The sequence below is a fragment of the Clinocottus analis genome, unplaced genomic scaffold, assembly GCF_023055335.1.
Source record: "Clinocottus analis isolate CAN_PGR_092001 unplaced genomic scaffold, fCliAna1.0.p SCAF_19, whole genome shotgun sequence".
Lineage (NCBI taxonomy): Eukaryota > Metazoa > Chordata > Actinopteri > Perciformes > Cottidae > Clinocottus > Clinocottus analis.
The window spans coordinates 13,412,776-13,556,431 of record NW_027175920.1 but is presented as its reverse complement, the minus strand read 5'-3'; the positions used below and the strand labels follow the sequence as shown (position 1 = coordinate 13,556,431).

The window sequence follows — 143,656 nt, the reverse complement described above, 5'->3', positions numbered from 1 at the left end:
ATATAATGTTGATGGGGAGCGTTTCATAGTTTACTGGCACATTGACTTTGAGTATTTAGCTAGCTATCTGTAAATTGTTTGCTAGCTAGCCAGCTCATCTCTACCTAGCCTCAGTCACATCACCTGTGGCACGAGTGTTGAGTATGTTTTATAGATTCATGTCACATACATATTGATTATGAGTGTCTAGCTATCACCTCGGTTGGTCTACTTACAACTGAGGTGGCGTGTGCTGTCTCAGGACCTCTAGTTAATGACGAGCTAGCTAGCTAGCAAACAAGTCTTAGCTAGCTAGCTAAATACTCATAATCAATAATCAATAATATGTATGTGCAAGCAAACTATGTAACACTCGTGCCACTGACGGGCATCGCCCCTCCGCACCAACATATTAATGTTCTTCATCACTTTGTGTTGTGTCTATTTCCCTTTTGTGTTGTGGAGATAACTGAGACTTTGTCACTCCTGGATAGATGACTTCAGATGAGGTCACACAACATACTTAACTAGCGACTGTTAACTACCTGAATTAATCATGAATTGCAGTATTAAAACACGTTTATAAAGCGGATGTTAACTATGAGGGAATCATCTACAAGTCCTTAATAATTGGTATATATATATATATATATAGCTAAATGTACAAATGCGGAATCCTTCATTTATAAAGTATAAAAACCAAATCTTGCAACTCATAATAGTCACTTTTATTAATCAAGAATAAAACATGTAGAACTGTGTCTATGAATCGCATACTAATGAGTGTTCATGTTGGAACAATGCTTTATAAATGATGAATTAAGTGCTTTACTAATGATGAATAGTGAGGAGTTATTATAAAGTGCAAAGTGTCAATATTCTAGTGTTGAGAATCTTATATTTCTCTACTAAACAAATCGAAAGCCTTTCAGAAGTCTTTCGTTTGGTTTTCACAAACGCGCTGATCAATGAAGTAATGTTTGAAAGGGAAGGGGCTTCACTCCCATGTATGACCATAAAGCTCATATTTGATCTCATTGGTGCAGAGCAGGCTCCAGTGCAGCTTCACCTGACTGTATAGCAGACCAGGTTGTGTGAGCCACAGCATCCTCTAGTGTTGAAGCAAGATGGTCTCCATGAAGCTGCTACAAGCGTTCAGCGCATAGAGCCATCGATAAGAGGCTGCACATATTCATGAGGCCCCAAATGACACCTGAGGTGATGACGAGTAATGCAAACGCTGCAGGAAAATTCTTAACAACCTGGAAGTGTAGGAAACATTTGATTAAGAGGTCTGTTAATGTTAGCTATTTAAACAGTACAATATATATAGTGTGCACTTTGCTTCAGGACCATAGATGGGCTTTACAGCGGTGGAGTTGATTTACGTCGTGGTTGTTTTTCCTCATTCTGCTGAACGAGGCTCAGCGAGCGGAGTGAAGTTGCTCTGTCTCATTTATTTGGCCTATTTGCATTAACTATCATCTGTTTATCCGGTACCAGCCGGTACCTGTAACACTTACAGCTGACTTATGATGTCGTCTTTGGCTCTTTAGGTGATGTAAGATAATTGTGCAAAGGAACACAACATTCTTTTATGGCTTTTGTTATAGTTTTTAGAGAAAGCTACAAGCCTACAGGCTCAAGAACAATATCACACAATAAGTGTCAGATTGTAGCGTTTATGAAGTGGGATTAATTTAAACAACAAGGCTTTTTGCAGGTTATTAACGCGTGTCACTTATTTCTCTTGTGATAACATGCTGCGCAGGCTTTATACAATACATCATTCTGATGATATATGTTCTCTTGTTTAAGGTTAAACTCTGCATCTGTAACATGTTCAACCTCAGTATTTTAATAGTTATGGAGCAATTTTAATTTACAAAGGCAAAACAAATTATAATTTTATAGTGTGAGGAAGTAAGTAGGAATGAATGCTCTGATGTGTTATCTACTTCCAGCGTAAGCAGACAAACAGCCACTTACTGGGCTCTGCTGTGATCACTGTGATGAACAAGTTCTGCTGAGCTCGACGAAAAGTATTTTCGACGGGTTTTTTTTAGAAAAGTTTCCGTAAAATTTACACCTATGACTTTAATAATCAATACATATTTGAATGTTTATACTACATTGAAGTGTAGGCAGATATCAAGGCACCATCAGGGAAAACCTAAACTAAATCCAAGCAATAGATTAAACCTATCGGGGAATTTCAAGTTGTTCCCAATGCATGCTGGGCTCCTGCCTATTGTAACTCCAAATAATAACAAGAAGGCAAAAATAAAATGAATGGATGCAATTCCTATCGGTCTATGTCTCTCAGCTTCCTGGGGATGATGTGCCAATGCAGTAAGCCTTCAGCTCCACTAGAGGGCAGAGAGACCTCACGTATTGGGTCTGGCTGAGCGTGTGCGTGCAGCATCGTTCCACTTCACGTCCCATCTGCTGGTGTATTTTCTCATTGAACTCATGCAGCATTTAGACCACTTCTGAGCCCAATGGGCCGTTGTCAGAACCTTATTACCCCGCAATGCAGGAACACGTTGAGGGGAAAAGTACTTCTGGTGCTGCTGGAGTTTTACTGTCCTCTGCTGGAAAGTGCTGTTATGTAAGGCCCAGATAATTGACCATGTAATGAAGATGTTAAAGTGAGCTATTCAATGGACTGCAAGCTTCTGTCTCCCATCCAGCAACCAGATTACGCTTTTTACAACCTCACACTGTAAACCGGTTACTGAGCCCGCGGTCACGTCCGTTCCACTGCTGCTTATGTAATAAAAGGGCTAGGGCAACATATAAGCACACACAGAGCCACACAATGCACACTCAGCAGGTTTCCCTGCTCAGAGCGAAACGTTGACTGACTAAATGAGTGGGTGGAAGGTGCATCCTCCCTTCATTCATTTTCACGTCATGCCGCGGCGAGATAACCGAGTGACACTTTCCAGAAGCAGTTTACCGGTCTTGATTGACTGCGCCTGAATATTTCATCGCTGCCATCAGTTGTTGTTTTGATGTGTGCGTAATGAGATCCCATGCTGACTGTGTGTTATGGAAATCACTAGAATAGTAAATATCATCAAAGATTACGTAACGGCCTGAGTGTTTTTCACATTAAACATTTAACTTGGGAGCTGAACATCACATGCTTGATGACAGGAGGAATGAGGAGATTAGTGTGTTAAAGGACATGTGCATGCGTACAGACGTCTGTGGTCAAAGGTATAATACTGCTATATATAGCTGGAACTCCCAAGTTTGACATTAAGTAAGTAGCCTTATGTGACACCACATTTAACACCTTAAAAACACAGTTTCCCCTTAATTTCTACTTGAGAGGCGTTTAAGAACTGGGAAAACATCTAGTGCTGTCTTTGCATTCAGTCTGGTAGTCAGGACGTGTTTATCCATGAAGGCTGGAAGTGAGGGGACACAGCTAGCTTACCTGCTCACAGCTAGCTTACCTGCTCACAGCTAGCTTACCTGCTCACAGCTAGCTTACCTGCTCACAGCTAGCTTACCTGTGTCCAAAGTGAAGACATGCGACTTCCAGCTCCTCTAAAGCTTACAATTTAAAATGTGAATAAATAGTTTGCACACTTAAATCACCTCTTATGACACAAAGTGTTGTTGCTATATTTTTGTTTATTTACTGAGAAGATAACTCAATAGCTAGCCAGGTTAGCTGTTTCCTGTGGCCTCCAATACTTACCTAAGATGAAATGTTCACATTTTTCAGGAAAAGAATGTTTTGGAAGAATGTATTGATAATTGCTGGATGTGTGTTTAATAAATCAGATACAACCTGTCAGTTAGAGAGCTTTAAAGGTTTTGGTCGGTCTATTTTTGAACTTTAGAAAGAAGCAGGCTAAGCTAGGTTTGACTGAAGCTCAACAGAGAGGCAAAGTCCCTCCCTTTCCAGTGTCCCTGTTGGACCAAACTCTGGGGGAAATATGTATGGCAGTCCAATGCAATGCCTATAGACAAACATTTTAGTCTTGTTTGAATTCGGCCAATAATTGAAGTACTTTCAAATTGACAAACATATGTGTATTTCATATTTTTTCTGAAATAAGGTCCCATGGTGGTCCACCTCTTTTTTCATACTGTCAGAAAAACAGACTAACTACAACTGTGAGGACAAACCCGAAACAAAAGTGTTTGTTTTCTCTTTTTGCACTTTTTTTCACCTGACAAATGTTTCTCTTCGATGAGCATTTGGAGATTCCTTTCATTCTTTTATCGATGAGTTTTCCATTTCATCACCTGCCAAGGTCTACCGGTTTGCTCGTCCTAAATGTGATTAGTGAGTGTGCAGACGTGTGTGTTTGCTGGAAGAGGGGGAGCTTGCGCGTGCAAGTGTTCGCCCACCCTCTTCGGCGTGTTTTATTTTTGGAGCAGCACACGGGCTGGTCAGGAATAGAACAGCAGTCAAGTGGAAAGGGTTGACGGCCTGGAAGGCCGGCCTCTTGTCTGACTCTCCTTCACTCCCATGCGTCCCAGAATCCTCTCCCGACTGGAGCGAGCTCCAGTTGCCTGAGTGTGTCTGGTCTAATCACTCACACTGGCTCCCAGAGCCGCCGTGACCCGAATCCATCCCCTCTCCTTCCTTATGCAATCCCTTCATCAGAGAGAGAGAGAGAGAGAGAGAGAGAGAGAGAGAGAGAAAGAGAGAGAGAGAGAGAAACAGAAGCTACTGTTCTAAATCTCCACTGCCCCGTTTTTGTTGCATGTATTATGCAATCTGCTTTAGAAGTTTAATCAGGGGGCTGGCATAACAGAAAGGCACAGAGTGTGTCTGTGTGTGTGAGAGAGAGAGAGAGAGAGAGAGAGAGAGAGAGAGAGAGAGAGAGAGAGAGAGAGACAGATCGATACAATAACTATCCGGCTGTTACACACTCCGCCATGTAACACTCTCATCGTCTGCGGTCCAGCAGCGTAAACTTCAGCGTCACGAGTGAGGGGCCTGATTTAGCTTCAGATTAGAGCAATATGGAGGGTGGACTCCACAACAAGCCATCTAGTCTTGGTTTGTATTTATTTAATTGAATTAATCCACCTTGATCATAATCTGCGTGACATAATTTCTGATGTGAATTGGCATTAATTGCGTAAAGAAAAGGTTGCACCAGGACAAGAAGCTGAACTGATTGATTACTTTGATTGTCTAAAAGAACATTTTTCCTGATACTGTGACTGGACTGTTACACGTTGTGGTACGTGTACTGACTATAGTTAAATATTTCTACTTCATTCCTCAACATTTTTGAAAATATTATACTCTTTTACTGCAGTTCCTTTTTTTAATAGTCTGTGTATTTATTGGACCACTGTACACTTCAGATTAAGATTTCCAATGCACTACATATATAATCTTATGCACAGGTGATCATGTTTGATTAACTTATAAAATGTGATCCATTGCTATGGATTGAACTACACATTATTTAGCGTGGCTTAAATAAGCTCAACCAGGTACGACATTTAAATGTTGCTCACGTGTTTGGGCAACAGTAACAATAAAACAATTTTTAAATTTAGTGCTGAAATTATGATTTGACGGATCAGTGAATCGACTGCCAGGAAATATATTGCAATTTTGATTGTGAATTAATTGTCATTTAAAAATAATTTATCAAGCAAAACGACCAAATATTCATTGTTCCTAGCTGGTCAACTTAAGGGAACTACACACATGTTTTGTATCATTATTAATGATCGTTTCGCGCTGTTGATCAAACAAAAGATGCAATTTTGAGCATTCATTCATCCGCATTCATTCATTAGCATTCATTCATTAGCATTCATTCATTAGCATTCATTCAAAGTCAAGTGTCCCTCGGCTAAATTTGCTAGCTAATTGCTAACTGTGTCCGTCTGCCGCGGCAGCTTTTTGGAGCTTTCATAGCTTTCCTAAAAAGCTAATTCATTAAAGCAAAATAAATCCACAAGCTATAGTTCCTCAGTTCATTCATGGTCGATATAAAAGTATTGATGAGTGCAGCTGTAAAGGAGCAGTGTGAAGCATTTAGGGCTATGTGTTGTTGTGTATATATCTACATACAGGGTGTGTGCTCTTCATGACAGTTGGTCCTGCTGGTGATAGTTTAGTCATAGTCGACACATTTTGACACAGTTGCATTACACAATGAGAAAAACTCAACAAACTCCTCAAACTATCTCGCTTGCTGCTGGTCTATCTATTGACAACGTTTCTGTCATTCAGTACAATCTGGTGTAAATAGGGGTCTCTGCAAATAGAAGTTTTTACTCAACTTTTGTCAATTGTGTGACAAATCGCAAAAACAGACACAAAAAAACCATCCTGTCTTAATCAGTGCGGCATTCATAATTGGAAAACGAAGTATGAGACATTTGTGTTTTATCAAAACACAATTAGTAGAGTGTCTCTAGCCTCCAGGCTATAAAATCTGTCTGCCGTGTGTTGGCAGAGAACTTCATTAATTAAGTGTGGCTTCAGCCGCATGGGGTCATAGACCCCATGCTGGAAGCACACTTCATGTTCTCCTGCGGGCTTATTATTATTATTATTATTATTCTTCTTATAGTCAAACCACTACTCCTCCCAGAGCGTTGCCAGCACATGCGCAAAAATTACATCGAAACGTGCGGTTTGCGCGGGAATCGTGAGGTATGACTTTTCTAAGAGATTCGCCCGTACGTTTTCCCGAAAAATGCAAAAAACATAAAAAAAATTTCACGAAACGTTCGTAGAGGGTGGCGCGCCAATTAACAGAGTGAGAAGAAGCGACAGAAACTGTTAAAAAAATAAAACTTATTTTGTCTTTACTCCCACAATGTTCACTCTTCATACACCATTGTTGGATAGAAACGTTGGAAATCTTGTCTTCTGTCATAAACTGTGGTCGATAGGAATCCAACAGACTCAGACGTCTTGAAATCGGACTGAATGTGAGAGCAAGTCCACCTCGCTCTGCCATCCGCCGCCATGTTAAATCTCCCTCCAAAACCACGTCTCCCCTGAAGCTCGTACCTGATTTGTAAATCGCCCGTACAGACACATGTTTTATCGTACAGACTCGCCAGTCACAGTATCTGTTCATCAGGTCTTCCTAACGCTCAATATGCGATATCGAAGCAATAGTGGCTTTTAAAGTACCATTTTTTTTAAATAGTTTGAAAGGAGTTCCACAGTATTTAGGTCTATTAAGCTCAGCGTAAGGAAGTCCCTTTGAAGTCATCACCATGGCAACCTTTGATCTAACGACCCACAGGTGTTCTCGTTAGGGCAGTTTAACAGACACACAGACACTTACACACGCACACACAACACAGATGACTTCTGTCTCTCTGTCTGTTTGTCTCACACACACAGACACACAGACACACATACACACACACAAACAAACAAACACATACACAAACACACACAGACACACAAACACACACACAAACACACACACACAAAGACATTTACGTGTGTTTTATATTGTGTAGTTGTCAACACTGTGATCATTAATAAGGTCATATGATATTTCATATACGTTTGTGTGTGTTCAGGACGTTCAGTAGTTTATTTCCTTAAGTCCACAGTCCAGTCTGCCTCTAATCAGTCTGCTGGCGCTCACTTGGTCACCATGACGACGGCAGCACACAGGTGCTTCATATCAGCCAATCAGTTTAACACACAAACCAACTCAAGTGCTTTGGAGGAGAGACGGGCGTCAGAAACAAAAGCTATATATTGCGACGTCTTACGGCAGTAGTAGCCACACTTTCAAAATTTCTTGCGAAATTTTCTAGTTCCTACATGGTGTTGATCTCAGCTGTGTCTCTTCCTCTCTTGGCTCCATTGTTTGCAGGCTCTGAATAAATTACTCGTGTTAAAGCGGAGCAAAGCTCTTAAACCCAGATTTCCCTTGCTCATCCCGTCGGTTCCCTCATTCCCTCATTCATCCCCCACTCTCACTCGATCCACCCATTCCTCTTTCTGTATCAGTGTTTTTCCGCCTCCCTCCTCCCTGATCTGGGAGAGTGTTATCCTGAGGAGCTTCTACTGTTAAAAAAAAATCAATTTTTGTATTGATGCTTCAAATCTCCTGCCAGTTTAAGTTGAAACAATGTAACTTGCGTCTCCTACACAAACCTTCTTTCTTGATGCTTGCATTTTCTTCTTCTTTCTGACAATTATTAGTTCTGTTTTATCAGCATTTAACAGCCAAAGAGTCATGTCTCCCGAGGTAATCAGTGTTTGCAGGAGCACTGTTGCTGTTGTTTCCAATGTTAGCTAGCCGTCGTCATGTTGAGAGCTCGAGCCACGTTAGCCCTAGTTAGCAGGACATAGCCTCACTAGCTAACTTAAACTGACCCGGTCACGTTCCTGTAAAGCTGTTTTTATTTTCCGCTATCGACCAGGGAAAATTAACAACTCTTTCTGCGTCATACTTGTTGTGAAAATACCAGTAATGTCAGAACAATAAACGCCTGGGTTCATAATATCATTCGTAGTCGCACACAGCTCCGACTTCTTCAGGACGAGAGTCTGAATGAAGCCGCTTCCAGCGCTACCTCGGGCGGACCGGCAGCCATGTTGAATTCTGCCATGGCAGGGCAGCGGTGAGGTCGGGCGGAGCTTCTCAACGCTGATTGGCTTTCGCAACCCCGCGTCGGCCGAATTTTTTGCCAGAGTAGGAATATTTTGACTCTGGCGAAAAGGTGAAAAGGTGAAAAGGGGAATAGGCGAAAAAAAGCGAATATTCACTACGCTTTTTCACATGATTAGGGCAACCATTCGTGTGTGTGCATTGACTTTACATGTAATCTACTCGCTCGAATATTGCGCAACCCTTTCGGTGTGAAAACCATAAGGGTTCAATGAAATAATTTAGTTGAACTACCACTTTTGACCACTGCAAAACTGACATTACCACACCACACCCAAACATCTAAGAGCGTTTTTTTAAATGACGAATAGAGGCCGGACTAGTTAGAAACACAAAGATCCTGGCCACAGAGCTAAAACACCACGGTAATGGCCGCTTAGCGCAAACGTGTTGCCAAAATAAAAGCGAGAGGATCTCAAGGATTACTTTAAATTCTCAGTGCACGTGTTAGTGTAGCGCTTAAGAGAGAGTGTGTGTGTTTTTCAGTGTGTATGTGACGGGTTCTGTTTGGTCTTGATGGCACTGGCTCCAGCCTGCAGGCTTGGCACAGGAGGCCGCGTTCACCTCACATGACAAAACCCTCTACTTCACTCAGCTTCCAAAGGACAAGTGAAAGGTAGAGAGGGACGAAAGGCGAGGAAAGAGAGTGAGAGAGAAAGAGAGACAGTGAGCGGGTGAGGAGTCTGTATGGATGGAGGGTTGTACAGAAACCTTTAGGGGACCGCCGGAAACCATAAAAGTCCTAACAGGGTCAAGTTTAGTATACAACTGCTGAAGGAGAGTGAGGAAGTGAGCAGAAAGAAGTCAAGGCATTGAAGGGGTGTCAGTGGCAGAATGTGCTGGGGTAGGAGGAGAAGTTAAGGTCACATGGGAAGATCTGGTTAGAGCGAAGTCAGAGAATGGGGTGGGTGAACGTGACGGGAAGTGTCAACCAAGTACATAGCTGCAAGCAGACACTTGGACACAGCCCAGGAAAACTGTGCCTGGGTACATCGTGTTCACTCTCCCATTTCTCTCTCTATCTCTCGACTCGCTATCTCTCTCTCACACACATACACACACACACGCTCACACACACACACACACACACACACACACTCAGCACACATGGACCAGCACGACAACACTCCCACGCTCAAATTTGTTCAGATTTGCACAGACATATTGACACAAATAACAGCCTAAACACATAAAACAATCTGTTAAGCCACACACACACACACACACACACACACACACACACACACACACACACACACTGACTGTTTACCTCCTGTAAACGGTGATCAGGGGCTAAATCCATAGCAGATTCCAAATTGAGCAAGTGCCTCTGAAGCAGTAAACGTTTTGGCCATAAACATCACATGATTTGATTTGAGGGTAATGCAAATGCTTTAGCACTGTGGGAAATATTCCTTGAATCATGCTCCGTGAGAGGAGCCCACCATGGGAGATCCTTCCTTTTATCCAACCTCTCCCCATTGACGAACATGGTATGGAACAAAACATAAAAACACCTCTCGATGTATTGCAATGCAGTTGGACAGCAGCATGTGACACTTTAATCAGCTCTTTCAACAAAAAGCGCTGAAACCGGGAGGATTTATTGCTGTTGCATTCATTTTGTACCAAATTGAGAGTATAATGGGACTGACTTGGGGACCCATTGGGGTAAGGAACTGGTCGCCCATACCCCGTGCCCATCCTGCCAACAATGAGTAAGGAAAACACACCACTTAACACACCGTCTGCTCTGGTGATAATGTGAGAAGGGGAAGCGCAGAGGGCCGGTAGATGAAGAGCGCCTCGGCTGTTAGATCTGGTCTTCAGCCACATGGCCTCTCCTCCCCGCCGGCTGGAGCCGACTCCCTCCCGCGGGGGCCCCTCGGGAGCAGCTTGATGAAACTTTAAATGAGTCTGTCTTACGAAAAAAAAAGAAAAGAGAGAAAAAAACGCTCCCGCTCCATTAGAGGTTCGCTGTGACGCAGCACATCCACTTGACTGGGAAAGCCTTGGGAGTCGGCAGCGGCGGCTCTGTGTGAACGCGGCATCGTGGATCCACTCGCTCCAGGACGGCCGCTCCACGAGAATACAGATGGAGGCCGCTGTTAAAACGAGATGAGATGAGTCACCGCCTGTGGTTCTCATCTTGTCTCAAGGTTTAAGGTTCATCTCTAGGGAAGCTGTCAAAATGAATCTCCTTTTTTTTCTCTTCTCTCAGGCTCTCCTCGGGCCACTCTTACGCAATTTCTCCGGACTGTATCCAATCCTCCTGTGCATTCATTCCAGCTGCAGTACAGCTGATGCTGGCGGCTCTGTGATCACACAGGCTTTGGCACATTATGTTCTCATATGTGCCCGAGCATGTTTAAAGGTTGAATAATCTTATTCCTGATGACTATCACTATAATCTGCTCCGTCCTTAAAGGGGTCGGGGGAAAAACATCTTTTCTCCCTTACCTTAAGTAGCAAGAAGACATGCAGCTGGTTTGGGTCAATATTAATAAGGTTTTGAGATATCTGCATCCAACCTGTAGACGAGGATGACTGGAATTTTGAATATTTCGCTTGGGAACAATTTGTACTGGCAGCCCTGCAAATTTGCAACAGTGCCAATTTTACAATGAAATGTTCAAATATATTCTTGCAAGCAGACGACCAACCACCAGGATCCTGTTGACCCGCAGCGGCGTCTGGCATTCTGTCTGAGGTAAATAGATGTAAAGCTACCGTGTGCTGTTTTATTGAGTGAATATGAGTTCCTTCTGCTTCACAGTTATGCAGTTCATTCGTCTGAGGCTTTTATAGTGAAAGGTAAGAACAGAGGAAATGCTTCAGGTCTGAAAGGAGAATAAAGTCTTGGTTTGGTCCTCGCAGACTCTTTGTTGACGTACAATATTGGTTGATGACTCTAACGGCGTTGCGAACGCTTTTGACAAATTAAAATATAATTCCGTGTGAAGGTACTCGTGATGTATGTAGTGTAAATTAATCACTCAAAATTAACACACAAGCAAGTGTCATTGTACTTCTTGCTCCACAACATGTGTTTGACTTTTGGTTACTTTCCAGAGTAACATTAAATAAAGTTGTACTATGCAGTACATTATTAAAGACTAAACTAGTTCAGTTAGAAGTACATCTCTAATGCCACATTTTCATATTGGACGAAACATTGAGCTGTTTGTGAAGTAGCGTGTTGCTACTGATGGCAATTATTCGTTGCCAATTGCTCAAAATGGTTTCCAATAGCAACCTAACAACCCTGACTGTCAAGCCTTGAATAATATAAGAGAGACTAAAATATCTCAATTATTCAGAAAAAAATACCAGTTCACTGTTGTGCAGGATGTTTAGGAACTAAAACAACATTTAAAAAGAGACAGCCGATGTTAAGTGAAATTTTATTCATCCACACAAAATTAACATGGACACGCTTCCATATCTCTCTCGGGCTCACTTTCTCTCTCTCACACACACACACACACACACACAAGCACGCACACACACATGTTTAGTTGATCCTGATGACTCACTCAACCCCCTCTCCCTCCTCTGCTATATTTGGATTTATCTCCAGGCTTCAGCTTAACATTAGGAGTGAGTGTGAGTGTGTGAGAGTGTGTGCGTGTGTGCGCGTACGTGTACATGCGTGCGTGTGTGTGTGTGTGTGGCGGAGGGGAGGGGGGGGGGGGGGGGGGCTTGATCACATTCACAACTGGGAACAATTCCTGCTGCGCACACTTGTAAGCTGTGTGACGTCAATGCACACACACGTCAGAGCCGGGGAGACACCGGCTATTTGCTCAGCGGCGCCCCCCTGCTGTTTCCAATCCTTTAAGTGACTGAGCACTTACACGATCCGTCACGACGTTTAGGTCCGGACCCCAACGGCAGCCCGGCGACAGTGCCAGGTCCAGATATGGGCCGGCTGTCTGGTTTGATTGAGAGCCGTGAAACAGGATTACACTGATTGCAGCAGAAGGGAGATTTTAAGTTAACGACCGCATGTCCAACACCGAAATAAACCAAACGCTGTCCGTCACAACATGGAACAGCAGAGGGGATCTCAAGGTGAGGGTTTGAGGAAGAAAACAGTGGCAGAAAACACATTCCAATGTTTCCTTTTCAACACTTTCTCCAGTCCTATTATACTGCTGGTTAACTGAGACGCTCCACGGCTCTGAACAATGGAGGCCTCTGCACCTGCTTCCTCCTCCTGCTGCGTTCCAGCGCTTACACTCATTATTTTTTTTCCCGACCTGACGAGGTAATTAGATGGCTATTTCTCCAAAACAGCATGCTCGCGCCTTTTAAATGGGACCAAAATACATCCATGTTGCCACCCTTGGTCTCTCTTGCAGGGCAGTGATTGTATGAGGGTTTAGGAAACCGTGCGGGGGAGAGTTGTTTTCCAGCTTCAAACCTGTTGCCTTGAGGTCGTCTTAAGAGGTTACTGTACCCGTTGTGATCAGCGCTGCTTTGTGACTTTCACTGCACTGTAATTTCATTACTGCAGCACTTGTCATCCTATCAGGTAGAACGCACGCACACGGTCTGTTGGATTCACAGCGTTTTAATACAACAGGTCTGAATGTTCTCAGGTCAAGAAAATAATTGCCTTTGTAATATTACATTATGATCTGAGCCTCTATTTATAGGACCATTTATGTTCATGTTTGGAACTAATTTTCCATGTATCTTCAAGGATTAGACCCAACACTATATATATATATATATATATATATATATATATATATATATATATATATATATATATATATATATATATATATATATATATAAATCAAGATGAAATTATTTTGTGTAGGTAGTTTGTCAACATATTTTTCGAACCGTTGTTTTTGTTGTGAACATTTTCACACAGAATGTGCAACTTACAAAGTGAGAAAGCTGTATGTTTTGTTTGCTCACTGTAGATATTTTACAATATTTACACCGCGAATAATCAGGTTGCAGAAGAGGTTACGTTTAACCCATATTTATAAAACACGGAAACCAAGACCTCAACCTTCAAAAGGCAGCTCAGACCAGACCTTCGTTCTTACCCTTCATAGTAAAATCCCAGGTGAATTATTCGCATCTTCGTGTTGTATATTTGTCAAACTGTTGGTGTATTAACAACATATTTTCTTCCTGCGCTTACATAAGCTCAAACCAATCAATTCCAACCAATAATATCATGACAATCGATCCGTCAATCTATCTACAACTTGTAGCAACAAGGGAGGAGTCACAGTAGCACATTTTAAGCCCGCCCACCTTCGAGCGGTCCAATCCAAATGAGAACGTTTTGACTTCAAGTCCCAGTGAAACAGGAGTTAGAGCATCCTTAGCGTCCGTACTGTGACTCTTGTAACGACACCGCACACGCATTCTTCACTGTGGGACGAGTACAGAAGCTAACGGTTCACTGGGACTTCAAATGAGTAAATAACAGAGACGCTGAACGTCTTTGGAGGAATTCCTCCGCCAACTGAGAAGTTCAGTTGGTTCCTCTAATCAAACAGTCAGAGCCGGGACTCAATCGTCCTCCTGCTACTCTCAAGCACGAGACATGTCCCATAAGATAACAAAAAAAATATATCAAAATGAATCACTGAGAGAGTCAAACACCAGCTACGTTTCTACGCAACTGTCAAGTGAAATGCTGCAAAAAGGAAAAGTAAAATTCTAATTATCTGCGCTGAAGGCACAACCATTAGAAGAACAGATCCTTCAGGGATTGATTAGCACCGGACAAGATGTTATTGTTCTCTCTGTCAAGATAATGTTGGCCATGTTTCACACTGTCTGTCGATGGGACAAAGCCATGTTTTCATGCTCAGTCGTGACGAGGCGTCTCGTCTACGCTTGTGTGACATCAGTTGGAGTTGAACAGATCGGACAAACGCGACTAGAAAATACATCGTCGTTCTTCACCTGCAAACAGGCCTGTGTAGTTTCCAAAAGCATTATATGTTCTTTCATATTCACTTTTGATGTTTTTCTCTCTTCCATACTTGTGCCATTATTCTGTTTGTATTCACCCGTGCATGGATTGCTCCTAATAAATAGTCTTCCCTTGCCCTCCTTGTTTTTGCTATTTAACAATATTCTGTTGAGGTTTTCTGAAGCTGATAATTAAAGCTGCTCCAGTCAATATGTTTTACATAAAAATATGAACAAATACTTTTTTCTTCTACTTTGATACTAGCCACCATTTCATCTTTTTGGAGTAAAAATCGATCCCACAACTACCTGCGTTGTGAAATACAGTAATATAATCAACAAAGAATTATCCTATAACTCTGCAAACCCTCAGCTTTATGGGATTTCTTTTCCTTTTAGCCTCTTCCAGCTCATTGTTGTTGTGCACTGCGCGGCAGACAAAGTGAGCGACTCGCTGGTGAACACAATAAATGCTGACGATGCTTAATATGTCTGCTGGATGTGAAGATAGGAAAACTGTTTGTTAACATGTTGGTCGAAGCGGATGCTTTTTGCAACGTTTGCTCTCGCCCTTTCAGTACCTAAACAACTATTAACGCAGCTTTAAAAAGCATACAGACGGGGAAAAAAACAAGACGTGGACTCACAAAATCTAAAGCACTTCTTGAAGAAGAAATCATAACTGTCTTGTGACCTTCATCCAGGGTACAAGCTTCTTCCTCAGCTGAGTCAGATCCTCATGAGGAGCAGAAGTGGCTGCTTGTGACCCAGCAGTGGGTTATATTCAGCGTGCATGAGGAAGAGTGGCGTTTAGGTTTTTAAGCAACAAGAAAAAATAGCAACATGGGACCAGATAGCGTGAGCGGGACGGTGAAGTTAGGTGAGGCTGGAACAGTAAACTCTAGACAATGTTGCCATCCAAAAGTTCAGAATAATCACATAAAATAGGAGCGAAAACTATCATATTTAATGTCATATTCAACACATCGTCGTGCATGTTTCGTTGTGCCGTCCCGTGTGCAGACACAGACGAGTGTTCCCCAGTAACAGGAGGCAGGAGGGGGGCGGGCGAGAACCAGGCCGGGGGGGACATGTGCTTATGAACAACTGAGCTGAGCAACTCGCTGCCAAGCGAGTGAGCAACCATTTGAGATTAATGAGTGAGGATGAGCTCAGCTAGCAGCGGATGCCGGAGCAGGATGACCGCAAATGAATCTGGTGAAGCAGAAAATCAACACTGTCATTCAGCTGTGAAAGTGGTACAGCCCACCGTGTGCCCTGTTCCTAAAAACTTCCACCTTCTTTCCTCCTGTCTTAATTTAAAGCTGAGCGATACCAGAGGAGGCTGCAGCTGGCAGGAAACTTCAAACGCTGCAACGTGTCATCGGCTCCTCGGCGCTGAGCACGTTAGCCGTGTACTACTTTTGTACTCTGTTGCGTTTCTGTTGTTTTGTTTGCACTAGTCATAACAGCTGCAGCTATTAGTCACTTTTGCAGATTCATATCTTATGATGGGTTTACAAAATTGTCATGATCAAACCTCGGGGGCCTCGGGACAATAAAGAGCTTCGGGCCCCGAATCAGAACCCCATCCTCTCCCTTCCCCGAGTTAGTAGAGGTTTGGTGTTTGAAGCAAGCGCGGTCAAGGAGGTAAATTATGTTGTTGGTCAACATATCCTAGTACAACACAGCTCATGTGACATCCAAACAAAATCAATTTTGCGTGCGTCTTTGGATTAGTGCGCCTGCTCAAGTCCCTGCAGAGCAGAACCCGTTCAGGCACCACAACCTCTTGGTTTGGGTTGAAACAAGTGTTGTTTGGTACGTAATCTACGTCCGTTAGTAAGAACGTGAGCAGCAGCTCCTCCGCCGGTGAGGGCCGACTGTGATTCTAAAAATCAACACAAAATCAAAGTCTGCAGTATTAGCTTCAAAATAAGTCTGCGATGACTTTTGCGTTCCCACAGGACACCAACGGCGGTCTCCTGGGTGAAAGTGCTGCGAAGGTTACTCAGAAATGGCCTCACAATAAATGTATGCGTCGGTAATATTAATCCACCAATGCAGCCAATCCGCTACTTTCACTGGTGGCGAATACGTCCTCCGTCTCGGCAGTGAGCGGCACACGGCATCCTCTATGCTCGGCCGGTGACCCTTTACACCAGGAGACAGTCGAGAGAGGTTAAATGTTTTAAAGATGACTTTCGCAAATTGGTCTGCTTTTTACAAGATGTGTATTTCGCTTGTGATTCTGAGCGTAAACAAACATCCTCTCTGTTGCAGAGTCTCACGTTGTGATTTAAGCTGAGTGTTGTTGTGACATCAAAAATGTAAAAAAAAAAAAGATTCACTTGCAGCTTTTGACTCTCTCTCCTTTAGGTTCTCGCCGCTCTCTGCTTTTTTCCCCTCGCCCCTACATCTCCCTCCATCACGCCTCCCGCTGCTCGTCACTTGTTACTGTGGGAAGAACAATGCTGACATCACACTCATTATGCAATTCTATCAACTCGGGGCAGAGCGAGCTGCTTTTTTTAGCAACCGCTCGAGAGCAGCGGGTCATTGAAACCTGCACATCTGCCCTGAGTGTGCGTGTGTGCGTGTGTGTGTGTGTGTGTGTGTGATTGTGTGTGTGACTGCAGCGGCACGTGCATATGCTAGTGAGCACGTCCGCAATTTTATGTCTGATACAATTACCCGGAAGATGGTAAGAGAGAGAGAGAGAGAGAGAAAGAGAGAGAGAGAGAGAGAGAGAGAGAGAGAGAGAGAGAGAGAGAGAGAGAGAGAGAGAGAGGGAGAGAAAGGGCCTACAGAGAGTGAGAGAGAAATACTGCAGTAACCCAAGGGCAGCTTGCTGCTCAAGTGGAGGGATGATGTACCTCCTTCTAACACACACACACACACACACGCACACACACACAGGACAAAACCTCTCCACTGACTAGTCAAGGTTAACTGTGGTGCATTGAAACATATGTGTCTCATAAGGGACTTTGACTCTCCCTGTGCTGTAACGCTACAGGCTCTCAGATGCCGTGTCACTTTGAAATATTGCACCAGCATGCACTTCCACTAAAAGCATACCAAAGCTAATTTAAATTTCTCAAATATCAGGCAGTTTTTTTCCCCCCAACGTGCGCTTCCACAGAGGAGAAGCTCTCCATGCGATGGAGAAACTGTTGGCAACTTGTGTCAGCCCGCCATGCAGCCCCTGGAGTGCTGATACAGAGAACAGTCTATCTCCCTGCTCGCCCCGCTCCACACAGACAGAATAGAAAACAGAGGGAGAGGACGGGAGCTGAATCCCAATGTTTCATCCTGAGCCAGCGCCTTCCTGTGCTGAGAGGTGCAGGCCCTCGGTGCTCCAGACCAAACTAAGAACGCCAGACTGAAACATCGAAAAGGAAAAAAACGAAACAATGGGTGGATGGCAATGAAATGTGGTGCAGACATTTACCCTGATCTCTGGGATTTTCCACATGTCTAACACTGTGGTTCATGGCCAAATAGGACAAGACTAATGACTGTCCCTCCCGCACCGGCTGTGCTTTGTCTTTAGTGCTAATGAGCAAATTTTAGCATGCTAACACACATAGATGGTGTGGATGGTAAACGCCATGCCTGCTTAGAAGGAGAAGTGGGTCAGATTATCATGGGGTATATTGGCAAACATGTTCACAACTAAGTTTTCTTAGTACTAAGAATTAGTTTTTCCGTTAGCTTAGCATGAGCCCCTTGATACCTACATGGGGAAGTGGGTCCTCCGTGTTGGTGCCTGTGACGACATTGCCTCCAAATGAAATCCCAAAGCGTGGTACACTGTGTGTCTCTCAAGGAAGTGAGATCCAAAAGCCTCACCCGTAGTTCTCCGAGGTCCACCAATCAGGGAGCGTTTTGTTTTTTCACACCGTTGAGAAAGATAGCAGATGCAGCCCAGCAGGCCGATTCAGCAAGCGCTGACCTGGTTATTGATAACTTTTGCACAGCTGCTCCAAATCAATTAATTGGACATAAAATAGATTAACTCTCGCGTATTTAGGGGACAATACAACAACAACACACACACATACACACACGTCCTTGGGGTTGAAATGACTTGGGGAGGAGACTGCGATGTTTTGCAGCCTCTGTTAATGAAAGCTATAATTATCACACAGCAAATCAATACTCTCAGTTCCTTTTAGGGAAAGTGGTGGGGGTTGTCTTGTTTGAGGTAAGACTGGAATGAGCAGTGGGACTCTGCGCAGCTCAGCCCGAAAATAAGATTTATGGAAAGGCTGTGTTCATAGCTGATTGGTTCTAATTGTCTCCCAGCTAAGCAAGAATCCCATTCTGCTAAATGAGCCAGCGATCAAATTCTAATTAATTTATTGGCTGGCAAGCACACAGAATATCTTCACTGTTCAGCTGAGATAGAGTCTGGGATTTTGTTGTGTGTTTTCGAGGGGGGGGGGGGGGGGGAGTAAGTAAAAACAGTCATTGGAACAGCTGTGTGGCTGAAGATTAAGGAAGAGCAATTACGTGGCAGGGCTTGTAGTTTGGGATGTTAATAATTGACCGTTAAACAAACAAAAATACGTACTTCGACCGATTAATGCCAACAGTTAAAAGATATGTAAAAAGGACATGTAAAAAAAGCTGAGCGACACTCGTCTCAAAGGAGAATAGTGCTGGTCCGCCAGCTGAACCGAGGTGAGTGTTAGCCGGAGTCGTGGCTAACTTCAACACGCGCTCTGTCGCTCGACCGGACTCTCACTGGTGTGACGCCGGTTTGTAGTACACTGTTGGAAACCCTGCAAGACACAGCCGAAACAATTGATTTCCCTGTTTTTCACTCATACTGGCGGTAAAATGATGGATTCCACCTGTTTGTGTCTTGGTTATCGTTGCAGCTGGGCAGCTTGTTCGGGGTCTTCAACCTCACATGCAAGGCACTAATCCTGTCAGTTAACAGCTACTGATCGGTTAACAAGGGTCAGCAATCGGTCAGAGGATAATTAAAAAAATAGCATCCTTACTCGCCAGGACACTTCCAACATACACTGGGGACCCAAAGCACTGAGAGACAATATTGACTTATCTGGATTTTTGATCATTAGTCACTCCACTACTACATGCATAATGCACAACATTAATTACGGTGAATTGCCTTTATATTGTGGCACTCTTGTTAAGACGAAGGTTTGGTGTCAATCCACTTCAGAGAGCTCGCCACTAATCCTGTGGGTTTGTGTCTATGTTGTCCGTTTAACTGGAAATTAAAAAAAAAACAACCAACAAATGTGTCACTTGTGCATGTATGTGAGCCCACAAGCGACCGAAAGCTGAAAGTTTTTCAAATGGCCTCTTGCAGCAGGCTTTTAAAGCAAGTCAATCCCCATAGACCTTTATGTTAAAATGAGTTTACAGCAGAAGTAGACATGCTTACAGACGGGTCCAAAAAACTCACCTGTTTAAACCAAATCAAAGTAAAGCTAAAAGGTAGGCATAAATGAGGGCGTTGCCCGCTCTTCAGAAACGTCACAGACGTCACAGAGACTAAGTCCATATGTTATACAACCTATGAACAAAGCCAAAAAGAGGGCAGAATGAAGTGGCAGGCGGATGTGGGATGTCATATAGGATATTATAATATGGTGGCTGGTGCATAAACTTTCTTGGTGATAAGGTGATAAGGTCCACACACACTTGTTTGTGCAAAAAGCTAAATTGCTGTGCTGGGAAATTCACTTTTATTTCAATAAATCCACCTCTGAGATTAGAGTGTCTTCTCGATAAACAAAGCTTAATTAAAATGGGATTGCATGTGTGTTTTTATGGGACATCAAGCTTTAGGAACCTTCTGGAATAACTGCTGAATCGTCCTACATTTTCTGATTCTGCACAACCAGCCACACATCTGCAGAAGGACTATAAGGCGTTGGCGCCAATGTGCAGAGTACATGTTCATATAAGCTTGAAAGCTTGAAAGGACAGGTCCATTTAGAGAACGTGTCACACATCAACATGTCTCCCGTTGGTGTGCAGACTAACTGGCGTTATGTTCTTGTCATCAGTGCCCAAGCAGGAAGACATAATTAGCTCCTGAGTCTGTGGCATGCGTCCCTAGCGTCATACTCTTGCATGCCACACACAAGCAGCGTGGGCATGCATATTTGTGGCCTGGAGATCAGCAGGTGTGTGTCCTTGCTTGCATGGTTGTGTTTGTGTAAAGTTATGCTAAGATCCATAAACTATTACTGCTCATATTTTAAGATATTATTTATTCAAACAACAAAGCAAACAGACTTCTTCTTATTGCACAACCTGAAAAAGTAACTAAATCCCTTAAGCACTTTATATATGAGTATTTAGTAGGGTTGTTGTAGATTCACGTCCTAATCCTGACATTTTAGTGCAGAGCATTTTAATTATTATTTGCTGTTGGCTGATCTGAAGCTGATCTGACATATATGGAGGCAGCGTTCCTCATCAGTGTATCAATGGCAACCTGAAAAGGGAAGCCAATGCGAAAGTGACCTTAAACCTGTATTCTTTCTACTGACCAGCATGGTCTCATTAAGTGTGAAATAGCAGAGTTTGTTTTAGGGCGGGCTAATTTGTAAATGAAAGCTCGCTACCAACCGTCTTTGCAATCCAAATAGGATCACTTTCGTTCACTGGTTACAAAAAGCCAAAATGGCGACGGCCAAACTGTTGAGCTGGCGGCTGTCCAGAAACGTTACGATGACGTCACGATGACTACGTCCACTTCTCACGGTCTATGATAATCTGTGAAGAGTGGCCGGCACCCTTTCAATAGCCTGTGATTGTGATAGCGAGCTGACACACGTCACAGACTTGCATGTAAACTCAAATTCACAAATGTTTGCAAGAGCGATTTAAAAATAGTAAAGTCCAACTAAATGTTAAAGTGACGCAGAGCAAGCCCAGCAGTTCATGTGCTTATCTTCTGTAACTGTAGCATGAAATCATGGCGGAATTTGCAAGCTAGCTAGCAAACTATCCAGACCCTAAATGAGATCCACCGGTTCTGTAATGTTCTCATGGCTTAATTTCAAGGACACAGAAAAGAGAGAAAAGGATTGTGCTGTGCTGTAATGGAAAGATAATAGATCTAGGCTCAACTTAGTGTCGGTGGTGTTTCTCTCTGAGTGTGACGTAACACGCAGGAGACAGTCCACAGACATAATAATTTAATTTGTTGTTGTTTTTTTTAAACCCACACTTGCACAGGTCCTCTGCTGCCTAACGTCTGTGCTTATGAAATCATTTTGCAAAGGATAAAGACAGTCACCGTCACTCCAGAAACGAAAAGGAAAATGTTTGAGTTTACAGGAGCTGCAGGTTTCAGAAGTACACTACATTTTAAAACGCTTCCATCACTTTCCTTTACAGAACCCACCACTGACTCAATTAGTTGAAAGGCTGAACATTAATTGTCCAGGAAAAAAGAAGAAGAATTTCAAATTAACGGACCACCGTCTTCTCAACATTCTGGTTCGCACCTTTACGGACAGTGAACACCACAAACGCAATGGACAACGCAAATATGGCCTTAGAGACACCGATCTTGTTGTAATTACACACATATGTCTTGCTAATTCAATGGCTTGCACTTCCTGGTCTCATCATCGTCCCCAGAGCCCAACTTGTACGAGAAAATCTCCTTCCCAGTCTTCTCCCAGTGTGTGTGGTGGTTATTTTTTCCAGTGGGTCAGGTGATAGTGGTGTCACGGGAGCTGTTTCCAAGGTGCAGACTTACATATTAGTGGAGTGACGTTAGAGAGGCAGTGGATCTGGCCAGATCTATTAATAGCTAAGTGCTGAAAGTAAATGCATGTGTGTGTGTGTGTGTGTGTGTGTCTGCAGTGAGAATGCTAAGCTAACAACTGTAAGGAAAGCAATGCCTTTGCGTGATGTGGAATAAAACACAAGGTGAGGTGAAAGATTGGACGTAGTAAAAATACAAAAATCATTATATTTGTTTTTAGTAGGAGTTTGTAGCTCCTTCAGAGCCGTGCTGAAAAGGTAACTTCAGGGACCATGACGTGCTCCTCTAGCTGCTGCTGCACTGTGTTCCTACACATGCACATGCATGTTGTGTCTACGACAGCAGGAGGAGGGAGAGGAGAAGTTAAAAGTTAAAACGCTCACTAAGTAAACACAGTGGCTGAAATCACAATGTACATGCTGACAATTTTTTAAAATTTGATTGCCAAATTGGGAAAATTCTGATGATAACAGCATGTCCACGATGAACTCATCTAACCAAGTATCAGCAGCAGGAGCCAACCCTTGTTAATGCTTTATATATTCAGAGAAATGGAGAAATATAAACCTGGTCAAATGAAACCAAAACGATGGCTGAAGGGAAAGCTCTGGAGGAATTTGTCTTTAGCTCAATACTCTATAATTGGCATAACCATTTTAATGATGCTAATTTGCTTTCTTGTTCAGAGTTAGATGAGCAGATTAATACCGCTCTCGATGATAAATATAAAGTCAGCCAGCTCATTTTAGCAGAGAGAGCAGAACCAGCTTGCCTTGTCCAAAGGTAAAATCCTCCATCTGCCATCACCACACAGCTTATTTACGGTGATTTAGCAGCCGTGTGGTTACATGGCAAGCGACATGCCGGGTTTGATTCCAGCTATGGGCCCTTTGTTGCATGTCATACCCGTCTCTCTTCTGCCATTTCCAGTTTGAGTCTCCATCCAGACCAGGGAGCACGTGGCTGCCTGCTGACGGACAGTTGGACGAGTGTGTTGTTGTGACCTTTTTTAAAAGGGGTGATGACATAGTAGTGCACATTTAGGACCATGACTCAGAAGCAACGTCTTAGGCCTTCTGGTTGCAGCATATGTTGTAACAGTGTGGAAAAGGCAAAATAAGTCCCCCAAGTGCATCGGTCACAACTCAATTTAGAGTCATACCCGTCCAGTCCGTCAGTGAAAACACAGACAACTATTATTATTTGCGTGCTATTCGTGTTAACCCTGGGCTTGCTAGCACCTGCTGCGTTTCATACTCGGTGAGTATTGTAATGAGCCGTGTGGTCTACAAACCAGGAGAAAACAACCATGAGAATAGAACATCTATTTATAGCCCCGAGCCCGGCCGTCCCATGTATCACTGAGCAGCCAAACGGGCCTGCTAAAATAAAAAAGGACGACAGCTGCCACAGCAAGTGCAGAGCGAGAGGGAGAGGAGGAAGATGAGAGGGGGAATGGAGAGCGGTAAGTGTATTAAAGTTAATGTGAGACTGAAGACGAAGAGCAGAGGAAGAGGAGCACAAGTGGACAAATGTGATAGACTCGGCTGACACATTGGTGACCTTTGCCCTCTGATGAGTTCTTCAACGCAGGTGCCCGTTTATTTTTGGCCATTGGCAGAGATGCACGGGGACACGCGTGATGTCCTCCGCCTCGGGTAAACCACAGACACTCTCTCGCACGCACACCCCTGAGGCCGGCATCGACTTAGCCCTCAGGGTACAAACTAATTTGCTCACAATCCAACAGTCACTCCTCCAGAACAACTGTTCAAATACTCACCCTGCCGCAGGGCACGAGTGAGATGTAATGAGATTCTACTCTCTGTCTGTGGATGCGAGTGTGAGCGCTTTTGTTGGACATTTTGTTGGACATTTTGCTTACGCTCTTCAGCAACCGGCCTGTGAGCCTGCTGGCTCAAAACCTCTACACTGACCCTGATCATGCTTTACATTGAGTCGAGCACCACGGGTGTATAAATATATGTAAAAAATGTTGAAGATGAAGTAAACTCTTTGGATTAAGTTAAAATATGTTTCTTTACTCTCTTTTTTACACACTGTTATAAGGATTTATAATATATAATAATGTCAAATACTTGAAAAAAATAGCAAAATAATTTAGCCAAAGGACAATTTCTGACATTATTTTATTAAAAACGACCAAAAGGACCAGGCAGACATGTCATAATTAGAGATGTAAAATGGTTCATAATTCAGGAATGTATTCATCTCAGCTTTTTTATCTTTGTTAATTCTGTTGTTTTATTGAACATGTATTTATTTTTGTGTTATGTAAATCCTTTTTTATTCATTGACAGTAAAGTCATTTTTAGTCCACCTTATTTTTTCCCATTAACTCGGTTTGCACGTTTACTGATGGTAACGTATTTAAATGACCATAAGAGATTATTTTATGAACCCAAATAAGGAAACATTCTGTGTCTCATAAGGGCTGTGCGTGAACAATATTACTCGTTTTGTTCTCCAAACATCAGGTAGAGCGTTTACATCGATACTTAATAAGCGTGAGACAAGATACATAATGATTTTCTCAACCGTTCACTGTTGACAATAATTTTCTTTCACGGTGTAACCAGTTTGTACTATAATTACAATAGTTTTCTTTCTATTTGTCTGTTTTCTTCTGTCATTTGCTTTGGCAACACAACCGTCTTTGCAGCTCAATCCAGTGAAGCAAATTCATATTGAGTCTCCCACGGAGCCGACATGCACCACCTGCGTGTGCATGATTATGTATGTGTGTATACAGAGGGGTAGGGCTGGGTAAAAAAAAAAAGCCACGTAAACACCAATCACAAGTTTAGTGTGCTGGACCATGTACCTCCAGGGCCCCGGTTGCACAAACACAACATGGGGGTTATGCATAGGGACAAGGTGTGGGAATAGGTATAGAAAGAGTAAACAGGAACAGGAAAACAGAGCAGTAAGCTGTGACAAATATGACCTGTGGGTGTTTCTCATTGTGTTTAACTGTCACGTCTCAGTTTGTTTACTGCTGCCGCTCTGGGCTTCTTGTCCCAGCTAAAGTGACTTCCTCCCCAGGATCCTGTATCCTCATCCTCAGCCGCTCAGCAAGGATGCATTTGCATAATCCTTGTGAAGGCATCCCGGTAAAGATCCCTCGCAATCATCGCAGCCGCGCAGGTATCATCTGTTGAACGCGCTCTCTCTGTAAGCCGGACATCATGGGATAATAGCACAACGATTACATTCTCGCTATGGAGCCTGCAGGCTGTGCCAAACATCTATATTATGTCATTTAGGTGCATTTCACTTATAGGGACAGAAGATGCAAGCTGAAGAAATTGTTGGAAGCTTTGTTCCCATCTCTACAACTGTACTGTAGATAAAGTGACTTGTTCAGGTGATTTTTTTCTGTTTTTTTTCCCCAGTCTGTTGAGGAATGGTGAGGTGTGAGTGGAAACACTGACCCAATCAACCTGAGCCAGTGAGCCCAGTGTCTGTTCGCCTCCTAGTCTCTGGTTTCCCTCCTGTTCACTTGAAACCAGCTGTCCGTCACTGCACAACGAGAGCACACACACACACACACACACACACACACTTGTGCATGATCTCCCTCATATGCCCCGCCTTTAGGCGAGGAGGCCGTTCTCGTTCCTTCCACTCGGACTGTAACTTGTACCCTTATCACATCCTCATTCCTCCAAAACAAGAGATCGGCTTACGTTTGAGTTTTTCTGGCCCATATTAGTCCTCATCGCAGAAGCATACGACCTCCACAGGCTGCATAAGCAGGGACTGAAATGTGAGCTTGTGGAAGAGGGGAAAAAAGAACTGTGCATTATTTACATATCGGGCTTCAAGCTGGTAATGCTCCTGAGAGCAGCTTACAATGAGAGAGCCGATAGAGAGCCAAGGCTTTCGTTCAAGGTCACTTATGACAAGATACGTGACTGTTGATGGACACATTGCAAGCGATGGACCTTTGACCCTCAGCTGAGTCAACCTTTTTCTGAGAGTGTGTTGTGTGGATTCTGTCGCAGGTTATAATTGTTGCGTTTTTGAAGAATTACTGATCGTAGAAGGGGCCGAATTATCAAAATATTCTATAATTGATGTGCCATTCAGATGGAATTAGACTGGAAATCTGATGGATTACTAGAGGGATCGCTTCGTGGCATTTGAGAGCTTTTCTCGTCCAGCACACGGAGCGAACGCTTTCTCTGGAAACACTCACTGTCGGAAAGAGTGACAGGCCAGTGACAGACATCACAACCGTGTTCATTGTCTTCCACATTACATAATGTACAATAAGGGACATTATATAAGAAGATGATGTTGAACGTCATCATTTCTCCTTTGGTTTAGTAACAATGCACCTTGAAGACGAAGAGAACGAACTCATGATGAAGTTTGCTTGGGATACTTTGAGAATGACACGAGCATTTTCGCCGGCGACAACTGACACTAAAATGTTAGCGTGAGTGGGTACGCGCCTTCTGCTAGCGTGTTAGCACTAAGTAGTGAAGTGTGTGAGTAGTTTACTCCGGGCTGAGCTCAGCAGAAGGATTGTATTAGGAGCAGTGAGCGGCTCGCCGCGGCTAATTGGGAGCGACAGGGCCTGGTCGGTGTATTAGGGTCCAGCTGACTGGAGCAGCTCAGCTCAGCCACACAGCCAATCGCTTCGGTTCGCCTCACTCACAGGATCGTACATTTCACCGCAGCGGGGTTTCACTGATGTTCTAGTTAGTGTGGACAACTTCACTTCATCGTCCTTCCTCTGCTTCTGCATACTCGCATATGATTTAGACTTTAAAAGATTAGACCGGACTTCAACAACTAAATTATTCAAATGAAATATTTAGTCTAATCCACATTTCTCTCAAGCACATCAATGAACATCGTGCTCACACTTTGAACCTTTTCATCTTCTCTCCAACCTCTGTCATACTGAAGTGCTACTTCAACAGGAAATTCAAACATTTTGTCACCCATCGTACTTTATTGTATTAGTCCATGTATTAGGCTTTTTTTGTTTAACTCTGATAGTTTTTCCTGTAATCGCAGATTAAGTTTCTTTGCACTGTGATAGTTCAAACCCTTTTAGGTCTCAGGTCAACAACATACTGGACCTTCTGCAGCTCTTCTAACTCCCACAACTTCCTCTGTTCATATGCAATAAACTCCAAATTGCTTTCATCATTTGTTTCACGACTTCTTCCCCTTCAATCATGCACATCTTCTCCTTTTCTCGCCATGACATTTTGTCTGTTACCATCCTAAAAACATGAAAAGACAGTGTGGGCTTACAGTATGAGGATGAGCAGCATGACATTGCCTAAAGTACAAAGGCTATCGATCGATCCTCAAAATGCTTTTTGGCTGCAGGCCATTATGGAGCAGATCTTGGGCATTTTTCTTGGGCATTAAGTGACTCATAATTCAACTTGAGGCCGGGCTGCTGAACTGGCCTAACAAGACCCGGGCAGACCTTGTGAGATCACTCCATAAAACTCCCATTTATTAATTGAGCTAAGAATAACCACCGCATTAGAGGGCCCAGAAACTGCACCTAAACTCACAAGCTAGCTAGCATCATAATGGTTTGTTCACAGCTTTGATATTAAGGACAGCTTCCTCCTCCTACATTTGCCGAATGCTAATGTTCAGTGTGAGCGAGCGAAAGTGGAGCTGAATGTGATCATTAATTGCGAGCCACAATGGCGTCCGTCCATACGGGGGAGGGCATGGCCGTGCATAAAGAAGCTCGGTGCACAACGGGCTAAACGGAGGGTAGCCCTCTCTACTGTAATGTGCAACATGACAGATTAAGCAACGAATCACACATTAACAAAATAACATTGTGTGGCAAAAGAAGGAGAAGCAGACGGAGAAGTAGGGGGAGACTTTGACCTGGAGAAGTGTGTAAATCATCCAGGTTGAATGGCTGCCAGGAAGGAGGGCAGCTTCTCACACACTGAGACACACAGAGGCCGACACAGGCAGAAGAAGGAGCTTGAAATCCTCGCACAAGAAGGGAAGGTGATGCAAACAGTCCTCTTCTCTTACCACCGACGTGATACACTGACCCTCGACCCTTTTTAGTGAAGGGGCTCTCCTCGGGTGAGAAGCAGCCCTCCGCGGATCAGAGTTTGGACTCAGCGTGGAAACAAATCATTCCCCGGCTAACGGGTAGCGGTTCAATTAGATGCACCGCCTCGAACGGACGAGAATTCAATTATGTAAAGAACGAGTTACGGTTGAAGGATGGAAATAAACAAGGTGTTCTGATGTTTTATTCATCCCACACTCCCCCAAAAAACTCCTGCATTAAACAACAGCAGCAGCCAGCTTTGGCTTCAGAGTCTGAAGCCTTTTTTTGTATTTTCCTCTGTGCTGTTTGTCTTTAAGGCCTTTTAATTAGACAGCTAGCAATTTTTCATATGTGCAAAGATTGGTGAGATTTAAATTATTTTACTGCAAAAAGCGGATAGAGGTACACGGTGACTGCGATGCTGGGATAAATGAACCTGCGCTTTAGAAAGATTAACCGAGACAATAACTCAAGACAGCAGCAGCGTCGACTAAATGGATTCCCCCTGAAGGATTTATCAGCACTAACGACTGAGGAAGACGTCGAAAATGGTACTCATGTCAGTTGTGTGGCGTCACAATTTATTTCTAATCCCACAAATTTAGCATTCATGAACACATTAATCAACGGTGTGGGAGTTGTAAACAGAACAGTAAGGGGATTTCTTGTTTTTCTTAACATCGTAATCCGAGAGATTTCTGTCTTTTTTTGCTTTTCCTAATTTCCTGGGACGGCGTCACAATCTAACTCACCCTGTGTTAAAAAGGAAGAAGCCGTAGTGAGGCTGACGTCGATTAGAAGAAATTACAAACAGCTACAAACTAATGCACGCCGCTTTGTTTCTTGTGGAGGCAAATCCAATCTAGCACGGTAACGGCGGACACCATCTGGATGACAAGTACTATAGAGGCAGGTAACTATTGAAGGTAAATACATCAGAGTGGCTATTGATGACCAATACTGACAATAAATGGGGTTTCATTTCGTGGAAATCTTAGTATACCTTGAGCGTATTTGTTAGCGAACGGTGCTAACAGTGTGAACAACCGCAACAGTCCTGACAGCTCACAGTGTTAAGGGGGTGGAGGATGTGGGGGTGCATTGCTTCCTCCGTGTGAGCGCACACATCATATAGAGAACCTTTAAACTTGATCACAGCCTTCATTACTTGGGTATACAGATGACTCAGAGGAGAAGATCTATTTTGGACACAAATACACACTCAACATTACACGGTGTGCACTCACAACAACATCATAGTGTGTCATAAACCATTTATGTAGTGTATATGTTGCTAATAAATGCAAGGGGATGTGGGTTCACAGCTTTGGGTGTTATTGTCGGCCTAAGGGACAGCAGTCCAGCTTCTGCTCTCAACTATGTTGTCCTTTTCGTGAGACCTGGACAGCCTGTGGCGTCAGTTTAACATGCAGCGCAGCAGCTCTGCAAATGCCCACCACCAATGAATCATGCACACTCTTACTCACATGCACACACACACACACACACACACACAGAACATTTAATCTCAGCCGCATTGCCGACAGCTCGTTAATTTTACACTCCGTAAAGGCGTGAAGAGCATTGCATCAATATCTAACACAATCCACTTTGCTGAGACCGACAGATAAAACACACGTACACATACAGAGTACATACAATAGTTAATCATCATAAATGGTGTGTGCATCGCGTTACAAATGATCTCACATGTATGTGTTCTGTACAGTATGTGCCCCAGAAGTCCAATTATATAGGCTAGGAACGTCGTAGTATGAAGGAAGTAAATGACGCACAAATTCAACCCTTTCTTCTTTGTCAGTGCGATGCATGTGACGGTGTTCTCAGAACATACAATGGTAATGAAACACGACAGACACTGAGCTGGTTGATCAGGTCCCAACAGAGAGTAAGTCCTGTAAAAAATAAAGGAGCAGTCGTGCTTGAGGAAATGAGAGGCAGCCACACCCTTTTCCAGAACTGCCGTGGAACATTTTTTTCATTTGTGCACATTTTTCCACAACTACACATCTATTTCATACTCTTAATAAAGTCTTTAGTGGATATGGATGACAAATCAAAGACGAAGAACAAAGCAGCACAATGTATTAGTTGGATAGGTCCATCACAAGCCTCCAGAAGCCTCCTTGTGTGCTCCTGTGACATAGACTCTCCAAGTCTCTGGACTCAACTGGAGGGATAAACAACATTCTTCCAAAAGATATTCCCTCATTTGGTCTGATGGTGGAGATGATGCTGGCAGCCTGTTCTCACTCCCAGTGCATCAGATGCAGCAGCTTGGTTGGCGGCCCTCCCTAAAAACATTGGACTTTCACTTCGGAGGCCGCTGTTCAGGTCGTCGAGTTGATCGCATATCACATTCGCATGTCAGTAGTTGTTGTGCACTACACAGGAACAACAACAAAATGCGTCACTTGCTGCCCGATGCCGACATCCAGCCCGATGGATACTGCACGTGCTCACACCCCAACAGAGATGAGAAAAAGACGCAAGATGGTTCACTCGTCAGGTAGTTTGTTGCCTAAACCCGACCAAGTTGTTTCCTGTGTGTACACTGAAGTGTATTTTCGAAAAGGCTGTGTACGTGTTTAACAAGCGAAAGATAACTCATGCAAATTGACGTCATGGTTTGAAGTGTCGGGTGTTTGATGGTTTGGGAGGGAGAATGTGTTGAGAGCACGATATCAAATAATCCAAAATATCAGGTTTTGAAGAGAAGGCAAATTTATGATTATAATGTTTGTAGTCATTAAACCATTCAGTAACGTCTCTGCTGACACATACTGTGTGTGGGTTTCTTTCTTGACAAACATCAAAAGTTTAGTCAGCTTTAGCTTTTCGCTTTTGACTCTAACAAACCAACAATGACATTTAAGAAATTGTCTTTTAGTATAAAATTAAAAAGTTTTAAAGTATGTATGGTATGAGGCTCTAGTTGGCGATCAGCGCGCCCCCAGTTTGGAGAAACCAGCCCCTAAAAGGAAGGCCCACTAAAAAGATGTATATCAGATTATGTTTACGCTTTTTCCAAATTTTATACACGGGGAAGTGAACTGAAAGTGATGATTGATTTATGCGGCTCTGAAGGGAGCCTCGATAATAAGTTTCACATTCAGTTCAGTCTCCCGTTGGAAAGAGGCGTATTATGGGAAGAACATAATCTAATAGTATACCTTAAAACAGATTCAGATCTTTTTTATGGTGGGTCTTTATGGTTTTGCTGCTGCCCTCAACCTCCATCTCCACAGCGGTATGCTGCTTTGCTCCCGTGCTGCTACGCCTTGCTGTTTCTCCAAACTGGGGGCGTAACGACCGCCATCTACTGTACCTCGTGCCACCTCGCTTGGAAAAATCTAAACTATCCATTAAACGTCGACAGCCTTGGCTTTGGCTTTGCCTCTCTGTAAGAACGGGAGTTTGAGAGGCAGATAGATGGACCTTGGGCCTTGATTGAAAACCTGCAGTTTAGAGAATCGTGACAGAATTGACCTTCTCTCTGTACATCAAAGGCATCTTAGCAGCCGTCGCTGGGAGTGATTCATTGGCTCGCAAAGTCAGACAATAGACACACACACACACACACACATACACAACTGTGGGGCCGAGCCGAGCCGAGCGCGTCACCTCAGAAGGTCAGCGTATGGAAAGATGCAAGGTGACACCCCCTGCCCTCCTCGGCCTCGGAGCAGCTCTGTATCCCGACGTTCACAAAGGAGCTGGACAATGAGGACAATGATGAGGTACAGATGCAAACACACACACGACCCGGAGAGAGAGAGTCCCACACTCTCACGTCTCAGGTTGACGTTGAGCTGAAACCCCATCCAGTCCATGACACCGTCAGGCAGATGTCAGCAGCTGTGCACAGAGCTCATTTTCCCACCGACGCAGAATGTAACTCTATTGATTAGCTTGAGCAGGAACTGTCTGCAGTTCAAAAGAGAAAGCAATATCTGTGAGAAGGAGTTGTAACAACTCTTGATTGGATGAAAACACTCCGATATGTAATGTGATCTCCCCAAGTTGCTGATGAAAAGAGGCGGAGGCGAACGCTCTTCTGCCAGCGTGTGAATAATAGTCGCACCGTATTTTTAAAAATGCCTCTTAGTTGGCGTCTGGTGCCCGGCTCTGTTCCTCACCTGCCGACGACACGTGCCCGAATGCAGACTCCAGGTGCTCAACACTGTGGTGACATAATCCAGAAACTAGACATCCAGCTTCTTCTTTCACAGCCCCTTGTATCCTCACCTCATTTTTCTCCCTCATCTCTCCTTTCACTCTGTCGTGTCCCTCCCTTACCCCTCTGATCTCCTGCCCCCCCAACCCACTCAACACACACACAGACACACACACACACACACACACACACACGCTACCACCACCCCATCAAATGGTAGTATGTATCTGCTCGCCCACTGCCGTTGGCTAGGGTGGCGCTTTGAACCCAGGGATGAAAGAGCTGATCCTGTAATGAGAATCTTAATGCCCAAGAAACAGTTTGGCTCGAACACACACACATACACACACGCACACACACACACACACACACACACACACACACGCAGAGGAGGCACAGACAGACGCAGACACACACTCGCAGGCTTTTGGAAAAGTGAATTTTACAGGGCTACCCGGCTCACAGCTCCACTGCATGTCTAATGCGAGTTATTTTAAAAAATTCCGCTGCCGCATGAAAGTTGAGTTAAAGTGGTTATGCAATTTCAAAGTATCACTCCCCGCTTGCGGATGGATTGCATGCGTATGTTCAGATCACAATTTTTCTTCTTTTTTTTTTTTTACGGAAGTAAACAACTCAGATGGATGTAAACATTCAGTGCACACTCATTACGCGTGATGAAATCCTCTCTCATCACATATTTCTATGGCTTTGGCCTCGGGCCTCTCCATACTGCAGGACTGAAGGTGCAAGATGGAAGAGGATTGGGATTTGGTATCATTTTTTGTAAATTAGGTGTGTTATATCCAACAATGACTATATTTTCTGGGTCACGAAACCTCAAAACAACATTATAACAACACAAAGTAATTGCTGAGGTGAGATCTGGGAACATGGCGACATCGCTATAAAGAAGTCTGGGGCAAGAAACATGAACAAGCAGATGTTCAGATGCGTTTATAAAAAAGTGTTTCTGAGCACCAGCAATTTGGGTGCTTTTACTTAAATTTTAATTCCAAATGAAGACAACATATAGATTATTAATATGATGACTGTCATTACAATTCTCCTTAAAACATAATTAGCAAAATAAGAATATGAAGGCTATTTTGGAGACATGGTTGTTTGTGTTGGTGAAGTGGTTGTTTTGACCAGAGCTGATAATGTGACACGGCCTGCATACTTCATAGTTTCATACTTCTTTGTTCGAGATGCTGCCGAGGAAAAAAGGACTTCACCATCTATAAGTTAAAGCTTCATTGTCAAATACCAGATAAGTTGCCAAGATAAAATGTTGACACTGTAGGTTTTTATATATCTGTTTTAGTTAGCGTTAGGTCAGTGTAAAAGATAAGATATTTTATTATTTCGCAGTGGGGAAATTTGCAGCATTACAGCAGCAAAGGGGTAAAGTGCACACAAGAGACAAAGTGATATAAAAAACAGTGAAGAATCTACAATACCCGAATATGAATATATAATACGGGTTGTGCAGCCTGACAGCAGCAGGAAGGAAGGACCTGCGGTGCCTCTCCTTCACACACAGAGGATGAATCAGCCGGTGGCTGAAGGAAGCTGTACAGAGCTGCCAGGTCGTTCTGCATGGGGTGGGAGGTGTTGTTCATCATCATCATCATCCTCCTGTCTCCCACCACCTCCACCGCATCCAGTGGACACCCTGCTGGCCTTCAGGACCAATTCAATTCAGTTTATTTTGTATAGCCCAAGATCACAAAAGACAAACTCCCCCAAATAAAGATAGTAAAAAACATGTCACAGGCAAAAAAGGGAAGAAACCTTCAGGAGAGCAGCAGAGGAGGATCCCTCTCCCCGAATGGACAGAAGCCATAGATGTGACCAGAACGAACAACGCGACAGAGTTACAGCACGTTCAATGAAGATGAGAGAAAGTATTCATATCATGAGTAGTAGCCATGGACCACGATCCAGACACCCACTGTCCATGTAAGCAGAAGGAAGTAGAGAGGAGGGGCATCAGCGGGGCCATGGCAGGAGGCGGGACCTGCTCTGGATGTGATGTACAGCCAGCGACGCGCAGGCCAAGTGATGAAGTATGTTGAGCAATCGTTCATTGTTATGTCCAGTTGTGATAACGAGCAAGAAAGTCTCCAAAGGACAGATGAGAGTTGTGGTGAATGGGTCAAACAAACAGGGCTTCCAGCCAGGGGACCGACGTTCATGTACGTGTTGTTACGTAACACAGCGTGAGAAAGTCCTCTAACGATACCAGTTGTTCAAGCGTCATGTCACCTTAACCACTAACTCTTGTTGCCTAAACCTCACCAAGCGTTTCACAATGTTAACCACGTGTCATTGTACATTTCTACAAGCGTTATAAGATAAGATGAGGTAAGATAATCCTTTATTAGTCCCTCAGTGGGGAAATTACAGGATTACAGCAGCGAGGCCGATATGAGACATAATTATAAATGACAAAGTTCCTTTCCCTTCATACTCTGAATGCTAGTTACCCAGAAGGAACCCAGAGGTATCAGAAATAAACCACAAAAAAAAGAACGCTATTTGCAATATACAGATATCTGTGCAAAACTCTATGCAGGCATTGGTTAACAATGGTGACGTCAGCGGGTTGACACATCTCAGGACTTACTTTGTGCGATATTATCCTCATCGATCATTGGAAAGTTTGAAAACACAAGAAATAATCTTCAAATTGGCCCCAGCCACTCGTGTTGCACTTCACGTTGGTCTTTCTACATAGCAGCGCTTTCGCCATCCGATCTCACTTCCCTATAATAGCTTCCCTTGTGGTTCCCAGCAGCAGTCAGACATTGTGCGGTTGTTAAAACGCTCCAATCCAAACCTCGTGGGAGGACGAGCGAGTGTTGGCCTTGAATGTGTGTCATCCTTTAAACGTGTCGAACATTCGCCTCGAAGGAATCACAAGAATGCAGAAGAGTGCAAAAGAGGCAGGTCAGTCGCTGTAGCCCGTGCAATCTGTGAAGGAATGCACGTCATTGTCAGGCCAACAAAGGACGAGGTGGAGAGGACATTCTTCAAATTTCTGTATCGCGATGTTTCTAAAGATAGATACTAAAGTATGATGAAGTGAAACTCCTTCAAACGCTTGTGCACAGTCAATTGACAAAGGTTGTGACAACAGCGTTAACTATGAGAAACTATATGACAAAGTAAAAAGCAGGAGGGGGGATTTTACATCCTCGGGGGCCACAAGTCTAAGAAGACCTCAGATGGGTCGATATTGCTGAAAGGCTTGGAGTTGGAGTAGTGGAATGAAAGCTGTATCGACCCCTCAGAGCAATGATCTGAGGCTGATGTTACTCCAGCCGACAGATTTCCCAGCAGCGCTTGCTCTTGAGGAGTCCTAAAATCGGCACAGATGTGAATCTTTCCATTCCACCTTGACCTTTTGCTGAATATCGTATGGTGCATCAGGATGCTGTTTGCTCTCCCGGCTAGTGAAATATTTAAACTGTGGGAAGTGCTGCGCCTCTCTTCCTCGAGAGGAATATGACAGAGGCAGGAGCCGCATATATAAATTTTCACGAGAGCCATAAATCAAACGAGGCGTTGGGGTGATGGCGCCTGAACGTGGATAAACAAAGAGCACTTTGGTGAACGTCTTCTCTTAAACAACCTCACCTGCTCTATTCCAAGAGCAAACACTTATTATGTTTGGAAGCAGGCAGCTTTTACGTCTGTTCTCAGCTCATCTGTCCTCCTGATCACTTCTCATCCCATCAGCCCGTTAAAATCATGAGAAAGAACGGGAGAAGCGCAGGGGGACGAACAGTGATGGACGGTTTTCTTAATACTCCCCGGAGCAGCTGTCTGACCACACTTTAACTGGCCTCTATCTATCTCCAGTGAGATCCAGAGGATTCTCCAGTGATGAGTCATCGTGGGTGGTTGGCTCTCGCTCATGTCACGTTCAGAAACACATGACAACCGGTGCACAATACTGATATTCATACGCTCATGTCATTGGACACGTGATCTGAACGCTTGTAAACTGACAGTTAACCGAACCCTGCCCGCTAAGCTACTGTTGCTACGCCTAAAAGACACACTGAAGGCGCGACGAATAAAGGGCACGAAAATGCAAAATAATTGCCTGCCACATGTCATATGTGGAGGGCTTTTATTGTGAAAGGTAAAAAAAAAAAACAGAAAGGAGTGGATCAACCTGCAGGTTGAGCTCATCATATAAAGTCATCAACCACTTACGTTGTGCAGAACATGTTCTGCACAACGTAAGTGGTTGATGACTTTATGAATGCTGCGTCATGTTTTCATGACAAAAACAGTTCAAAAATATAGATATATCTATATCTATACATATAGATATAGATATATATATCTATATCTATATGTTTCCTGTTTCACCTGATTTAAAAAAAAAACTTGTTAGGGTTTTTTTTTAATATATATATGTAGATATGTAGATATATATTGACGTGCTATTGGAAAAACAACGCTCCCATTACTAAAGCTTTCCGTTTTAGTACTACAGTGTACGATGTTTACAACCATAGTAGCATCTTGGCTCCCACACAGTGGAAATGTACGTCCTGAAAGGTCTTTTTTCTACTGGAAATCTGTAACCACACAAAGTAAAGTTGCTACTGATATGTGTTGTTTGGGTTTCAAGCTATGTGTGTATAGTCAGTAAGCCAACAGATCATGCAGATCACGCTCCAGCCGGCAAACCCCCTGTTTTGAAGAGGCGATAACATGATGCCAGTTCTCCCAGACCCGTGTGACGACAAAATGTACAGCATGAGAAAACCTTGTTAGAAAGACACGTTTTTTAATTTGCCCCCAACAGACCACAGCTGAGCGTGGGAAGTACAGGCTGCTCCAGACACGCATGACAAGAGCTCTGAAAGCCAACAGAAACACGTCTTAACCATTTAATCAGTTAAAATGCCTCTCTCGTGCTACGTGCTACACTAACACTGGTACCGTGCGCTTCATCAGTCTTCCGATAGCGCGCACAATAGAAAGTCGGCACAGAAGCAACAAAGTTGCGGGAAACAGGAATGGTTTAACGGTCTGGTGTTCCTTATTCTAATCACCTGCCAGGATTCGGTATCACCACTGCAATTTGTGAGGGAAAGTTGTCGGCGGCCAAAACAAATGCGGCCTTATCTCTCCGGTGCAGAGGCGAGAGCAGTTGCACACAAAACATCCACACACAGGCAGAGATTAGAGGGGAGACAGTGCCTAGGCTTCCTATTATTAGAGCAGAGGTTTATGGTCAGAGAGAGCTGCAGGGACTCGCCGAGATTAAATTACACAGACGGAGGACGGGGGGGGAGACATCAAATACAGGAGAAACTTCCCAGGCCCTGGAGAGAGTGATGGGGGTTCAGGACGAGTCGGGAATAGAGAGGGAGAGATATGGGAGCAGTGTGTGTGTGTGTGTGTGTGTGTGTGAGAGAGAGAGATGTATTACATCAAACCCATCTCCATCAGCGCCTCTCCGCTCGGTCGTCCTCAAACACACCAAGTCTGCCTGGAGTCATGCAGCCATAGAAACCGTACAAATGTGCCTCATCACAACGGGAGCTCTGTGAATGTGTACAGGCGGAGATACCCACCGGCGGCTGGAATGTCATAGATGCAGTCTCTAAAATGTCTCCAAGGCTAAAGGGTTGGTTCACCCAAAGTAAAAAAAAAAGGCCTATTTTCTCTTGAAAATGTTCTCACTTTAAGAGGTGTCCATCATCTTGAAAGGGTGTTAGAACTGAGGCTGCAACGGACAATGATCCTTTCTTACTTCCATGATTCACAAACTTATTACATTTTAGTTTTTTCATGAATCACTCAATGAAAATGTGAAGAATTATATTTTGTTCAACCAATGGTGAAGCGCAAACTTCCCTTTTGAGTTGAATGTTTTCACTCGATTAAAGATTAAATCGATGCTGAAGTGTTTTTGAATCTTTTTCCTCCAACGACGGTTTGTTGGGTATCTCACAGGAACAAGTGTTTTTTTCTTTATTTCCCGTGTGTTTTTCTTGTGCATGTCCAGCAACACAAGCAATCAGTGCATGTGCGCAACAAAGCTACTTGTTCATTCGCTCATTCGACTACGTCACCTGTCCTGGCTCACACGTCCAAATTGATTACAAAATACTGAATGCAGCGCATCATCGTTTGTAGGTAGCGCTACGAACATCGTATGAGAGCAGCCTGCAGTGTTTTATACTGATGATACTGTTAAATACCACCCGACAGGCACAATAAATCCTTTGTCTTTTCCCAGATTAATGGAAACCACAGAGATAAAAAAAATAAACCGATGGCTAATGGATCGAAGTTCTCGCTGCAGCGCGGAGATCTGTGGAAACCATTGACACACATTGCATTTATATGCCTTTAGTATATGGCTGGGCCTTCATTCATCAGCTTCCTTTCTGCTTCAGCAGCCATTATCAGCACGGAAAAGGTGAAGGAGACGTGTTGTCATGGCTACATGGTTTGCCATCATTGCAGTCAGAAAAAAAAACATCTGCGAATCTCCCTTCTTTTGTCCCTGTCTCATCTATTCACGCGTCTCTTTCCGTCGACCCCGCCTGCCTTCTTCCGGGTTGTCTTCGTGACTTCGTGACAGAAGGGCAGGGTACCCGACATCGTAGCTTCCTCAAAAGGAATTTTCATTCCTCTTACGTCAGCGCAGGCTATGATGCAGGTGCGAGAGGAAAGAATTTGTTCCAATGCCGTATTAGCATACCGAGTCTTTCCTGCTGTGAAGTGTCAGGCACAGGTTGGCTGCTGTGAAGGGGGGGAGGGGTAGCATGAGCGGCGAGGATTCTCCTGCGATGACGCAGACACCCTGCAAGGGCTATTTTTAAACCTACTGAAGTGTGCAACACCCTTTCAGCACTGCAACCTTCAACTGCGCCTTCAAAACCAAAACAAACAGAGACGGGGAGGCCCGCCGAGGAGGCATGAAGGTACAATGGCAACAATGCATCTCGGCTCTTTTAAAAAAAACTTTATCTCAAACTCACGGAGCCACAATGAAATATGGATTACGACGCCACATTGCTGAGACGTGATGCTTTTAGGTCGAATGATCGTCTGTCCTGGAAAAAGAATAGGGTTGAAATGGATGATCCCCACTAAAATGACTTGGCAGCACTTGAAAGCAGCGGCTGACTGAAGGTTCTGTCCTGGCCAAGCAAAGCACAGCTTGTATTCATTAAAGTCTCAGCTACGGGTTTATCAGTAAATAACACAGACTGGATAGAGCTTTTTCCAATATAAATATATATATATATATCATCTTTATCTTCCTCTCTCTCTGGTCTTTCTTGAATTGTAGATGTGCTTCTTTGCTCATGCGGCGGTATCTCTGGCCCCTGGGCCCGCTGAAAGGTCACCGCCTCAATGTTCAAGCCAAGCTCAACAACCAGGAACAGGTGCTAACCTCGCTAGCTACCTAACGTTCATAAAGGCAACAGCTCTGATCTGAGGCTTAATATAGAAGCATGAAGGTCAAAACCTACCGGCATCTGTCCACGCTCAATGACAGAATGGATAATGGGTCATTTTCCTCCTCATCCAAAATCCTCATCTGCTGTCAACTATACGACCCAAAACATGCCGGATTTCCCTCCCGCCTCCTCTCTCTGTTGCCTGGCCTCATGCTGAAATACTTGGACCCATCTGTCTTTGCTGGAAGTGATAACTAGCGCTGTTCAAACACAACTGAGATGTATCATCTGCACTTCAGAATGACTCACTTCGGCTTGGCCTTTGCCTCGTAAACACTGTGTTTACGGCGCATCAGCCATTTGCATCCTCAAATAGAGGCTTAATAATATGAGTGTATGTTTGCACAGGGGGAGAAAGTCTGCCAATGCTGCGACATCATTCAGCTTAATTCTCTCCATTGCCATTTGCTTCAGTAATTGTTAGCAGCTTCATATTTAGTGTGCAGGCGAGATTGATGTTCATCTTCTCATCCAAGGACAAGAAAGCAAGTGTTCCTAGATTCCTCCTTTCTGAAAATTTCCAGAGAGTAATTTCAAGTTGTGCCATATAAAAAAGTTGCTATCAAGTACTATTTTTGAAGTTTGACAGATTCAGAAAGAAAATACCAATGTAAAAATACATTTAACCTTCCCTTTCTTGCTGAGAAGATTGAGTGGCAACCAATTAGCTTAGCTTGACACAAAGACTGAAATAATGTGGAAACAGCAAGCTGGCCTTTGACCAAAGGTCACAAAATGCACCAATCATCACCCCTAAATCCTATATCTCATTTCTTTAATTTGTACCAAAGGGTTTAAAAACACACACACACACACACACACTTTAGAGGTACTAGGGGCACCTCTCAAGCGTTGTTAGCTACTGTTAGTTGTTGTTAGCTTCAGACATAGCCAGGCTAGCGGTTTCTCCCCATTTCCAATATTTATGTGAAGCTAAGCTAACCGTCTGCCAACTCCACATTCGTGCTTACTGGCATCGTTCTTCTCATCTATATCTCGCTGAGAAGCATATAAACATACTTTCATGTGGCAACACTGTGGTTCAAAGTTCACAACTAAATATTTAGGTCTTGATGACGTTCTACTTATCACGGCTTTTCCTTTAGACAGGCTAGCGGTTTCCCTCTTACATCCAGTCTTTATGCTAAGCTAAGCTAGCAGGCAAGTGGGCTGCTGACTATGGCTTCATATTTTGTATAAAGACTTGAGAGTGATACGAGTCTTTCAATCTAACTCACGGAAAAGAAAGCGAATGAGCACATTTTGTCTGATAATGTCCCATTTTGATTACGGCATGTCGTGATTAAATGTCACATTTAGGTATTCATCAAATTAAATCTTTGCTTCCATGGGTTTTCAGTATAGTTTAGCAGTCACATTAACTTCAAACGCAGCGTTCCCCTTGGCTGGGAGAACACCCGTCATTGTCGGACGTGTGAGAGATGCAGAATGATGAGGGCCAGCGTGTAATATGTAAAGCTAGTGTCAGGAATGTATATCTCTCAGAGGCAAGAGCACTCTCTGGAACCGACAAGATGGAGTCTCAGCAAGGCCCCACACCCTGGGAGTCTCCCAGCTGGTGTGACACCAGACCATCTGTGGGCTGTTTATCCCAGAGAGCTGGGGGGGTCATGTGGAACGGTGTGTCTCTGTGTGTAAATATGAGCCTGTGTGCTTGAATGTGTTTTGAATATGGTTTACCACTCAGACTGCAGGGCTCTGCCAGACCTATTGAATAGTCACAAGTTACGATAAGGACTAAAATTGTTTATCTAGTCCTGACTGACCCAGTTAGTTATACCTAGCCCCAGAAGGGACATCAATAATATTAATAATCAATGTGATAACAATAAAGGGAAATAAATCATCAATGGTTGAAAAACAAAAACATATTTTTGGTCTTCGTGACAGCTATAGTAGATTGGAAAAATATCAATAGGGGGGAAATCAATTTTATAAATGTACTGTATGTCGTACCACAAGTGAGACCAAAGTTAGCTAGTGCACCCCACGGCACTTTAGGCCCCAGAAAGAGCACTGGGCTTTGATCCCAATTTCTATAGACGCCATACCGTGTACTAACGATTGCTGGGACCGTCACAAGATGCCATTGTGTTTCCTGAGAGAGACGTCTATGAAATAACCGATCTAAAGGTCAGTTTCCGGTGCTGCCGCTCTTTCTCCTCCAGATAAAGCCTCCAGGAGCTAGCTAGCTGATCCCTTGCCTAATTTGCCATGCTTCTGCATTTGAGGGCAATCTCCATCTCCATATGAAGCAATCATTCTTTGTTTCCAAAGTACAGGGCATTTGACCTGATGGTCCTCTCAACCTCTGTCTCATGAGCCCTTTACAAAACAAGCAGGGGCTAGTTGCATTTCAGACTTGTCAAATATTAGAGACAACCACAAAATCAATACAAATTTGAACATTTGGCTTTTTCCCATTTAATTAATTTGCCCAGACTTTGTGAAAACAGGATATAACCTGTTAAATAAAACAAACAAATGAAAACAACATCCTAATAATTAGTGACGCTGGTAGTCACATTGTTTTTTGCTTCAGACAGAGCGACAGTTTCTCGTCTTCATGCTAAGCTAGGCTAACCAGCTGATGACGCCATCTTTTCTATTATTTACTCTGCAGACATTCTGCTCGTCCATTCCTAGGCAAGAAAGCAAATGTACTATTTCGTTCAGATGTAATAATATCAAATTTAAAATTTCCCGAACCAGAAGATTTACTCTTAGCTAGCTGTGTGAAACATTCAAACCAAGCACCATGTCAACCAGTAAAATCTATGACGCTTCTCATGTATGCATCCGTATTAACACCCTAAAAAAAGTTTGCTACTTTAAACTAATATTAAGTATTTTTGATTTCAGGATAATTTTCAAATTAAGTATTTTTACATCATTGTAACGTTGTACTGGCACCGTCAGTCAAGCCCAGGATGAGCAACCGTTCCACTACTACAGACCTGTAACGGCGTCGTTACTTAATATAGCATTTCATGTGAACCAAGCGTCCGAATGACATAATGGAGCTATAAAGGGCACTTCAGAATTTGGCATTGGGTCAGGTACTTAAAAAAATAAACACTCATATAGTCATTTATGAGCACCTTAAAAAGGCTTTAGGTGCATTGAGCCGGGTGGGTTTGCTCAGCCGTAATGACAACTCTGTGTACATAGCAAGTCTTTGACAAAGGAGGGAGGAGGAGTTGAACACACAGTCACATCCTCCCCAGACCTTTGAGTCTCAGAGATGCAAATGTGATAAAAGTCTCTGGTGACTAACATTGGTGAATGTTTAGTGCGTTCCTTTCCTTCTCGTGACACCCAAGGCCAAGTTTTGACACACGCGACCGGTATTGATGTTTTGCTGAAACGTATGGCGCCGACACATGGCCTCCCCGAAGAAAAGACGGGCTCAATGCAACGCGACAGTCACAAACGACTCTCCGCTTGTCTTCTCAGCTGTGATGTCACTTGGCAACGAGACAGTTTGTTAACCTCAAGTTGCCCTCATGACACGGAGTGGCAACTCCTAGCATGTGACCGGCAATACGATTATCTGCTCAGGCAGAGAGGATTGCCCAATGGCAGAGATATGCTATCGTTAAGATTTTATTTTTTTATACATACACCTGAATACTCATGCAATCGATGAGTTTGAACACGCAACAAAGAAGGACGGCTCTCCAAAGATCATGTTCAACTGTAGTTTATTTTATTAAAAAGACCAGGGTGCAAATATGAAATTAAAAAAAATAAAGACAAGCATATCATTTTTAAGCATTTAATACAAACTTAACAATATAAACTATTTCAGTCCCTCTTGACATGTAAGACACTGACTCAAAATACTTTGTTATACCGTATTTTTTTTTTTATCAAGTATTGCACAATGTAGGTACAAAATTAATATTCATACGATTACATTTTGTCCATTGTATATAGCAAAATCTTTAACCTCTTAACAGAAAATACAATTCATCTTTCAGAAAAAAAGCAAATATTCCTACACTTGAATCCCACCACTAAAGAATATTCTGTACATAATCTTGAGAATATTTGATGTACTTTTTTTTCTTTTTTAAAGATGGTTTCTTTAATAATTATCTTTTTAAAAAAAGAAAAGAAATAAGGAAAAGCTGCTGCAGCCATCACAGATCACTGGAGTAGTAAAAAGATATAAATGCAACACCATGTCATAGAAACAATATATACTCTGATATCTTACAAACTCTGTACTAAATTAAATTATACAATTAGAAAAAGACCAAGTATCCCCACTTAGTAGTGCCAATTCATAAAACTCAGCCTCGTCTTACCCCTTGTAAAATACTGTAAGAGGCCAAAACTTGAAGCTTGTATTTTTATATATTTTTGTAATTTTTTGGAGTATTTTCTCAACATGGTAAAAAAATTTGTGCTTGGTTGGCAAAAAAGAAAGAAAAACAACGATGCATGTTGAATTGAAGTAACCAAGCTTGGATGTGTTTACAAGCTTTTAGTAGAAACAAACTCAAGGGGCACAGTAAAACACCCTCGGGCACATGCGCTTGACTGACTAGACACTATATCCTTGAAAGTCCAGGGTTTTTTTTTCCTCTAAGTGTGCGTTTTGTTTTTCCTTCTCTTTAAGCCACCATCATTCATAAATAACATCGTTGTGATGAGTTTAGTTCGCCATGACCGGCTGGAATTGCTGGTTAGAATACTGCATGTTGCTCAGACTGAAGTTGAGGCCATCCATGAGGGACTTGTCGTTGAGGCTTCCGTAGGCAGCGAACACGTCAAAGGCATTGTTGTACTGCAGGGGGCTGAGACCCAGGGAGCCCTCCCCGGGGAACACAGCTCCAGGGCTGGCTTGACCCTGGAGGCTGGGGAACACAAACTCCTTGGCGTTTGGGGAGAGAGCGGAGGCCTTCTGCTGCTGGCCCAGCCCGTACAGCGAGTGCATGGAGGTGGAGATGGCTTTCTGCTTCAGTAGGGTGTTGACATTCAGTCCCAAGTTACTGGTGGGGGAGGTGCGGGCCACCTTGCTGCTACTGCCGCTGTTGTTGGTGGTGGCGGGGTTGTTATTGCCGTTGCTGCCGCGGCCGCTGCTCTTCATCTTTGTGGAGCCGAATTTGGTGGCAGCGAAGGTGGCAGTGGTGAAGGTTAAGGGCTGGGTGGAGCGGGGCATGAATGAGGGGCTCACGGCAGCGGACTGCCCGAAAGGAGGCGAGGGGGAGCTGGACTCTGATGAAGCCCCGACGGGGTCACTGATCGGCATGAAGACCTGGGCCTCAGGGTTAAAGCTGTTCTTGATCTCCTTGTCCAGCTCTGACCCGTTCTCATTGTTATCATCCACGTAAAGCACCTTGACCGGTCCCTTCTCTCCAATCTGGTAGGACACCTCAAACGGGTCAATCCACACACTAAGGTCCTGAGGGAGATTATTCCGGACGTCTTCGATGTCCAGCCCACTCTCTTTGGCTGCCTGCTCCACCACAGGGTCCACCTTCTCCCCTACGTGGATGCACCTGAACCCCGAACCTTTGAATGGCTTATCCGGATACCAGTGGCCTTCATATTTTTTCTTCAGCTGCCTCTCGAGTTCCTCGCCGAAGATATTTACACGTCGCCGAGGGAGTTTGTTGTACAAATAGGAAATAATAAAGTTGAGTGCTACTTGTATTTCAAGCTGCATAGCTGCTTCAGGAGGCGATTCTTTTTTCCCCTTTCACAACAGAGTTGCTTTTTCTGAGCGTCGCTAAAAATCTTCCACAGCAGCAGTGATCAGATTAATGAAAGAATAAAAAAAAAACAACTCTTGAACCCTTGTTGCCAAAATGAATATCCTTCCTGCAACTGGGCTTAAGATCCTGAAAGGAGCAAAAAAAGGGGAAAGGCAATTAGTAGATGAAGACATTTGGAGTAAAAAATAGTCAATAACAAAACTAAATCATTAAACACAATGACGTTTCATCTGCATTAGCTTCTGATAACACAACCCCCTCCCTCCCCTCTCCACAGCAGTGCTGCATCTCAGCTGTACAACATAAACAGCTATAAATAAACAGAGGCCACTGACTCAGAGACGGTGTCAGCAGTGTGTGTTCCCCAGCGGTCTGCTGTGACACAAATACAAGAGCACGGTTGACCTCTACGCAGGATCTGATGCCTGCTGTCAAGTCACAATGATTTTTCGATTGCCTCATTCTGGCGCACGGACATGTTCGGGCATAATACTTTCCTCGTGCGTAGGATGATGACATAAATAAATAAATAAATAAAATAAATAAGTATTATTCTTGTATGACATTGTTTAAAATCCAACCAGGCGACTCTAGTGTTTTCCTGTGCACGGACTGAGCTACACGGTCGGCAGAGGAGCACGTACAAGCTTGGGACAAAAACTGCTGTTACATAATCACCATTCAAAGTCTAGCCACGGCTGTGAAGCCCTTTTCTTCGACAAAGCAAAACGACACTCCCGTAATTTACACGACGGCAGTGACAAAAAAAAAAATACGGACAAAAAGGAGAAAGAGAGAAGACAAACCGGCTCTCTTTCTGGTCACGCGCAGCTTCGATATAACCGACATTAGCACGAGCTGGTCGACTGAATGGAGGGTGTGAACAAAAATGTAGCTTGCTAGCAATCTGGAAGACAGATACTGTTAACGTTTATCTCGACCGGCCGGTTATCGGCGTCAGCTCGCGCCACGGACAGCAAAAACGGTCACGTCACGGTGACTGTGAGAAAATAGGGACATTTTCTCGAAGTCTGGACTAACGACCGTGTTGATGACAGCAAGCCACTTAGCATTCAATTTAGCAAAAAGCTGCTGGACAGACTGAATAGTGGACCGTGAGACTGTTCAATAACACCATTGGGTGGCAGTTTAAAAAGCAAACGGGTATTTAAAAAAAAAGCCACAACTGTTTCATTGTACGAATAAACGATTGTTAATGCTGATGTCAAGTGAATATTTACTTACATGGAAATTCACAGCAGGTTTTTTTTTCTTTCAATGGCCAGGGTATGCTCCAGCAGGCGTTATTCTCGTATAGCCTCTAGTGTTACTTTCTAAAGGAGATACAAAATTACGTTGCCGTCGTCTTCGTGTCTTTATAAAGCTCCCGACGATGCTTCCGTGGGGGTACAGTCGAAATTCCGATTAACAGGCTTGCAAGCTAACTCCCCGCTGCCTGGGAGTTTTTACAACTCTGCCCTTTAAAACTTGGGCTGGTTTGTTTTTATAGTAGTCCTCCGCCACGGACATGGGGGAGGTGGTGATGCGGCTCGCAGAGGTCAACACCCAGTAACGTGTTTCTATTGGCCGAGCGCGGCATCGTCATCGATGACCGCCCCGACTACAGCTGTGATTGGATGGTTTTGTGCTCAATCAACCGCAGGGTTCTATTTACGGTAGTGGTTTGTCTTTCATGTGCTCTGGGACTATTTTATTCAAGCAGGTTTTTAGCTAAAACATCGTTTGATGGCCTCGTTTGAGGCAAAAATACGAGCCATGTAACTCCATTAAATAAAACCTAACACCATCATTGAAGGGTAAAAGACTGACAGGTCTTCACAGGTGTTGTTTCAAGTGAAGCCAAGCCTTTTTAAAGATCCTCTGCGCTCAAAGGCTGTGCTCAGTCGTGCACGAAACCTATAGCTGAACAAGGAGTCTATTGAGACAAATGTGCTCAACAATCTGTATAATTCCCGTTGCTGGGCCAGAGTCCACAGTGAAATGAAACCACGTCCGGCTCTGCTCGTCCCACTACAGGGTTAATCAGAGCTAGATGGCCACCGTGGCGGAGGGACATACCTGTCACTGGCGGTGTTCCGGCTTCTCACCAACAGCATTTGAATGTTCCTCGAGCTGGCTGCAGCTGTGTACCTAAACCTAACAGCGACTGCTTATTGAACGTGGTGTTCTATGACAGGGCATCCTTTCCACCATTTTATAAAACAAAACGAACAGAATCTCACAATTGCCCTCAATGTAAATATTGACATTACTTTCACCCCCCCCCCCCCTCCCTCTGTGTACCTGTGATACACTTCTCTTCATCACAAGGGTTCGGTTGGACTGTGGAAACACATTGATATATACAAAATTGATCCCGGCAGCTCTCCGGTGCCTGAGGGCTGGCTCCTTGTTTTTCCAGCAGCTGTACAGTGCAAGGCCTCAGCTCTCCCCTGACAGGCCTAAGGTGTTTAACACTACCCTCCTCTTACCTAACATGGTCTCCCGCACTGTGTGTTTGTACAATGAATACAATGCCACATGAATCGTACAGCTGGGCTGGGGGGAGTTGCAGGGCAGGGGTGGAGAATGATGAGGAGAGGAGACAGGCTGTCCCTCTGGAGGAGGCGGGGAGGGGCAGCTGAGACACAAAAAGAAAAGTATTCCCTGACTCAGAACCCCGTATGTCATATCTGTAAACGTTACATTTGAGAGCTGATTTGTAGTCGATCTGCCTGCTACATGCAGCTCTCCAGAGGGAACAGCCGAGGAGTTCAATATCATTTCAGAGGCGTGTGTGATTGATATAAATCAATATTAATTGAATGAGGTAGTCTGTTGTCCTCGTCATGTTCCGCACTTAATAAAGGATCGCAGAAATAAAGAAAAATGGACACAATCTTCTTCTCCGCTGAGCTAAAGGGAACGTGTATGCTTCAAAGTGCATTATACATCATGGCAAACATCAGAGTGGCCTCAGACAGCCAGCTATATCCCCCCTGTGAGAGAGTAGGCTTTAAGAGAATGTATGGAGCACAAAGAGGAAAGGGAGTCTTTCATGGCCATTCTTGTCTCTTGTCTCTTTAAGTGCGTTCTTTGGTATTCACGGCATTACTCCTCTTTCTCACGTCTACAGATCTCTGAAAAAACGAGTTAATCCATAAATTTAAAAGCAACTGCATACATAGACCAAGCTATAAACTAAAGGATATGACTATTGTGATGAAATACTTACATACTGGTGTTGATATGGATATTTCTTAGCAAATTAATTCAATACAAAAAGACCATTCATGGTTGTAAATGACTCAAAAAGCCATGTATACTATTTTAAAATCAACTCTAATCTTGAAAGGCCTACTCTGAGAGAGAGTCAACCACTTGGAAATGATCTACGTCACACAGTAAAAGAACGTTAACGCCCTCCCATCATGTAATTATCAGTAACCACTGTGTAGTATCACAATCACAGCCCGGCCCGGCCCAAGAACGTTTGGTCAATTGGTGTTAATGACAATAGCAACGTGCTTTCCCAACGCTGCGACAAGAGTGTTTAGATTAATCACTAAATTGTAAAGATTAACTCAGTTTTCTCATTTGCCGACTGGCTAGTTAACTAGCTAACATTACGAATTACATCTACGAAGCGAGTGCTCGCTCTATTCAAGGCTAAGTCGTCCTCCAGCAACGGAGAGCGAGGCGGAGGGACCCCAGATTGTAATTCTTGTTTCATCTGCGGTCTAATAAACAGTCAATTCATCAAATTCAGTGCCCCATATTGCTGTTTTCCAAGCTACCGCAGATGTTTGACAGTAGACTGAGTATAAGAAGTGGACGTAGTCATCGTCACGTCACCCATCAGTTTGTGGACCACCTGTATGAAGCCTGGAGTTTGGCAATTTCGCCGTCGCCATTTTGAGCAATCCATCATAATCCAGGGGCGTAATGCCCCATTTAGTTTTTGAACGGAGATTACCATAATTAGAATCCAGAGTGACGTAGCCACGCCGTACATCTTACAATTTAATTTAATTTACATTATGCTGTATTGAATAAAACTTGAAACTAGACTTCTGTACAATCAGACTTCTTTTATTTTTGCAAGCGGAGGAGTCGCCCCCTGCTGGTCAGTTGAGAGAATGCAGGTTCTAAGACACTTCAACATCGCCTTCACTCGACAGAATCGGAGGTTGTGTTTGACGACGCTGCGTCTCGACCCACAATTATTTTTTGGCATTTTTATAAAAATTTGCAGTGGGTGGACTGAGGCTCAGACCTGGGTTAAGGTTACAACGGAACCCCTCACGTCTATCTGGAGGTTTATCGTGGTTCACCACAGTGCTACGGTCGGTGTTTAGCTCTGTACCACGCCCCAGTGCCATAAACAAAGTGCTATAAAATTCAGCCAGAGGGCTGCGGGACGCTGCACGACACAACAGAGAGGTCTTCCAGCCTTCCAGATTGAGTCTCAGCAGGTGTGAGAGATGAGTCCCTCCACCATCGGGGATCTTGTGTGATAGATGACCCGGACACAAACTTACACACTGCAGGGGGGGGCTTTTTTTCTCCTACGCCACAGGAAATGTGTGACGACGACCAAATGTTCAAAACATTCGCACAATAGGCTGCATGGCTTCTCTCCCCAGCATTGTCAAAAATACCAGGAGCAGGAGTCCCCCCGCTCATTCTCCCACAGTCTACTCGGTCTACTCGGTAAGTAAGTGTTAGTTTTGGCTGTCGGTATAGGCAGTGCTTAACAATGACCTATTTGTTATTCTCCACCAGAGTATGGATCTGGTGAGCGGCGAAGGTTTCCTGCTGTTGTTGGGAGTCCGTCTGGCTGGGGACCTGGAGGTGAACGTGGCAAATGAAGTGCGATGTTTCAGCGTGACTCATGCAAATTTTTTTTAAGTCAGTTAACATAGATATTTAACGCTTTCTCTTCACAAAGAGGCCCCTTTTTTCTCTTCTCTCTGGCTTTGTGGTTGCACACAAAGCTCTGTTCAAATCCCAGATGTGGCCACTGGATATTAATTTGATATGTGTAACATCACATGCTCAATACTTGGAGGAGATTAAACGAAAGAGTACAAAAAAAGCAGAATATATGCCACGCTTTGTTTGCTCACTACCAAGAAAGGACTGACAAGAAACAGACGTTTATAAGGAAAGAAATTGGGTTCTCGCCTACTGAACTGAAAGTGGCAACAACAAAAAAAAAGCACTGCTCATGTGAGCATGCTGTATAATGAAAGCTGTCAGACACAGCATTCATTCATTTCTTTTGCCTGTTTGACTAACGCCGAGAGAGCACGGGTAGATTTATTAGATCCTGTTCTTTCCGGTAGACTTCAAATCGAAGTTGCCCTTCCTAACACTGTTTGAGGTGTGAAGGAAAGGTGACTTCACTCACGCTATTGGTGTTCGCTCTGCGCGATACGAGTTGCTCGACTCTTTTGTGTGGCTCGGCATGACTTCTTTTTCACCACGACGTCACTGACCAGGAGTTAGGGTTGAGGCAGCGAGACCACTCGGTCATGGTGGAGGAGAACCGTCACGACGCTTCACAAGTACCGTGACGTCCACTCATGTGCGGCAGCATACATCTTTATATCGCAGACAGTACGGGCAACCGGAACAATGTTTGATCTGCTTTTAAAAGCCGCTATAATTCATATTTTAATAATAACAATTCATCACGAGTCTGTGTAATATGAAAGAGGTCGCTAGTAGTGATGAACCAACAGAGATTTATTCTCCCCTTTTTCATCTGATTCTTGTCGTTCTCTGACCTGCACCTTTACTGTTTTGATTGACTCTTGCAGCTCTCATTCATGCCATTTTACTTGCCCAGCGCCCTAAAGCAGACAAGTTAGCAACCAGCAGATGAACATAGAAGAACATTTCAAGAGCTCTCAAGCTCGACCTAACACTACAAGGAAGTCAATATTGTACTTACAGGAATAACAGAATTATAGCATTGTGTCGAGATGTTTGGAGATGACATGATCTCTTTTAGATAAAGAGATTTAAAAGGTTTAAGTGTTAAGAGTATGTCAGGTTTTTGACATTAATGACATGGATGGATGTCTTGTACCAATACCGTCTCTTGCAGCCCTCCCTCCAAACGCTAGGTTCTCCTCCGCAGGTACTTTTTTGTCATTTAACCCTTGGTTCATTTACATATCATTTACAGATACATATCATACCAGCCGAACAAGTGTGATCCCGCGTGGAACACAACTTTTACTGCTCCGTTATTGAAACGCAGGGTCTTGACTGATGTGGAGGATCAAATTAGTATTCGCAGCGGATCCGTGTCCACGGCAAACTAAAAATCACGCAGCTCGCTAGAATTTATAGTCGCAATGCATCACGCAACCTGCTTTATTCTTCCCGTCCAAGTCAAAAGGAATGACCGAAAAGAAAACGTCTTTCAACGCGCTGCTGCGGTGATGACAGCTGGTGACACAGGAGCATTATTTACAGAGTTTACAAAATGAGCCTTGACTCCGGTACACGCCGGCACCTCTGGGGTCCAGGGCCCGGGGTCCGGGTGTCACGTGACGCTTCCTCTTTGAGTTTGTTTACAAATGCTGCGGCAGGGCAGAGGGAGGCAAGGGAGCGCTGGGTTTTCTTTCTCTACTCCAGTGCCAGGAATGACATTAATATAAGCAGCAGGAAACCTCTGGTCCGTGAGGACCACTTAGCTTACCTTGCCATATGGAGGGGGGGGGGGGTGTGTATGTGGAATAATGAGCGCGTCCCTGCCGCGTGTATAGCAGCCAGCGGTTTACGGCCCGGTTACAGTGTCGTGACCCCCGGGGCCGATTCCTATCAAGCCATCTGGAGGAGATGGAAGGTTACACAATAGAGGATCAGCTGCGCTCCTCCTACTTAAATACCATTCAGCTCGACTATTTGGTTTCATGTTGGGGGGGATTATGTTGAGCGTGCCGGGTGCTGTGTCATGAATCGGCCGACCGAGCAGAACAGAGTCGCATCAAGCTTAATAACACGCGGGCATGGCACAGATACAAGATCGCTCTGTGGTTCTTTTTTCCTTTTTTCTTTAGTCCGCCGCCGCCGTCCCGCCTCAGACGGGCAGAGCTGTGCCCTTGCACAGTCCGATCGACTTTTTGAGAAATTCAATTACGCTCCGAGATGAACAGCCAGTGCTTGTGGATGGAATGGGTTTTAGAGTGAGAGCCATCCATCGCACAGGGAACGTGTCACATTTCCATGCATAGTGAATGGAGTATGCTACAGTGGGCCGGCTGTCCCTGTCATTGTGATTTGTATTTTTATCTGTAACCTCCACCCTCCCCCCGCCCCCGCAGCACGCTCCTTTAAAACAGATTTCTGTCATCTCCACATCGCCTGTGTGGGTGAGATCCGTCCCTGAGCAGGAGGCGCTGCGATGGATGGTGGCAGATTATGCCAACAACGCGCATCATCAGCACATGATATTAACAGAGACATTAGCATGTAAAAGCACCAATTCATCTTCAAAACATTGTCACCCTCCCCTCCCACGTGAACCTCTGTCAGTGCGTTACGCACGGACAGAGTTTGCACAGACCGTCTATTGAGAAGCCCTCAATGCCGTTTCCCAGAAACCATGTCAATGTAGCCATGGCAACTATTCTTACACATTGCCCCGTGCTTTTTCAGTTAAGAGTAGCACTCAAGTGCTATTTTTCTGGCAAATGTCAGATCTCATCTCTTAAATGGCAATGAGGATTTTTCTTTTTTTCTTCTCCTCTTCCCCGCAGAGTTTGAAATGCAAAAGGAGGGAGGGCACAAACGTGATGGAGAGGAGACAGAGGAAGCAGCTCGGGTCAGGTTAATCCTTTTTGCTTCGTTCTGCTTCCATAAACAGCTGACCAGGGGGAGATGGGACGAGAAGGAATAAATGAGCTCGGAGTCATGACCCTCCATTTGTGGGGAGGATGATGGCTCACTAACTTACCCCACATATTTTTCTTAAACACCCTAATAGGAAGACGAGAGGCCCCTCGATTCACATGCTGAATATTCAGTGGATCCCTGCAGGAAAAGTGACATGTGATTTTGATGGAGACAAATGTGCGTCGCTGTCTGTAACCTCGCCTCCACTTCCTGCAGCAGCAGTCGGTGCTCTCTGGTTTGGAGAGCTGACACAGTGCTGTTGGGGTAACGGGAGAAGGTGGAGCCATATTTCGCTGATGGATGTCCTTTGATAGGAATGGGGAAAGGTGATAGGCCGGGCAAAAAACGAGCGTGAGAACACAAAAATGAGCATCAGTGCAGAAAAAATGAGTGTTTTTCAGAGGCCGCTGCAGAAGGGGGATGAGGGGTGTAATCGTGACATTGCTCTGGGTATTGCTACTCAGTGCAATTCAGACCCAGTAATCAGAAAGCATTGGGCTGAACACTCAACACAATCAATCCAGTCAATTCAGGCAGTTTGGATGATAAATGGCTATGGCAAAACCGTAACTGGACTACACATGAATGATAAAGGGAAGGAATTCCTCACAGGCTCCCTCCTGATAGAAGACTTACTTACTTGTTTCTCAGCCTAGATTCTCGACCAGGCCCTCATGTTCGACAGATGTTTATATATTCTAGGAATAACATTAGCAACGGACTAATTATAGCTTCATATTGGGAACACATTGAAATGTGTCTCATATCATTTGCGAGCTTGTGATCGTTTGCGCAGGTTTTGAAAACTAGAATTTTTATGGGAACCAGTCTCTAAAAGCCATCATTTGTAAATGTTGTGATTATTCACCTCATTTGTTGCACCGGGGTGGTGGTAGAGGGACAGACGGGTAGCTCAACACCTGGAGGCATTAAAATGAAACTCTCTACACGGTTGTATAGGACATAATGTAATAGTCCGATTTACTAAATTGCTTTCTTACATTTGTAAAGAGCACTTAAGAGTATGTGACAGCACTTTTATGTCTGTACATGTAGCATGGATCTAGAGCCATGAGGCACTTAGCCTGGGAACGCTAGCATGTAGCTAGTTCCAAAACACGCCGACCAACACCACCAAAGCTCTCCAATAAACACATCGTACCTTGTTTGTTTATTGCATTCACAAACTGAACCAACCCCATGACAGTTAATATGGTGAGCAGGTTATTATTGGTCTACTTACGAGTCAACGACGTATTAGAGCCATGAAGGTTAAAAAAAGAGGGAGGGGATTATAGTCCAATGGATTAAATCTGAAAATGAATGAGAAAAAGACACAAATTTAGCATGCCTGAATTATTTGTTGTGCTTAAAGTAGTGTTGGTAAGAATGGCCTCTGAAAGATACCTGTGTTTTCTTTTTATGTTCTTTCTTTGTTATTTCAACAACAAGATGCTGCATAAGTTTGAATTGTACTTGAATAAAATGTTCGACCTGCTGGATTTGTAATTAGTAGCTCTTCTTTTCTTTTTTTTTTACCCACAATGGCCTTTATACAATGCACATGAACAGAAACTAAACATGATCCTCAGCATTGTCGTTGTTAAAGGAAGGATTTGTCTTTAGTCAACTGTTCTCAAGTTTTATTTTTTTGCAGAGGAACAGATGGTTTATTGTAGCAACAGACAGATTTACACCCAAAAAACGCTTTTACAAACGTGTGGATTCTCTGTAACAGCTATAGGAGCTTTGAGGACTCCGAGTCGGGGACTTGTTGAACATGTTGCCTGCAGTTTGTCAACAGATAAACCCCTCCATGATCTGAAGTTTGACCTTGGCGGGTCAGCTTCCCTCCTATCACTCAGCATTCAAAACCAACGTCATGTGTCCCTTTGTAGCGCCACCTCCTATAAGTAGAATACAAAAGGCCACACAAGGCCACTCCAGTGCTCGCCACAATGAAGCTGAGCTGTGTCAATCCCACAAAGCTGCTGGTGTTGGGAAATAGCCACCGCCTGGTGGGACACAGAGACCCAGTCTCAACTTCAACAGCTTAGCCAACAATGTGAGATGGGAAAATATCTACATCCTGGTTACTGGTTTGTAGTAAATATTACTCTGGACACAGCACAGGGTCGTGTTCCTTTACTGTTGTTGTGCACACAGGATTCATGGCGTGACTGAACATTTGAGTCCTTTTGTTTTTTGTAAAGTGAGCGCTAAACATAGCCTTTAGCCATGTTAGCTGAATAGCTCGAGAGTGTCGTGGTGCCCTGATTTTGAATCGGACCGACCTTGCTGATCTGACTTTGACACTTTGGCCCAGGCTCAGACTTTCAGGTGTGAAAAAAAGGCCCAGAGTCTTTCTTCGTGTACATTAACCAAAAAACGTCTTGTCTCTAAACTTGCCTATGGTCCAACCTGCAAAGCAAGTTAATAAGCGGTTGGCGAGTGCCTCGGCTTACCAAGGCGCAAATAAAATAAGCTGCTGTATGTACAGCCCAGTGCTGCTGACCGTCTCCCTCGGAGTTAAGTCCTGTCAGGCATTTACAGCGCGGCGTCTGCCTCGACCCACAGTGTGGGGGCGGAGAGAGACCCCCACAGCCCTGAACTGGGATCAGGCCGAGTAAGAGCGGACAGATTGGGAAGAATGTCACAGGGAAGTGTTGAGCGGTTCCATGTCCGTGTGAAAATCCATTAATCACAAATCTGCCCCTGATTGAAACGAGAGGTCAAAGAATGACCCCAAACATGCCTCCATCCCTCACTCCCTCCCTCCGCCCGACCACTTCGCTCTCCATTATTTTTCCTATTTCTTGACTGTTGTGTAAGCGCCTCCTTCTTTACACTCAGCTCTGTAGTATTTACCTTTTCCCCCCTGAGACAGATTGCTCTTGTTATCTGTACTTCTTTCCATAAAATGTTCTCTATTTTTTCCCCGCTCGCTGCACTCAGTCACAGTGCGAGTGGCTGAAGTCTGGAGCGATGCCAGAACAAACAGCCTGGACAAACCAGCTTTCAGAACAGAGTCCATAAGAGCACAGAGTGTGTGAGTGTGTGTGTGTGTGTGTGTGTGTGTGTGTGTGTGTGTGTGAAGCACTCACATGACTGAGTCCAGGACACGCTGACATGTGTCTACGAGGTCAACATGTACATCCTCATCTTGGTTTGAATCGGGCAGGATGAACTAACCACATGAATGCGGATGCTTTCCTTTTTCACTGGTCGGCATGATGTCTGCTTACACTAACCCCAGAGCGCACTGCACACACACACATGCTGCATTAATCAGCTGTGTTATTGATAATTGCTCTGAGGCATGCTCATTACCTACCAATAAAGCAGCGTGGCGATAAGACATGGAGTACCAGAAGCGCACAATAACTCATTTATCTGAAGGGAGAACATTTCCCAAGATAAGCTTGTACGCTAAATCAATAGGATCAACAACGAGGGGAATAATCTTATATTTAGATTTTAAAAGAACTGTTTGTTTGTTTAAAGAAGAAATAGTGCAGACTTGACTTATTTCATCCAAATGTCACATGCCTCACATTGATCTTGAATATTTCAAACAACATGTCTGCTAATGATCCACCTCAAGCCTCCGCTGTGAGTACATCGCATCTAAATAAGTCACGTTGTCAAGGAGTCTCACAAATCTACTGGTTTCGTCGACTGCTGCAGTACGATTATTTCACATTGGTTTAGTAGTTTGGGGCCTAATTTAATGCAGCACAAATTATTTAATTTTTCTTTTGGCCATACGGGAGCAGTGCAAGAAGCCGTAATCACATTCATTTGAACGTTTTGGTCTCAACCAACTCCTAAAGCATCAGCTCTTGAGCTGCGATTACAGGCTGTACGAAAACACTTACGACTCGTTCTCTGTGGGTTCGCCATCACGAGCTGCATCTTCCTCATTGAATGTAGCAATTTTTTCTATTATCAACATAGAAATGCAAACTTTAAACTTCCACTCAGCACAACAAGTTGTGTTTGATGGTGGGAAGCTGGCGAGGGATCGTTGTTCTTATGCTACGTTCACACAAAAAGCGTTGCGAATATCCGCACCGCCTTTACAGCATCAGTTTACTTGCTGAACAATTAAGCTGCGTTCACACCAAACGCGTTGCGAAAGTAACTTGCACCTGAAAGGGGGCGTGGCTTGGTACCCTATGGCTTATCTACATAAAAACAGTTACCGTTTACGCAATCCACCATGGAAATAACCACTAGTTCTGCTTTATACTTGTTGTGTAAATTCCACATATGTGGTAACATCAAACTCCATCGTGTCTGGGTTCATATTATTATCCGTAGTCCCACAACAGCGTCTGTCTGACGGCCGCTATCAGCGCTCCTTCAGACGGAGGCGATGACGGGCGGAGCTCCTCAACGCTGATTGGCTCACGCAACTCAGCAAATTTATCGCCAGAGTTAGAAAATTTGCGCTGCATTGAACGCGTCATTTAGCTTTTTCGCCGCCTATCGTGTCTGTTCATTGACTTTGCATGTAATCTACTGACGCGTCAAATTCGCAACACGTTTGGTGTGAACGCAGCATTACTCATGCTGGTCGGGTGCACTGTTAGCTCGTTTTGTGGCATCTAGAGGAGACAACGTGAACATCTTTGTGCTAATTTTAGGGGTGAGATTGTTTGTTGTAGTTACTCGATGTGTCTGAAAGCTTCAGTAATTATTTTTAAGTTCAAGCTTGATCACTTCACTGGCAAATAGCCAACATGACTAAACTACACAACATTTGATTGTGCTTACAAGGGAAGTTTCGCAGCGTAGTTCAGAGGCTCAGATGTCGGCACTCTCATCTTTCCCCGGAGATTATCCCGCCTCTCACTCAACCTGCTCCGTCTATTGTGGGAATAATGATAGAAATACATGAGAGCGGCTCCTAATCACACTGAGCAATCTGCAGCTTGCCTCCAAATCCAAACCTGCATCTGCGCTCCTGAACAAGACAGATTGCTGTCGTTAATACGAGGCTCAAAAAAAAAAAAAAAGAAGAAAAAAAAACTGATACACCGATGTCACTCAAGCTGCTGATGAAAAAAAAGAAAGAAGAACTCCTCCAACAACAACAACGGTGAGTCATCGCGTGAAACTGTGGAGGGATGAGGGCAGAGAAGAGAGATTGTGACATCGCCATCATCCCCAACCTCAAAGTCCCACACAAGGTTTTGATTATCATTCGTAACAATGCACATAATTCTGGATCCTTTTATTGCCGCCGGCCGCCGTAGTTTCTACGTTCATTTCGAGGAAACCAGCCAACACGAGCACACTTTCTCAGCAGCACAGTGGGAAGCTTCTGCAAGCAGAGCTCCACTTTCAACTGCAGCCGCCGTCCAATGCTAATTCACAATCCCATCTCGTCCTTGTGTATCCGTGTATTCATTATTGGCACAAGGGCAGACCGAGCACAGGATCATAATTCTGTGCGGCCACCGGTGCTGCGAGTGATTTCGGGAGGAGTTGTCCTCCTCATTGACGTGGAGCCGAGGTTTGCCACAATGCACTATTGTTCGGCGACGTGCTGATATGAGCTTTCCTGTTATACATTTTCCCCTCAGCAATGATAAAATATGGAGGGAGTCGCGGAGAGGAATCAATAATGTGTTGCTAGTGGGAATCGGGGTCTGTGATGAGAGAGGTTTGTGTTTCACCGGGCCAGACCGGTGAAACTCCAGCCCGGGCCGAGTCTCTGTGGGAATGAGGCAGAGGCAGGGCTGAATGCTCCCTATTCATGAACGCTGGCCTTTCTCTCTCGCGCGCTGTCTCTCTTTCTCTGACTCCCTGTAACATGTTAACTGGCTGTTGCCACAGAGGCCGACCTGATGGAGTTGGTGCTGTTGTTGTTATTGTTGTTGGTTTTTTTCTCTGCTGAAAGTTGGAGGGAAAGGTCCCAGCGTGGACATTTGTTGACCTTTTTTTTTCAGCAAGCGCACAAGAGCAAGAAGAAGAAGAAGAGGAAGAAGAAGAATATATATATATATATATACTCCACCAACTGCTGAGTCTAATATCTGGCTCTTCTGCTGCTAAATGCTCCACGACAAAACGTTCTCACTCCCATCTCATCAAACTGTGACGCTCTCGGTACCCTTAGGTTTAGACGTGTAGGGAGAGAGTGTCGGTCCTTGAACGCCAACTGTCTCAGTGTTTGGGTTTACGTACGCCTGTGTAAAGGTAGGAACCAACACTACTGTAAAATAACATTGAATTGGTTTCCCACAGGACACAAACGTCCTGTTTGTTGGACCCGTCCTTCCTCCTCTCCCTCCAGCCCAATGCAGACTTTTTTATCTGTCTTTCATCATTTGCTCTTTAACAATGACGCTCATGGCTCTGCATTGGAGTTATCTGGAAGCCCGATGCCCGGGTGATAAGTCTCTGTGGGTTTAGCACTAAGTCTTTCACGAGACAGTCATTTTTTATTTTCTAAACAAATGAACTTAACAAATGTACAAATCATGGAAGCAAACAATACAAACAATATCTCATATATGAGCGTAAGCAGAATAAATAGCATAATAAATATTACAAATTAACAAAAAAAAGGAGTAAACAGAGTGAACCTAAAGAGAGGCGTCTTGTTCAGAACACACAAAGTTCTTCACTGAGTTTATTTTAGCTCTCAAGCCCTCGCTCTATTCTTATTCTTCAAGAGTTTTTCTCAGAACATAAGACACAGATGTGTGTGTGTGTGTGTGTGTGTGTGTGTGTGTGTGTGTGTGTGTGTGTGTGTGTGTAGGTCTCTGTATGGGACCGTGGCTAACTACTGAGTCCCTCTTTAGTTTCCACCCTGTGCTCAGTTTCACTCTATTTCAGAGTTGGCTAATTAATCATGCATTATTGAGAGACAGAACCAGGCAGTGTAATAGCCTTCACTGCAGTCCCAGCACAATACAGAACCAGGTATTAGTGTGCGTGTGCGTGTGTGGGAGGAGTGTTCAAGGTCAGGCAGAAAGTAACTTTGAGTGCCTTTCGTTTTTTTCCCCTGGCTGTGTTGGAAGACAAGTTCCCCCAAAAGCTCCATTCAGATTTGGCACATAGATATTAGTCCTGGCGACCTATTCGCCCGCATTTTGCTTGCGATCGGGTCGTGTGCGGTGGACGAAGCCCGCGGTTGCGGTGACCGAAGACAGAATTTAACCCTGGCCTTCCAGAGGGACGCGGGTTAGCCGCCGTTATCTAGTTGGCTGCAGGTCACCTGCACTTTCCGTTTCAAAGGCCTCTCTCTCTCTCTCTCTCTCTCTCTCTCTCTCTCTCTCTCTCTCTCTCTCTCTCTCTCTCTCTCTCTCTCTCTCTCTCTCTCTCTCTCTCTCTCTCTCTCTATATATATCTCTCTCTCTCTCGCTCTCTCTCACGTGCACATGGGTATCTCATCGGCATGAGGCCCCTGGCTTTTGGGGGTTTAATCAGAGGCAAAGGGACTCTTGTCTGCTCCGAGAAACAACACACATTTACACATTCACACACACACACACACACACACACACACAGAGACCCTGAGCGGCGGCGAGGTGACGCGGCGCCACTCAGCAATCAGACAACATTTTTGGAATACTAATCAAATATGAGGCAGGAAATTTAGAGGAGCCATCTGCCCATTGATTAGCAGGACGCCGCAGAGATCACTCGTCTCTCGGGTGGTGCACATGACACGCATATCAGAAAGGGTATTGATCCAACTGAGGGACTGTTAGTCTTGAGGAGGAGGCGGGTCTTCAGAGTTTTGTGGCAAATTAGTACGTCGACCACGTGGAGCGCACCGGTGACGTTGAACACTGATTGGCTGGCGGCGTTGCCGGCCTCAGGCCTCCCGTAGTGGAGCATGAACTTAGTAAGACCCACGCAACCGTGCCTTGTTTATGAACTGTTGCTTGCTGTCACTTTGTGGTGTCGGCCTGGTTTTAGAGAATTGTCTCAAAGAATTTCCTCTGATTTTGTGGGTTTTTGTTGAGGAAGCCTGTCTCCTGTGCGTCGTGTTGCAGTACCACTTTCAGCCTGAGCTGTTACTGATGCATCAGTGGGGGGGCGCTGTTTTACAAAGATTATTCATCGCTGTTTAATGTGATGTGCGGTTCCAAATAGTTTACTGTCAAAGAAATCCCATGAACTCAAGTATAGAGATCAGATTTTGTGCATACCCATGTACATTTTGTAATTAGTACATTTTTAAATAATTACAAGTGAAATGTTCTGTCGTCTGTTATTCAATTACTTTTCTTGATTTTAGGTTCTTGCTGCGGTATCGTTTCAGCATCGGTCTCGAGTTATTTAGGCAGGGTATCGTATCGAAGTCACACTTTTAGTAATGTGACAACGCTAGTCTCTGCTGATATCTGATTGAGGTGACATCGCTTAAAAAAAAGTAAAAGAAACTCCAGCAAAGATAGACAATAAATAAACCCTCAGGTTGCCAGATGCATGTGGAATAGAAAAAGAATACTGACAATAAAATGATTAAACTCTTCGTTGTCAGCAGCTACAATTTACAGACCACCTTCCTGGTCCTGTTATCACAATAAGATCCAAGTTGTACAACAAATAAAAAAGAAAATTGTAACTGGAAATATCGTTAAAATATGACAAATCATGCTGTCATCGGGATTTGGAGAATAACAAACTCTCTCCATGACCTTTGACCTCCGACACACATGACCCTTCACAACTGATTATTTCAGCCCCCGGCTATCCTCCATGGCCGTTTTTATGTGGCTCTGAATTGAGCCACGAATACAGGAGAGCTAAAGGGAAAGTAGTCAAAACTCCAGAGAGAGAGAGAGAGAGAGAGAGAGAGAGAGAGAGAGAGAGAGAGAGAGAGAGACTCATCTCTGTGTCCGTCTCCGGTTTCGTGAGAGGTGAGCTCTCTCGACAGTATTTCTGCCTCGCTGCTCTCCATGACAGGAAGTGGTCAAACAGTAACATGGAAAACGTGACGAGCTAATAAACACGCTGGAGTGATAACCTTAGCCTGTAATATAATACGCTCGTGGGTTTTTTTTTTTAATTCTGCAGCGACTAATTGTAACCTCTGTTCCCCAAGCTCGAGGAAAATACATCACTTGAAGGGAATCCACGGACCGATGAACAGATTTTTCGACTTCAGAAAAGGGGGGTTTGCTTCTGCGTTTGAACGGCGCCGGATGGAGATAGGGTGGCGAGCGGGGGTCAGCAGAAGAGTATTCTTGGAGCAGATCTCTTGGGTTACAGCAAAAGATGCCACCGGTGGACCGCTGACATAGCAGAGCAGCATCACTCTCGACCAGCCTCTCACAAGACTGTAAAAGGTATTTCACAAGGACATGAGCGATAAAAGAAGCCTGAGTGGTAATCGGCCCCGCACAGCTGTGGGCAGCGCTTCAGACATTAATGAGAATATGATTGATCACATAGGGGGTAATGGAAATTGATTAATCATTTGAGAGTTGGAACTTAATCTCGACCGGTCTCCAGGAGTTATGGGGCTTATGAGCGCGCGGCGGTGACAGTCTGCATCATCGTGTGTGCCGTGGGCAGCCCAGCAGAGCGGACCCGGATCAATACCAGCAGAGACGGACCTCAAAAAGTGTTACTTGTTGACCTCCTTGAGTTGTGCCCGCAGGGTAAGGGCGCCGTGGTTTAGAAAACATGTATAACATCTCACATCGCGTGCCAAACCTTTAAGATTTAAGTGACGAAACACGCGCAGGCGGGTATGCACGCACACGGCCACCACATCTGGCTCATCTGGCTCATCTGGCTCAGGCGACAAACTCTGACAGGAAGTGGATTAGCGCGCCGGCTGGCACGATGTACGACGAGCCCACTTAGAACATCTTTAATCGCCGCGCCCACAAAGCTAATGGAGATCGTGGAGACTGCAGCGGCCTCCAGTCGCCACTCGGAGATCTGAGCGAGGCGGCCAGCTGTTGCGGAGACTCAAGCCAGATAGCGGAGCCCCGCGCTAAAGAGCTGAGTTTATTTGGCCCACGAGGACTGAGAAGCTCTGGAAACTCTGTCTTGGAGATGTCAGGTCACATGGCCACATGCTACCTGTGTGCTGACCGTAATAGAGACCGCAAACAGTGTTCAGTGTTCCTCTGCGATGGTTTGAGAATCCATATTTTGTTTTAGAGTTGCTGTGTTTCCTCAGTTTTTTTCCCAGTTCTCCCGGCACAAGATCAGACCATGGCTAAAACAAACCACGTGAAAGCTGTGAGGCTCATGCTCCGTCTGCCGATTCACTTATTAAGCGAGCAGGAGACGCTCGTCTTACAAAGGTAATTCCTTTTTACGATTTGACAGCAGCCAAACTTTAAACCTAAATGAAAACATATTGCGAGGGAGAATGAGATGATGGGAGAAAGTAGAAAAGTAGACACAGGGAGGTCTTGCAACTTTGTGCTGGAGCAGAGTTGCACTTTTACAGGGACGATGTAACCCCCACTGAGTTACTGTTGCTCGGTCGGACAAGCTCGACAAAAAAAAAAATGACGACGAGGGTTGAGTTTCGCAAGAAGGACTACATCATGCCATGGCAGGGTCGCTCAAATCACAAAACGCTAAGCCGAGTTCCTGTTTTTTTGCCCCTCGCATATCTTTACACACAATGGTGCTCAACTTTCTGAGATCATCTGGTGCCTCTGCCACTTCCTCTGGTATGTCACGGTGACACTCGTCTTTGTCATTTCCCTACAGCGTGTTCCTCAAAAAAAGGATTCCTTCCCTCCGTCAGCGCACTCATGTCCCGGTGTTAGTGTCGTCTCCTCTGCTGCGTTTCAGCCCCCGAACCTCCGGATCACAGTCTCCAACTCAAAGTGCTAAATTCACCCGATGCAAATAACCCACAAACTGCTGCAACCCAAAGTGTATCAGATACAAGTTTTATTCTTAATTATTAGGCAAATTAAGTAAAATAGATGTCCATGGGCACATCAGCTACATTGGATTTGACGCACATCACAATCTGGCAAGAAGAATTTGAAGGCAGTTCATGTTAACATGAGAACATGTTTATTGATACTTTTTGTAGCCAGCTAACTAACTAACTAACTAACTAACTAACTAACTAACCAACAAATCAACCAACCAATAAACCAACATTGCTGTTCCTGGAGCCGCACCGCTGTCATTTGTTGGCGTGCATGTAAAAGCTGCTCATTAGCACACAATAAACAGCAATTAGTAACGATAAACATTAACCATCATGTAATATTCTATTAAATCTCCACAGTAAAAAAATCTGCTCTCAGTACTTTAGGTTTAGTTTCGTGCTGTGGTCCAGAAGTTTGGACTGAATACATCAAACATCAAGGCAGCCCCTGGTGGCTTGGTTTTCATCAATCGTTTTTTTTTTAGTTTTCAAGTTCAAGTTTTTTTTATCCGTCGGTTCTGAAGAAGTAAACAGGTTGAGGCAGCCAGAGAAGAGGTTGAGGGTGAAGAAGCAGGAATCCTGCTGTAAAGATACAAGTTGAGATGAGCTCAGCTCAATATTCTGACCTTGAAGCTCACGTCACACCTTGTAGAGCTGCTTTGTGGTCACATACTTGGCCAGGCTGACCAAGCTGTCCAGCCAAAGATACTGAAGAGGTAAATATCTGTCGGCTCACGGTTTGATCGGTAAAATAACCCGGGGCTTCCAGGAGGATGTGATTGAAGCTCGGTCTCGTCCGAGCTGAAAAAGAGTGCAGCAACAAGGTGAACCCGGTCAGGGATGAGTAAAGAAGGAAAAGCCAATACTCCCCGCTCTTCCCAGCCCGTCTGTGAAGGCAGCGCTGTAATTGGATGAACAGATTGCATGCGAAGAAATTCTCCTCCAGATAAAAATGTGGACGGTGACTTCAAAGAGATGTCGGCTAATTTAAACTGCGTGTCTGCATGAAAACAAAGGCTGCTTATTTTAAGCCTTTGACATGTTTGTGACAGTTGTCTCTCTACTTGTCAAAAGTAATGAAGTGAGCTCCTCTGAGAGTTTCTTTGTTGCTATGTATGGACATAGTGTGGGTCTCCAAAGAGCATAAAGACCCATGAATAAAGTCTCAATGAAGAGCGTTGTGTGTTCATTATCTTCGCTGCTTTCCACATGACTGGTTAGTCTAACACATTGCTAGTCTTTACTTTCCTAATAACGTCACACTGACGAACAACTCATTTTAGGCGACAGTAGCTATGCACAAATTCCTCGTATCTCACTAAGAAAGAACCTGTTGTTATCTGGATTTGGGAGAGTAAAGAGTCTCGCACTAAACACCTTAACAAGCTCAGCAACAACCACAACGTACCTGCCAGTTGCAAGTTGCAAACTAACAAGAGAGTCAGCGGCTGACCGGCGGCGGCTGGCGCTAACTAAAGCTGAGCGTCTATAAAAATGACCTAAAATTTCTGACTATCCGTCAAAGCTACGCAAGCTGTTCGCAGCCCGCCAGGCTGTGATTGGTCTGCTAACCGCATCCTTTCTGAGTCTCGCATTTCCGGTTTTATAGCATAATACCTCTGTTTTTAAAAGCAGAAACACGAACAATGGATCCCGTTGATGAACGTTTGGCTGAAGAGGTCTGCAAATATGAGCATTTATAAAACCCGTCTGAGGGAGTATAAGGACATGCAGATGGCGGTAAATTCCTGAAGGGAGATATCGGTGAACGTCGGCGTGCAGGTCGACTCTAAACGGTTGTTGCACCACCTGCTGCTCTGGCGTATGGAAACGGCACGGGAACTATAAACCAAAACGACTCCGTCGATCCAACTGCGTGGTCGGCCGCAGTTGTAGTTGCAAGAGTGTATGTCGCCCTTTAGCTTATGTAGCCTGTAGCCTCAAGCAGCAGGAGTGAGGAGCGTTTGCTACACAAAACAGAGCTGAGGCTGCTGGGAAGTCATGAGGGTTGTAGGCATTTAGTCATTAACTAAAGTAGAAACTTTTGATCTGATGATTCAGCTAAATAAAAAGTCAGGGGATCCCCAAAGTTATTATAATTCACCATATGGACAACGCGAAGACACCAAAGTTTGTAGAAATTGAAATCTGATGTAGCTGTGAGGATAATTCAGTCTAAACTATACTGCCATGGCAAAGAATATTGCAATATTTTAAAGCAAAAATATATGTGATAAATGACTGAGCAAACCGGAGCCCAGTTTTGGAAGGCCTGACCCAGCAATGAGGGAAGAAGAAACTCAGCAAAAGTGGGTCACAGATGTTCTCCTGACCTTTGACCTCGGGGTGCACGTCTCAGACGCTCTGATCTTTAAACCCAGCCAGAAAATCACATGACGTTAGAAAACAGCAAAAAAAAAAAAAACCCGCTGACCAATCAGTTCTCTCTGTACGTGGCGGTTTGTTTGGTGAACACCGACATGTGACCCTGTCTTGTTTGCTCGTGAGCTCCCCAGAACGCAGCGCATCCCAAGTGACCCTGCGCGGCAGGAACAAGCACTTCACGGGAAAGCGAGGAGGAGACTCTCGAGCACAATACCTCGCTCCCTCGACCACCTCGCGACACGTGGACGCCCACACAAACAAACATCCCACATCCCGGTTGAGTAAACACTGTACGTCTCATCAGTCGTGGCATTAAATCCATAAAAGATCGCATTAGCACATGAATGGCTATCAACGACGGGTTCTCTTTAAGTCTTTCTCTTCTATCCATGAGCTCAGCTCACCCTACGCTCTGTTTTTTTCTTCTTCTTCTTCTGTGCGATGATAGAACGAAAGGGACCAGAGTGAAGTGAAAAACACTATTCCTGTGTCGCACCAGAAGAGGGCAAGCCATAACGAGCGTGCGTCACAGGTGTTTGTGCTCCGGTGACGCTTCTCTGGAGCTGTGCGAGGACAGGATGTGACCACGTTTTGCTCTTATTGCTGACATGTGTTCGTCCAGCAGCCTTCAGTGGAACGAGGAGGGGGAGAATAATAAAAACACACATGGCAGAGCGAGCAAGAGCGGAGAAAGAGGGAGGAGAGAGTTCATGCTAAATGAGAACATAACTCGTCTGGATGAGACACGAGATACTTGATAAGCAGAATTCAAGTTTATCGTTTCATACGCAAGGTTTTGAGTTTGAGAGCAAAGCGACAAAGCAGAAAAACGAGCAGTTCCACAATGACAAAGGTTGTGAACAAACCCCTGAGGATAGCCAAAGGTGATTGGTAGGTAAAAAAGTACCATTTGGGATTGTTGCTAACATGGCTAACATGGCTAACATGACGTCACGGTCCTTTCCAGGGAGCTAGAGACAGAAGAGTCCGAGAAACGGAGCGCAGAAAGAGGCCTCACGTGTGTGTTTATACGGGGTGTGTGTTTGTTTGTGTGCGTATGGAAGGGTAATTCAGTCAGCCATGTCTGACCCTCAGCAACTGTCCCCAGCAGAGACAACTCTCCTCCCTGTCAGCCAGCGTAATCCTCAGCCGGTGGGAAGAGCAGGGTACCAGGCTCGCCCCGCGTCACAACTTTGTGACCTGGAGCTTTTTGATTGACCCGGGGGAGGAGGGATTAAAGTGGAGCGGGGAGGATGATGTGCGATGGGAGGATGAGGTGGTTCTGTGTTTGTGTGTGTGGCGCGGGTGATCTGGGTGTTAAGGTAATCCCGCTGGAATCTGTACTGAAAGCCCGGGTGGATACACAACTGATGGCCGAGCGGGCGTAGACGGACACAGAAGATCGCCGCTCTGTGGAAGCATTAAGTCGGACGTTATGTAAGAGATATACGGACGTACACACCATCCCACTATCACCATCTTTCCCCCTTTCTCTCTCACATACACACACCCACGTGTGCAGGGAGGATGCAGGACCCGAAGCGCCGAGAGAGGTTAATATATTATGACCGATCGCCGTTCCAACCTACACACCGGCCGCAAATAGACTTCTAGCGCGCAAATGTTCCAGGAATCACAGTCAAACGGGCCGCTATGAAGCGTGGAAGGATGTAATCATATGGCTGCTGTCTTTGCGTGAGAACACTGCAGAGATGTCCAACAGATTTAGGATTTGTTACTCGCAAATCTTTTAAATCGGTAGAAGTCACTGAACACGGGGACTGACAACAAACAACAAGCTGGGCTGGCTTTCTATTGGTCAGTGCACCGCAAAACACAAATATCAATTCAAGAAAGCGAGGATATTTAAAGATATACGGTACAATCTTGCATTCAATTATGAAACTTGTTCCCAATGAATTGATCTTCAATGGGGAGGCAATGTCCTCTCCTTGTTGCTCAGTCGCTCAGTTGGGCAAACGGCTACTGTCACGAACATGTCATGTGACCACAATGACTTTGGTAATCCTCAGACTTTTCGTCTCGTGCCACCTTGAAATGTTTTGAATTCCTGTGAAATGTGGCGCCGACATTCATGTTCCCCTCAAATTGATTTGAATACATTCCTTTGCTTTATCGCCTTCGTAAGGTCAAACTTAAAGCTTCAGCTGCACCTTTCGTTTGGGCTGATTAGCAAATGTTAGCAACAAAATGTATTTGTGTCATGTTTGTACTTATAACTTAGCTGACTTTCTAACGTTGTGCTCGAAGTGTTCCAACGTTGACGAAGGAGCTCAAAGTCAACGTCCACTTCCGGCTCCACATGGGACATGAACGCCGGCCTCCTGGGTGAAAGATCTGCAATTGTTTGACTAACAGTAACTTGATGTACTCCTCGTTTGTGTAGTGTGTGTAGCGTTACACGCATGCAGCCTGCTTACGTTCTGAGCCTCTTACGCAAGTCCATCGGCGAGCTTGCTTGCGCGCGCACACACACACACACACACGCACACATAGGGATTAGGTGTCGTCACACTAAAATTGAACCGTCACGGCTGCTGGACAGGGTTTCCTCATATAGGAAAGGAAATGAGGAGGGAAGTCAGGTGGGGCTGCGGCTGAAAGGTCAAAGACACGAGAGAAGCCCTCACCAGAGGGCCGCCTCCCCCACACGGAGCAGCTGTGCATCGTAAACAAGCATCTGATCCTCCCGCGAGCTCACCCGTTGAGGGGTGAAATACAAAAATGAGAGGGTGGGGGACACACACACACACACACACACACACTATGGTTCTGTAATCACAGGCTTCAAATATCTCACAGTGCTAATAAACTTAGCAGAGGAAAGCTCCCGTCTGAGCGGAGAGCAGATTGATTGCTTTTGTCCTGCAGCTCTTCACAATGCTCGGTGTCTGCTTGTGTATTCAGCAGCAGTTTCATCTTTCTCCGTGTGTTTTACCAAGGTGAGACACGGCCTGATGGGATTTTTCTTTCTATCAGAGTTCGAATACGGCGGCTCGTACGCTCGTCCGACCAACGGGGACGCGGCCTCGTGGATGGAGAGACACGACGGTAGCGGCGGGTTGCGTTCAGTCTTCAAACTCTGCGTGCCGGCGACGAAGTAAAAATTGACGCGGCGCTTCCCACACCGCCATCGGCGTGATTTACTGCATTCACCTTTGGGTGCTACAGTCATTCGGTCATCAGCGGAGAACCTGCTCAAGAAATACCTCACGTCGGCCTCCTCTCACAGAGAAATGACTCTTCTCTACTCGCTCCACCGGCTCTCTCAAGCTTAAATTCTCCTTCATCTTTATCTTTGTTCTTTCACGATTGCTCTCGCAGAGATACTTTAAGGGCATCGAAGCCACGACCTTTGCCCTCCTTTTGTAATGTCGATGATCTCGGGATGAAATCGTACGTTTTATTGTGCGCTCGTTCTCAACTACCCCGCTCACTGGTACAGCTGAGCCGCGTCAAGTTTAAACCGGTTTTCAGCGACTCGGTTCCTGCAACAGCAAATCAAAATGGTGACATTGGGTCATGTGACTTTCAGGTGGTTATTGGTTGATTTTTATTACTGTCGGGTGAATGCATGAACAACGGTAGACTGAGGTGAACAACTTCAGAGAAAAACGTTTTTAAAAATTAAATAATATGTTGATGATTTGAGGTGATTAAGTGACACGCGGATGAAATAATGACGCTAATAAATGATCCACACCTCTTGCTATGACTCTGGTATTTAACATTTTATAACGTAGCGCCGAGGAAAACAAAACAATTAGACGATTGACATGAAAACAACAACTTAGATTTTCATTTAGCAAACAAAAAATTCCGCCTTCTTAAATCTGATGAGTTGGAGATTTTCTCGCTTTTATAAAATTGTCTATAGACATTTTTCCGGTTGACTGAATATTCAAGAACGGGCTGGAAGATGTCACTTTGTGAATTGGTGTTTTCCCACAATTTATTGACATTTTGAAGATGGTTAAAAAACGACTGCCGACCAGGCGAGCGCTGCATGAACTGTGTTTGACCCCGAGGGAGTGTGCGGGTACCCGGGTGTGACGTGGGCCTGTGCATCTGCCTGTTGTGCCCTGTTTTCTCTGACCTGCTATATAAACAGAGCGGTTGAGGCGTGTGTGTGTGTGTGTGTGTGTGTTTGTGTGTGTTTGGGGGGGGGGGAAAGGGAAGGAATGGGGGATTCTGGGATACTGGGATGCTGCAGCAGTCGTCTGCCGACTCCTGGAGGACGGCGCGAGTCCATCTCATCTCTTAATTACTGACGTCCCCGAGACGCAGCCGGCTAATAACTGCAGCGAGCTGGATCCTCCGCTGAGCGCTGAGCAGATGGAGGCGGAGAGAGCAGCGCTCAGCTTCACAGCCAGCCAGAACAGACAGGGCTCAACCAGGCCTCTCTTGACCATCTGGACTAACACGCCGCGCACAACTCGCGCACACAAACGCACGCACGCTTGTACCGCCCGTAATGACACGGGGCCGCGCTGCACCCTGTTCCCAGTCGCAGCTGATTTGTAGGAACATTTGTCATCATCATCATCACCCCCGAACACCTCCGTAACAGACGCTCCTGTCACAGAGCCAGCAGCCCGGCGGTGAGAGAGAGTACAGTACATATGCTGCCGCACACTCAACCAAACAAGGGTCAGTATTAGTGTTAGGCCTATTACTGTACTGCGCCATACATGGCTGGCGACACAAAGTGGCGTCCACGCTGTAAGTAGCAGTGCATTACTGTAAATACGCGCAGCTTTAACCTGGACAGTGTACGTAACCGCTTTGGCGCTCCTCTCTCTGGGAACATATGGGCTGACGAGGATCAATGGCAGATATGGGCCAGTATTAGCACAGACGCTAACACGGCTAATCGCCCTAACTTTCTAAGATGTTCTTCTCCCTGCTGTGGACTAGCGCACACACACAGACACACACACACACACACACACAAGCTGACCTCAATCCCCCATCTCTGGCCCCTTATGGATCCAAGGGCGCAGGTTGTATTTCAAGGCGCTGTTGATCAAAGTGTGTGGCCAGCTCAGCTCAGCCATAACGGAGTGGGTTTACAGCCAGCGACCCTTTCCCCTTCGCATCGCCGGCCAGATTGAGACAAAAGAAGCCCATTTGGAGTCGGCAGGTGAGAGGGAAATGATGTACAGAGCAGCGTGGAGTACTGCAAGGTTGCTGTAACCTTGCTCTCAATGGTTTCCTCTTCTTACTCATCTCGGTCAAAATACACTCGCTGAAAATCTACGCGACGTGATCCCAACTCGAAAAAGGGAAAAGCTGTTAGAAAATGTCTGAATAAAAACGCAGAGAGAGGATAAATTAACGCGAGGACTTGGAGAACTTCATCCTTTCCCATGACATTAGTGAATAGTGGACAGTAACGCCTCTCTGACTGACTTTTACTGGTTTACAGGATACTCTGCAAAATAAGCTTACAAGGCTTAACGGGTCAGCGCGAGTCAAAGCGTGGGAAATGTACGTTTTTTGGGCGACAAAGGTCACATGGATGATTGTTTACTGTAGCAGGATTATTCTGGAGGCCGTTAACTATAAAGTCACTCTTTAGCAACTGTTGGGTGTTAGCGTGTGGTTAGCAACAAGCTAATAATCAGACTAATAATAGAAACAATACGTTAAGGATGAACTGTTCTTAGTAGGGCTCGGTATAGTCTATAAAAACTACAATACCAGTAGAGTACTGTAGTAGAGTAGCTGTTTAGTGAAACCAATGATAACGTGACTTCATGTCACGACCACAATGTACATTTGTAGCTGTACATATTGCACTTTATACACTGTGTGCGCAATACTTGTCATCGCAGTATTGTGCCTTATTCTTGTGCAATATCTCTTCTATATTTTGTGCCTCATTTTTATTATTTTTTTACCTTTTATTGTAATTTGTATGAGAACATCAAAATAAGCTTCATTGTACAAGTAACTTTGGGCCTTTTTTTAACCCTTTCATACGTGTGTGGTTGCAAAGAAAGGGGCCACTGCTCGTCAGAGAACTCACATCCTTTGCACTCGTTGACACCCACCAAAAAATAACAAATACCAAGAGCTTCAAAACCACCGTTGCTTATTTCTGCTCTCAAAAAGAAAAACCACAGCCGGATTCTTTGCCAGCGCAGGATCATCTGCTTGTTATGTCTAACCTTGATCAAACTATGAAAATAATTTATTAGACCCTGGCGACAGAGAGAGTGCGAGCGAGAGAGAGAGAAAGAGAGAGAGAGAGAGCGAGGGTTTTATTTCCCTTCACATTCCTTCAGATGAATTCAGCATTAGTCTTTTCAGCTGACGTGAAGTCGGGTCAGTCCGCTGCGATTCCTCCAACTCGACGCGTTCGCCTGTCCGCCCTCCTGAGTGTGTACGACGGGAGCTGCGACGTTGTGATAGTTTTTTCTTTTCTCAACACTTGCGTCCAGTGGAAACTGCTACCACTCAACGCCACGCGCACCGTAATGGTTTCCATCTCGACAAGCACGATGAGAATAGACTGGGGAGAGAGTATGGGAAAAAAAAGAGGAGTAATCTAGCGCCACCACAAAAAACAAAAAGGCCCGTATCTCTCCTCCACATCGAACTGAGCGGCTGCTGCCGACTGGACGGACCAGAGGCCGCTGACGGAAACTCGATCGCGGCTCACCTCGGCCCACCTCGCCGGCACAAAACGATGGCCCCTAAAAACAACAGCAGCTCAGAGTTAATGCAGATAAGTCCCATTAACCTTTGTGAGCTCTCTCTCTCTCTCTCTCTCTCTCTCTCTCTCTCTCTCTCTCTCCATATCCCTGGGTCCACACTGTCCTTCACAGTCTTTCCATCTCTCTCATGAATGTTTGATGCCGCTGCCAGCTGCTCTCTCAGTCTGAGGGCGGCACGTGTTCCTGCTCACAAACACAGGCCCCGCATTGTGTGTTTATGCCCTGGGAGGACTTTGGGAAAACAACAGCAGCACGCATGTGTTTCTATGATGAGGAAAAAGATTAAGGGGGGGGGGGGATGCGTTTTCATAATAAGGGTTTTGCCTCGGCGGAATAGCATGAGGCGTGCAATGACAGAGCTATTTCAGACGTATATGAAAGTCATTGTTTGTGTCCACACGCAGCAAACTCAGGCACTTAAAAAATCTTTCACAAATGAAGTGTGGGCAACTTTCCCTCCCACACAAATCACCCTGACTGTTATGGTGCGCAGACATTTCATTTTCTACAGCCTTCCTCCTCTATTGTTTGAGTTTGTTATTTATTTGTGCAGAGAGAAGCATCCTCAATCATGAATTCCTGGGCGGCTGTTCGCCAATGCAGATGGGTTGAGGAGGAGGGGATGTGCTGGACACACACACACACACACACACACACACACACACACACACACACACACACACACACACACATTTGTAGCTCCGCCACGTATAGAAAGACAAAAAACATCTCTCTCACTCTCGTTTTTTCCCCGACCTTGCACACACACACACACACACACACACACACACACACACACACACACACACACACACACACACACACACACACACACACAGCGAGAGCTTCCACCTATCCTGACACCCTCAGGATTCTCTGCAAGAGCCATATGTCTCCTCCACGTCGTCACAGCAACAATCTCAGGACCATCATGCACCTCTCTCTCCCTCTCTCTCTCTCTCTCTCCATCTCTCTCTCTCTCTCTCTCTCATCGTGCAAATGAAGCAGGGATTGGACCCAGCGGCCTGCAGACGGACTGTCAACACGGGAGGGACTCCACACAAAGCGACCAGCTGCCTAACGGCTGCACATGTATGAGTCACACTTTGGTCACAGCCGCGCTACCGGAGGTGCAAAAGTTTCAAAGGGAAGCGCTCCGTACTTCTATATTCATTATGTGGAAGCGTTGATTCCTCGGGGATGGATTGTACGCCCACACGGCGCTGCAGCGTGACACTGTGCTCATATTTAAGTTAAGTTGTGTTTCACGTGGACAAGGGGAGAGCATGTAGTCTGTTTATTTACATGAATGACCTTTAAATCCAATTAAATGATCCACACTTGCACATTTAGTTTCTTAAGAATATGGAGGCGGGAACATCTTATCAACTATTGATCCATGAATTGAATTTTCGTGTATATAATCTTTTTTTTTCGTATGTTGCTAGGCAACCACCGGACGAGTTTCCAAACAGACGTTATTCGGGCGAGCTGACCACACATCGAGTTCAGAGTATCTCCAGAAGTCCTGCTGGTTTGTGTTTAGATCGCGGTACCGGCGGCTGGTAAACTCATACGACCCCTGCAGAGCGCTGCGGGGTTTGTTTCTGTTGTTTCAGCTCCACGCCACCGGGTTAAACGCACTGTTTTCCCCGCGACGTCCGATTTATTGTGAATGCAGCCGCAGAAAAACCCTTTCTCTTGTTTTTTATGAAAAAACACCTTTAAGTCAGAAAGATTTTACCTTTTTTTTGGGGTCAATAAAAGCTTTCTCATCCGTTTATCCAGCTGCTCTCAGCACACGGCAGGAACATGAAACTATGACTATGTGTCCGTCTTTGTCCGCTTGTCCGTTTGCACTGCGCAGGTGGAGGTGTCTTCATGTCTCAATGCTGCACTGGACACTGACACTGAGAGGAAACCGTTATCCTCATTTATGAAAGCACGTTTTGAGAGGGAAAAAAGTGACGCGGTAACTGCTGCAAAAGTGATTCATCGCTTTTGAAAAGGAGTATTCAGTCTCTCTCTTCATGTGTGTTGAGGCAGACGCGATGGGATCCACGACTCCAGCAATGAATTTGAACTCTGCTAAACTATACAGTCCGCTCCACCTTTATTTTCTCCTCACCCAGCCTCCTATGTCACGCAAGCATCTCGTCCTCCTCCCACGCGGTGCAGGCAGCGTGCAGACAGAACTGGGTCACGGTGAACCCGAGGCCAGCGGCTCTCATTACTTTAACTCCGGAGTCGGGACCTCGAGGCCTTGAATGGGATTCTAACATCCCGCTTTGGCTCGGACTTCAGCGATCACCGTCAGCGGTGCCGCTCCCTCGGAGCCGTTAGCGTAAATGATGAGATTTGGACCCACTCACGGGTCAATAACACAAGTTTCCAACTCCGGGCAAGTGCTTGCGTATAGTGGCTCAAAATGCTGATTTGGGTTCAGTGTGCTCATGCGGGTCATAGCTGAGCAAAGCAGTTGGCTCCGGGCTGCAGAGCCTCTGGAAGCGATGGATTCAAAACACACAACACATTGCTGCCGCCAGGCCAGCGGTGGTTTGATAAATAAAATAGCACGTAGCTACCTCCGCTTCTTTTGACTCTCACAGAGTCACTCTTTCAGTCATCCCCTTGCAGTTACTGGTCCAATACATACAGTGGGTCGTTACTACAGCTGCAAACAGCGTCACTATTCTCACAATTGGTGCAATGTCCATCACAAGAATGTGGAAGTACTCAAATTAGGTCAAATGCACGCTTGAAAAAGTGCCAAAGCTGCATGAATAGTTGTTTTTTTGCCACTTTGGGGACAGAAGAACAGAAACATCCCGATACATCATGACCTTTTCAAGTTGTTTACTGACACACCCAGTAAGAGGTTGGGGGGAGAAAAAAGATACTGAGATGCATCGCGATTCTGACTATGAACAAACGTGTCGAGAACGGTTGATGAGGGTGGAAGTTGTGGGCTGGAAAACAAAACAATGAAGTAAAAATGCATTAAAACCTCTGTGTGTGTGCGTGTGTGTGTGTGTGTGTGTGCGTGTGAGGTGCTACAGAGGCTGATACGTGGAGCAGCTCGCTCCCTGACATGCTTGGCAGTGCGGTGCACGCGAGCACACATTCATAAGAGGCTTACAGTCAGGAGCTCTCTGCAAACTGTATTGCCCAATATAAGGTGATTGGCCCGTTGCCCAACCAGTTAAGTAAGGCGTCACTGTGAGTCAGCAGGCAAACAAACAACCCAACGCGCTGAATCTATTGCGTGAACTCCACACGGATAATCTCGCATCCGTAACGCACTTATTTACAGATATGCGCTCGTGCTCTGCACATGTTCTACGCCGCGATGCCATTTTGTTTGTCTTGCAGCGAGCATTCGTGGAAGGTGGAGACTTGCTTTATATGCAACCGTTCAAATATCTCCATCTGAACAGACACGCGGGACCAAGCGGATTGTTTTTGACCTCGAGAGAATGGAAACAGGAGAAACTGTTCTCACAGAGCTCACCCAAGGGTAATTTCTAAAAGGTATCTAAGATCTGAAGACGCCATCTTACTGCTGAAGTCAGATGATAAGCGGATGTGTGGCCAAGACTTCCCCTTGTGTGTGCAGCCCATCGTTTAAGTCCGATTGAGATTATGGAGTAGGAGTTGAGAGCCAAACCTTTATTAGTATTATTTTATGAAGCCAATAAAAAGATAAATCATTGTGAGGTGATAGGTTCAGAGATTGCATTTCGACCAATGCGCTCCAAGGGGTGATGTCGTGACGCCGTATACGTCAATCACACTAAGCCCGGCCCAAAGTCAACTCCATTTTATGTTTGACTCTAAATGTGACCACCATTTACTAAATCAAGAGGACTTGTCAGGTCCTGAGGTGTTACTGTAATCTATCGATCTGACCGGTTGATCGATTATCCAGCACTAAATGTCTCTGACGCACTAAAGGAGACTCAGAAAGGACACAGGAAGTTGAAGCGGTGGGCGGGAGGATGGAGGGCAAAGGGCCAGACAGGAGGTCCGGGTACACACACACACACACACTCACTCACACACACAGTATTTGCCCGGGAGGAGTGTGTATCCTGACTCTGCAGGGCTGGGGCAAAGGAGAGGGCTTTTTTCTCCTCTTCTATTCCAACACTGTAGTGCTCCCTGCAGGCTGCAGCCACACCTCGGAGTGGAGGCAAAGGCCGTGGAGAAGAAGAAAAAAAAAAACCCACCATCCTCAGAGAGCAGATTTGACTTTTTCACCCTGAACCGAAACTGCTTTTCAAAGCCGGGCCTTGTGAGGGGGATCTGTCGCGGGTCGCCGAGCGGCCGCCGAACCAGCCCTGCCGACGTCAACCGCTCGGCGCGGTGGCGGCGTCCAATGGTTCGGATGAGAGGATACATTAGTGACGGCGCCGAGTCAGCCTCAGGTCCCGGCAGCGTTAAGTGCATCCACCGTCGGATACTCGACGGCTTCCTCGTGACGACGCACAGAACTGTGCGCGGTGCAGAACTCGCAGGCTAAACTTCGCCCCCGGGGGATTAGACTCAACAGAATGATATTCACGGTTTAATGTGGCTGATAATGAAGGACTTTTTTTTTTCTCCTGCTGATCAAAAAGGGACTCGGGCCGATGTGATACATTTGTGCTTCGCGGTCACGTCGTCAGAGAGCATTTGGTCACACTGCGAATGGCGACTCAGGGAGAGAGCGCCACAATCACACTTTGTGAAGTTGTCAGGCCCTTTGTGCGTTCAAGTGTGCGCACCTGTGGAAATCGTGTGTGTGTGTGTGTGTAGGCTACGCAACAACCCCATTGAGCCCAGTGCATTTTTGGAGGGCGAGGTGACTCATCTCCTCAAAATCCTTCATTATAAAGCAGTTTGCCGTCTCTTCTCCAGGCCTTTGGCTCAAATGTCACTTTGATTGAGGTTCACGAATGAAGCTCGGACGAGGACGTCGCCATGTTCTATGACATCATCACCCCAAAAAATTGGGGGAAATATGATTTAGTGTCAATGTGGCTACATACACTTCATATATGGTGTGGTTAGATTGCTGCTATACGTTCATAGGTGCGTGTGGGAGACGATTTCTGTCCTCAATAAAAAATTTGTTTTTGAAAGGCTAAATGCCAACAAATGTGGCTGGAAGCAGACTATTTCATCGTGAACATATGAATTTTGGAAAAGATTCAAACTTCTATTTAATTAAAACACAGAGACACCCTCGATGTGTGTTTGAAAGAGTGTCAAGGAGGGGAAGAACTTTACTGTGTCATCAATAACCATAAGTGACATTGGGATTTTAAAGGTAAAAGCCTAACATTAAACGATACACGATAAAAAGCTTAAAGGTTTGATTATTCCAGCCCTCTTGGCTAAGAAGACGTCCAGAAGTATGGAAGCCCATTACCGCTCCTGTGACGATGCTGTCAGTCTTGGTTATGAGATGCTTAGTCAAAATTATGAGATAGTAGCTTATGATTATGATTTACAGGATCTTTTTTTTTTTCATCACAGTGTCAAAATGGCCTACAGACCAGCAGCTCAGGACCCGTTTGTTCATCTACACCCATCTGAAGTGAGGCGGACGGCAGTGTGACCGCTATTCTGTTGAGGATTATCTGACGTACATACAGTGCTAACGTTCATTTCATTTTTCATCCTTCTTTATTGAATATAACTAGTAAATGTCTTCTATCACGCTGTAGTACATTGGTTTTTTTTAAGACAAATATAAATATGATCATAGCAGATGGTATCCTGCTGCTTATCAACTGTTATTTTGTATTTTTGACAACTGTAACCACAAAGACGCTAATGAGCATGTGACCAAGGTTGAACCACAGACACTAATGTCACGTCTGTCTGTTTAATTAACACGACCTTCATGACATTCTGATTTACAACGTACAAGTCAAATAATTGTTTAATATGCCTCATTCTTCTTCCGTAGGGACCTCACTATCCATCATTAAATCATCTTTAGTGTACAGATGAGGCAACAACTTCTCGATCTGATAAGTGAAGCCCGTGGAAATGTCTTATACTTTTTATTGCACGTCTTCCTCACGACATGAGAAGTCCTTTTAAATGATCTATTTACTCGTTTTGTCAAAACGAAATGTTTAATGAATGTAAAATAGTACATAAAAACTGTGTGTTTAACGTCACATTGCTATGAACTGTGGGTAACTCCCTTGACAAAGTGGGCATCCCATGATGACTTACAGAAAGGGTTCATAAAAAGGGTCAAAATGTCTGCCAGAGAGCCCTAAACCCTCAAGGACTTCACGGGAGCGCGCCTCAAAGTCTGTGAGTCCGTAAGGATGGAGATGGGGATTGGGCCTTCATCTCACCTGATTTATTACCTCAGTAAATATTTTACTATTGAGTTTATGATCTCAATCGCTACTTTCAAGTGTTGTGATGTTCATTTAATTAATGCTGATCCATTTAGAGTAAAACAAACCATAAACTATGCCTATGATAAAGCATTATACTTCAGGGCGGGACAACCTTGTGATGGACAGGATGCTTCCAGTCCGTTTGCCAAGATAAGCTAACGGTCTCCAGACGCCGTTAGCTGATAAGCCTCTAGTGCGGTTGTGTGGCAAAATTATATTAATATACAATAAAAAACAGGCCAATAAATGTAACTGTACAGTGTATTAAAGAATGACCTATCTAAATACATACAACACACCGTAAGACTTAATGAATGGGTCAAAGGTTAATACTTTACAAAGGGTACAAGAATAGCAGCTCTGTGTTGCCATGTGAAGTGTTTCTGCTGCCGTGGATCGTCCTCCAGCTCGGTCCTCTGTCTCTTCTTGTAGCTCTTTAATTCATCAGTAGACACCAGTACTTACCTTGTGGAACAGAGCCGCAGGTCATCCAGACCAAAATCCATTTATTGACAACATATCAACATTTACCGCTCTAGACTTACATGCTCAGCAGCTGGAAGGACCTTGGGAGATAAAATGCAATATACGTTTGCCGATACGGGTTCTTCATTTTCTCAAACTGAAAGGACACCTCCAGAACGTATTGCCCCTTCCCGGTTTGAGACCACTGTAGATTACTTTGTTGTGCTTTTAAGTCTTACTAATATGGTTTCCTGCGGAGATTAAGACGAGACAATTGATTCAACTCATATTTGTATGATTCATATGAAGCTAGCAAGCAGCCAACTGGCTAAGTTTAGCATAAAGAGTGGAAATAGGGAAACAGCGAGCATGGCAAACAGTTTTGTTGTAGTATCAAACAAAACAGGCATGATTTATTAATTAAAGTGCCACATTTAAGGCTGCCGTCAGCGAGATTGTTATGTTTGGTCTTTGTTTACCGGTGTCCAGTCTTTACGCCAAGATAAGCTAACCGGCTGCTAGCCATAGCTTACTACTTAACAAACAGATGTGAAAGTGGGGCAAACTATAATGTGACGGATCTATTTTCTTTAGGTGTGTGATGTGAGGCGAAGGCGTGTGCAGTCTGGCCCTGGCACCAGAACCCAGTCTCAGCATCAGTGTTATGCTAATGTTTGGCTAATAAAGTCAAAGATACGACTTTCCTTCCACACATTATTCCTTTCACACATTTGCTCTGTAAGACCGAGTGATATTTTAAAACAAATTGCCCCCATCGGTGAGGAGAAAATACATTTCAGACAGCAGCAGTGACAGTAGATCATCTTTTGTTTGGTTTAAAAACTGCTGAAAAAATATTGTCAATATTTGATATTTCCTTACCACAATCTTAACATTAATTATGATAGAATAATGAATAAAATGACAATCTGCTTTAATATGTGAAAGCCCAAAATGAACCACAAAGAACTGTAACACATGACATGGGAAAGGATGGAAGTTATAGATTTAAAATATGAAACCAACGAGTAGATTCTCTCCTTTGTCTGCGCCTCAGGCCCTGTGTGTGTATATGTACATGTATGACGCTCAGTGTGTGTGTGTGTGTTTGTGTTCCCAGCTTGGTGCTACGTGATGCAAGAGTCCCACGCACACAAGGAAAGAGAAATGTGCTCGCGGTGACGGAGACGATTGTCAAAGGAAGGGATTCCTCTCATCATACAAGGAAGAGGAGAAAAAACCTGACAGGCAAGAGCAGAGTGTGAGAAGAGCGTTATGACGAGGACAGAAATAGACGCTGTGTGTGTGTGTGTGTGTGTGTGTGTGTGTGTGTGTGTGTGTGTGTGTGTGTGTGTCAGTGGGGACTCCAGCTGTGTGTTTATCCTGCAACAGGGAAGACGGTGTCGCGCCAGCTGAGATGACAGAGCAGACGCGTAAACACGCGCGCGCTCAAAAAAAAAGCTGTGCGTCGTTCCTCTCCAGGAGTGCACCTTGCATTTGTGAGTTACCCACGATGCAACGCTGAATGGACGCACCACAGCAGATCTGTCTGGAGGAGAATGGTGAACTTCCTGCCAGCAGCGATTTTCCACTCTAATGCGGTTCGGCTCCTCCTGTTATAACGCGGAGCACGCAGCAAAGTCAGCGTTGACCTCATCGCAGCTGCGTGACCTTTTGTGAAGTACGAAAAGAAGCGCACAACACAAATGCACATTAGGGCCGCTCCGTTTTACAGCATGTGTTGTTTGCGGGATTACCCCTCGGCGTTACTGTAAACGAGCAGTTGCGGAGGTATTAGTAGGTCAGTTAACCCGGAGCATCCTGGGCAGCAGTTACCACGACAGGAGCAAGAGGTTGTGGTGAGCGCTGCATCCCCCCTAAGCCACCATCTGGCTCTCTTACATAACCCAGGAGCGGACTGGAACATGGTGCATATGCCTAATACTTTTCTTAGCACTAGTTCCAGCTCTGCATTGAATAAAGTTTGGCAGTCGAGTCCCAGTTTGAGTCCAATGTCCACTCTGCAGTTTGAAAACACAATTAGGAACCGGTTGACATTAGTTTGACAAAATAATGTGAAACAATGTGTAGCTTTTTAAAAGATTAAATAACTTGTGTTGCAGCTCCAGCCTCATGTAGTTTGTGGTTGTCCTCGTCAGCACCGACACACTGGTTTGCAAGCCGCCACGTGGAAGCAATCTCTCAATTATAAACACTGTGATTTAGGAAGTAAACAAGCCGTGTGTGTTGTCCACATGCGCTTTCAACCAGCCACACTGTGCTCTTGTGTACGTCTACTACTTAACCCGCTACTCCACTGGCGTGGCTGTGATCCGTGGCCGCCAGGTGTTGTCCCGGGAGCTTGTGAAGAGATTAAAGCCTCCATCGGTCTCTCAGCCTGCTAAGCACCGGTTCAGCCTCCTTCAAGGCCTCGAATAGAAGAGCGCGTGCACCAATCGCAGGCAGGGGCGGGGCGCGCGCGTCCTTCCAGTCGTCACTGGGGGAAAAACGGCTGTTTAAGTGCAGTTCAAGTGCGCCACCTAGTGCTGGGAGAGAAGAGGCGGCTCTCTGAGGGGACGAGGAGTATCGAATGAGGCTGGGATTAGATTTTTGTAGAGTTAACTTTTTTTTGTGATACAAAAATATGTTTAAATGCATTTAGATTGTCTCTATGATTTAAATAGATTACTGGGTGTTCTTTTCTTCTTTTCTTTGTGTGAAACGGACCTGAAAATAAATACTGCATATTATACGCTGACTCGAGGATAAAAAGTTACATCTTTGTTACTTATATCGTGTTCGTTACGTGTTGTGACCCCTTAATGGAACAAATGATAGACTTTTATTTTATTTTATTACATTATTTTTATTGGCGAGTTTACTTTGGTGCTGCAAGGTCGAAGTCGTCGACAAACGTCTGTAAAGCTTCAGCTCTCACCCTTGAGACCAGCTGTGCGTCGCTGACGCAGACAAATGAAACATCACAAGCAAACGAGGCTTGCCCACAAAAGTTGCTTTAATGTGACCATTAGAAATACGTAAGGCCGGCGATGCCGAAGAAGTACAAGATGGTGTGTGTGAGTGTGTGTGGATCTCAAACTTAGAAGAGAGCAAAGCCCCTGCCAAGTTAAAGATGCACACATGCGGATGAGAGGGCTGACAGACCTGCGGCGGAGCGGGGGAGGGGCTCCATGACGCGGTGACGGGGCGATGGCGTCAGGGTCTGTGGGCCGGCTGCAGGGTTTCTACTCACGCTTTAAATTAAATAAAATAGAAACATCCTGAAGCACCCCCTCCTCCACAAACACAGTGCATAGCTGAGTAAGGTTACCCCCCATCACAAAAGAAATTCATATTTCAAAACGATAAACCCAAACCATCTCAATCCATACATATAATCATGTACATTTCATTCATAGTTAATGTACAAAGATACATTCGGAATTGCAAAGGCTCAAACATTGTAAATAAATACTGAAATGGCTAAACTGCAATGTTTCACTCCTCTCTTAGAGAGGAGACGCACAAACACACCCACCCCAACACACACACACACAAACACACACAAACACACTCACTCACAGGATAAGGACAGACATCCTCTGATACTGTTCAATAGCATACCAGTGCAGTGTACTGGTACACAGAGGCCAGAATTACAGTCTGATTTTACACACACATGAACATCTTGTGCACTGTGCTCAGAGTCTAACAGACAAACATAAAAAAATAAAAAGTTCATAAAAATAGACTTAAAATATCAGGTTGCCATCAGGATGAACATAGAAAACAGGATAAGCTCAGATAAACATGTTCTTGCTTGGAGGGCAGAGCAGCGCCGCGAAACCATAAATGTCAATGTTAGAGTTCTGACCTCTAAATGTCGAGGTAATAATTAATGTGTGGGGGTGTTACGTAATCCTCACGCGTGGCGGCTTGTTCTCTCCTCTCTTAGTAACGGGTCCAGATCTTCTCTCACAAACCCTGAAAATACGTCAATTCCAAAATATTAAAGTCTAAAAATATATCTCATCTATAGGCCGGGATTTCGGTTACAAAAGCGTTTCATCTGCACGCAGGCAGACTTTAAACATGCTGCTCCACAAGAGGCGAGACACTTATTATCGTTTTAACACGCGTAAAACCAGCCGCCTTTAATTCTTTACACTTTGGTAGCAAGCGCAGTGGCATTCTTTCAAGGAAAAATAAATACTTTTGTCACACTTGAAGAGTACATTGAGTCTTTTCAAGCCCTGATATCTTTTCTTAAAGTGTCTACGAGCTGCTTTGGAGACTGAGAGCAGAGGGCCGACAGTCCTCGTGTTATATTGGATTAAATACAAGTCTGAGCTCTGCAGATCTTTCTGCATTGCAACCAAAACTAACGTCAAGGAAGGGCGGCGTTACAGCGTGTGCTGGGAGATGCAGCAGCAGCAGCAGCTTCTCATTTCATTATTCATGTGAATGGGGTTTGACAGTCACTGAGTTACTCAGGCTCCAGTTTGTGCCTCTAATGTATTCTCAATACATTCAAGTCACAGAGCTGAGTTTCGGAAGAATAATTACAAGCGTGTGAGCTGAAGTCAGCGCTACCCGCCTCTAGTTAGCGTGTTAGCAGGCTAACGTTCGCTAATTAGGCTAAACACAAAGTGGTCAGCTGTGGCTGGTATTCATGCAGCTATTTGGTTAAAAGTATTGGACACACTTTTAAATTTTGACCTGATGAGGCTGGATGAAAAGTCAGAAGGTAAAAAAGGTGCGAGGATACAAGATTGGTAGCATTTTGATTGCCTCTAAATGGCTCTCAACATGGCGAAGGCTCACAGCGACACACTGCCATCCATAGAGCGGTGCTGCGAGCGTACAACATGGAAAACTTCTTCCTTTCAAATGGTTCTGGAAATATCATCAGCACGGAGGTAACAGTTATGAGGCAACAACCTGTCTGGGTTTTTAAACGGGAACATTTACATTTCAGAATACGGGATGATTTCGCTCTGTGACTGGAATACAAGAGGGCGAGCTTGCACAGGAGGAATAAACTGGGCCTTGCATCTTTAATATTCAGCTCGAGGCGGCCGGGGCCATCTTCTGCTGAAATCACACGCTAACCAGATGGAGCTGATGTATTGCATTTGACTTAAACAAGTCCTGACCAGGAGAAAACCGGCAATCAATTCAATTTGTCTTGCATACAATCAAAAGCCAAGTTCTCAAAGGATGAAAATGAATCCTCATGTTTTGTGCTTCCGCACATGATTGCTCCAGTCTGACATCATTAGAGGGCAACAGGGAGCTCGCAGGTGATTATTCTGTTTGACCGACTGATTTAGTGTCACGTCGAGCCTGACACCGGCGCGCAGCAAGAGAACCGAGTGAAGGGAACCCGGAAATGTCAGGAGGAACACTCACTGGATCTGCTGAGCAAATATATAACAAAAGGCTCCGTTTCCAAAAAGAGCTTTACCTCAAAAAATATTAGAAAGGAAGGGAAGAGGCATGATAACACATTTAAATTCATTCTATATATATATATATATATATATATATATATATATATATATATATATATATATATATATATATATATATATATATATATATATATATAAATAAAAAGGAAAAAAATGAACAAATAAGAAAACTAATAAAACAAATAACATGCAGTTTGTGTGAATCTGTTTGTACTGCTTTAGTCCAGTTTATCACTAAGAACGCAGTTTCTGCTTGTTTCGCTCTTATTGTTCAGAATGAAGAAAAAAAAAAAGTGCTGATTAAACTCTCGTCTGCAGAGCGGCGATGTCCACCGGAAACTGACTGGTTTGAGAGAAAAAGGCAAATTCGGGCCTTGAGGGGTCCCGAGGTCAGAGTTCAGTCCTCGCTGGCGAGGACCTGCCAGACGATGAGGTGGCTGCGCTCGGCTTTAGCCGGGAAGGTCTGCAGCTTCATGGGGGGCTGCTCGCCCTCCTCTGCCTCTGCATCCTCGTCGCCTAGAAAAAGACATGCGGAGATGCGTCACGCGTGTCTTCAGCGGTAACGACTGGGGCGGCTTCATCCGCCGCGCGTTGAAAAACTCACCCATCCTGAAGTCGATGTAACCTTCTCCTCCGCTCATCACCAGCACGGACTTGGTTCCTTCCTGAGTTGCGGCATCTGTCGCCTTGTCGCCCGCTGCCTCGACGCCGCAGGACGCAGACGGGACTGCGTGACCTGAGAGCACAGAGCCGCAAACTGAGAACACCAAACGAGTGCAGATTGTGTTTTTTATCCGTGACAGACCTTCTTCTCTGTATACTGTTTTAATAAGATCGTAGCTCTCTGATTCACCAGATTTTAAAAATCAGCATTTAATAACATGACGAGACTAGCAAACTGGTTCTTACATTTTCTACACTTATCGGTTGTGTAATCACACATATTAGTGTTTGGCGGCACCACTTCCCTAATACAATACATATTCGGGAGGTCCGAAATGTTTGATAAAAACCCAAAGAGCAGAGCAGAGTTAAGAAATGCCAGCGGAAAACAAAGAGACGTCCCGGTTCCTTTACCTGGGACGGCCGTGAAGAACTTGACGGCATCCCTGTGCCCGTGGAAGCAGAGCTGAGCGTGAGCCATGGAGCAGTACGGTACGAACGTCCCGGCTGTCACTTTGTCACTGCTGTCGTCGCCGTACACGCGGACCACGCTTCCTGGATGGTTGCCCGCCGCTGCCTTGGTTACCTTGTTTGCTGCTAAAGGACCGGAGACACAGAGAGGGAGAAACACTCAGGGTGTGAAATCCACAATGTTTAATATGCACTTTGTGTGTACTCTCGCTGCTTCTACTACGTTATTATTGCAATGGCCCCGAATATCTTAAAATCTCCATGTACAAATCTCTAATCACAAAGTTAGTTGCATGAGGCACCGTACATAGTCAGTGTTTTACTTACAGTCAGCTCTTTCTGACGGTGAACTGAAGCTATGCTTCTTTAAAAAGCAACAAGACCCCACTGGCTATAAGTCACTTTACCTTATGCAACACTATTCTCACACTCTAGTGTGAAAAGTGGAGTGATAGTGGAAATGCTGGCCTGCACATACGTAGGCAGCAACAAGAGAAAACCGTGCAGAGAGAAGTTTGTACCCGTAAAAAAGAAAAAAAAGTACCAGGCCAAGCTCTTAAACTCACACTCTGTTAAAGGGATGGAGATGATGACTCCGTTTCCAGTGCCGATCCACAGGCGGTTACTTGACACCATGAGCGCCGTGATCCTCACAAACGAGAACCCTAGTTTCCCCGTACCTGCGTGAAACACACACACACACACACACACACACACACACACACAACATAAAATCAGAGTTGATTCATTAAAGTCTGTCGCTGTCTGCCGGGTTTCGTGATGGGAGTCTGGTGAACTGACCCAGCATCTTGCTGACGTAGGGCTCGATGTCGACGTCCTGAAGGTGCTGGAAGGTGTGAGCGTGGAAGAGCCTGAGAGTGGAGTCCAGTCTGATGGACACCCAGATGCCGTCACCGTCCCAGGCCAGCTGACGGACCTGGCTGTCCTTACGAGGGTGGGCGTCAAACGACTTCTGCAAGAGGGAACAAAGTATGCAGGGGGGGGAACTTTTCTCAGAATTAACGAACCGGTGAATCATTTGTTTTGCGATGCGACAGCTTTCAGTTGACTGCAATATGTGAGAATACAATAATATAAAACATGAATGGCAGAGGTTACGTACCTCTATCTTCATGGCTTTGGGCTGAACCACATAGATCCTGTTCCTGTAGCCACACCACACCTTGTCGTGTACGACAGTCATGCAGCGGATGGAGTGGTGGGGCCTCCCCAAGTCTAACAGATGGTAGTTGGTCAGATCCCACTGTCCATCTGCCACAAACAAAAGAAGTCAAGACACACAGTTGTATTTCCAGATACATCCGGTAATATCAAAAAGGACTCGTGTTCTTACCCACTCCTCTGTGGAAAATGGCCAAAGTGCCGTCAGCGAGACCCACCAGGACGCGGCCTTTCACGTGCCTGAGGGAGAGAAACCAATGCTTCAGAGAGCTGAAGAAAAGAAAAGAGGGAAACGGTAAAACTTCCATCGTACTTACACTATGCCGAGCACAGAGTCCTTCAGCTTTATCGAGTGGAGACACTTCTTCCACTGGGCCACAGAGGAGTGGACGTACACACTGGAATCAGGAAGAAATCGTTCAGTTTTTGATTGGATTACAGGAGCAACCCTCCTGCGGCAACTCGGGCGCAACACTCACCATCCGTTCTGTGCCCCGAGCCACATAGTGGGCAGAACGCTGCTCATCTTCTGAGCCTCCTCTCGCATCAGGTCCTGCTCCTCCGCGTTGGGGTCGGAGCTCACGCCGTCTTTCAACAGATCGCTCTCCCTGGTCACCAGAGACAAAACGCATTATGACCATTAGTATTATTATTGTTTGAGTTTGTTGTCCTCGGTACAACGTTATATGTGCCAGATGTGTAGGCGCCAAGTGAGTAAAAAAATGACCTGGCAAACCCTTTTTTTCCTCCCCTGTTTAGTTTCACACAGAGAGAGAGCTATTTAGATCACTCTCAGGACATGGAGCACAATAATGTTCCCTCACTTGCCTCCCAGGGCTTCTGTAATACACTGGCATTAAATGAACATAATATAAAAATAGGACGTCCGTTTAACAAAGGACAGAATAATTGTATTTTTCACCATCTCTCTGCCTGATTCAATGTTACAGCTGCTTTGTAGCAGGGAGGTGAAAACAAAGAGGTTTTGACTCGAAGGCTAAATGCTTTGCAATAACAATTTACCATCGCCTGGTGCAATACCTAATACGTGCAATACTACGTTAAGGTACTTACACATTATTATTTTTATTCCATCTGTATATTTAATATTCGTCTTACGGTTTAATTTTGTTTCATTCCTGTTCTCCTGTTCATTTTATATTACTTGATTTGTATTTACTTGTGAGCAATGCTGCTGCAGTCCTGTACTAACAATCAAACAATTATCTTACAATTATGGACACGTTCACGATCAAACAGTGGATGGGCTTTCTGACAGTGATTTCACGTCGTTGCCGAGTAGGTTTTTGTTCGCGGTTGTAGCGATGAAATGGCCCCGTGTTATTGGACTGATTGTAGAGACGTCGGCCTCCCGGGTGTTACCTCTGCGAGTAGTTGGCTGGAGCCTCTGCCGTCTGTTGCGCTCTCAGCGGGTCGGTGAAGACGTGTTCGGTGTAGACGCCCCTCAGGCTCCCTCTTTGGTCGGCAGGCCCCGCGCTCGCCTCCGTCGCCTCGGTGGCTTCCTCTGCGGGTCGGGATTCTGTGGAGAGCATCGTCTGAGTAAACTGGGCAGACTAGTATGTGCACGTAACATTTATGGTGTCATTTTAGCCTCGTTATATGTTATATAGCCTGAAGTGATGCTCTGACGACCGATGTATAACCTCCTTCCCTGAACTGCAGATTGTTGTGCACGCTGCTTTCTTTTTAAGCTCTTTAGAGCGGACACACATCTTCTCATGTTGCCTCATACATTTGACCGCATAAATTAAATTCTGCTTTAAAAAAAATGTTGCCCTGTTCTGTATTTATTAAGTATCCCTGAACGGGGAAAAAGAAATTTTAAAAAATGCTCCAAACTGCCAAAACATTGTCACATTGATGCATTTCTGGTTCTACTCTCTTTCTCAGGAGATGAGCGGCCAGAAGACGTGCGCGCACGTTCTGTAAGAGAGGAGACTTCTATTGTTGAGTCTGTATTTTTGTTTTTTTTCTCAGCACAAACACAAGTTCCCTCTCAATCACAGTGAAAACGCAGCTTTGAAACAGCGTTGACTCACGTTAATTATCACGTCAGTTATCCATTTTTGCATTCATGAATTAAACTGTCAACTCGTGCTGCTTCTCAGATAATTTGTTCATTCATTCACATTCTGTGAGAGAAACAAGCTGCACAGACGCACACTGTGGGTTTATTAATGAATAATAAATTAATTTTAAATTCTCAATGTTGTGTTGAATACATATGTTCGTATTGTTGCAGATTGTGAAAAAACAAAAAGCTATCGAACAGTAAACGTCTCTGACCACTTTCTCCGTCTTCTCCCGGGCGCTCTGCTGTCTGGGGAACGGCCGCCGCTCCCTCGGCGTCACAGCCCACGACGGTGATGCCTCCGAGCACGCCGTCGCCGCATGCCGAGCTGCTGTCGGTCGGCGGCGAGCCGCCGTCCCCTGCTGGTCCCGCCTCGCTGCTCGGGGAGACTTCCTCACCGGCTGGGTAGTCAGTCTCTCTTGCACCTGAAGAAAAACGCACAGACACGAATAAACCGTGAATAAGACAACGTGGTGCGTTCCCTCGTTGGCGGTGAAGCTCCTTTCGTGGGACGCCGAACGTCAGTAATAAAATCTCTCTCTCTCTCCACAGTCGTCTGATGCACATGCACTCATCCGCTGACCTGGGACACTGGCGATGCAGAGGACGTGGGAGTCGCACACAAAGAAGCTCTCCAGGATGTTTCCGGCCTGATTGGCGTCGACGACCACGGCTTTGGTGGTGGACTCGGTGCTGGTGCAGATCCAAACCAGCGACGACATCTCTTCGTGCTGCCGCAACTCCTTCTGCTGCTCCTGAAACCAACAAAAGAAGCGCGGATATGAATTGTCGCGCATTTCTCCTCAGTATGTGTCTGTGTGTAACAACAGCAGCACTGAAACAAGCCGGGCCTGTGTCTGTGTGTGTGTGTGTACCTTGAGGTCTTGATCCAGTTTATCCAGGCTGCTCTGGGATCCTGTTTTCTTCTTAGGGCTCTCTGGTCCGGGCACATCGTTGTAAAACACGCTGGCCCCTACGATGGACCCTCCGTCTCTGGTTTTACCTCCGGAGAGGTTCACGCCAGCAGCACACCACAGCTGGAGCACAGACGGACGGGTACAGTCATACGATGAGACACGCAGGAGCATCGACAGAATACAGGAGAGCTGAAGCTAGGAGCCATTTTATTTCTACTGAACGAGAACCGCCAACTACTCCAAGACTCGGCCACTGACACATTCGCACACGAAACTGCACACAACAAGGTCTGTGGATTCTTTTGAGTGGCCGAGTCATGATTTCTGGAGCGAGACATTGATGCTGACACTGCTGCTGAAAATCAATGATTTTTGTGGCACTTTGAGCCCCAGAAGCCGAGTGCCATCAAGTTGCATTATACTGGAGAGATGACTGACATCTCTGCGGCCGATATCTCCCAAAACACTCAGTCTAGATGGTCTTGGCGTAAGTTACTGTAAAAACAGCACTACAGATGGAAGAGCATTGGATTTATCGCGGTGAGATTTTTAGTTTTAGGCGATTATACAGTAAAAGAAAACAACGTAACATTTCTGCCTATAGATCCCTCTGCATGCTACACGCTGCCCCATAAATGTTGAGGACAAAAGCTGATAAGACATTTTGATTTGCCGTTATTATCCACCAACAAGCCGGAGGGAATACCTTCACGGAAGCATCTGTCTCATCCAGCGGTCTCAGGAAGACGGGAACAGGTAGATTCTTCACCTTACTCTCCGTCTGACCCCCGTTTGACTGGAGGATTACAAGCAAGACCAGACAGACTGTAGACGTGATAACTGGGAGAACAGAAGGGCCGCGGCCACAGTGTTTGTGCTCATCTCCTTACTTTGTATTTCTTTGGCAGACTCCAGCCGTAAGCCTGCACTCTGCCGTCCTCCTTCTGAACGTGAGCTTTGACCTGCTGGTACTGGGCCCTCTTCTGCTCCCGCCGGGACACCACGTTATCGGAGGCCACTCTGTGGGACGGCACAAAGACGGACATGTTTTTCCCCAGACGGACCCCTAAGGGGGCTTTCACACCCAACCTGTTTCGGCTCGGTCAAAACAAACTCCGGTCCGATCGACCCCTTTTGAACGGTTCCTTAAGTAGCAAACTCTGCTACAGTTCATTTGGGGTTGAAAGCAAACAAACCGATTGACATGATTTTATGACGTAGATATGGGATTTCAGCATCTGCTGGAGTCTGTTCAGTAAAGCAGTCTTATAATTGCTTTGAATAAGGCCATGTATGCAAGAAAATTATGCAAATCTTATGTTAGTATTTTCCAGGTATTATTGTCATCACGCTCAATTCAAGCGTTTGATTTGAATCATCTTCTCACACCAGACAAATAGCAATGAAAAGGTTCCTAATCCACAACGTCTAATCACATTAAACATCCTGCATCCTCAGTGAAGTCACCCATTATGAGCATTATTAGTCAGTGTGTTTGCTTTGCAGGACACAAGAGAGTCTGCTCGGAAGCAGACGCAGGCTCGGCTTCTCAAACAGTCTCCGTTTCATCCGGCCCAGTCCGAATATATCCGGTGCAGCTGAACCACGCCAGACCGCTTGAGTCTAAAAGCATGTTTGGAAGACATTTGAATGGGTTTTGGCAGCGACGCCTCGACATCCCCCCCGAGTCCCCAAAATGTTCTGGATCGTTGCTTTTGAGTCAATGCACCAAAAAGGGAGCAACGGTGCAGGTAACAGGATCACACATTTTCATTTAAACACGGATAGTTCATCTGTTTCTATGAATAAGTACCTCGTACACTTCCATCTCAAAACACCCAAACTATCCCTTCAATTTCCCCCCTGACTGACTGACTGACTTACTCCTCATTGAGGAAATCAAAGGCTTTGCTCTTGTCGCTGGGCAGCTGCTGCAGGGTGGTGCTCCTCTTCTTGACGGATGGCTGAATCTGAGAGGTGGGCGCGTTGTACTTGACGTTCACCGGCGCCTCCAACGCCGGCTTCTTGGCCGCCGTGCCCGACGAGCTGAACAAACGGCTGAAACTGGAAGTGTAAGGGGCGGGGGAAAAGAAAGAAAAAAAAAGAAGCACACAGACAAACATATAGAGGGATGGACACAAGCAGTAGCTCCAGCGACACATGTAACGTTCAACATTTAAGGGAGGGAAGGGGAGGGAACAGGTTCCCTTTTCCCACAGCGACACACCAAGCAGACATTGATATGCATGTCCCCGTTGACCCGTCTCCTAAACAAAAAAAGCACCAGAGCAGCTGCCCTCCAGGGTTAATGCACCAACGAGGACGTTAGTCAACAACACAGGGGCAAAACTGGACAATGACACCTTTCATCCCCCCCACACTCTTTGGTGAGAGCACACGGCATTCATCTCATTCTATTGGACAGTTTATATTCAACAACAGGCGTTACGCGTGTTTCAAATGGATATGTTTTTAGCAGATACTTTGAGCCTGTAAATTAGACTTAAGAAAAAGGCTCTGGGGGGGTTTAGCTTTGACCACCCATATTCCTGCATTCCCTCCCATCTCCATAGCCATATTAACACCCCAACACACCTCCTGCACACAGACGTCACAACATAGGAAGGATATAGAGGGACACACAGAAACAGGGTGGGAGACATGGTGGGTTTATCAGATTTTGCTCTTTTTATAAACACAACGGTCCCAAACCCTGTTGCAAAAACACCTGCCCCGAATAATGTCCTCCTCTAAACCAAACTCAACCCTCATTAACTTAACGAAGGAGAGTCGGAGTCAGAAAACCCAAATACTATTTCCCATGTTTTTGTGTGACTAATGGGGACAACAATTTTTAAGACAGTCCAGCATTAAGTGAGAGCGCTGCAGCCACTAAACGAACCGTGAAGAAATCAATTGTCACCGTCATTAAAAGGGCTCGTTTTGCCACCAACAGGCTGAGAGTGTTACTGAAAGTGTCTGACAACAGTATGGAGATGTTTTTTTAAATAAAAAATGTCTTCACCCCACACTCAATCCGGTCTGTTTGTTAGCGCTCACGGAGAAGTTTTTCCTGAAATCTCACAAGGTGTCGTCGGAAAAGAGTCTCAATGTTTTTCTCTTTGGTTGGACAATACCAAACAGAAAGCTGAAGAAAAAAGGGGTTTATTCTGGGTAGGATCTTCACATAATATTGTCAAGCACTTAAATAACAAATCGGAGATTGTCGGTGGCAAAAAAAAACAAGCCGCTTTAGTGGCTGCCATCCTCACTAGTCACATAGACACAAAAACATCAAAAATAATAATAATAGTTTCAACTTATATTGCGCTTTTCATAGTACACAAAGACGCTTTACACAATAGGCAATAACAGACTGAACAGAACACAAAAGATAAAATACCTTTAACATCTAATAGAAGAATTAAAGACAATCATGACAGTAAAGCAGCTCAGATCTGAGATCAGAGCCGCACTGGCTCTCCTCTGTTAAGAGTTTGTTTTCAAGATGAAAACAATCGGAAGCCAGTCGAGATAGACACTGTTACCACGTCAAAGATTTACCACCATCCTGAGGAGAACAACCACACAAACATAGAATACAAAAGAGAAAACTAAATGAAACGGATAAAAGTAACACAGCAGTCGCACTGCGGTTGGTATTTGGGAGATCAAGTGATGAGAAAAAGGAGCTTACAACTGCCACAGGCTGGATTTCTTCTTCTCTGGAAGAGCTGGGTTCTCCTTTGAAGCCCTGAGAGGGAGACACACAATTCACTTTGAATCAAAGCGAGTGTTTAGAAGGAGCTTCACGGTCCTCTCCTTCAGTTCTACATGAAACTTCAAACCATCGTCTGACAATTTTGCTTCTGTCGTACAGCGTTGTACTTCCCCTCCGTGGGTGGTGCGTTAGAAGATCAAGGCAGAGGGAAACAGTGTTCAATTGCAACGATACATGATCAAATCCTAGCAGTGGAGGAAGACACACACATTTCATATGAAGACTGGAGAAAACGGGGAAGTTACATCACTCTGTGTTGTGGGATGTGTCTTTTTGCTGTCCATAAAAAGAGGCGATGCGTTTTTTTTTTTAAGTCATCAGAATTCATCAATTTAAACTTAGACTCCCTCGTTCAGGCCTTTACTACCTTAAAACTCTGGAGCGTGAACTCCATATTTAACTAATTTAGATGTTGCCTTCTTACATTTACTTTTATCTTTCCAGCTATATATATATATATATATATATATATATATATATATGTTGTTTCTACATTAACAGGTAATTCAAAGTTATCATGCCTGGTGCAATCAAACCTTCTTTAATGCCACCAATCTGAAAAAAAAACTCTGACGAGAACGTTCCTCCAGTTCTTTCCAGTGCTTCATATTAAACCCCGTTTGTTTCCGTCCTGCCGTCTTACCGGATCATCTCTGTCCATCTGACGGCCTCCTGCAGCTCCATCAGCCTCTCCTTATACTGGTTCCTCTCCATCAGGACTCTGGCCATCTCCACCCTGGTGAAGCGCTTCCTCTGTGCCGTGGGCACGTCGCTCTGCAGGAAACAACCCCAGCATGAGAACACAAACAAACCCTATCCGGTCCATAGATTGTGTACGACACAGACATGATATTGAGCATCAGAATGTTTTGTATTAAAAGGGACCTCTAACGGCTTCATCGGCACTGAAATAATCATATTTAGAGTAGGTTAAAAACATCTAATGCTACTAATTAAAGTCAAATTTACATGTGCAAACATAGCGAAGCGTACTCCATACAGGTGTATCACTCTCTTGGATCAAAACAAATATCAAGGACTCACATCATCCTCATTGTCGTTCTTGACCTTCTGTTTGGAGTCCTCAAGCTCCGCTCGAATCCTGAAAGCGAGCACACAGTCTTTTGCAACCACGTTTGTACACTATGAATGTCGAGATGCGTTTTGAGGCCAAACAAACACACTTCTTGAGTTCTTCTTCCATTTCTTTGTTCTTGTCCTCCAGTCTGGACTTCGCCTGAGTGACGGCATCCAGCTCACCGCGCAGGACCTCCTTCTCACATGACAGCTCGTCCATTTGAGCTATCAGGTCGTTTTTCACCACGTTCAAAGCATTTCTGGAAATGAACACACATGCATCTTAAACGGGTGCTTTTTAGATGTGATACCTTCACTGAACACAGGGTGGCAGCACCGCCCTGTTTCTGAACATCAATCGTAAGCATAAAGTGCAGCGAGACAACACCTCCTGGAAAAGGACTCTAAAGTGGAGAATGACAGTTACAAGCACTGAGAGAGGTGGGACACATTACGGTCGATGCCAACGAGCATTTGTTACCATTAAACATGTCAATTGGCAGTTTGATGGCGCATCGATTTCCTATCAGGCTCTGCGTGCCAAGCCACAGGAGGTAGAGCGATCATCTAGCAATAACAAGACTACTGGTTTGATTCCCCAGCTCCTCCTGTGTTCTTCTTAACGAGACGCAAACCCACACCGACCCGAACGGCTCCCGATGAGCACGTTGGCACCTCGCATGGCAACAGTCCATGTATGAATGGGAAAGGAAAAGCAATGAGTCTGTTGTTGCCTCTTCTATGAGCTGTGATTAGTCCAGCTCTTCTCCTCTGACCTCTCGATAAGCATTCGACAAGATCACCGGTTTCTGAAACACTCAAACCAGCCGGTTCGAGACCAACAACCATGTTGCCTTCAAAGTAATCTATGGCTTCTTCATCTTGATGCTTGGTTTGAACTTGAAGCAGATAAATGCATTGAGTTGCTGCCGCCTGATTAGATATTCGACTAAAAGTGTTTGCAAATGTTTTATTTTATTATTATTATAACAGTTTGCTTTTGCCTGTTTTAATGTTGAAATACAGTGTTGTTGTTATTCTTGACCATGTCTCCCATGTAAAGTAGATCTAATCTACCAACGTGGTTAAATAAAGGCTCAAGAAAAAGGCTGTTGAGCGCTTACACCAAACACAAAACGAAGGAGCAAGAAACAACGACAACGCACATGTAGAATAATTAGGGATGGGATCATGACCCACTAATATCTGCAAAGGTCTCATAGTTGCTTCAGTGTTAAGTCCTTTTTTATCAAGTGTTTGTATTTTCTTTTTTAATGGGGCACATGAGTCAGAGATGGCTTTTTAAAAGAAAAGGGAAAAAGTGACACTGAGCACTAACTTGGTCTCCAGCAGCTGGGCGTTCTCATGGATGAGATGCTCGACCTCCCGACCCATACCTGAAAATGATGACCCGTAATGTGAATACAGACAGTTTCATCTCACCGTGCACTCCATCAATGAAAAGGGTGGAAAAAGCACATTATTGTGAAGTCACATCAATAAAAGATGTGTTTCTTGTGTCTATCCTACTCACTGACATTGTTCTTGAGTCTTACCTAGAAAGCTGTAGTCTGAGGGTCATGCAACAAATCAGGAAGAGTTTTAAGAGACTGTGCATGTTAAAATGTCTCATCTGAACTGAATCTCTAGTCTAGTCTATGTCACGACTGCACGTCACAACACAGTAGCACTATGCACTTTTCTGCACATGCATCAGAAAGGCAGCGGGAACTGGATCTGGACACAGAATCAAGGACACTGACAAGAATAAGGAGCTGGCAACGAGATCTTCGGGGGAAATATATTGATACACACCAGAAAACTCATCTGTAAGGATGATAAATCCGCGACAGCCAAAGGAAAAGACAATTCAGTGATTGTAGTGGTTTGCAAAAAGCGGAGACGTGTCAAGGAGGCTTCTTACCCAGCATGTCGGCTCCTTCGTCCATGTCTCCTATCAGGTCGTTGCCTGCAGAGGACAGCTCCGCAAACAGAGAGTCGGTGTTCCGGTCGAACGCGAGATTCTCGATGCCACCCTTCGTTGGCGTGCTGGATGGGAGAGGAAGTCGAGGAGAAACAAGAAGGTGGAAGAAAATCGAAGACCAAAAACAACAATAAATTGATTCCACAAACAGGAACGCCCTTTAACACAACAATTAGCCAAAGAGAGAGGGGAGTATTGTTTAAATATATGAGGATAACACAGAAACATAGAGCAATGCCAGCTTTATCCTTTACATATCCCACATCTCGAGATGTGAGGAGGACACAAAGGGATTCCTCGCTTTTGGTCAGATGAGGATAAAACAGCTCATCTTGAGTCCTGTACCTTGATCCTCTGAAACCATCGAGGTCCATATCCAGCTCAGGGGTGGACTCTATGATGGCCTGCACCTCAGACTTCTCCCGGTTGTCTGCTTCACCTGATACAACCGGCAGAGATTTGTTTTAAAAGAAGAAGAGTGAGCCAGCCGGTGTTAAAATGTGTGGACACGATGATTTGTGTTGTAAAAGGTTCTGACCATCAGGTCCAAGCTGACTCTGCTGTCCCTCCTGAGCCACGATGTTTTGACTGCTCTCTGGCTTCCCCCTGTTCTGGTCCAGGGTCTTGTTGAGTCCCGCGGAAACTTCCTGTTCTGCAGACCCCGCCGCAACATTAGCGGCAACACCGGCCGCAAAGGTGGACGGGGCGGTGACGGAGGCAGGCCCTCCACCGAGATCGGACGCCGGACTCATTCCCGCCGACGCTCCGTCGCGAGGAGATATCGGCACGGTGGACTGAGCGTTAGCGGCGTGTGCAGAGGTGGGGGTGTTCGATTGAGGGGTGCCCCCCTGAGAGGCCGTGGAGGTGTTGGATTTGGACCCGCCCCCTTGGGAGGACACAGGGGTCCCACTTTTGGAGACACTTCTCTGTTTGGTTGGAGTACTGGACTTGGAGCCTGCGCGGCTGAAACCGGACATTTCATCCTGAAAAAGGTGGAGGAAGAGGAATCGAGAGCCAGGAGAAAAGGAAAGATTAAGTTATGATCTTCATCAAGTCAACAATACATGCTTACTTATTAATATCAACCTGCCACATTTTAAGCTGTTTGAGTTTCAAAACAAGCTTGTAAGTGGACATTGACTTCAAACTTTGAGGAGTCTTTCAAGAAAATGCAGCAACACACAAAACAACTCTACATCTCTTTAAATATAATGAAGTTAAAAACAATAGATGTTCAAAAACCAACCGTGTCAAACAGTGTGCACCTTCCCATGCAGCTCAAACCAACACAAACCACACCATGCAACCAGGACACTAATCAGAGCCATTCTGCCGATGGACAACCACAATCAAAACTTGTGATTAAGTGATAAAACGGCCTTTAAAAAGGGCCAGTGGGAGGGATGCAGTGGCATCTAGTGGTGTGGTGGCACGTTTTCGCACTTCTGTGGCTCACGGCACCAGTTTCACGAGCGGGTCAGAGAACTACGGTGGCCTTTAGGCAACGTGAAACATTTTTTTAAAGTGAAAGGCTCTTGTTAGAGCCAGTGTTTGGTTTGTCCATTCTGGGCTACTGTAGGAACACGGCGGTCTCTGTGAAGAGGACCAGCTTCCTGTGGCTCACTCTAAGATGACTAAAACCAAAAATGATCCTTAGTTTCAGGTAGTTATACGTGATGAAATGATAGTTATGAATATTGAAGAAAATAAGAAGTTATCCTGTGTTAATCCCCTTGAGAAAATGATTATTTGCATTTAACCCATACATAGTAATTAAGAGCAGTGTGCTGCTGTGAGGCGCCCGGGAAGCAACTTGGGCTTCAGTGTCTTGCTCAAGAACACTTCTACATGTGAACTATGAAGAGACCGGAGATCGAACCGTCTACCTTTTGGTTAAAGGACGACCACTCTCCCCGTGAGCTACAACCGCCCCAAAATGTATTTCTTCTAATAGATCCTCCTAAATCCTACACACTTTCCCTTCAAAGATATGCATGTAAATCCTGACGGTTATAAGACGTTATGAGCCACCGCTCCGTGTCAAATAAACCTTTTTCATCGGTGACATTGTGAATCATCGTAGGAGGAAGAGCACTGAGGGAACCACGGCTCAGATGCATCGTCTGTCCCATTAAAGCCAGTAGCTCACTTAAATGGACGGCAGACTTATTCATGTTATCGATTACACATGTGCTTTTTCTGCAGACATGCCAAAAACACAACATACATTTTGAGGCCGGCTAAAATACAAAACAGGAAAAGGTCAGCATCATGCACGTTTCTTAGCTGTGAGGTAAAGCCATTATATTAGCATCAGTGCAACATCAGCAAAACAGCTCCCAAACTCGATACGTTTGGTTAGAGTTTCTCTTTGAGTGACAGACGGGTCTACCTGCTCCCATTCAGCCTCCCGATTGGGTAAAATCTCCTTTGAACATTCACCTTCCACTCCGACTGGGGAGGGTTGTTCCTCAAACTGAGGGTATATGATAAAAGACCTTCAGCATTAATATTTCCCAACATTACTTTCACTTTCAAGCAATGAGAAGATTGACATTTTATAGGATATCCAGCACTAATGAAACACTCCAAGGGTTCATTATTTTTAAGCAGCCCTTTGTGGCGCGCAGAACTGTCTAATCCTGCATTGTTTTGATCCGTTAATGCCGGTGGCTTCAGTCCTATAAATAGCACGAGGCCTGGTGGAAAAGGATCAATCGGCACATCAACAAAAGCATCGGTCACCTTGAAAACAGACTTTCACAGACATTAAGCAAGATAATATTTGGGATAGAGCTTTGCGTTTTTTCCCCCGTTTTTTTCAATGGCTTTTGGATCATTGCAGAACATAAGCTCTGTGGCAAACAGAGCAATCGGTGGAAGTAAAAAGTTAAAAAACTAACGAGGCGGTCACATGACCACCGCCAGAAGAACTGGCGTTCATTCAGCCTCTTGTTAGCAACCGCCTGTTGTAAAAACACATGTAAAAGTTTCAAATGTTGCTATTGACTGAAGTGTGTAGGGGAACAAAACATTCAAATGTATTAACCCCACACATTATTTCAGACATTTCACCCAAAACCTGTCCATGGGCTTCGAAAAGGGCGAGAATTGGAAGAGCAAAAATGCCGACCTTGTGTGTGGGTCTGAAGACTGTTGCTACAGTAGCACTGAGCAGCCAATAGGTGGGAAGCTTCCCTCCACTGCTGCCCTGCTGATAAAGGCTGGCTCTCCGCTAACCCTCCGAATACATTCTCACACACACACGGTGAGAGGGAGGGCATCGTTCACTGTAACTCTTTGGAAAATGTCAAGTCGGAGGACCAAAACCCAACGGCTGTGACCCTGAGAACAAGTTGTGTGAGAAAGAAATACTGCGACACCTTTAATGAATCATCACATCGGCTGCCAGCAGTGATGCAAAACCTAAACAGGTCCTGATAATGTCCGGTTATCAACGAAAAAGTGAAGGTTATCAAAACTCAAACCCCTAAATGTCAATCAGACCCTGTACAAGTGAAACAACGGCAAATGAATACTTATTGGGGGGCCATTAATATTCACAGCGGCGCCTTGCTAGCAGCATGGTTTCCAACCGCAACAATGTGAAGACACTCTGTCCTTCCCACTCTCCCATGAGGTTAAAGGCAGGCCCCCGGATGGTACCACTTCCACTGCTCGCTGGGCTCCATGCCACCACACACACACACACACACACACACACAAACACACACACTCACTCACAAGCTGCTGCTAAAAATTCTGGACACACTGAACAATCCTTTCTCTCTGAAAAGAAATGCACCATTTCCTTTGGCGTTTTCCTGGCATTGAGTGTTTGCGTTTAGTTTTTCCACAACCTTTTTATAAAAGTGAACCGGGGATGATGTCACCAGTCCGATCCGTGGGAAGCACAACAAGCCAACTTCAGGCGGTAACTTTACACTTTAGAATTAGTGAAAAGAAAAGCGGCGCGTCGTACCTTGAGGCTGGCGTTGGACCGCGGGTGGCTGAGGTTGTTGAATCTCCACGACTCCGAAGGGGTGTCCACGGGTTCCCTCGGGAGGTCAGAGGTCACACCATCAGTCCCGGGAAGCTGGAAGATGCCCATGGAGATGGGACGCTCCTTTCTGGACGCAGAGACGAAAGGAAGGAGGAATGATTAAAAAAGGGGAAATGCGTCGGAGAAGACGGACAAACAGTCAGTGGGGTACGTTGTCTGGGAACCAAATGATGCGCTACGAGTGCAGGACCTGACGTCGGCCTCCTTAGAGCGGCACAGCTGGTGCAACTGAAAACGCAGAGTTAATTTGGGAGTGAAAGAGACAAAGTAAGGAGAACAGTCCCGACAACACCATGCTGCAAGAACATGTGATATATACATATATAAAAAGTGCACGGTCTGGGATATATTCTATACTACTGGACGTGTTTCTCTCTCCATGTTGTGAGGCGGTTCCTCTGGAGAAAGAGACACTTGGTAGAAAATTAATAAAGTTTGGTGCAACAGCTGCTGTACTCCACAAACGCCTGAATTCAGACAGATAATTACATTTAATTGGCTCGCGGTAAAATGAATGGGTAATCAATCATTTAGAAAAAAAAGAACGCATTGCTTGGCGGGTCGGAGCCGAGACTTTGTGGAAAAGACCTCGCGACAGCTCGGCCACGAAGTGGGAATAGAAATTAAGCTGGCTGCCTCATGAACTCCATCCTCTCCCACGTATTAGATCGGACAAGAACACAAATGCATTTGTATCCGTCTCTGTGGCACATGAGATGTATTGTGTGGCATCAGAAGGTCAGCAAACAACCGACTGTTAACGAATATCTGTCACCATCTTCGGCTCTCATAAATAACACCAGCTCACTTCTGCAAGAAGGTGTGTGTTATTCAAGCTCACATTTCACAACGACTCCAAAGCACTAAACGTCTATTAATACTCCGTAACGCTAAAGGAACATGTTGAAACAAATATCCATCACCTTCCACTGCATCGGGTACACGCAGACAGTTAAACTCACTCCAGTGGCTAGGTATGGCAAAAAAAAACAACTAAAACATTGCACAGTCCAGCAGAACAATGGCTGCGACTGAAAAGAGCAGCAGCAGGCTGACAGCGATGAAAGGCAGCAGCCCAGAAACAATGGACACACCACCACATTGAGATAAAGGGGTCACGTGCAGGCCACTGATGGTAGCCAATGCTGCCTTTTACTACTTAAACTGAGGAGGTGAGGAAGAGAAAAAAACGCAAAATAAAGCACACAAGCTCATGCATCGGTGCTCCACGACCAATTTCATCTTTGATACCCGGGTAATTAAATCATGATAATAATCATGAACTGCGGCGACATATCTAATAATAAAAAAAACTTTATTTTTATTTCTAAGTGGCGGCATAGTCTTCCAAATATGACTCTGCCACCCCTCCTCTCTCTTGACCTACTTTTCAGAGTGCAGTCTCATACTGTCTGACTATATCACACCCACATGGCAGCAACACAACAGCCACATGGCTACAAGCTGGCAGCAGCTACAGCTCACAGCCGGGGAGAGATAAATTGATTCGTCACACATTAAAGAGGACACACACACACAGTTGTACCTGCTGGCTCTGGGTAAGGAGGGTAAGGAAGGCAGGGCGGGTAAGCCGCCGGTGGCGACAGAGTAGTGAACCAGCAGCAGCACTGACAGAGAGACCAGCACGGCAGAGTTGATGACCACCGCTCCCCCTACGAAGCCGAAAACAAACAGCAGCATACACCCGGGGCTCATGGCCCCCCCCAGATCATGGCCCAGTGCCTCGATGCGGGACCAGTGTGGTTGGAAGGGGGTGGGGGGCGAGTGGCTCACTGAAGCACCAGATTCACCTCGGCAGACCTCCAATTGGACATTAATAACCACTTGTAAAGTTTATCTACAACAGAGAGGGGGGGGGGGGGGTCAAAGACCCGGTCTAGCAGGTTCTGCGGCTCGACTGAGAGGCGGGCAGAGGGTGGGAGCGAGTCAGAGGCAGAACAGCGGCCGTCCCAAAACGGTAATCCTGGTGGCTTCCGCAGCACTGATTGATTGAAAGCAGAGCGGTAGATCATCCACAGGGAGAAGGGAGGGGCTGCAGCTCCTCTCCTCCAGTGTCTTCATCTGGCGGCCGACAGCGCTTCCCTTCCTCCTTCACGCTTCCTTTCCTCTGCCGAGATGCGACGCAGCTGACGCTGGGCAGTCTAGAAAACTCTGACGCTCTCCCTCTGGTGGCAACACTCCCTCTCCATCTCTCTTTTGGGTGCTGAGGCAGCTTGTTTCATGTGCCTCTTCACTTCCCTGCAGCTTATTGGCTGCAAAACAGGGGGCTGGTCAAAAAGTGTGTGTGTGTGTGAGAAAGGGGGCGGGAGGTTGGCAGTGCCGTCTGCATTAACGGGAGGTGGGAGGGTTAGTGAAAGGCAAGGAAACACAGGAGGAAATCACTATCTGGAGTTACTATCTCAGTCTTTTCTGAACGCTTTTAAGATCAATTAATGGACATGCTGTTAGTCCACATGAATCAAAATGACAAAATGAAAAATCTCTGCTTAAAAAGCCATAGTGGCATCAACAATCCAAATTACACACATTTCCTACAAAAGGTGCAGCCAACTGGTTCAATCAGTTGCGTGATAAATTGCATGGAGCTCATTCAACAGCTGATGGACGTTCAATTATTTATTTATTTTTTAAATCCTGGCTCTGTGAGGCTGTGAGCTAAATGCTGACGTTTACCAGGATCACTGCGTTTGATTAGCATTTTAGCATGCTAGTACTTTTTGATTTAGTATAATATATGATTTAGTTTAATTAGCACTAAACAGCAGAGAAATGTATTTCACTTTGCAGGTACTTGGTAGTAAACCCAAAGCGCGAGACAATGTGACATTCGGATGAGACGATGGCTTTGAGGGCAGAGTGAATATTAGCAGCATTTCATCCATCCATCAGTCCGCGATACCAACATTGTGATGTAATGGCTGACCTCCTACGGTGGAAATAATCTGCAAGTGAACAATCAGCCACGAAGCCCATCATCCCGTGGAGGGAGATTACTCGGAGAGCAGCCAAGCGACAGCCCTGATCTACTCAGCGTCGAACTCAATTCCTTTTTGCAGTTTGTAACGAAGGTCTCCCTTTCACACATCGTCTTCTCGCCACCATTTAATGTCAGAAACCTCACGAGGTGAATCTTTACCTACACATGCTCAGTATCCTCCCTCCGCACAGGTTTACTGTCGCTTTCAAGTTCTGCTTTTCCAGTTAGTTTTCTTCTTCGCTGCCGAGACACATTTCTGCGTGTTGCCCGGAGGCGAGATATGTGTGTGTGGGTGTCGAGCGCACGGTGGTTAAATCTACTAAAGTACAGTGTAATGGAACCAGGAGACATCCTCACACTCACAACATGCCTTGAAATCAATTTCTACTGAGGAGTGTAATTCTCGGGGTATAGGAGTTTTAATTTAGTAAAATTTAAAGTGTTAATATCTTCTTTTTTTTTAAACTGGATGCCGTTATTACAAAATACATTAAAACAATCCTAGATTGCCTTAAAACTATCCACCGGCAGATTACGCTTCCAATACTGATTTCACTAGTTTACATTTTTATACACTGATCTCAAAATTAGTACGTGTCGACTAAAACAAAAGTCTTCTTGTTATGCAGGCTTCAATTTATTTTCAATTTGACGTCAAAACGCTTCTACAACTGACAACACACGTTAAGAATGAACAAACAGTGCAGAGAGAGAGAGAGAGAGAGAGAGAGAGAGAGAGAGAGAGAGAGAGAGAGAGAGAGAGAGAGAGAGAGAGACAGAGACAGACAGACAGACAGAGAGAGAGAGAGACAGACAGACAGACAGACAGACAGAGAGAGAGAGAGACAGACAGACAGAGACAGAGAGACAGAGAGAGAGAGAGACAGAGAGAGAGAGAGAGACAGACAGACAGACAGACAGACAGACAGACAGACAGACAGACAGACAGACAGACAGACAGACAGAGACAGACAGACAAACAGACAGAGACAGACAAACAGACAGAGACAGACAGACAGACAGACAGACAGAGAGAAGGCGTCTCACCGCGTTCTGGCCGGCGTGCCTGCCTCCGTGGGCTCTGCTGCTGCGACAGCGTTTTGGTGTTTCGTTCGCTCCAGGTGCTCCATGTAGCTGTGGATCATCTGGAGGGTGTGGAGTACAGAAAGAGTCAAGGGATTAGCTCGTACAGACGACAATAGTTGACTCACCGACAAGTCTGAGCTTTCTAAAAAGGGATTTAGGAAAAAAATTCAAAGTTGCTACCAAACTACGATATATGTGATTGTAACTCCTGTCTTCTTTAACCGTGAAGTAGATTGAGTCCAGACATGACCTTGACTCAATATACATGATGCAGGTGTCGCAGCAGTGTGGAGGTGAGTTGACGGCTTCTCCATTCAGCATTATTCAGATCAGCAGTTGGCTGCTGAGGCCTGAGGGCATCTGTTGGTGATGCATAATGCATAACGATAGCTGAGCAGGAACATAATTCATCTTCACTAGCCCACTCCCTTCCCCACCGCTCACAGTGCAGCCATTCAAATGTGTCCCCTCTTCAACCCTTTATTAGTCGTGTTTCTATTCAAGCGGCGAGCAAATTTTATGCAAACTTTTGAAATGTCCCCAGAGGTTGGCAGTGTAGGCTACGCATGGCTGTGGTCTGCCAGAAACAGAGGAGAGGAAGAAGTCCAGGTTGCCAACTGGAATAAGAACATTTAAACAGGGATTTCTTTCAAATTTGAAAAGTTTTGATAGTTTTTTCATGTCAGCTGGTGTGTGTGTGTCCATATATATATATATATATATCTTAAAAAAATCTCTCCGGGAAGTCCCAGCTGCATGCATTCATTTTTTTCCTGTTATATGTTACAGTCACAGTTAACGGGTAATAAACACAGACAAGTTCCTCACCCACGTCCAAATTGAGTCAGTTACCATCTCTAATATGTTTCACTATTATTGAATATTTTTATTTCAGAATATAATCTAACACATGAACATATAAGTTATTGGTTATTGTCTTGTGAAAGGAGTACACTGTGTGCACAAGTGTTCAAGCATACCTCAGTGTGTCTCTGATGAAGGCCGTTGTACTCCTTCTTGAGCTCCGCTTCTCTCTCGTCCAATCTGCCAACTGAACAAAACAAAAAAAGAGACAATTATTATTATTATTATTAAAGTGCATGTGCTAAAACAAGTCACAGTGTCCAGAGAAAGATGCACTGACAGGAGTCAGTAAACTGCAGTTGTTCGACAGGAAGAGGAGCAGCTGTAATACCATGCCGGGGCCAGAGGAGGGCCACCACGCATAGCAAACCGCTCTGCAGCAACACCGAGCAGAGAGCCTGCATAGGAACAGTTCACCTCTCTCAATCAGACATGGAGTCAAGTCAAAAGAACTAAAAAAGTTTCATTTTATTGTGTGTGCTTAGTGATGGTAAAAGCTGTCTTGGGGTGAAGAATGGAAATAAATGAAGGCACCGTCTCCTTAAAAGGAAAAAAATATATACAGATTATAAACAATCCACCTGTCTCTACGGAGCAACCGTCAACCTCAGTTGTCGTCTGTTGTTTGTGGCTCTCGGGTGACATCAGTTTGTAGCCAAAACAGCCGACTCATTGTCTGTGTGTTTTCAGATCCCGGCCAAACTAAATGTTCTTTGGGTAGACAGCGGCACTTAAAACGTGAACGTGAGAGTGACAACTCTTTCTCTGGGCCTTTCCTACTTCATGCTTTGCAGCTCAGTCTTTTAAGTCAGAAATAACCTTCCTTTATTCCCCTCTATTCTCACTTCTTCACACCTGTTCAATGAGGAAACACCCGCTCAATGAGGAGCAACGGTACAAGCAGCAGCTGCAGAGAGTAAACCGTGAACTCGTGTGCTTATAAGAGAGGCTGATAGAGGAACTAGTGCTTGAAGAGCAGAGCAGAAATTACCCAGGTCAGATGGAGAGTGGAGAGTAAAAAGGAAGCGGCCCTACAGGGAACCCCCACATGAAAAGCCTGAATACGTCCCGCTAAAAGAACTGATCGCTGAATGTCATAGTGAAAAAAAGAAAGAATATTTTACTTTTAAAAGGTTGAACAAGTGTTTGTTTACTGTTGAATCATTGTGGCAACAACATGTCATTTCATGGGTATACTTACGTCGGTCCAACCTGTTTTAAAAATAAGACCTGGAACACAACTCTACTGACCTGTCGTCTGAACTAAGACTTGCGCAAACCACGTAGCTGTGAAGTCGCAACTAACGATTATTTTCAATATTGATTAAAGACAAGGTTTGTAATCTTGAGCAGATAGCAAGAGTCCGGTGTTTTAAAATGACCCAATTGGAAAGAACACAGGACAGTGTTGCCAACTCCTTTCTCTCCAAAAGGTAGCGAGCAGAATGAGCTCCAAGAGTCTCAAATCTAGCAAGAAGAGTTGTCCAGTCAGCTGCCGGGCCTCCCTCTGAAGCCCAGCCCCAAAAACCATTGCAATGAACATAAACAACGAACATGACTATTGTAGTGGTACAATCGGGACAAATGAAATGATCGAATTGGCTGAATATGGCGACAGCCATTGATAAAGGATTTCTTTTTTTTTATGGATGGAATGGAATGAGACTATTTTAATAAATATTACACGGGGGTGTGAAAGTCACACAGAAAGAAGGGAGTATCTTAGCATGAATGAGGCGCATGTTGCAGCCCTGCGGTGGAACAAACAAGCAGGCACACACACACATTTCAACAATTGCAGTCATGCACACATCATGAGGGTTGTTTTGTTGTTTTCATAACTGGTGAAACTACCACCTCCCTTAAGACTTGAGAAAGACTAAAGTATGTCCTGAACAATTAAAAGTATTTCATAGCTCAGGAAAAGACTTGATGATCGGTCACTTTTGTTTCTTCCCGGGAATGTTTTCGACATTAAGATGTTCTTTTGATTTAGAAACACAGAATGGCAAAAACAAAAAGATAAACATTGTAAGGTCATCGGAGCCGTAGCTCCCTAAACTCCTCTTGTACTTCACACTGAACCTTTCTGGGTTTGGAATATGTTTAGTCTCTTCTCTTACAGCCGACTTATCAGACATGGCGGGAAAACACTCATTGTATGTTACTTATGTCATGTCATTGGGAGTCCGCATGTCCTCTGGCACATCAGGCTAACAGACAGACCTGCAAACTGTTGATGCTGCTTATAGGGTTTCTGGCCTCTGTGTGTGTGTGTGAGAGAGAGTGTGTGAGTGATTGAGAGAGAGTGAATCTTAGACATTAAAGTTTAAAAGTAGTTAGGTATGGCAAAAACCAGTGTCTGTGGACTTACTCTGATCCGCATAGTTTTTCGCCTTCAGCTCCAGCTGACGCGTGTGCGACTCCAACACCACCAGTCGACTCTGGAGATCCTTTTTCTCGCCGTCCTGGGAGTCCTCTAAGGCGATGTACCTCTGAGGATAAAGACGGGAAACAGAAGGGAAGGAACGGAGCATTTGTTAAATCGAAGCTTAGGAGTTTGCGCGAGCGCTGTAAAACTTCAATTAAGAGGGACTGATGAGAGGATGCGTCTACAGCGGCAGCAGGAGACAGAAATGTCAGTTCCTCTCAGCAGAGTCTGACATCTGCTTCAAGCTCTGAATGACACAGACGATGACACCGAGCCCCTTTCCAGTGTCGAGTTTGGGGCTCAAATGGAGCCGTTATTGATTGAATTCTGCATTTGTGTGTGTGTGTGTGTGTGTGTGTGTGTGTGTGTGTGTGTGTGTGATAAAGACCTGCTCATGCCAACAACAGTGATACCAGTGGACTGAAGTCTGTCCAAAATAGAGCATCTGTCCATTGTGAAAGTCATTTAAGCTCTCTGCACAACAGGTGCACATCACCAGCCTCCTCACTAAAACAAAAAAGGGCAACAGCCTGTGTGTGTGCGTGTGTGTGCGTGTGTGTGTGTACACAAACACAGTTTCATGTACAGTTGATATTAGTGTCACGGTTGTTTTTTCCAATCTTCACAGCAGCTGTTTTCACTACGCTCAGTCCTTCTCTCCGGGGGATTTCAGGACTAAAACCTCTTTGACTGTCCATCACCCATAAATAAAATCACCCGTCACAAAGCACACTGGGCAACACTTACCGATGATGAAAGGAATAAGCGTGATCTGTTACCATCACTGAGTGCCAGTAATCAGGACGAGAGCGAGAATGGACACTGGGGACTTTAACCCGGTTTCCTAAACTGTCTCCAGCTACAAACTCCAACGTTAAGTCAAAATTGTATCCATGTAATGGCGGGGTCACCCATTGCACCCTGGGGGCAAGTCAAACTTAATGAGATGAGATCAGATGGGACTTTAATGAGCTCCGACACAGAATGGGTCTCTGATTGGGACAAATATCCAAAGAATGTGGAGCGAAACTAACCAGAATAAATGCAGATATTAAAACTGACAGCAATGGGAAGGCACGCTAGAAATAAATTAGAAAAAAAAGGGACGTTAAAAAGACAGTTCACCACAAAATCAAAAGCATGAGCTTATGATTTTGGGGTGAACTGTATTATTCCTCTAATCTGTAGTAATATTTATTGATCTAGATGGTTTTGGTGCAGAGAGTTTGAGAGACCAGTCGTATTTCTTACATTTCTTACTTCATGTTGAGTAACCCAATCAGTGAGAAAACATCTTTGATTTTGGGGGCAAACTGTCCAAAACACTCAAACAGTTCTGACAAGTAAATGCAAACGGCCTAAAAGTACTAAATACTAAAGATAAGAATCATACGTTGCTCTCTTGTTTACTTTCCTTATTGAGATATTGTCTCTTGATACCTCAGCTGATTGCAGAGTTAGGTGTCTGATGACAGGCCTGCAAGACATGCAGTCTTGTGACGCTCACTGCGGATAAGAGGCCCCGCAGCCGGGCCGCGGGGAAGAGTCATCTGCAAGGAGATGAGGATCACCTGAGCTCCCCCGTTACAAAACAGCCCCTGTTCTTAAGGCACACATCACATGAGGACTGGCGGTGTCGAACAAAAAGGTGTTTCTTCAAACTGCTTTCGTGAACTCTTGACCACCAACTCGTTTTTTCTTCTTTCGTTTTTTTAAATCGAGCGGCTGACGTGTCTTTCTCCGCCTTTGGGCTTTCAAAGATAACAACTTTAGCATACAATATGAATAGATTTTGCCGGGGGTGAGGAGATTATTCAGGTTTTGAGGGAGATAGATTCACGGGGACATTTCAAGTACTGAGGTATTGGAAATAATGCAGCGTTCTCTCTGTAAACCTACTAAGAGCATTAACATAGCATTGGGCCAGACTACAGACTTCACTACAAGGTTCATGGTAGGGGGTGCCACTTAATCTGCTACTAGACACAACAACAACGCAAACAGTTACTGGCCTTAGTTGCTGAACGTTTTAAACTGTGCACTGGCAAAGGATTTGACGATAGATTTGAACCAATTGAAGGGTAGCGCACTGTACGGATAGCACACGTTGACGTGCCAATGACGCCCGCGTGGTGACGCCCAATCAACTCGTTCCTAGAAAATAACTCCCAACAGCTTCCTCGCTCGCACTGCTGCTCATCATGTGACACGGGAAGGAGGCTTGTGCATATGACAACGCTCCAGAGAATGAGTGTTTTAAAATGCACTCTTCCCCCTACGCTGCATGTATAATGCTCCCTTTGTCCACAAGCAGAAACACACACAAACACACACACACACACACACACACACACACACACACACACCTCTGGCACTCGTGCGTGCGGACCCACTCAGACAGGGCTTCAGTGTATTGCCACTCAATTGACAGAGGAAATCAACTCCTTTTCACGTTTTTTGGCTGTGGGTTGATGATAATGGGGTATCTCGGACAACACGGGTAAATAAGGCCTTCATCTCCCCCCCCAATAAAAACAAATATAAATAAATTGTGTTCTGAAAAAGATAAAAAGATATTTACAAAGCAGGAGATTCAGAATAGATCGAGAAAAGAGAAAAAATGTCTGATTCATCACCTGGGGACCATGAATGTCTGTATAAAAATGGCATTGCGATCCAGTTGCTGAGATATTTAATTCTGGAACAAAGTGACAGAGCACACATAGCTACGCTCCTCAATCAGCTGGCGCTATATATGAGAGTAAGCTGTGGCCGTTTGCAGGTCAGTAGACAACCCCAAAAGGGCAAAGTACTGGATGGGAAGTGCTGTTTCCCCCCCAAGAATTTCCTGCCTTGCCTTTTCCGCTCCTCTGGCGAGACAAACTACTTAAGAGGAAGGCATTCCTCTGGGCTCGGTGCAGTGAAAAGCAGGATTTGGCGAGCACAATGCATTTGTTTGGTGAGATTAATGTGCTCCTTTGCTTCAAGAGTGATTTGTCACCCAGAGAGATCTTAGCTTAGTAACCGAGTCCGTGCCGTTAGCTGGCCTCCGCTGAGTAAGTGGCTGCTTGTGTGACAATTAGCTTTGTGTAATGTGACTGGAATCAACACAGCAGAGGGATTAGGAGATAAGGGAGATGTGGAAAGGCTGTGCAAGGTATGTTTGTATGTCTCTACATGCCTCTGCGCACACAGACTTGCACTAACCATCGCCTGTTTAAGTTCCTACTCTCGATATTGGTCCACACGTTCAAGCACCTTTCTATTTAGCTGCTCTCTGGAACTCACAAAACAATAATTTAACTATTTTTCCCATTTCGCGAGACAACTTTTTTTGTTATTTTTTAGTAAATTCAAAATACCTGAGAGTTCGTTCCCTAAGAATATCCTCTCATGCGCAGTGGCAGCTTTTTATAGAATATGACACAAGAAGTGGGCGTAGTCACTGTGACGTTCATTATTGGTTTGTGGGCTATGTTTGTTTCATTTTTGCAACCAGAAGTGACACGAGAGGGTGGAGCAAGTCCAACTGGAGACTGTATGAGATATTGTTTGGCAAGCAAAAACAATGCTTTATCTTTTATTAAAACTGAAAACACAATCTGAAAAGATTAAAGTTCAAAGACAAAATCACAGAAAACTCCCAAACCTGACAACCCAGTGGTCGCGACCTGTCAATCGCAAGGTATCCACGCCCTAAAGCATCCCCTGCTTTATGTCCTGTTTGACTCTAAATGACCACAATTTACGAAATGAACATCATGCTGTATTGAAGAAGACTTGAAACTAGAGATTGAGACATAAACTCATGTTCACAATGTTTTCAAGCTCATTGATTTATTTATTGATCAGATGTTTCCCTAACCAAAGCATCATTGACGTGGTCGTGGTCCTGGCACAGCCGTGAGCTCTGAATGCCACATCCTGCATTGTGACCGTTCACTCAAGTTCCTGAACAGGATCAGAAGCTGACCTCCAGAGAATGCAGAGTCAGAAGGGCGAGACCCGGGACGTCGTACCAGCGTAAGAAGATCACTTATCACACCAACATGACAGCTGACAGGTTGCCCCGCTGAGGGAGGAACTAGTTATCGACGGGATCGCGTATTTGACACAGCGGCGAGAGAGGAACAAGTTGATCGTAAGCCCAGAGCTTAGCGATGGAAAACCCTGTGTGCACGGGTGTATCAAAAGCCTTAGCAACGTGTTACGACGTGAATTATTAACACACTGCTTTGTGACCCGTTGGGCTCGTCATTCAACATTGAACAAGTCAAATGTCAACAACTCGGAAAACACACCGAGCCGCAAAACTCACATAAATGAATAAAGAAGTTAATTTAGGGGGTTTTGTTTTGTTTCATTAGTAATTTACTACCCATCATTTATTACAATCTAAATCATGATGAAAAACACTTTTTTTTTGTTGCTTGGATGATATGCGTAGGAGGCTAGTATAATAATTGAGCAGAATGAGTGCAAAACCCTGCAGCAGTTCAGTTATTTTAAAAACGCTTGAATGAGTGTGTGCTTGTGTGTATAATGCTGAAACATGAGGAACAGTGTGGAGGATTAAGAGAGAAGTACTGTGAGCTATAAAAGTGCTGAAACCACACCTGAATTTATTTAGTTGAAAAATAGCCTCGAGGCAATCGACAATCTGTTTTGATTTTAAAAAAAGGTCAACAGGGCGATTATAAGTTACGTATAGGTTTGTACTTCTGTTTAGTTTTAGTTTGTCTTCAACGGGCAGTTTGTGTTATCTGGAAACAATTAGTTCAGGTTTGTGCCAAACGTGTTATGCTTGAACTTTAACTGGCGGATGCAGCACTGATCTTTAGCGGAAAAGAACAAACTGAGCATTTGGGACTTTACTGTGTTAGCGTGACGTAACACAACGAACGTTCAAACAGCAGTTTTCCTTGGTCACGGATTTTTTTTGTAACCTTGGCTACAGCTGAAACCACATTGTTTTTCAGAGCTTTGTGGTGTGCGTGTGCGAGTGACGCGCGTGTGTATGTGAGAGACCAAGCGGAGAAAAGCACACAACAGTAAACATTTCACAATAAAAAAAGAGGAAGAGCCCCATCATAAAAGCAATTCATATTCAGCTTATTTTACCAGAAAGCAAATTGTCAGAGTTGTTTGTCACTGTGTCCCAGTTGTGTGTCCCGGCAAAAGCACTGGGAACTACAGTCCATCACCAGAGAAGTGGACGAGGGTCACTGACTGTTGCAAAAGATGAACATAAAGAATCGACAGTAAAGGGCTCACCAACATGTGTGTCACTGTGAATGAGTCTTGGCTGTAATACAAATTACAAAAAGAAGCCGCTGCTGGTTCAGTAGGCCTGGTAGAAAGGGCAACAAACGGACTATTTCTCGGTCACTTTATTTCAGAGAGACGTTTCGCACAGCATCACCTTTTTCACACAATGCATTGCGGTGGAGCCCCAAAACTATGTGATGTTTGTGTGCATGTGTCACTGTCCAAAACACAACACAGACTACACTTGTTAGTGGTGAAGTCACGTCGGCAATATGTATGTGTGTGTGTGTGTGTGTGTGTGTGTGTGTGTGTGTGTGTGTGTGTCTCATTTAGGGTTAATAGAATCACTAAGGTTCTAATTTGAATTGGAGGCGGCAGAAATCAAACAAAATCAGGAATTTGGTTTTGCAGGCACGTGGGGCTTTGACAGAAACGGGTGTGTTCAATTTTTTTTCAAGTTGAACTGCAGCTGCGCTTTAGAGACTTGACGTCCAACACATCCAGCTGTGTCTTTCAAAACAAGGTTGCAAAGTTGCTATTCCTCACTAAATGTGCTGTGGGAAGTAAACCACTTTATGAACTGTATCTTTATTTTTTTAATGTACTTTTAGGTTGTCTTCTAGCATGCCATGACAGTACTAATGACAGTACTTATTCGTGCTTAATGAGATGTAATAGGTGGCGTTAGTTGACAAGCATCGCGAATTGCCAGATATTGGAATTGGGTTCGGCATTTAATCTCACTGAAGTACATAATTCGCGCATGTAATCCATAATCCGGGGTCATAAATTAGTTTTGGCGGCGGTGAAACCCACCTCCTCCGTGTGCTTCCTCAGCGCCTTCTCGCGCTCGTACTGGGTCACGAGCTGCTCGTTGTCCTCGCGCAGCAGCTCGAGCTCCACTTCGTGCTCCTGGTTGACGGCGAGCACCGAGTCCAGGTTCTCCAGCACGGCGACCACCAGCGGCATCAGCTCCTTCACCACGTCCTCGCCGTAGCGCTCGATGAGCCGCTCAAACTCGCGGTAGATGGAGCTGGCCAGACCGGAGACCCGCTCGGACATCATGGTGGCGCTGCCGGAGTCGTCCTGATACAGGACCACGTCGTCCAGCTCCATTTTTCCTCGCGCTCCGCTCCCAGGCTAACGTTAGTTAACGAGCTAGCCCGCGAGCCTCGGCTGGCCAAAAGGCGGTCCGCTCGCTACTTTAAGCGCAACGACGCGGCGCTCCTAACACATGGCTGAGTGGTGTGAAGTGTACAAAAGAGACGGTGTACTTCATAAAAACACTACAAGTGTGTATTCCTCCGGCTCCTGACTTTACAGGCTCGCTAGCCTCGTAGCGAACTGGACTGAAAAGTCTTCACTTGGCTCCTGATTAGTTTCCCTGTGTCCAACAGATGAGCTCCTGCTGCTGCCTTCAAGTGCCGTCGGAGAAATCGCGTGAACGCAGTGAAGCGGCACCGTAGAATTAGACCGCCGGGATCGTAGTTTGTTTCAGTGCTTTCAGGGAAATAAAGTAATTGTGCGAAACGGCAAAAAGACAAGCGTGCGCGCAAAACAAACAAAAGTGCTACAAAACTGCTGTGAAGGCCACAGCACCGCGATTCAGCGAGCGAGTGTGAACACGGTCAGCCCGTTTGGTAATATTGTTTATTTCATGTGACCCCTCGCTCATAAAGCTATATAGTTGCTGTTATGTGACGCTTAAGGGGCGGAGAACAAACCACGGATTAAAAAACATCCTGGTTTATTTTGTAGCTGGGGGAAGAGCAAGTCTGTTCCACTTATTTACCTTGCAAATTAATTTTATCCGCTGGTTTACTCCATATTTATTCCCTGTCACTTTACAGCTGAAGCACAAACAATGTAGTTTTGTTGGCCTGCCATACGTACACAAGTACATACATATAGAGCGAAAAGTGGACGTACGTTGTTGAGCCAATTTTGCTCATGTGCAGACGATCTGCACTGTAATCCGAGAGGTCCGAGGGAAGAATTAGGAGTAAACGAGGATCCCTTGAAGATGTCATGTGCTGGTGACGGGACGTCGTGGTTACGTCACATGCTAAACAGGGCCGATGAAGGATACAGAGGAAAAAACTGTAGCTAATCCTTAGTGATCTATTCATCGGAGACATTTAATAATTATTACAACCCCTCCCGTTGACTCACGTGATTAGGGCCAGTTTTAAAACCATTTTCCTGAAAATGTAATTTACTTTGACCAATTCATTTATAAACATTTAATCAAAATAGCTATAATTTAATGGTTTGATTCTGCAAACTGTCTTTTAACTTTGATTTTCAACAGGTTGCTGAGAAACTGCTGGCATTTATCCTATTAGTAAACACAAAATAAATAAATCACAGCATAAAGAGTGCTCTTCACAAGAGCTTTTTATTTGCATCAAGGCGTCCAATGCATCTTACTGAGAATGTGGAATAGTTATGCAAGTATCATTCCATTCAAACTTAAATATCATACATTACCTGAAAAAAAAAGCGATATCCATGGCAAGTAAACAGAATCCCACACAATTTACAATCTTTCTTAACATCTATGTTTTTTTTGTTTTTTTGCAGAACGCCATGCACTATTAAAACTGCATCGTAGGAAGTGCAGAATATTTAAGTTAATCACAATGCACTCATCCCGTTACATTTTTCTGTAATGCATAGGCACTGTTCACCCTGATGTTTCAAGACAATAAGACACAAGACAGACTAACCACAGTTACCATACAATGAAGACGCAACGCTTTAGTCCTCATCTTTGAGGTAAATGTTACCCCGGTATCCGGTATCCTGGATCCGACTGCCCCTCAGTCGTCACCACAGATAAGGAAGACAGCACTGGACACGTTTAAGTGACGAGCCTCTACATAAAATGTATATATTAAGCACAACGCACATTCGAATGATCATGGCATGAAGCTACTCGTAGTAGAGTAACTCAAACAAATGGTTTGAATACAAAATTAAAAGTGCAACTTAATAAAAGTTCTTAAGCCCCACAAATGTGAACTAATCATGTTCAGTCATGTATGTCATTACAATCTAGTTTCCACATGTCTTTACAAGAAAAGGGGGCTTCATCATCAGGTCTGCACACAGGGTGCAAATGAAGAGCGTGAAGTGTTTGAAGAGGTCCTGGACCAGGTGTGGAGGAACTGAAATGGCAGCGGGCTCTAAGGACCATCGAGCATCATCTCAGACAGCGTTGTGCTGGTTGCCGTTCAGAGACGACGGGCAAAGGGAAAAGGGCCTGTCGGTGGTCAGACTCTTGAGCGCTTGCATCACAGCGTCGGGCATGTGGTCCGCAAGCATCCTGGGACTGATCAAAACACTCCTGAACGCCATTTCGTTTGACCAGTCGGCACGGTAGCGCACCTGGGAAAAACAGGATCTAGAGGGGGGAGAAGATAAAGACAAAGTTTGGTGGGAAACCCATCTCACACCATTGAAAGGGAGAAATATTGTACGTGATGAATTGAGCTAGAGTGAAATGGAAGTCCTGAACAGAACTTGTGACAGCTCGAGTGTAACTTACAGACTAAATATTCGCGCTGAAAGCAATCTCATTGCCGAAGAGAATAAACAGCGATGGGTTTGTTTTTTAACTGTATGATAGAAGTGAGGGAAGGGGACACAAACACGTATACATGTGGAGACGAACCTCCGTGACGGCCCGTCCTCTGTGATGTGCAGAATGCGTCCCGGCAGGAAGAGCGGCAGGTGGGCCGCCGTACGGGCCGGCGAGTCGTCCGACGCCAGGCTCTGATAGGACGAGGAGTGGCGAATCATCAGCGACTCCTCCCCCAGCAGTGGCTGGCTCAGCTCCTCCTCCCTCCTGTTGTCCATCTCAGTGGGGAAGTCCTCCGGGTCTCCGCCGAAGAGCTCGTACCAGCAGCCCTGCAGCAGAATGCGGTACTGAAACGCAGATGGGAGAAGATGTTTAGGTCAGGAGACTCGCACACAGCCGGCGGTTCCGCGTCGTTGGCTGAGAACGGTTCTCACCTTGGGCTTATTGCAGTTTGAAACTATTTTGAGAATCTTTCTCTTCAGGTCCTCCATATTGGGAATGCTCAATCTGGACACAAAAAAAGAACACATATTAAAAGGACGATGGGGTGATACTGCAAATAAAAACAGAGGGAAAAAAGAATAAGTGAGTTGCTCTCATTTTCCTCCTCCTCTGTGCCTGTAATAACAGGGCAGAGCCAAATATAGAGTCTCCATCGCGCAGTGGTCTATAATAGTCTGAGCACCGCGGCACATTCGTGTTGGCTTTTCAAAAAGACAAGAGTCTGCAGTGCTGCTCACACAAAAAAGCATATATTCAACATTGAGGGATCTGCAATAAACAACCCCACAATAAACCAAACCGCTGCAAGGATCTAAACAAGCATTCACACACAATATGTATATATTATGCATTATCACTTCGATGAAACAATGTGTACAAAGGCTCAAAAGCATAAGGCATGATTAAAATTTTAAAAAGCTATCAGTGTTACCTGGGAACCAGATCCTTTCCCAGCACAACCGAGACCACAAAGTCCTTGGAGTAATCAGCCAACGCTTTACTGCATTTAGAGAAAAATACAGAACAGAAAAAACAGTTAGATTAGTCCAATAATCCAAAAAGTATATGTTGTATTTAGAGAGAAACGTCACCGATAATTTAACAATACTTTTTTTTTTAAACACACAACGCTAAAAAGCATGTCACCATTACACATCTTGTTAATGCTATGAACAAATGAAAAGTCCAGTCCAGTTTTTCTAAGTGCTGCATAGCCTTCTCCTTACCTCAGGAGGCCCCCTGGTGGAGAGAATGAGTAGCACTGCAGCGTGGGGAAGGAATTGCGCAAGAGGATAGCCAGCAGTGACGCTGTGCCAGCACCCAGACTGTGACCGGTGATGACCAGTTTATACTCCTGCAAACACGGGAAACACACGGCACACTTAGAGGATTCACAGTCTGTTACATCCTGACAATAAACGCAGGATAAGCCTCACGGAAAAGTGCAGAAAGCTGTCGCTTTTAACCTCAGTTGCATCTCTTACCGGTGCGATGGAGAAAGCCTGGTTCAGGATGCCGTCATTGACCAGCTTCTTGTAGATGTAACTCGCCGCCTGGCACATGCCCTGCAGAAGAGAAAGGGAAAAAAGCAGCATTAATCTCTACTGAAAGCAAACGTTACACAGGGAAAGTTGGTTTTCTCCACTTGTTTAGATGAGCAGTCACCTTGTGAGCGTAGCAAGCTCCAGACACTCCCTCTATGGGCAGGTTCTCACACTCAGCAGACAGATCTGTGAGGACATCCTGCAGGACAGAAGCAGAGTTTCATTGACAAAGAACTGAGAAACTCATTGTGTCAGATGCCGTGTCGAAGGCGACATCTTTCTTTTCTGGGTATTGAATGAAATGCTCTGGTCAGAATGTCGATGTTAGGACAAATGTGTTCGGACAAATATAAGCAGAAAAAGTCTAATATTCTTCAACCGAATCACCCACAACAAGTCTCTACACGATAATGTGTGTCGAGACTCCGCCTTTAACTCTCTTCTATCGGTTATTCAAGCCATCTGTACAAACAGGGAAGTGATTCTGAGCACTAGGAGGAAGTGAAAGAAGATAATGGCAAGAATTGTAAATGTACAGACTGACACTGAGAAAAAAAAAAATTAAATCACATTCCTTTTTTCACGCGCACGCATAGACAGAACCTTGTTCCAACAATCCCAAAAAAAGCTTTTAGTCTCACCCTCAGTGACAGTGTTCCCCTGACAGCCACCAGAACAGCCTCCCTCTTATGATCCAGAGCCACGTAGAACGGGATCTCGTAGATCTGCGGCCAAGAACATTTGAGAGTCGCGATCACTATTTGACCTTCAATAACATCTAACGCCTTTGAACACAGAGGAGAGGGGAACTAGAGGAAAACCCTACCTGGTTGTGGAAGCTGACGTAGATGAAGTCTCTGTACTGCAAGCCGGTGCTGTGCAGGATGGATGAAAAGTGACAGCCGAGGTGGTCGCCTCCAACGATCTCGTACTCGGCTTCGCGACTTCTGCAGCTGATGCACACAAGCACACGTCTTGATTTGAATCCAGATGTGATCAAGTTTTCTTCACAGACTCTGAAATTAACTTGTAGGCCCATGGAGCGCAGGAGAGACCATCGATCGACCATCGACCGACCTATCTATCTATCTATCTATCTATACACACACACACTAATTTGTGCACACAATATATATATATAATATATCGTATGTGACAATCCTGGCCGATCATGTCCACCCTCTCCCCTTTGTTCACAGGGCTCTCCCTCGTCGTTTCAGTCATTTGTCAGTTCTGAACCTGCGATGTGCAATTGTAGCTTGACAGCTACTTCCAGATGATCTGTTGTCTCAAAATATTTTTGCCCCATAAGCAGGGGAAAATGCAAAAACTTTTCCGTTCCAAAAAACAAACAAATCGTTGATGTGTTTATGGGGAGCATGCCACGGCCGGTCTTGATTGGTCCCATTGACTCAGATCGGTCCAGAGCACATCTTACCAGTCTCCACTGAGTTTGCAGGGCCCGCTGAGGATGTTGGAGTAAACGTACAACGGCCAGCCATAAGCTGCTGCGGCGAAGCGCATGCAGTGCGCCGCCTTCTCCAACTCTGTCTCCAAATCTTCTCCCTGCGAACGGTGAAAGACGAACAAAGTGAGACGCACATTTCTGCAGACCTGCACCACTCTACACTTTAAGCTATTCGCGGCAGTATCGCCGACAGAGTTCTGCACTTACGATGGGGGAGGAAGGGCTGTGATCCAACACGACGTCCGGGTCCCTACTGTGCTCCATCTTATCCTGCTCCTGGTGCAGCAGGGCCAGGCCCGCTGCTATGTCGCTGGGGACCAGGTCTGTGTCCTGCATCGCACACAAACACCAGACCGGAGAACGTCTCACAATTGGTTTCTCGAGCAGCATCGCACCACTAGACAGTTCTGGTATATTTCACGCTACACAATATGCATCAGTCTGTCAACGGACTTCATGCAGTCTGCACAAACCCACTGACTGGGAGACGTAAAGTGCAGCACAGACGAGAGAGAAGGTGTCCCTTACGGAGAAGAACCCACTGACGAGCTGCGAGATGCTGGAGAACGCTGCTCGGTGGCTTTCGTCCTGCGGCAGACAGCAGCACAGGAGCCGCAGACGGCTTTCCCACACCTTGACGGCGAGCGAGCGCGCCGTGGAGAGGAACTGGGTGCCCTCATTGCTCTGCAGGTCTCGCACTCCCAGCGGCTCCATGGCGGCAGGCGGCGCACGGGGGTCGCCCAGCGGGTCGAACACAAACACCACGCCCAACCCGGTGAACAGCAAGATGATCCAGCTGTTGCGAAACAGAATAGAAGATGCTGAGTTTTTTTAACGGGAGGAGAACGGTGAACTCGGACGCCACCCAAGGAAAACCCACCTGGCAACCACCGCTGCGATGACAGCACCCACCGTGGCAGGATCGCAGCCTTTGCTGTCATCGGACACCCAGACTGCTCCCAGGCAGGCCCACACCAGCTCCGGGATATACAGGAGAGCTCGCAGGTACACCAGCGCAGGGATGGAGCGCCGCGGGCCGGGGTTTGTGATGGTACCTGAGAAACACAGTAAAAAAAAAATGTACCTGTGCTTTGATTCTGTTTATTCTGCTGTAACACAGAGGAAGATTTCATGAGGCTTCCTTCCTTTGTACAGTTGGGCTTACGATAGTGAAGCCTTTCGCAATTTATAGCTGTTTTAGGTGGGAAGCATGGTACTTGGTTGTGTGCACACTACAGAGTTACACTTTACAGTTCCACACTGTACAGAATAACCTGGATTTTTACGCTGTAGTTGGGGAGGGTAAAGTCATGTGAAAGCGTTGGGATCCTGTGGATTCCACCCACTTCAGACGGTTGTTAATTTTCCCTTTATATTTTACTGCTGATTGCATTTTTTAGAAGGTAAGAGACCCCATGACCCATAGCTGTTTTTACCTTGGGCACTGACGTAGACAATCGCACACAGTGACAGGATGATGAGCGCCAGCACAACCAACAGTCCCACCAGATAACTGTGGAGGAAACCTTTGCCATTGCAATCGAAATTGCCTTTGTGATAGGTGAACAGGATCATGGTGCCAATCCACCTGAGGAGGAGAAAGCAGAAACAAATGGATGTCATTGCCAGACTGTCAGTTGGCAAAACCATCCTCACGAGGACCACAGACATAACGAGGGTAAACAACATACCAGAGTACACGGACGAACAGTTCAAAGAAGCCGGGGAAAACCAGGTCGTCGCTGGCGATCCCCCACCGCCGACCAAACACCACGATTCCGGGCATCTTGCAGGTGAACGAGTATCCGGAAAGTGCTCTCTGCTATTAGCGATTCACCGTTTTACCGAAGCGGAGCGGAGAGGATTCGCGATGGACACTTCCAAGTCACGCATGACTTCACTGGAAAAGCAGCAGATAACCTTGCACACTGGGCGGCGACGAACTTCGTGCCCATTGTGGTCACATTCTAACGCCACCTTCCGTGTCCTGTGTTGCTTTATTAGCTTCTCAAAAGTCTAATGTTGCGAAAGAGCTACTCGCTAACGGGAAAAAAATGAGTATCCGTTAAAATTGCGTTGTTGGATCGGCGAACGTTACCCAATGTTGACGTCACATACAGGGTTACGTCGTGCGACCTGTCAACGCACCTCTTTAATAACATTAGGTAATGTTGCTAATGCGGCTAACGACAGCTAGCAAACTCTAGCTAACGCTCTACCATTGCGTGAGTAGCTAGGCATTAGCCGTCAAGCTAATCATACTTTAAAGCCATTTAGAGAGAATGGTGGCTAATCCCGCACGAAAAAATGCTGCCCTTCTTTGGCTAGCACTATATCAACGCTTTACAATGTATGTCACGAGCTATACTCAAAAGTTCAGGAAACATGAAACGAAGCTAAGCGTAGACATCTGCTTTTGTTTTGAAAAGGAAAACAAGCAGGGTGCATCCACTGGTGGTGCCCCATTGCAACATAGAACACCGTACAAAAGTTCCGCTTTTTTTCTCCCCTTTTTTACCCGATGCGCCAAATATTAAGATCCGCCTTGTGGCGAATTTTGATTCGTTATTTCATGCAATATGATATAATTTCTCTCATAGCTACGAACAAAATGAATTGAGAATTCATACAAATTGGCAAATGTCTATATCATCATCATTGCCTCATATTCATATCGGTTGACGATTTGATCACACGGTTCTATGGTGTAATGGTTAGCACTCTGGACTCTGAATCCAGCGATCCGAGTTCAAATCTCGGTAGAACCTAACTTTTTATGTGTAAGGCTGTATGCAAGCAGCATCAAGTTCTTTGCTGAGCTTACAAGTAGCTAGTCATAACGACGTCAGTGCAACATGGCGGCCCACATAGCACGGCGGTGTTATTTACTATGTCGTCGTGCTGGAAAAAATGTGATTCCACCGCATGAACAAATTAGGAATATTGTTATGAGGGACGTTAACAACGCTTTGCAGCAGACTGTTTGTTACGGGACACGAGGGACAGACACCGCACAGGTTAGTGAGCATGTTCATGGCTCAGACCAGAGGAGCAAACGACAAGCAAGCTGTTTTGTCGAAAATTGTTTACCAGTTGTTATGTGTTCCTCTCTACCTGAACTTGAACCAACCCATGTCCCCAACCTATTCTGAGATCATATTACAGTGTAAAGTGTGTCGTAGCCTGATGATGTTTTTGACAGTAGAATGTACATAATGTCAAGGATGCACAGCAATAGATGTGCTTTATTTCCTACGTTTTCCAGGACCAAGTGCACATTCCAGTGGGTAAATATGCAAATGTTATTTTTGTTAAGCTTAAAAATAAAGTATTTTGAATTATAATTTTCAACAATAATACATTTGTTCTCTCTCGGTTCTCAGACCGCCTGAAGGTATCGTACAGCAGAAGCAGTGGTCCCGGTGGTCAGAATGTCAATAAAGGTTCTCAAAGTTAAACTTCACTGTCACACACATATTTGGCAAAATTGAATCCTGGTTCTGTTTCAGTGACTATTTATTGGTGTAATGTCGTCTCAATCCGCAGTAAGCACGAAGGCTGAGGTTCGATTCCATGTGCTGACAGCCGACTGGATCCCAGAAGATGTTCGACAGAATATCTTTGAAAAGGTTTTTATTATTGTACTTGGACTGGATTAAATCCCAAATAAAAGTTATGCACCTAACATTTACATCAAAGTTTATCTTTTAATTTTCTCCTCGGGGATTATTGCATTGCATTTGCAACAGAAAAGCAGTGCAGTTAGTGTTTGATGTCCCAAAATCAGCTTGAATTTGTTTTGAATCTGCAACCGTTAAGACCAACCGTGCTCATTTTTCTACCTCACAGAACAAAAACCGCATCAACAAGGCCGGGGAGCTGCTGGTAACATCAGAGCTGAGCAGGAGTCAGCATAGAAACCTTTCCGATTGCGTACAGAAAATCGCTGCCATCCTGGCTGAGGCCAGCGAGAAGCCTCGCGAACCAACGGCAGAGGACGTGGCTCTCAGGGCAGCCAGGTATTCACCCGGCAGTGGAGCGCACCTGTGTCATAGCCATCTGGACTGTGAGCTGTGTGTCTCTTGATGTGAAATGTGTTTTTTGTGCAGGTTAGAGAAGGGGAACACGGAGCGACTCAAACAGAAGAAAATCACTTCAGCTACCAAGAGGAGCAGACGAGTGGAGTTTGACTGATTTCACTGTTAATGTTCTACCTCTCATAATTATATTGTCAACAATTACATATAATTTTGTACGTCCGTGTTAATTATTTAATCTTTTATTTCTTGTGCCATATACGTAAGTAGAGACATGTTTTTTTTCATACTAAGTACCAGAAAATATACAAAACCAGTGGTACTTGTTTTTTAATAAACTACTATTTTGACTGTGTTCTGGGACATCAGTTTCAGTGCCCTGTAAAGCAATTGTCAGCAGTATTGCAACTGTTGGCATCCTTATTGTAATCTAGAGCCGTCTTTTTTTAAATAAAATATTGTGATCTCATATATTTATACATTGGAGGGGAAGAGATAGCCATGATAGCAGAACCTTATACTAGTGTATAGGTCTGTCTGTATGTAAATCATATTTGGTCGCGCAGTCTTTGGTAATTTCCTACAAAGGATGGAAAATGATTTAAATATCTATAAATACATAAAATCATGAATTAATAAATAATTGCTTAATGAATGTAAACATACAGAAATAAAGAATAAATAAATGCTTCAATATGTACAGAAAATAAATGCTTAAATACGTGAGTGCATATACATATATATAGATATGAAGTAGAATTAAGCAGAATTTCGAATATAAAAAGGGCAGAGTTTCACTTAGAGAGTAAAAAGCTTAGCAGAGGATGGTTTCGATCCATCGACCTCTGGGTTATGGGCCCAGCACGCTTCCGCTGCGCCACTCTGCTGCCACGTCTAGCGGGAGACATAGAGAGGATATGAAACGTCACATAATGTACATACGTAGGCCGCTGTTTTATTTGTTAGCTCGGTTAGCAACTATGACTATAAGGTTAGCTAACGAGGATTGTTCACGCATAATAAATTGATGACATTTGTGAACCTTGATGTTAATTTTCAACAACTCATAGGTAACTACAAGAAAAGATAACGCTAGTCCAGTATACAATGAACGAGCCTCAAAACGTGGTTTAACCTCTGGGTTTCATGAGCTACAACCATAGACCACGACAGGATTAAACTGCCGCACAAAGAGTAAAAGGACGACCACGAAGGGACTCGAACCCTCAATCTTCTGATCCGAAGTCAGACGCCTTATCCATTAGGCCACGCGGTCGGAGTGACTATTAGCACGCGGTGTTTCCTAAAGACTCCGGCGGTTTTCTACGAAACATCGTATCTGCTTACCCGAAACTTTGGAGGAATATGGAATATGTCTTGAGTACCAATACACCAATAGATTCATTAATACGTCATCACCCTTCATAGTGATGGTAACAGTTTTCTTACATGTTGATTGTAGAAACAACAACTTGCTCTCAGGAACATCAGACATTTGATTGACCTGAAGCTTATCAGTGTTACAGCTACATTTTGTCATTTTTAGTAGTTTGCAGTATTGTAAGTATTTATCAAAGACACATTTATTTATTTGTTGTGCTTATAGCGATAATATTTAGAATTTAGAATGATTGATCATGTCATCGAATGTACTGTATATGTGTAAAATGCACCCAAATGTTGGGGCTGTAATAATACTTTGTCTGGCGTGAAAATCAGTCGGTCTAAATATAGTTTCTTTTGTCTGGAGTCACATGTGGGTCATACAAAGAAAATAGTTCATTTAAAAACACCAGAATATGTGTTTGAGTAATATCTTGCTGCTTTACTCAGAGTCTAAAGTGGCTCAATAACTTAAGGCTAGAAGGTTTTGTGTCACAACACCTTTCAAACACACTGCAATTCATGGCAAGGAAATGCATTTTAGTTGCCGAGAACTGTAACAACCCATCTGATATCAAAAACACATCTGATACTGATTCAACTAGATCAGAGTTGGTGACGATATGGTATTGAATGCCATTATAAAAATTAAAAAAATGTATTCAGTAAATTTGTATCTATATTTATATTCATTGACAATTCCAATGTCTTTATTCTCTCCAGATTGAAAGTAAAAAAAACAGAATTGACAATGTGTGTAGGAGCATGATGGTCACTGCAGTCGGTGGATTTTAGTTGAGATTAATTTGCTTAAATTAACGATATATTTTGAAGAAAAAGCGGATGGTTTTTGAAGATGACCCCCACCCTTGTGTATTCCTTCCTTCCCCCCCACACTCAGGATTATTATATATACACATACACAGAACATACAACAACACATGGTGCATTTTATGCTTTATTAACAGGTAAAAGTAGGTCGTAGTTCAGTTATGACCAGAACTAATACCAGGGGAGGCTAAACTTGAATGGCAATATCTTAAATAATAATGCACACAATTTGAACTGGATAATAGAAGTAAAGCCAATTAAATATGTTTATTCTGACAATTTGTTAGTGACATTCACGTATAGGCACTGAAAAAGTAAAAAATGAAAATAATTCAGAAACATTCAAATGCAAATAAATATACAGGAACAATTGCATATTAGCTATCCTAAATATACAAAAGATGAGGCGTCAAACATGTCCAAGTGCAATAGGCAAGACGTTACAGTAAAGACGCCTCACGAGCCTTTAGCAGGCTCTGGTTTGGCCTTGTTTACTCTACGCTAACACACATTACTCCTTCTGTACGCTTGAATCCTTCTTAAAGACATGAGCGAGGATTCGGATTTCAGGACCAGGTTGCGGGCAAACATCCATCTTTCTCTCTTTTTATTTTTTAAACACATTAGCCAGAAACACAAGCGTGTTTGGTGTTGGCTTAGCCACGTGTGAAAAGTTTCAAGCTCGGCTGCGGCTGAAGCGAGCTGTAATAACATTCAATATAACAAAAAGGTTTCCACATGGGAGGTTAAATGCAGAAAAAAAGGCATATGTAGTGTATATTGTGAGAAAAGGTGCAACACGTTTTTCAGGTTAGTATAATAGTTTGGTGTCGGACAAAGTCCCTGGTTAGAAGTCTTATACTGATTGCAGTTCTGCTATACAGTGTGTCTGTCGAGCTATAATTAAAGAGAAAATATTCTCAATACTTATAGAAATATAAGAAAAGCTCCTTAGAATTAGAATATCAGTTTCCACCACAAGACCAGTTTAAAAAAAAGGGTCCCCCTCTTTCCCCCAAAATAACAAAAATGCTTAAACTGCATATGATGCAAAACACATTACCTCAACTTCAGGATGTTTATATTTTGTATGACGAGTGTCGTTAATGCCCAGGAAATAGTAAAAATAACAATCTGCAGAGATTGTCTTTTGCAAGACAGCAGCGTTTTAGTTTTTAGTGGGATCATCAATCTTAAAACAACCAATACAATTGGTTCTAAACTACTATAGCCTGTACTGTAGGTATCACTCACTATTATTAATAAACAACGCTTCTTGTTTCTCATCGAGCTATGATATTGTTGACCCGGTGGGCTGAGTTGAAGACAATCTTCAGCACTTAAAGCGAGGGACTTTAACGCACAGATGGGGAAGGTATTTCTATTTTTGTATATAAATGTGAGCACTTTGAATGAAAGCACAGGTGGTAAAACTCATCACTCGTAGGCCTATCGCGATAATTACATTATTGACTTATCGTAGGATACACAGATATGACGTAGAGCATTTATTTAAGTTATCGACTCCTTATACGACATACGGACGAGACCTTGAATATTAAGGTGACCTCGATATTGACCGTTGTGTGTTTGTCGACGTAAGAATGTCACTAACACTTTAGGCCTACAACTCGAGCAATGCACACACATTGCACATTTTTTTGTTAATTGCGAGACCATTTAATTGTTTTGGTCGTGTAGTTTTAGTATATTTGGAATTCGAATGTGATTTTTTTTCACAATCCAGTTCCAATGGAAAAATTCTGTTTGAAAAGGTATACCTGCATTATGATGCTATCGTTGTATATCACTGGAATGAAATAGTCTTAAAATGGCAATAATATTGTTTATTGTAATAATTTCTTGGGCAATATATTGTCCTACAGAAGTAATAATCGTGACAGGCCTAAACACAACCTCAACATAGTTGAACACTTTGGGAAATATGCTTAAATGCTTTCATTGTAATCCATGAGAATATCAACGCCACACAACTGAGTTTTCTCAATATGAAGCCACAGGTAGCAGCCAGTTAGCTTGCTCAGCGAAAGACAGAAAACGGGGGTAAACAGCTAGCCTGGCTATGTTCAAAGCTAACAACATCTGCCTCTAAGGCGTATTATCACATTATATCTTTATTTTATAAAAAGGTAAGTGCTGCTACCGACCAGGAAATAGTCTGGTCCGTACCCAAGCTAAACCACAACGCGCTCTGCATTCAGTCTTTATGCTAAGCTAGGACAACCAGCCCCTGGCTGTAGGTTTTGAAATTGACCATACGGACAGGAAGGCGGAACCAACGTTTTGAACAAACTGAAAGCAAAACAACAAACTGAAACCTCCAAAAATCTCTCGATAAATGGGAGAGGCACACAACGAATATCCGGTAGCGAGGTCTCACACGGAGAACGGCACAAGATAGCCATGTCCTTCGCTCTGAAGGCCTGTTTTAAAGCGCTGTCCACTTGTGTCGCGGTAAACGACGTGAGAAGAGCTTTATAGGCCGCCTCGAGTTAATTCTTGAGACGGATAGCACAGAGGACCCCCCATTCAGATCTTTGTCTTTCTAACTGTAGCTATGCAGGTGTTAGTAGAGTCCATTATATTAAAGGCAAAAGATACAGATTCATGTGTTTAGATTTCCCCCTTTTGTTTTCATCGGAGATATATTTTTCTAGCGTTATCTTGTGAAGCTTTGACGTTCAGTGCACTTGTGAGGCTCATGGGAGGCATACTGCTGTTATTGTGTTATTGTGGTCGATGCCGACAGAGGTCAGGCAGTGAAGCCAGTATATTCAGAATGAACACCGAGTAGAAGAATACGAGGGCTGAACTCAATCTAGTGCTTCACTAAATTTGTTCAAGTTTCATATATATGACTATATATGAATTCTGCAAAGCTTTTCCGAATTGATCACATGCTAATCAGATTCTTGTGAAAGGTTGGATGACAACGCGTGCGCCAATTTGACCTCAATTGAACTGCACTTGAATGTAGCACCCTCTAAAAGACTGTTTACACCAAGACCCACAAACTCCTGCACTTAACACTGAGATGGTGCATTGTCGTCTCATTGAGCCAACCAGCGTACCGTTTACTGTTTACTGGACTTGCCGGATTTGCCAGATTTGCTGGCCTTGGCGGCTTTGGTCGCTTTGATGTCCAGCTTGGTCTTCTGGATACGGGAGAAGATCTCTTTAAAAAGCGCTTTGTACTCTGGAGTGTTCTGGCCCAGCCTCTTGTCCACCGCATCCACCTGCTTGCTGATGCTCTCGATGGCCTCCGGGGTGGAGGGCGACTGGGTCGGTGACGGCGGAGGCGCTGGGGTGGGGCCCATCGCGCAGTCTTTCATGGACGGGTCTCGGGAGACGGGTCTGGAAGTCTGGACACCGGCGTGACACAGGCTCTCCTCGTGGCGGCGGCACTTCCCCAGCAGCTCCTCGTACTTCTCCAGCAGGGCGTGGTACTGCTCGTCCACCTCCCTGAGGATGGACATCCCCCTCTTGCGCACGCTGTTGGCGTGGAGGGCGTAGCTGCCCCTCCGGCGGCCGGAGGCGTCGCGGGCCACGATGGCGTTGAGCGCCGTGTCGCTGCAGCTCTTCCTCACAGGGCTGGAGTCGGGGAGGGACTCCCCTCCGACGCCACCCCCGCCCTCGGCCTCCTCCCTCACGCCTCCTCCCGTCTCGCCGACCTCGACTTCCAGGAACGTGTCGGTCTCCGGGGTGCTGTTGAGGACCGTCTGGGTGAGCGCCACGCCGTCGTCCTCGCTGCTCAGCAGGTAGGTCCGAGCCCGACGCAGCTGCTGCAGCTCCTGGAGCTCCACCTCCAGCTCCCGTACCCTCGCCTGGCAGCTCTCAGCATCCTACAGGCAAAGACAATACGACAACATGAAGATTGACGCTTATAATAATTATCTAATAAAAGTCCGTAGAGTCTTTCGGGGTGTATTTTTGCAAGTACGTTGTACATTAACTAAGGGGCGACACCCCGGGTGAATAGGGTAAAACTATTGAACTAACAAAATGTCACCAGTTGATTATTAACATGAAGACAGTTATGTTTATGACTTGTTAAGACATGTTAGGTTTAATTGTGCAAAGAGGTGTGCTATAAACCTAGAGAAATACTCAAAGTAGTAAAATAAACACCCACATCTGTATTTTGGATGTTTCATTTCAACGAGTTTGAACATTTAAACCAAAATCCCCCAATTAACCCGTGCATGAAAACAACTGACGGTGTGCCCACCTGCACCCGTGTCTGCAGGCGGGAGAAGTCTCCCAGGAGGAGGTTGCACTCCCTCTCCACTCCCTCCCTGCGACCCCTCTCTGTCCGGGCGGCTGCTCTCAGAGCCGACACCGCCTCCCTCAGGTGCTGGTTCTCCTCCTCAAACGGTGGACGCTTCACGTCCACTGTAAAGCTCTCGGCCCGGCCCACCACAAACTCGTCCTCGTACCTGAAAAAAAAACACATCGCAGGCAGTGTTTTCCAGTTTTGCAAAGATGACTTGCCTGCGGGTGGGGGGGAGGAAGGGTTGAGGAGTACCTGGGTGCCGTGCAAAGCTCCCTCAGGCAAGGGAAGGAGTGGATGGTCTTGCGTCGCTCCCTCTTCTCCCTCCTGACTCGGAGCTGCTCCATGGAGCGCAGCTGCTCCACCTGCCCTGAGAGAGACTCCACCTGGTTCTGCAGAGTCTCAATGGTTCCTGTTAACCTGTTTCCCACGGGGAGAAGAGAAGGGGTGAGATAAAAGGGAATGAAAAAGGAGGGGGGGGAGAAGCAGTGGAGATGGTCTAAAAACCTCCAGGTCCCACTCACGTCTCTATCTTCTGCTGCGAGCCCCGGCTGTCCGTCACCAGCGTGTGGTTGGTGCGCTCCAGCTCTCGGGCCGTCCCGTCCAGCTGCTCGTAGACTTTGGCGTGCTGCTCGTTCATGTCCCGGAGAACCTCCAGCTGCTTGGACAGGTACTGTGGGATGGACGCGTTGACACTTTACAATCTATTTATTGATTACTTTTTTCTCAAACATACTCAATTCGACAATTTTGAATCTTTTTTTGAACTTCAACATTTTCAAAGTTGCAAATGTGTCTTAATATTATCAAGTCAAACATCAAGCAGCTTGTCTTGTACCGCCACACAATTCTTGGTACAGCAAGGAACAGGAACCTTCCCAAAGATCTGTGAATTATCTATTCACAGTCCTGCACACATTACCAGCGTTTTGAAACGTCAACGCCTCTTCAACCATTGGAACATAGTCGTGACGTTATGTTACCAAAGCAGCCAAAATTTGAGCTTATGAATAATGTGAACGCCAGCACTCGCTGAGTCAGCGTCAGTTTGAAAATACCTGAAAGGGTAAGTTCGGATTTTAAAAACCAAAAGTGTATAAGAGTACTGGAAAGCTACAGAACGTTAAAATCAATGTAATTATAACTACATTTTAGCTGACACTTTTATCCAAAGCGACTTCAATTTTTTTTTGCTTTATACATCGTAGACACAGGAACGGGGAGGAATTCAGGATTTAGTGTCTTGCTCAAGGACACAACAACAAGTCACGGGTCTCAAACCACCGATCCTCTGATTGAAGGACGAGCATGCTAACCACTGAGCCACAGTCACCCTTAATTATTCTTTCTTAACGAGTGAGAAATGAGTTCCCTTCGTTCACACCTCGATCTCTTGCACTTGCTCTTCATTAGTGATGTACATCTGCTGCAGGGAATCCTCCAGCTCTTTGTTCCTCTCCAGCAGAGTCTTTCCCAGCTCCGCCGCCAAGTGGAGGTCTAGAAATCAGAAGGAGATCGAGAGAGAGATGAACAAATAAGTGACGAGTGCAGACTGAAGCATGATGATTTAGCAAGACGGATACAAAGAGAGAAAGTTGAGTATTGGGGGTAAAGAGGCAGCAAAGGTGGGGTGGATGAAGACAAAGGGATAAATTAATGAGTGTGTAACGAGGAAGAAAGAAAACTCTAATCTCACAGAAGAAGGCCGCCTGCAGCCGCACAATTAGACTGAGATGGAGCGATGTCTATTTTAGGCGAGGTTATAACCGGGTCTGGAAAAGAATGATTAAAGGGTCCATCTCATTGTCTCAGTCTGCACTGGGACAGTTCAAATACACAGAGAGCCTCCCTGCAGGTCCTCTGCTCCGCTGACTGAATGTGAAGGTCGCAGACAAGAGACCCCTTTCCGCTGAGATTGGGACCAGAATAGCCTGAAAAGAGATTTTGTCGGCCCGTTCAATTTACATTTAGAGTAATATAATAGTTTGTTGTTGATCTTGATCTAAAAAAAAAACAACCACCAGTCACAGTGTTTTCATTGCGCCCAACTCTACCGTTTGTATTTGTGTTTGCAGACCGTTACAGCGCCTCGAAAAGGCTCTGCTGTTGTTCTTCAATCTAACTCTGACTCAGCGGTATTGACGGCCCACATGGTCGGGTCTGACTCAGCGAGACCCGGGGACGTTTGTGACCTCTCAGAAAGAGAGCCGGGGACCAAACTGAGCAGCCAATGGATATTGAATTTTGATGACTGAGAAGGAAGGCCAGGTCCGGACCTAACTGTATGTCAGTGCTGCAATTACCGGCTGACGTTAAGATGGAGTAAATAGATAAATTCACAGCTCACATAGGTTTAGTCAGATAATTGTTATTTGCAGATTTGATTAACCTAACCTCCCCCAAGCAAGTTATTTCTCTGAGTTCTTGCTCCATCACTGTCCGATGTGTAAAAAAGCTACTGGATGACAACAATAACATGACCATATTGACTTAAAGGTGATATGCAAGTCTTGTGTTCGGCTGCCTCAAGTGGCAAAGATCTGTTAATGCAGGGTTAGCTAGCTACTAGCTTTTTCAACAGAGCCCGGCCAATGCGGAAGTGCTTTAAACTGGGATTCTTCTCTGGTTGCAAAAAGAAGTCCTAGCGCTCACTTTATTTATTACCTCAGTAGACATTTATGTAACACATTTATGGTCTAGTGCTCTTGAATACAGCCTGATGTTCATTAAGTAAATCATAGTCTCATCTTGTCCCCGTTAGCTTTCGTTAGCTGCTCCTCCCTCTCGTCGAAAGGTGGTCACGTTTGGCTCCAAAAAAAACAAAATGGTGACGGACAAAATGCCAAACTCAAAGATTCAAAACAGCATTACACAAAACGATGGATGACGTCATAGTAGCGGCGTCCATTACTACTGTACGGTCTGTGAGCCTCACCAATCGATCCATCAGACGATTTTAGCACAAGAGCGTTGCGATCCACACATGTCGGCTGATCCGTAGAGAGAAATTACAGAAATGCCAAAGATGTAAGGTCATTTAGAAATATTTGTATGCATTCATGTGAATTAATTTAGTGACTAAATTATGGACTCATATATTGCATTATCCCTCAAATCGAAATACTGGGTTTAGCCTTAAAAATATGTCAATCAGTCAGGACTATTATTATAGTAGCACCTAGCAGTCATGTCCTCGCCTCCTTCGGTTATACTAATGAGTAGCAAGCTAGCAGGCGGTGCCAACGGCTCCATATGGACTAATTAACACAGTTCCCTTTGTGCTGATACCAAAATTTATTCCTGTGGGGTCCTAGCATCAGCTGCTCTGGTCTGGATTCATCCGTTGTATTTTACTTTTTTACTTATCAAAGTTGTGCTTATGCATCTTATCGGTGTGTGTGTCCATCATTAGATGGACTACATGCACCAGGGAATGCATGAGGGACGTCTGATTGGCAGAGCTTTCAACCTCGTCTCACAGTCTTCTTCACCAGAAAGAGTTTACTCAGTTGCCACAGAGCTGCCTCAGTTGCCATCCTGTGAATGAGATAGAGGAAGACGCTCCATGAGAAAAAAGCTGGTATGCTGGACCTTGAACTCGGACTGTATGCATTATCTTTATCTTTAGTTGTGTCGCGAGCATAAGCGGTGCTAGCAACGATGGCTAAACAGACACAAATGTAGTTTTTTCTCTTATTATGTTTGCTGTGACTGTCATGCACCAACAGTAACAAGACAAATTCCTTGTATGTAAAAAAACCAACATGGCAAGAGACCCGTTTCTGACATAAATAACACTACTGTATTCTGAAAACCGCTTAGGAGATGTCATAGTCGGTACAACAGCGTGGCCAGCATTCCTCTTATAAATACTAGAAAATAGTTACACAAGCAGAGGCTGAAGACCTCTGACAAGCTCTTCCAATCATATCCAGCCATGGAAAAACCGGACAACCCAGACGCCGTGTCGCTGTCCACATCCAGCGGGCAGAGAGGGAGCTCAGTGACGAGAGATTGGCCGGAGAACACAAAGGTGAAAGCGGGAAGGGGAAGAAAGCCGATCGATATCACTCAGTGCTCTAGCAAAGGACTTAGCGCGTCAGTCGGCTGTCTGCTCGCTCCACACACACCATGAGGCCGGGCCCTGACGAGCTCCGGCGTAATCGCATCATGTGTGACAAATACATTTCCCCAAGAAGCACAAAATTGGTTGCACTCCTGAACGCCGATTGGCAGATTGAAATGTTTGAGATGCAACCAGCTCCCAAAATAACCCGTGGACATTGCGTGCACATGTGGACATGTCCGGTAACGTGCTGTGCGTGGGCGATCTCTTCCACAGGCAGCGTGGTTTCAGGAGGTGTGTGTCTCCCGTGAGATGTATTGGGATGTAGGAAACAGGACTTCTCCTCTTTCTCTTGTCCAGTGTTGCAGACCCCCGCTTCAAAAAAAAAAAGGGGGTTACAGAAACATCCAGTGGTTTAGAAATGAATTATTTAGTGCAATGGCGGACTGCTTTTCTGTCTCGGAGCTGCACTCACGTGTTTTTCGCCAAAGGAGCAGATTCTAGCAACATTCTTAAGGTCATCACCGGGATATTTGCTCTTTAATATTCTGTCATTAAATGGGCGTAAACAACCGTAACAAGGGCATTTAACTAGTCTCTCATCAGATGTAAGTCAAGCCAACAAGCCTCCTGCCTCAGCTGGTACGGGACACACGGTTCCCTCTTGGACTTGTGCCAGCAGAGGCTCTGGCGAGCACACAATAGGTCTAAGTAAAAATGACATGCAGCCTTCCTGTTTTCCTGCTGAAACGTGAGCTCCATCAGAACACGCTTTTTCAACAGCTTCTTCCCTGCCACAGTCACGCTGATGGCCAAATAAAACTCTTGAGATCTGTGTAAAATAGCCAAACACTACTTCACTTCACTCATCATGTGCACGGTGTGATATATTTTGATACGCTCGTGCTTTCCAGGTTTGACATTGCTAAATTTTCTGCACAAACGAAGCGCTTCATTTGCAAATGGCTTCAAGGACATAAAGAAGTGACGATGCGTGTAAATGTGTAACGCTTTGATAGGTGAGCTCTGGAGGTGCTGCGAGGGCGATTGTGTTACCTTTGGACCGAGTCAGGCTAATTGCCCCCTCCTAATAATCCAATTAAAATGTGATCTAATTAAAATGCTTCAAAAATGTGATGGCCAGTTTTGGTATACTGAGAAAGAATGCTGAGTACGACTTATAAGACAAGTCCAAGAGGATGCTTTAAATGGCTTGACTATGAAGCATAGACATAGAGATATGCAAAATATAAATGTCTGGGAAAAAATGTAGGTTATTTTGGTCCTATTTGACTCATTCAAAAGTCGATTGGTTGGATTTTTAAGCTTTTTTCAGACTTTCCGATTTAAGATACAAGCCGTAAAGTGCTCTGAGTCTTTGTGAAGAAGTTGTCGGTTAAATCAAGTAATCGATTAGTCGACAAAGCCGTGTGAGCGTTAGTTGACTACGAAGTCCCTTTTGTCGAGGGCGGCCCTAAAACGATGAGCAAAACAGCTGCCGACAATTCTTCTGTTGGTCGACTTATCAAGTCATCGACTTTCTGCTCCGTGGTATTTTAAATGTCAAAAAGTTGCAACTCTCAACTCTCTCCATTCTTCCATGTTTCCTCCATAAGCCTCCAGCCTTTCTCTCTCTCACAGCACTCAGGTCAGACTGCTCAGCCTGCCAGCGGCTCTGGCACGACAACAACTACAGTGCTGCAACACACAATGTCTCTCTCTCGCCCTCGCTCTCGCTCTCTCTCTCTGAAGGGTTCGTGGCATCCTGAAATGTCGCACAACAACAAAACATGAGCTCTGCTCCGAGAGGTCTGACCCCTGTGATCCCGTCAGACACAAAGCTCTCTGTGTGGACGTGCACAGGAAGGCCCAGCACTCCTCTTTCTTCCACATCAGCCATTTTGACCTTTATGAAAGAGTTTCCCTGCCAGCTGCCGTCTCTCTTTTACTCGTTCCTTATCGGTAAAATAATTTTTTTTAATCCTCGGGTCCAGTTCATGTCATGATTGCAGGTGCTTGTATGCCTGTGTGTAGTGTGCACATGGGGCACACAAGGAAGGAGAAGAAAATTCACTGCATCAGCATCCTTTCATCTCCGGGAATGAACCGTTATAATTACACGCCAGGAGGACGAGCGATTGAGAGACAGGAAATGGAATAAGCGCGACAGAAGACAGCGAGGATTATCAGCCACATCTGCATGAGAGGGATTGCAATTTTTTCTTTTCTTTTTTTTTGCATCATATTTAATATGTTGCTAAATTGGCAGACAAATGTGTCAACAGATGTTCAGAGCATAGCGAGATATAAACTGTGACCTCATCCAAAAAGTACTTTCCAGTGCCTGGCTGTTACCAGTTCCCCTCATGTGGAGCGTAAACAGTCCTCGTCTATGTGGAAATTGGCTGACACCGAGTCCATCTGGCACAGTGCAAACATGATTAAATGCTTTTTTTTTTAATCAAAACTGAAAACTTGTAGGAGTTGTAGCCTGGTCAGTTGATTGGTCCTCAGACTGTTTTCATACAATTACATATGAATGACATGGATGATGATGGAGTCAGTCTTATCTCTGTGACCGCGTACAGCAGGTGGCCTGAATGACAAGATCGAGCCGGTTAATTAGCTGGCTCTGAATTAGGTTAGCTAGACAAAGACTGAACAGCAAACCCTCAGTGGGTTATTTTATATTTTTGTCTTAACATTAGATTACATTGTACATTAAAACAAGACATTTCCAGAAAACTGTCATAATAATCAAATGATAGACAGGTCAATCAATAATGAAAACAATAGTTGGCTGCAGTACCAGCACTATATCTAATGATATGAAAGATGCAGACTCAGCGGTCTCTTTACTCATTGGATCATGGCACTATTTACGGTTTCACTGTTTTCTTGAGCCAATTACGTGAACAGTGCTGATTTGGGACTAGAACGGTTGATAAACCTTTGATTCATAGGCATTAAAGGCCCCACAGAACATATTCTGAGGTTGTTGTTTTTATTTTCAGGAAAACATAAAGAAGAAGAAAAGAAAATCTCCCCTCGCTTTAATATTATGGCTCATCTTGTTCATTCAGGCTTCACGTCAACCTGAAATGATGGAATATTAAATACATGCCAGAGAGTCTAAGCCTTTTGGTAATAATTAGGCTGTGTATTGTGACATTTAATAACACAATATCAGGGGGGAAATGTCCATCAGAGCCCAAGCCAACATATCCAATGACACAAAACAGAGTTTTGAGCAATTTGAGAAGCAAACGATTGATGATAAGAAAATAATCATCCTTTTGTGAATATAAATGAATGAAGTAATGTTTGAGCCTCCATTAGCTACGGCCCTGGTGACATTGTCATTGAGGGTCCAACACTGTCTGATGCTGACAGCAATAGCAGGCCCCTGTTTGGCATGCTGTCAGTGCATTGTTGTCGAAGGAGCACAGCTCGCTCCTCACAAACTACTTAAAATGTAAGAAGGGAAAAAAAGAAGAAGAGAAAACGTCCCTGCCGTCTCAGAGAGCCTTTGTTAAGCGGAGGCCAGCTAGCTAACCGGCCAGCAGCTGACGGAGATGATGCTGCGGCCAGGGAAGGGAGGATGCTGTCCCGTCTTACCCTGCTCCAGGTCCTGTTGGTCGTACCACGGCTCTTCCTCTTCGGTCACGAATTCCTCCATTCCCCCTGAGTTTAGCATGGGTGACCCCCAACACCTGCCTTCTCCTCCTGAATCCGGGGAACCCCGCAGAAAACAAGCCGCTCCGTCTGGAACAAAAGAGGCTTCTCCGGGGTCGCTCCTTCAAGCTGGAGAGCTGCGCACGAGCCTCTTCGCTCGGCCAGGGTCGGGCAGTGTTGAGGCTCTACGTGTTTCCTCTCCCTCTCTCTCTCTCTCTCTCTCTCTCCTCTATGCTTCCTCGGTCACTCCCACCTCTCTCCCTCTCATCCCCCCCACCGCCCGGCGCCGGCCCATCCTGGTCCTCACACCCGCCGCCGCTGCTGCCGCTGCTGCAGAGGACCCGACAGACGTGGCAGCGATGTTGCAACCGCACTTCCTTTTTCTCCCCGTTATCAGCAGCGGCACACTCGCGATGCCTTCACGTGTCGCTCGCGAGCTGCGAATGTTTTGCTTTGTCGCCATTAGACGAGCTTTCTGTCACGCGCCCCCGCGAGACGACTCCACGCGAAGACGGCATGACGCCGTTCACGTGGACACACTCATTATAAACACACATGATCAAATTTAAGCCGATACTATGTGACCAAATCTCAAATGTCGTATTGTATGTAAACGTCACATTACCTCATGCGTCTGACTTGGAGCCAGCGGTGTAAGAAGTAATCTTATACTTTTACTGAAGTAGAAGTACGACAGAATAACACCCTCTTACTTAAGTACAAATACTAAAGTATTTCTTAAAATATACTACAACTGCCAAAACTAATAGTACTTATTATTTCAGAATAATGCATTTTATTGGGTTATAATTATTGATGCATTTATGTGTTTATTACTTCCGTGTCTCAGCTGATAAAGGGAGAGTTCATTTTATTTTGCACAGTGACTTTTATTTGTGTGTCTGTCTACAGTCTAATAAAATAAACCTACACAAGTTGTGTAAGTAATACAATACACCTACTAGTGTATAGAATGGGTATAGGCCCATGGTGGTGGTGATGATGGTTTGTGGGGGTGGATGGGTTCATGTGCTACAACTGAGACTATTCTCTAAAGGTAAACCCCTCAGTTTGTTGGGTAGATTATTTTTGATAGTCTTGCTGTCTTTGAGTGCATCCGAAGGGAATCAAGCATTTGTAACAAGAGTTTATCTTGTGGTGGTACGAGCTACTTCGTTCTTGCTTGGATATCATGTGTGCTCTGAAACGCAGATGCATCAGGATTAAATCTGAAGCAATCAGCTGTTGTTAATTACAAAAATTAAATAAGTATAATAATAAGAAAACTGAGGAATCTTTTAAATGTGTTCCCAATGGAGGTACACTGATGTGACCGATCTATTCGACATATTGTGTCATCTCTTGACGACTGCAATGAACTTCATTCTTGTTTAGTTAAAGTTCATGTTGGGCTGAGTTTTATGCAGTGGTGAGTGTACAGATGTTACCATGCTGTCTCCAGCCACTAAGCTGCTTATTAAATGTAATTCACTCCACTAGAGGGCATGATCCAGTCTTAAACATGCTACAAAACACAAGAGGCTCTCTCACAAAGAAATATGGTTATACTTTTAAGCATTGCTCCTTTATACATACCACAGGAGTTCATTCTGTCCAAATGAAATTAAAATAAATGTAAAGACAAATAGGCAAACTCCATTGTCTGCTCAGCACGAGCAGTTGAAAAACACTGAATTATATTCCCCAATGAAAGACATATCTGTCCCTTATAGTCCTATTAGTTCTTTAGCGAGTCATTCGAAAAACAGGATTGTGATGGAGAGGTAGGGAGGGTAATACAGGAAGATCAGATCGTGTGTGTATATGTTTCTACACATATGAGATTTTGTCTTCTGTTGTGGTGGCGTCATTACTTGATAACTAGTTTAAAATCCACCGGCACATTTGTTGATGGATAGCCTGGATGAGACGATGAAGCTGCAGATGGCAGTCGCAATAGATCCAGTCCAGTCAGAAAAGAAGAGGTGTTTTTATTTTATTTGTATTTTTCTTTCGACATCGTGCAGTCCGCTGTGTCACAGGAATTGTTATCTGTGAGCCGACCAGGCCCCTCTCAGGATTGTGGCTGAATAACTTGAAATACTAAAATAGTTTCCTTATCAATGCCAGCTGTTGTTGTGATGACGCGACATCTTCAGGCCCGCAGCCTGTTTTGTGTGATGACAGCAGTGTGTGTTATCAACTGTCCATGCATGTATTGTCAGCTGGACTGTATGTGGGTTAAGAGTGAGCTGTTTGCAGCTGATGCACAAGTGTGAGGAATATGGGCTGTTAAAGACATCTAAAACCTGGATTAATATTGTCATACGGTCCAAATAAACACGCACACAAAACCAGACAACTCCTGCTCACACTGAGGCCTTTCCCCCTTCTACCACACACAGGAAACACATGTAAAAACACACACACGCACACACACACACACACCAGTAAGATAAGATGCAACACCGGTGTTTTGTTGTCTATAAATTCATTCTTTTGACAGTTGTATAGAAAGACCACCAAGCCCATATTGTGACGATGTCGTTCCCGGTCACCTCAACGAAACCAAACAGGCATTCTATTTTTTTTTTTCTCCATCCCACACAGTGTGTTACAAACGTAAAAAATGGAGAGCAGATGTTTGGTATGCTGGTATGAAGCTGGATCACGGCCAATTACAGTCAACTCATTTGTTGTCTGTCTCCCTTTTGCGGCTGCCGTCTCTGTTCAGGCTCCACAGGCAAACCACACACTCCTTCCTTTGTATTTACATACCTCAAGATTTTATAAGAGATACACACATTGCTTATGAGATCACATCATTATTATGAATAGTAATTTATATTAGTATCATTAGTATAACAATCATAATTATTCTTATGGTATTATACTTTAATATATTACTATTTTTTTGTCACGTCTGTTTTTTCATTTTGCACCAATAAAAACTAATAAATCAACAAACAAATTATTAAATACAAATGCCAAACACCTGCATCTCAATGCGGCTGTTTTCTGTTTTACATTTTTGCAAGACAAACTCATGAAGTTCTTCTGATCCTGTACAGTTGTGTACGTCGGGATAAAATAACGACAATGTTACGCAGGAGGCTCAATGAGGCTGCAGATAATAGATTGTAAAGGATAGATGGCGCTGTGTGTCGGGAGGTCACGAGGTTAAAGTGCTATCATGTTACACTCTGATTCGGACTAAAACAAAGCCTGAATGGCGATTAACTCAACTGGCCTCCTCCATCCACAAGGCCTCCACACATCCTATCACACGGGCGTCTCTGATGCAAATCAGCCTTTTGTTACGCGCTGGGCTCCCTACTTACTCATGAACCATTGACCCTTCCCATTAATGTCAATGACATCGCCACATCAAGTCAGTCTTTTCTTCTACCATATCTAGAACGGAGATGAGATGTGAAGTTCCACTGAGGACGAGCTGATGAGTCATACCTCACGGCTGTAGGCGCATGCTGGTACATCCAAGCTGTCACAGTTAGAGCACTTACAGAGAAGTCAAACAGTGGTTTTGTTTCAAACTCGTTCTTCGGCTTTCAGAAGTTCTGTTGCGCCCAAAGATGAATGTGCCGATCAGTCAATGACAAATCAGTGTGAAGAGTCCACGCTGAGACAAACAAAGATCTTCCAAGAGGAAATTAACTGCTGAATTCAAATCAACTGAACAAGTGAGGGCATTTGTGACACGAAAAATAGTAACGTGGGGGTTGGCGCTTGCA

General features: G+C 44.8%; 5 protein-coding genes and 3 non-coding genes across 11 annotated transcripts; 2 read left to right on the top strand and 6 right to left on the bottom strand.

The window, feature by feature from the left end:
* Positions 1-43,843: 43,843 nt before the first annotated feature.
* tob1b (transducer of ERBB2, 1b) lies at positions 43,844-47,349 on the bottom strand. The gene is made up of 2 exons (XM_068583715.1): positions 47,128-47,349; positions 43,844-46,008 (listed from the first exon to the last, which is right to left on the bottom strand). The coding sequence occupies exon 2, from the start codon at positions 45,831-45,833 to the stop codon at positions 44,820-44,822; it is 1,014 nt and encodes a 337-aa protein (XP_068439816.1). The 5' UTR covers positions 45,834-46,008; positions 47,128-47,349; the 3' UTR covers positions 43,844-44,819.
* A 38,966-nt stretch (positions 47,350-86,315) lies between these two features.
* spag9b (sperm associated antigen 9b) lies at positions 86,316-116,489 on the bottom strand. 3 transcript variants are annotated; one of them, XM_068582803.1, is made up of 30 exons: positions 115,840-116,489; positions 109,699-109,819; positions 107,441-107,511; positions 106,422-106,519; positions 102,296-102,443; positions 100,706-100,789; positions 98,852-99,296; positions 98,659-98,752; positions 98,254-98,378; positions 97,669-97,726; positions 96,437-96,589; positions 96,297-96,354; positions 95,896-96,026; positions 95,169-95,225; positions 93,356-93,535; positions 92,362-92,491; positions 92,178-92,267; positions 91,430-91,591; positions 91,138-91,309; positions 90,770-90,979; positions 89,846-90,002; positions 88,942-89,070; positions 88,780-88,860; positions 88,635-88,702; positions 88,404-88,552; positions 88,082-88,253; positions 87,847-87,960; positions 87,224-87,406; positions 86,751-86,882; positions 86,316-86,662 (listed from the first exon to the last, which is right to left on the bottom strand). In XM_068582803.1, the coding sequence occupies exons 1-30, from the start codon at positions 116,137-116,139 to the stop codon at positions 86,544-86,546; spliced, it is 4,191 nt and encodes a 1,396-aa protein (XP_068438904.1). In that variant the 5' UTR covers positions 116,140-116,489; the 3' UTR covers positions 86,316-86,543. The 3 variants fall into 3 exon arrangements, with proteins under 3 accessions (XP_068438904.1, XP_068438902.1, XP_068438903.1); XM_068582801.1 differs by lacking the exon at positions 100,706-100,789 and having other exon boundaries at positions 115,840-116,485; XM_068582802.1 differs by lacking the exons at positions 100,706-100,789; positions 106,422-106,519; positions 107,441-107,511; positions 109,699-109,819; positions 115,840-116,489 and adding an exon at positions 103,923-104,575.
* A 923-nt stretch (positions 116,490-117,412) lies between these two features.
* daglb (diacylglycerol lipase, beta) lies at positions 117,413-124,057 on the bottom strand. Of its 2 annotated transcripts, none has more exons than XM_068583809.1 (15): positions 123,313-124,057; positions 123,058-123,209; positions 122,502-122,676; positions 122,150-122,417; positions 121,829-121,951; positions 121,592-121,719; positions 120,980-121,106; positions 120,795-120,878; positions 120,275-120,352; positions 120,094-120,174; positions 119,836-119,963; positions 119,541-119,609; positions 119,041-119,113; positions 118,700-118,953; positions 117,413-118,429 (listed from the first exon to the last, which is right to left on the bottom strand). In XM_068583809.1, exons 1-15 carry the CDS (start codon positions 123,405-123,407, stop codon positions 118,234-118,236), a joined length of 2,031 nt encoding a protein of 676 aa, XP_068439910.1. In that variant the 5' UTR covers positions 123,408-124,057; the 3' UTR covers positions 117,413-118,233. The 2 variants fall into 2 exon arrangements, with proteins under 2 accessions (XP_068439910.1, XP_068439911.1); XM_068583810.1 differs by having other exon boundaries at positions 122,534-122,676.
* A 260-nt stretch (positions 124,058-124,317) lies between these two features.
* Positions 124,318-124,389, top strand: trnaq-cug (transfer RNA glutamine (anticodon CUG)). Its single transcript has one exon. It is a non-coding gene; the product is annotated as a tRNA-Gln (tRNA).
* Positions 124,390-124,476: 87 nt separating this feature from the next.
* mrpl58 (mitochondrial ribosomal protein L58) lies at positions 124,477-126,240 on the top strand. Its single transcript, XM_068583811.1, has 6 exons — positions 124,477-124,638; positions 124,887-124,908; positions 125,005-125,064; positions 125,168-125,250; positions 125,471-125,640; positions 125,731-126,240. Exons 1-6 carry the CDS (start codon positions 124,477-124,479, stop codon positions 125,813-125,815), a joined length of 582 nt encoding a protein of 193 aa, XP_068439912.1. The 3' UTR covers positions 125,816-126,240.
* A 233-nt stretch (positions 126,241-126,473) lies between these two features.
* Positions 126,474-126,545, bottom strand: trnam-cau (transfer RNA methionine (anticodon CAU)). Its single transcript has one exon. It is a non-coding gene; the product is annotated as a tRNA-Met (tRNA).
* Positions 126,546-126,861: 316 nt separating this feature from the next.
* Positions 126,862-126,934, bottom strand: trnar-ucg (transfer RNA arginine (anticodon UCG)). Its single transcript has one exon. It is a non-coding gene; the product is annotated as a tRNA-Arg (tRNA).
* Positions 126,935-127,991: 1,057 nt separating this feature from the next.
* Positions 127,992-140,335, bottom strand: LOC137789922 (cerebellar degeneration-related protein 2-like). Its single transcript, XM_068583797.1, has 6 exons — positions 139,848-140,335; positions 133,548-133,660; positions 132,688-132,836; positions 132,419-132,583; positions 132,122-132,329; positions 127,992-131,735 (listed from the first exon to the last, which is right to left on the bottom strand). Exons 1-6 carry the CDS (start codon positions 139,924-139,926, stop codon positions 130,968-130,970), a joined length of 1,482 nt encoding a protein of 493 aa, XP_068439898.1. The 5' UTR covers positions 139,927-140,335; the 3' UTR covers positions 127,992-130,967.
* Positions 140,336-143,656: the final 3,321 nt, after the last annotated feature.

Excerpts from the sequence above, each read along its gene's own strand:
- spag9b (XM_068582803.1), bottom strand. The coding sequence starts at position 116,139 with ATGGAGCTGGACGACGTGGTCCTGTATCAGGACGACTCCGGCAGCGCC. Across the intron at positions 107,512-109,698 it reads GAAAAACTATGCGGATCAGA|TTGGCAGATTGGACGAGAGA; the intron begins GTAAGTCCACAG and ends TGTTTTGTTCAG. Across the intron at positions 88,254-88,403 it reads CCAAAGCCATGAAGATAGAG|AAGTCGTTTGACGCCCACCC; the intron begins GTACGTAACCTC and ends TCCCTCTTGCAG.
- tob1b (XM_068583715.1), bottom strand. The coding sequence starts at position 45,833 with ATGCAGCTTGAAATACAAGTAGCACTCAACTTTATTATTTCCTATTTG.
- daglb (XM_068583809.1), bottom strand. The coding sequence starts at position 123,407 with ATGCCCGGAATCGTGGTGTTTGGTCGGCGGTGGGGGATCGCCAGCGAC. Across the intron at positions 121,107-121,591 it reads TGCAAACTCAGTGGAGACTG|CTGCAGAAGTCGCGAAGCCG; the intron begins GTAAGATGTGCT and ends TGTGTGCATCAG. Across the intron at positions 120,879-120,979 it reads ACGTCAGCTTCCACAACCAG|ATCTACGAGATCCCGTTCTA; the intron begins GTAGGGTTTTCC and ends TCTTGGCCGCAG.
- mrpl58 (XM_068583811.1), top strand. The coding sequence starts at position 124,477 with ATGGCGGCCCACATAGCACGGCGGTGTTATTTACTATGTCGTCGTGCT. Across the intron at positions 124,909-125,004 it reads CCAAGTGCACATTCCAGTGG|ACCGCCTGAAGGTATCGTAC; the intron begins GTAAATATGCAA and ends CTCGGTTCTCAG. Across the intron at positions 125,251-125,470 it reads GACAGAATATCTTTGAAAAG|AACAAAAACCGCATCAACAA; the intron begins GTTTTTATTATT and ends TCTACCTCACAG.
- LOC137789922 (XM_068583797.1), bottom strand. The coding sequence starts at position 139,926 with ATGCTAAACTCAGGGGGAATGGAGGAATTCGTGACCGAAGAGGAAGAG. Across the intron at positions 132,584-132,687 it reads TCGCAGCAGAAGATAGAGAC|GTTAACAGGAACCATTGAGA; the intron begins GTGAGTGGGACC and ends CGTGGGAAACAG. Across the intron at positions 132,330-132,418 it reads GAGCTTTGCACGGCACCCAG|GTACGAGGACGAGTTTGTGG; the intron begins GTACTCCTCAAC and ends TTTTTTTTTCAG.